The sequence below is a fragment of the Pinus tabuliformis genome, chromosome J, assembly GCF_031772625.1.
Source record: "Pinus tabuliformis cultivar Carrire ecotype Pingquan chromosome J, CPIR1, whole genome shotgun sequence".
Lineage (NCBI taxonomy): Eukaryota > Viridiplantae > Streptophyta > Pinopsida > Pinales > Pinaceae > Pinus > Pinus tabuliformis.
This window is the reverse complement of record NC_142295.1, coordinates 979,996,158-980,140,336: the sequence shown is the minus strand read 5'-3', so window position 1 is coordinate 980,140,336 and position 144,179 is coordinate 979,996,158. Positions and strand designations below refer to the sequence as shown.

The window sequence follows — 144,179 nt, the reverse complement described above, 5'->3', positions numbered from 1 at the left end:
TGATCGAAATTTGCAACCGAATTCTTGTTTCCTATCATGTGGTTACTCCAACCACTATCTAATAGCCACACACTAGCAGAAGGTTCATGCATGATATGTCAAGCTACGAACATGGAGTTAGTACTCTCTATAGTGACATTAGCTCTCTAGTTCCCTTGATCAGATATCTTCTTCCTGCAATCATGAGCGTAGTGACAAAATTTATTACAATAATAACATCTCACCTTTGATTTGTCAAATCTTTGATTATTGCTGAAGTTTCTGTAGTTGCTTCCACTTTCATGTTCATGCTCTTCTCGGCCATCTCTCTGACCACCATATCTTCCGCCTCGTCCTCTGCCTCTCGATCTACTTCTGCCTCGACCTCTGTCTCTTGAAATAGAAACTTGAATTTTGAAGGTGGTCTCTAAAGTGGAATCCTTATTTTTGTCTATCCTTGCCTCATGTGATAGAAGTGATCCCATCAACTCATCAACTATCAATGATGCCAAATCCTTGGCTTCATCTATGGCTGCTACCATAACATCAAATTTGGTAGATAAAGATCTGAGGACCTTCTAAACCATTGTTTGATCTTTAATTTGTTCATCATAAATCTTTAACTGATTTACGACAATTATGACCTGATTCATGAAAAAATCGATGTCCTTTGTCTTCTTCATCTGCAAACTTTCAAAATCTCTCCTAGTATTCTACAACTTAACAATATTGACTTCGGCCATACATTTATAGTTTTTCGCCAAAATATCCCATGCTTCCTTTGTTGAAGACATGATCATAATATTTTGGAACACTGCTTGGTCCACTCCCTGCTAGATAAGCTGCAACGTTTGTGCATTATTCTTCTTGTCTTTCTTCCATTGTTCCCTCTCTGCATTATTGAGAACTCGTTCTTCTACTTCATTCTTAGGTTCTGAGAACCGAAACTAGAAATAATCCCAAAGATCATGACCCTACAAAGTGGTTGCCATCTTAATGGCCCACACATCATAATCTTTCCCTGTAAACAGTGGAAACTGGGGCTGGAAATTTGAGAAAGCCATCTTTCTTCAAAAAAAATCTCTTCAAATAATAATATCCCCTTTTTAAACTTTTCTAAACCTTTTTTTAATATCTTTTATTTAGAAACTTTATAAAAACCTCTTTTATAAAAAGATCTCTCCATTAAAAAAAAAACTTCTTTAAATAAAACCCTTTATTATTTTTCAATATAAAAAATATTTATATATTAAAAATCTTTATAAAAAACACTCTTTATAACCACTCTTTGAAAAAATCATATGATAATACTTATCTTTCGAAAAAGACCACATGAGATTAATGTGCCACTTTAAACAATCGTTTAACCTCATAAGAGAATTTTTTGGTCGATGTGTTTCGAACCAACAAGTGTGGTTCATCATCAGGACCAGATGAAGAGGTAGACCATGGAAAAGGCTTAAATAGAGAGCAATGTAGAGACATAATTAGAAATCACATAAGAGAATGTTTTGGCCGACGCGTTTCGAACCAACAAGTGTGGTTCATCATCAGGACCATATGAAGAGGTAGATCATGGCAAAGGCTTAAATAGAGAGCAATGTAGAGACATAATTTCGAAATTATGTCTCTACATTGCTCTCTATTTAAGCCTTTTCCATGGTCTACCTCTTCATCTGGTCTTGATGATGAACCACACTTGTTGGTTCGAAACGCGTCGGCCAAAAAATTCTCTTATGTGATTTCTACCGAAAGACTTTGCATAATTCATTATGGATCACAAAAGCTTGAATACAAAAATCGTTTAACCTTTTAAAACTTTATGAAAATCACACACGTGACTTTCAAATATAAATAATAACTTGCGTTGAACGATGTTTTGAGTCACCGCTTGGCTCGAGATCAACTATCATTAATGCACACGGTCACACCACATAAAATTCACCTGCGCACTCCCGGTACATAAAAAAATTGCGCAATTAAGCCGAATTTTCACAGATTCATAGTTAAACGAAATTTGCGTGGTTTTTTGTGTTGGCATTATGATGCATGTGTGTACTTGATGGCAACCCCCCTCATAGAAGACCATCTCACTTATATACATTCAGAAGAGATATCAGATGTAACATAATACATAGATGCAGGACAGCTCAAAGGAATCAAATGGCAAGTTATTAGTAAGCTTTGCCATCAAGTCCAAAGGGGGAGATTGTTGGCATTATGGCTAAAGTGTTGTCCTTGATGGCAACCCATTCAGGTGATAGTTCACTATTCTTCAAGTCAGCAGCAGAAGTTGATGATCAGCTCTCTTTTTATTGAAGGACGCAGGAAGCCAGTTCCGAAAGTGTGTCCCCGGAGGTATACCATGCAGAACCCGCGTCCAAGGACGCAGGCCAGACGTTCAGGGGGTGCGTCCACCCAGTGCACACATTTCAAGGCAGAGAAAAGCACGTGGGGGTTTCTTGTGTGGTATCTAGCCGACGGTTTTATGTTTCTATGGTGTCGGCTCGTGGTATTGTTCCATGTTTTAAGGAGGAACTTGCCTATATAAAGCAAAGGAGATCATTTGGATTTGGCAAGTCTTGGGTTGAATATCTTATGAGGGCTAGATCTGGTCTAGATCTAAATAAGGCGAATCTACTGATGGACCGAGATCTCTTCGGCGCATGTTCAGATCTGTGGATCTGATTGTCTGGGTTACTTCTGAAGTCTTGAAATCATCTATGCCCGGAGGGACGCAGGTGCAATAAGGGTTCAGGTGCGTCCGGGACGCAGGAGCGAAGAGTTTCAAGTGCGCCGGACGCAGGCGCAGAAGGGTTCAGGTGCGCCGGGACGCAGGCAGTTCAGTAGACTCAGTGCGACGGACTCAGGCTAGCAGTTGAGCAGAGTGCGTCCGGGACGCAGGCCAGCAGTTGAGCAGGGTGCGTCCAGGGACTCAAGCCAGCAGTTGAGCAGGTATGAAAATTGGATGAAATGTGGCCTTTCAGTTTATGGGTTGTGCTTCAGTGTATCCAGTATGAAAATTGATGAAACGTGGTACTTGAAGGAGAGAAGATTGTAGGCCGACGCCTAGTATCTAAGCTAGTACAAGAGCTAAAGGAAATCTTTGGAGCATTGTAGCAGGTAGTAGCCTGCGTACTAGTAAATGGATCGGCTAGTACAAGAGCAAAGGGGGTTGTAGCTCCCGTACTGGTATAAGGCTGCACCAGTACAAATATTGTAAAAGAATTTTCTTATTAAGAAGAAGATTGAGTTGACTTGCAGCAGGTGGTTTTTCTCCCGCATTGGGTTTCCACCTTACATCATTGTGTTCATGTGTGTGCCTTATGTGTGATGATATACTTTATGTTACTACATCTGTTAACTGATAATATGGTTGATAATGTTCTAATGCACTCATTGAAGATCGATTAACTTAATCATAAGAAGTTGTGGAAGTAGCATATATGAATCTGATTATGGAAATGAAAAAGTTTTATTAATATGATAATACTGATTCACCCCCCCCCTCCTCTCAGTATTATTTCCAACAATTGGTATCGGAGCAGGTCCTTTGATAGAAGCTTGATCGCTTAAAGGAGATCCGTGGAATAATGGGAAAGAAGCTTAAGAAGAAAGCTAATAAGAAAAAGAAGTCATCTCAGAAGAACTATGACAGTGGAAGAATCGATTGGGGATTAGGCATAAGAAGCTCTTCAGATTCAGAATCAGATTCAGAGTCATTATCAGGTATGAATGTGTTATCCTCTGATGTTCCAGCTATATTTCCTTGTGAAAGAGATGAAAGTGATAGCGAAACTACTGAATTTGCTCTTATGGGTGAACAAGAAAGATATCAAATAGAGGCAGAATTTAAAAGGCTGACAGACAAAATTAGAGATCAACAAGATCTATTAAACAAAAAGGAATGTGATTTTAAAAAAGAAGCTACCAAACTAAGGGCACAACTAGAAGAAGGAAACAAGGTAAGAAAGCTACTCAAGGACAAGGAAGACCAATGTCAAAAATTGCAGCATGAAGTGACATCATTAAGAAAAGAAGTCAACGAAAGAAGCACAACCATCAAGAAACTCAAAGATAGATCCAGCTACTATGAAAATCTTGAAGCTACAATCCTCTCACTAAAAGGAGATCTTGAAGAATCAAAGAAGCAGAATACAGATCTACTCCAAGCTATTGCAAAACAAGAAAACGAAGTCACCAGCTTAAAATCTCAACTGGAATGTGCCTTCCGAGTTCGTCAAATGCAGCAGGATCTGTATGAAGAACAAGAAAAAGAAATTCTCAAACTAAGGGAACAAATGGAAGAAGGAAGGAAAGCTGAAGAAGTTTTGAAAAAGAAATCTCTTGAAAAGGAAGAACAGCTTCAGGTTGAGGTAAATATCTTGAAAGGTAAACTAGAAGAAAAGGATAAGCTTTTACGATTTCAAGATAGCTCTAAAGTATTGGATGATATTCTTAGTAGTCAAAGGTCCCCTGCTATAAAGACTGGTCTTGGTTTCCATGAATCTGTTGAAGGTGAATCTAGTTCACAAGGTGAGGCAAGAAACTCTAAAAGGAAATCTAAAGTGATCAACGAAGAAGTGAAAGATCAATCTCATCATCAACCAAGGAAAGAGATTCCTCAAAGAAAATCCTTTACTCCTCCTATGAATAATGTTGAATGTTATGTATGTCATAATCTTGGACATGTTGCAGCTAGATGTAGAAGAAGAAGAGTTCAAGACCATTATGCAGAAAGGTCATCTCAATCAAGGTACTTTTATGGATATTGCTTTGCTTGCAATATGTTTGGTCACAAAGCTACTGATTGTTACAGGAGGAATATGAAACATGTAAGATGTTATGCATGTAACAAGCTTGGACATATAGCCAAGGAATGCAGGAACAAAGTTTGGGCACCATATCAAAAGGAGAAAATATCATCATCACGCTTGAAGATATGGAAGAAAAAGGAAGTACAGTCAGAAAAGGATGGCATAGTACAATGTACAGACATACCAGAATCAGAAGAAGCTGAAAGTACAGGACGCAGTGCAGTAACAGGAGACCTGCATGCGGACGCAGGCCAGACACAGTCCAGGTGCGTCCAGGACGCAGTTCAGTAACTGATGTTCTGCGTGGGGACGCAGAGCGACTGAGGATCAGGTGCGTCCCTGAAGCAAAAAGACGCAGCACGATAGTAATTTTGGGTGCGTCTCTGAGTAAAAGTACGCGGCGCGATAGTGTTTTTGGGTGCGTCCCTGCAGCAACAGGACGGAGCGCAGCAGAAGATGAAGTGCGTACCTGTCTCAAAGCATTTATTGGCTGATTCTTCTTGATATGCATGATCAGATTTAACAGATGGCACTGGTTCAGGGGGAGCATATGTCCTAAATGCATTGTTGGCATTATGGTCCTTGGTGACAAGCTTATGATTCATCTTGCTATTATGAGTTGGTCACATGATCAGATGTATGGTTGATTCTCTAATGATGCTTGCATGAAGTCTTTATTATTCTTGGCACATATATGGATGAGGTTGGCTGATTTCGTGGATGATTACTCAAAGTCGCATTGTTGGGGACATGATGATGATGAATTACTCATACGCATTTCATGATGATGTTGACTTGAGCATGATGCATGAATTCTTTCTTGGTACAAATGGATGAGGATTGTTGGCTGGATATGATTATTCATACATATGTTGATTGATGCTGATGCTTTCATTTGATGGCTCTTGATTCATGTAGATCTGGATGGTTATGAGTTGATGTTGACAGATACTATGGAGCAGATTATACAGTGCTGTTGTTTGTCATGATCTTTGGAAGGTCGTAGCAAGACTCATGTTGTAATGGTCTATCTATTATAGTCATCTCTTCAGGCCATGTAACGGCCTATGTCCCCCCACTATGCATGGGATGAAGATGTAACGTATTTGGTTCTCATATTTCTGATGTATTCCCACTTGGTTGGATGGAAGATCCTTATTGTGATGGGTGATGGATGTATGTATTGAGTCTTTTGGTGATAGGAAGGTCATTTATGATATATATAGAGTCATGTTCTTCTTGTAGAACATCTTTTTGCAGACCTTGCTTATAGTCAGGGGGAGCTTGACCATGAACAAACACCATACAGCAGAGCAGACATCTCAGCTGGTTCTCAGAAAGACCATTATCAGATTGGAGCACCATGACATATACAAAGGGGAAGCTCATTCAGAGACTTCAGCAGATCTGGTTCATAGTCAAAGGGAGCATGTTCTTAGGGGGAGCATACCCCTTTGCCCTTGATGTCAAAGGCGGAGAATGATCTGGTGTTGTTGCCATCAAGTCCAAAGGGGGAGATTGTTGGCATTATGATGCATGTGTTGTACTTGATGGCAACCCCCCTCATAGAAGACCATCTCACTTATATACATTCAGAAGAGATATCAGATGTAACATAATACATAGATGCAGGACAGCTCAAAGGAATCAAATGGCAAGTTCTTAGTAAGCTTTGCCATCAAGTCCAAAGGGGGAGATTGTTGGCATTATGGCTAAAGTGTTGTCCTTGATGGCAACCCATTCAGGTGATAGTTCACTATTCTTCAAGTCAGCAGCAGAAGTTGATGATCAGCTCTCTTTTTATTGAAGGACGCAGGAAGCCAGTTCAGAAAGTGCGTCCCCGCAGGTATACCATGCAGAACCCGCGTCCAAGGACGCAGGCCAGACGTTCAGGGGGTGCGTCCACCCAGTGCACACATTTCAAGGCAGAGAAAAGCACGTGGGGGTTTCTTGTGTGGTATCTAGCCGACGGTTTTATGTTTCTATGGTGTCGGCTCGTGGTATTGTTCCATGTTTTAAGGAGGAACTTGCCTATATAAAGCAAAGGAGATCATTTGGATTTGGCAAGTCTTGGGTTGAATATCTTATGAGGGCTAGATCTGGTCTAGATCTAAATAAGGCGAATCTACTGATGGACCGAGATCTCTTCGGCGCATGTTCAGATCTGTGGATCTGATTGTCTGGGTTACTTCTGAAGTCTTGAAATCATCTATGCCCGGAGGGACGCAGGTGCAGTAAGGGTTCAGGTGCGTCCGGGACGCAGGAGCGAAGAGTTTCAAGTGCGCCGGACGCAGGCGCAGAAGGGTTCAGGTGCGCCGGGACGCAGGCAGTTCAGTAGACTCAGTGCGACGGACTCAGGCTAGCAGTTGAGCAGAGTGCGTCTGGGTCGCAGGCCAGCAGTTGAGCAGGGTGCGTCCAGGGACTCAGGCCAGCAGTTGAGCAGGTATGAAAATTGGATGAAATGTGGTCTTTCAGTTTATGGGTTGTGCTTCAGTGTATCCAGTATGAAAATTGATGAAACGTGGTACTTGAAGGAGAGAAGATTGTAGGCCGACGCCTACGTACTAGTATCTAAGCTAGTACAAGAGCTAAAGGAAATCTTTGGAGCATTGTAGCAGGTAGTAGCCTGCGTACTAGTAAATGGATCGGCTAGTACAAGAGCAAAGGGGGTTGTAGCTCCCGTACTGGTATAAGGCTGCACCAGTACAAATATTGTAAAAGAATTTTCTTATTAAGAAGAAGATTGAGTTGACTTGCAGCAGGTGGTTTTTCTCCCGCATTGGGTTTCCACCTTACATCATTGTGTTCATGTGTGTGCCTTATGTGTGATGATATACTTTATGTTACTGCATCTGTTAACTGATAATATGGTTGATAATGTTCTAATGCACTCATTGAAGATCGATTAACTTAATCATAAGAAGTTGTGGAAGTAGCATATATGAATCTGATTATGGAAATGAAAAAGTTTTATTAATATGATAATACTGATTCACCCCCCCCCCTCTCAGTATTATTTCCAACATTTTGTACAATAAAGTGTGAAATTTGCGACCTTTTTAACTGTTTGACAAATTTGCAATGCAATTTTAAAAAAAATGTTGACTTTCTTTTATTGACCCTATTTTCACTGGCTCTACAGGCACCATAGATCTTTTGATCCTTCCATAGCTACGATACCAATTTGTTGTAAAGGCAGAGAAGCTAAAATACAAATTCACCCAAAACACACAAGTTACGACTCTTCTATTGATCACACAAAACTTGATAATTACAATGAACCCGGTGAAGGGTATTTAACCTTTTCCAACTAGCGACTCGCCTAAAATATCTTGACATTCATCCACACACTATAAGTTCGACTATGAATTAACTCGACTTGAATCAATGCTCAGTTAATTGACTCTCTAACTTTAGCCAACTCCTCATGCAGGAGTAATTAGCTTATTTTAACAGTTGGGACTATGGCGTCCTATGTTGTAGTAGTTGGTGGACTTGCATGGGTTGTGTATGTTGTTGTTGCTGTGCTTGATTCCCATGTTATGGAAGCGCACACACTGGGGTAACTTGTGCTCCATTGGCTCTAGTTTTTCCAGCGATCCTTCATTCACTGGATTATTTATTTTTCGACGTAATTCAAATTTTATGTCCTAACTGCCAATTGGCTGGGGTGGTCTACTTCACTTGTAAAGGACTAATGGGGGGTGGGAGAGTTGATAGAGTGGGTGGACTCTGGGCTATTCCATTTATTTCCTAATTAGGGATGTGGAACGACGGCGGAGTTGGTGCAGATTTTTTCTCCGTGGATACCTGGTGGTGTTTTGATTTTTTCCATTTTGAGGCAGTCTAGTTTCCGATAAATAACGTATAGAATATATTTTGGATTGGTTTCCCGGGTGGCCTTTGACATCCTCATTTATCTACGAATAGGTATACGCGGTGACAGAGGGGTGGTTGGCTACATATGGATCTGTGGGGATTACTTGTGGGGTACATATTATGATTTTGGCCCATTACTTTTGATTATTCTTGTGACTATATCTGGACTTTCCTGATCTCTAGACCATCTCCCATTGGGATTGGGGGCAGGACACTTAATGTGACATTACTATATATATAACTTTCCTTCCTGGACTGGTTTTCCTGCACCCTGTCACATGCGACATTCCTTCCCCCCCGTTTCTTTTCCATATATATCTCTCTCCTCATCACTAACTGTACCACTTGGCTTTGTTTCATCACCCACCACTGCCACGATTGACTGCCCCATTCTCTTTTGGGCCCATGGATGTACCTGACCCCTTTTTGTTTGACACCTCGACACATGAGGCTTTTATTAATGCCACCTTCGTTGCGTAGGCCACTTGCGCTGCTGGCAAGTTGGGTGGTCTGACTCAGACGCCACTCTGTACATAAGGGATGGCAGGTATTCAAATGGAAACACACTCGGTGGAATATGCTGCATTTGGCACATACTTCCATCCGAGGACAGATGGTGCACATACTCCACTATATTGGAAAAACAAACAAGGGAGAAGGGTGGTTCGCACCACCACATAGACACAATTACTTAGTTTTGGCTATGATGTTCTTCTGGACAGAGTTCTCAGCCTACAGAAGCAGGCCTTAGTCAGACACTGGTATTTTGCAAATCTACCAGAACTGGGTGGAAGATAAATGGAAGATTTTATTAGGATATGTTCCCATTGTGTGTCGTCTTATGAACTCTTGGTATAGCTTTCACTTATTACATCATGAGGACCTGGAAAAAATATTTGGCATGTTGTGGGTTCAGGGACGGGGTTTCCTGTCATTGCATCCATGGTATGTTGGATTCAACCCTCTCTGGGATACCCCCCAGCATAGATATATCTGGCTTAAGCTTCCAGGATTACCTATCGAGTTCTGGACTAAACAAGTTTTCATGGACATCGGGAACACAATTGGAAGGTTCATTTATGTGGATCCAAAATGTATCGGTGCCAAGGACAAGAGGGTCACTTGGGTATTGATAGAAAGGGGGCTCTCTGGTGGTTTACCTGCTCATATCGACCTGGCATGGGACCAAATCTAGATACATCAACTCTTGGACTACTTGAGCATCCCTTTTTGTTGCTTAATCTGTCATCACATGGGGCATTTGCGGGCACAACGTTTGGGCATACATACACACAAGATGTAATGGGATATCGTGGACTGGGCTGGGAGTGCTGAGACATTGGAGGCACCATCTCTTCAGAAGTAGGTACATGTGCAGCTACGACAATACATAGGTACACGCAACTTGTCTTATCCTATTCCTTACGTGCGGCATACACTGGTTGACACTTCGACCTCCTCACATATTGAGCACCCATCCTCACCCCATACTACCAACACTATTTCCTCAACTTCTGAATTATGACATCCATATATAGATTCCCTCCAGGGCCATCCACCACCCCCATGGATCTATTGATTGTTGTGAACTCGACACGCTCTTCCCGACATCCCCCCATACTGCGTGGTGATCGTCCATCAGGGCCTACGTGCTCTACCCCTCCACAAAAGCTGATATATTTATTGGATCCTCCCCCTGTTCCTCTCGTGGAAACTGCACACTCGAGACACTCCCCAACACATATTATGCTACCTGTGGGCATTCCATCTAGAAAAACCCCTATTACTATGGGATCACCCTTACTATCTCCTAGAAATTTTGTTGACAACGACATCAAATATCTTCTCTCCAAACCTATGCTAGACCTTCGTACCCTCATTATGTAGCATCCTCAGACCCAAACATCCCCAAAAATTAGCCCAAACTCTGCACTCAATATCATTGTCTGGAGAAGAAATAATAGGGGAAGTAGGTATTTTCAAGGGCGACCCAAAAAACTTCCTTTTTCAGTTTTTGATACTCTCATAGACATCCCTATCGGCTCCACCACTGACCCACAGTCCCTTATAGCACAAGTGCCCGTAGCCTTTTTAACATGAATCTTTGCCTATCACTCAATATGTGAGGTCTGGGGGACTCGCAAAAATTTCTTGCCCTCAGAGAACTTTTCTTTTCTATGCACCCTTCCATCATTCTCTTACAGTAATCCATGACTCTTTCCCATAATGCACTTGATTACTTCAGGAATATGTTTCCTACTTGGCATATGGTGGCTATGGATTCTATGGGCCACTCTGGGGGTCTAGTTGCTTTAAGGTATGCAAGGTGGGTCAGATTCAAGGCATAAAGATGTTTTGCAGGAATTTTATTATCTGGAAAACTAAGAAGACTGGTGGACTCTTCAGGATCCTTAACATATATGCTCCTTACAAGGATTGTTGCGGATTTTGGGACAGACTCATGGAGACTGAGATTTTGAAATTGGACTCACTTATTGTGGCGGGGGATTTAAATGCCACCACTGCACTGGAGGAATGTTGGGGGAAGAACACTAGAATGGACACACTGGCGGATAAACTTAAAACTATCTTCTGGGAATGCAATTTGATAGATATCTGGCCACAGAGGATGGTTCCAACCTGGCATAATGGGAGATCTAGTTCACATCATATTGCTAAGAGACTGGACCGTTTTCTTATTCAGGATGAACTACTGGAGAGGATGGGTATTGTGCAGACCTCCATCTTGAAGTCTTACATCTCGGATCACCTGCCCATCACACTTATTTGGAGGAAGGCACAATCTAGGATGGGTATTCCATTTAAATTTAACCATATCTGGCTCGAGGATCCCAAATTTGACAAGTTGGTGCAAGATACATGGTCACAATTTAGGATTACAGAATCATCACCTATGCAGGATATGGTACATAAATTACATGAGCTCAAAAGGAAGGTCAAAATTTGGGAAAGATGTAAAAACCCAAAGTTGTGCATGGATTTGGATGAGATACATGTTGAGATGGAGGTGATGGGATGGAATCTGGATTTGGGAAACCCATCCATCAAACTTATCAACAATATCAAAGCTTTGGAGGAGAAAAGCCAACATATCCTCCACATAAAGGAAGTGACTTGGAGATTGAAGAGCAGGGCTATATGGCTAAAGGAGGGGGATAGAAATACGAAGTTTTTCCACAAGTATGTAAACTATAGAAAGCAGATAAATTCCATTTGGAACATTAAGGACTTCAATGACTGTGAGGTTCACACCCTTCCTGTTTTCTAGGAAAATTCTCTCTGTGGACAAAGACGATCCCTCTAGCCCAATGAGTGGGACTAGCAACCTACATGACAATCTACAAGGACACTTTCCTAAATTACAATTGAAATGAGAGAAGAGGAAGATGGCCTACCTCGTTCTGATGCTATAACGTACTCCTTTATTGAAGACCTCAAATCACTTGTGCTTCAAGCTCAACTCTATTGCTCACAACGTTCGGATACCTGCACAAGGGATCAAAAACACAACAAAGCATACAAGTACAAATAGCATAATCGAAAGTAATCCACTTAACAGATCAAGGAGCATTAAGATAAATGATGCATTAACACAAAAATTTATGGAAAGTGAACCAACAGTTGTATATATTAATAAAATAAAGGAGGAAGCATACAACCAAGCCTTGATGTCAATAAGCTCTCCTTGAGTGAATGTCCAAGTCCAAGCTCAAGCTCTCCAAGAACTCCTTCTCCAAGCCAAATGAATAGCATGTAGGCACTATCTTAGCATAAGGGTGCAAATAGCCAAAGACCAACCATTTGGGAATGGGAGAGGATAAATATTAATATAGGCAGGGAAAGGGAGTTAGGATCTCTACAAAGATAGCAGAAGGCCCTCATATCAAGGAGGTAGCTCATAAGGATAAGATCAAAGGGAAATATTGGGAGAATTTGACACATCCACACTGAACAACCTCCAGGTCGTTGTTCTGGAAGCCTCTAAATCACGAAGCTTCTTGTCCTCTTTGGGAAAACTTTCCTTTTAGGCATTAGCGCGGGTATCCAAGCAAAAAGTGCACTAGTAGCGCAAGGCTAGTATAGTGCAACTAGCAATCAACACTAGTTTCTAGTGTCAGGGTTGCGCTAAACCAGAAATTAGGGTTTTAGAGCTTGCTTATTCAGGGAAGGCTCAAGCCATGTTTCCATCAGTGTTTCAGGGAGACATGATTACCAAGTTTTGGGCACTTCGGGGTATGACATAGGGAAGTGCGGGAGGCGTGACAAAATACTATATAACACTTCCGGAGATACAACATGCAACGGTTGCCTACTTTGAGCAGACATATCAAAGTAGGGACAATGTGGATATTGAGGACCATCTTTGGGCATCCGAACATTACCCCAACATGTTTGATGAATATAGGAACAAAGAAGTGTACAAAGAGGTCGAATTGAAGGAGGTCCACTTTGTATTGAAATCTTTCTCCAAAGACAAATGCCTTGGATGAGACGAATGGACTGAAGAACTTTTCTTACACTTCTTTGATCTTATGGGACAGGACCTAGTTCAAATGGTGGAACAGTCTAGATTGGATGGGTACATCACTAACGAGATCAACTCCACATATATTTCTCTTATCCCTAAGAAGAGTGACTTGCGGTATTTCCAGGACTATAGGCCCATCTCACTTTGTAATCTGATATATAAATTGATCTCCAAAATCATTTCTCTCCGTATTAAAAACACTCTCTCTAAATTCATCACTTTGGAACAATACGACTTTCTACAAGATAGACTGATTCACGATGCGGTTTCAACGACACAGGAATGCATGCACACCATACATACTAAGAAATTGGAAGTTGCAATCATGAAGGTGGATTTGCAGCGGGCATATGACAACATTCATTGGGGCTTATTGCACATTGTGCTGCACAAAATTGGACTACACACACCATCCATTGAATGGATTATGGCCTTTGTCACAACTATTAGATTTGTTATCCTCATTAATGGATACCCGACTAGCTTCTTTGGGACTGGATGCGAGCTGAGACAGGGGTGCTCGCTCTCCCCTCTGTTGTTTATATTGATCATGGATGAACTCAGCCACAGAATTAAACATGCTTGCCATAGGGGTGAATATCTGCCTTTGCCTATGGGGCGGGATATAAGGGTTTCACACAGCTTTTTTGTTGATGATATACTTACATTTGGGATCATATCCAGATATATGTGGACTTCTCTTCATAACATATTTCACAAGTTTGGCAGCGCATCTAGGTTGTACATGAATAAGGACAAGTCGGAAATCTTATATGGGGAAGGTAAGCAGGAGGATATTGCATATATTTCAAACCTTTTTGGGGTGAGAGCTATTCCGATTGGGGATGGTTTGAAGTATTTGGGATACAAAATCAAGCCCAATAAATATCGTAACCAAGATTGGCTATGGATCGTGGATAGATTCCATAAGAAGATATCAGGATGGGCACACAGGTGTCTTACACTTGGAGGCAGAGTCATTCTTGTACAATTGGTACTACAACAACTGGTTGTATATTAGGCACACCTTTTCTGCATACCTACATCCATCATTAAACATATTAACTATGTTATTGCTAGATACATTTGGGTTGGATCTGAAACAAAGCATAAATACCATCTGGTTAAATTAGACAAGATCACTAGACCCAAGGCTATGGAGGGTTGGGGCATACTGAACATAAAGCTTTTTGGGTGGGAACTCCTCACAAAATCTCTATGGCGGGGACTACTTGGCACAGGTATTTGGAGTGAGATCATCAAGACAAAATATCTTAAGGAGATTAAGATTTGTCACTGGTTGAGAGAGGGACTAGTGGGCAAGGCATATGGATCTGCTATATGGAACAACCTCAACAGAGTTTGGCACTGCCTCATTGAAAGGATTTATAGGAACATGGGATCCGGTAAGGACATCATCATTGGGAGGGACAAGATACTTGGGGCTGAATTGCATAGGCATTACACTGTGGAAATCGCCCACTATCTTTACACAAGGGGCATTATATTTTTTATCAGGGCATACGCAATTGAGTCAGGGAATAGGCCAATTTGGAAAGAGACATAAGAATTGGGTCTACAGGGGGACTTGGCTGACACCTGGAGGAACATTGTTGCTGAGATCCGGAATGTTGGGATATACAAATCTAATATGGGAGATCAGATTGGGTGGGATGGTATCATTAAAAAGGGTTCCATCTCGGTTGCAAATACTTACAATTACATCTGTTGTAGCACACATGACTACCATGACCATTGTTGGTTCACTAAGTTCTGGAATGTACAAATCCCACACAAGATTATTTTGTACACCTGGCTAGTTTGGCAGAACAAGACACTCACTTGGGAGAACTTGAAGAAGAGGGGTCTACTGGGACCTGGTATTTGTGTATTTTGCTCGCAGGAGGAGGAGGACAATGTCCACATTCTCTTAAGATGTCCTATTGCAGTTCAGATTTGGCACGGTTTGTCTGTCATTCTCTCCTTTGCATACATTGACCATTGTTCCATTGATACATGCTTACTTTGGTGGAGTACCCAAAATAGGCATCGATGAGCCATCCCGATGCTCACTTTTTGGGAGATCTGGAAAGCTAGAAACAACATTATATTTGATCACAAATATCTCAGTGTTGACAGGATCATAGATAACATACACACTTCGATGGATCCACTGCAACAACCACTGTCTCATCCACCTATGGTGTCTCAGGGCACTGATGATCCTTTTTTTCCATATGTTGCTGGTTTTTTTGACAGTGTAGAACCAGGTGGAAGATGCAAATGTGGGATTTGGATCTGCATGGACACAATATAGGATCCACTGGGGGGGTGAAGGGGGGACTAACATGAAGGTAGAGGCTATGGCACTTTGGGGGCTACTTTGGTTTGCGGAGTTTCTAGACATCCACAACATCAACATATATGGAGACTCCCAAGCCATCATCAATCATATCTTGGGATCCTCACACATTTCACATCCCCATCTACAAGGTTGGCTGAGGCACATCAAAAACTTGTAGGACACTCTACTGTGTTGAAAATAGCAACAAGAAATGATAAAAATAAAATCCAGATATTCCAATTTTAATTTTTCCTTGAATTAAAATTGTGAATTAAATTCGAATTTAGTCTCACCAGCTGGTTGGAATTAATAAATTAATTCATTATGGATTAATTAGTTGGAGAAATTTAAGTTAGAAGTCTTTCTGCAGTCATGCAACAGTTATCCCTTAAATTAAGGATATTATCCCTTAATTAAGGAGATAAGATTGAGTTATATTTGAGTTGTAATTAGTTAGCTCAGTTTACTAAGTTAAGTCCAGTTAAATTAGTTCCAAACTGTTTGAGGAACTAATTGTGAGTTATCAGTCAGTTGATGCATGCATGCACTCAACTAGTGTACTCTAGATAACTGAAGATTCTCTCATTAGAAACTCATGCATGTCTATTCTAAGAAAGACCCAGTTGAGCTAAATGTCAAGGATAGGTTACTATCAGTTGCATGTGTTTTCCTATAAAGGAAACTCATCCATGCAGTCAAGGAAAGGTTCCTTGAGGATTGCGCAATTCTGACAGTGTGTTAGAGCAGTGTGTGAGAGCAGTGTTACTCTGGGTGAAGGAGATCATCCCAGAGGTAACTGCACAAGGAAACAGGAGCTTGGAGGGCAAAGGAAAAGGCTTGTGAAAAGCTTTGTTTGCCTGTGAGCATCCAAGAGGATTGTACTGAGAGCTGGCTTGCTATGAGAGCTAAGGCTTTGTATAATTCTGATGTATTTCCACCTTGTATGATAATACAAATAGTGGGGTTTTTAGTTGAGGCTTTCCCTTGAGTATTTTCTATGTTTCATGTGCATTAATTCTTCTTCTTCTGGTTATATGTGCTCAGCTCGATCTTGCTCAATATTTAAGATTCCGAAAGTTTGATAGTAAAAGTAGTTTATAGTATTTTGCTTTGGTATATTGCATTATCGGGTTAACCTATAGTCAGATTTTCTATATGGTCTCAAAGCGAGATTTGTAGAGAATTTGCAGAATTTCTACATGGCATCAGAGCCAAGTTTATCAGAGCTGTGAACAGTATACGGAAAAGATAATTTGAAGTTTGAAGTTCGGGGTTGCAGGTGCAAATCGAATTCATATCATACTTAAAAAAAAAAAGAGGAGATGGTACATTATGCGACTAATTGCCCATTGAAGAAGTCCAAGAAGGGATCCTCAGAAGGATCGGAAGGCGAGGCATTAGCCTCTCAGTTCGAAATGGACTTTACTCTCATCACATGCATGGTGTCATCGATGATGGGTTGTGTTTGGTATCTTGACAGTGGAGCCTCATTCCACATGACCGGCGATAAAAGTTTATTCAGTGCCTTGGAGGAGAAAGACCTCAAGAAGTGCATAGAGATGGGTGACAACAAAAAGTTTAGTGTTTCAGGAGTGGGCACGGTTGCTTTTCAGAGGGAGCATGGAGCTCCTATCACCTTGACAGGTGTGAAGTATGTGCCTGGATTGAAGAAGAACTTGGTATCGGTCGTGATGTTGGAGGACAAAGGCTACGATGTTGTCTTTAGTAAGGGAAAGGTTTTCCTTAGACACTTCACTATTAGATAGGTGAAACAAATCGGTTCACGAATCAAGAACTTGTATGCTCTTGAGGTTCAAAATGCATGCAAAGCCTTGAGGAGCAAGTCAAATGTTAGAGACTTGGTCGTTGAAAGGGAGAGTTAATTACCTCTCAACATGTAATCCCATAAGAAGTCTCAGACAATTGTGGAGGAGCCACAATTGGAATGGGTAGAGGGATCACATATAGCCATACCTCCAGGTGTGAGGTGGGGATATGTGAAGTGATAGTCCCAACAAGGCTGAAATTGGGCAGGGTCCATTGAGAGGTTTTATCTCATGGATCGTACCTTGCTACGGAAGCCCAAAGTACATAGTAGCGGGAGGAATCAGTGGGATTGATGCAGTGAGAGATCAAAGTGATAGAGGCTAGAGCAGTCAGGTACTGAAGAGCACAGAGAAGGACCGAAAACAGTGCAGAAAGGCACAGTCAGCAGAAGCGCAAAATTTTCAGTTGATAGAGGCAATAGCGGACAGAGACTTTGATGACAGATGCATCATACTGATTCAGGTCGAATGTTTTTTTTGTTTCTGGAGTTGGTGGAGCGACAACAGTAGAGAAGTGTTGCATGCAGAACATTCCAAAGGTTCAGGATTGGGATCGTGTTGAATTCCTTTCTTGTTGAGAGGGAGTGTTGAAAATAGCAACAAGAAATGATAAAAATAGAATCCAGAAATTCCAATTTTAATTTGTCCTTGAATTAAAATTGTGAATTAAATTCGAATTTAGTCTCACTAGCTGCTTGGAATTAATTAATTAATTCATTATGGATTAATTAGTTGGAGAAATTCAAGTTAAAAGTCTTTCTGCAATCATGCAACAATTATCCCTTAAATTAAGGAGATAAGATTGAGTTATATTTGAGTTGTAATTAGTTAGCTCAGTTCACTGAATTAAGTCCAGTTAAATTAGTTCCAAACTATTTGAAAAACTAATTGTGAGTTAAGTCAGTTGATGCATGAATGCACTCAACCAGTGTACTCCAGATAACTGAAGATTCTCTCATCAGAAACTCATGTATGTCCATTTTGAGAAAGACCTGGTTGAGCTAAATGTCAAGGACAGGTTACTATCAGTTGCATGTGTTTTCCTAAAAAAGAAACTCATCCATGCAGTCAAGGAAAGGTTCCTTAAGGATTGCGCAATTCTAACAGTGTGTTAGAGAAGTGTGTGAGAGCAGTGTTAAACTGGGTGAAGGAGATCATCCTAGAGGTAACTGCGCAAGGAAATAAGAGCTTGAAGGGTAGAGGAGAAGGCTTGTGAAAAGCTTTGTTTGCCTATAAGCATCCACAAGGATTGCATTAAGAGCTGGCTAGCTGTGAGAGCTAAGACTTTGTATAATTCTGATGTATTTCCACCTTGTATGAGAATACAAATAGTGGGGTTTTTAGTTGAGGCTTTCCCCTAAGTATTTTTTGTGTTTCATGTGCATTGATTCTTCTTCTTCTGGTTATATGTATTTAGCTCGTTCTTGCTCAATCTTTAAGCTTCCACAAGTTTGATAGTAAAAGTAGATTATAGTATTTTGCTTTGGTATATTGCATTATCGGGTTAATTTACAATCAGATTTTCTATATGGTCTCAGAGCGAGATTTGTAGAGAATTTGCAGAATTTCTACATACTAGGCTTCTCTATACAACACTTACATAGAGAACACAACACTGTTGCAGATTCTTTACCTAAGCAAGGTCTCCTTGACTCACTAGAGGGGTTTCATATCACTCTGGAGGTGGATGGATGCTAGATAGATGCAGGTTTTACACCATTTCCCTGACCTTTGTCTCCATTGTTTTTGTTTCTTGTGTTGTGTCCACTATAGGTTGCACAATGGGCACATGTTTTCCTCATACATTTGGACTATATCTTGGATGTTTTTGATATATGTACTCCCTTCTTTTTTGTTTTGGCTATGGCTTTTATTATGGAGACATGGAATATGTACTGTCTTTGGACAACAACTATTTTGACATTTCTCTTGGGCTACTGATATGTTGAGTGGCAATATAAAGTTCATATAACGCATCTAGATGAACCTCAATGTATTGATTTTACTGTATATATAATAAAATCAATGTTTTTTCTTATCTGGAAAAAAAAAGAAAGAAAGAAAGAAAAAAAAAGAGCTTCAATCAAGAATGTAAAAATTTGTTATGCCAGGTGGCTATGGGACTTTGGAAGAATCACTGGAAATGATAACATAGGCTCAGCGTGGGATACACGACAAGCCAGTGATTCTTTGATGCACGTCAATATTACAATTTAGAAACATCGAAATGAACACTTTTAAGGCCCGTCAGAGTAGTTTTGATTTGCTTACATCTTTAAAATGTAATAATTAGTTGTTGGCCAAAAAAATAAAGTCGCTTTTAGGTTGGCGTTCTGAATATAGACGGTTACTACAATTCACTGTTACCATTCATTGACAAAGCCGTGGAAGAAGGATTCATTAATCCCACGGCTCGCCATATAATTGTGTCAGCGCCAACGGCTAGAGATTTAGTGAAGAAATTAGAGGTAGGGATTGAATGTCACAATAATTTCTGCCTCAGTTTGTTCCATGTTTATGAGCATAACGTGTTAAGTCAAATTCACGTGAACATTAATTAAGATCACTCTTCCACTATTTGCAAACTTAACTTTACAAACGTCCTCTATGGATATTCATATATCATCTGCCAAACAAAATAAAACAACACAAAAATTAATATAAAACTTATTGTAAATAAAATTTTAATATGTTTTTAATTTAAAAAATTTAATATATTTATTAATTAAATTTTTAATAATTTAAAATGTTTAAATTAATATATTCTTAATTTATATTTTGATTTTAACTTAAATTTACATAAAATATAAGAAAAGATGACTACGCACAGAACAATTTCAAAATATATATATATATATATATATAAAAGAATGATAACATTTCTAAAATGTACATGATAATTACTTTATAAGTTTTTGAAAAATTATTTACTTTTGATCATTAAATTCATTTAAAAAATATATAAATAAAAATTTATTAAAAAATACTAATGGTATAAAAAATATTTATTAAATGATAATAATCACTGTAATGAGATTAATATTGATTGATTATATTTTAAGAAGGTAACTAATTATGAAATATATTTATTTATTTTCTGTATTATAAATTTTTAAAAGATTGTCTCGACATGAAAGATTGGACCATAGCCAACCATGGTCTATTGCCACATTGCCACATATATTGTCTCAATATGAAAATCAACCTTGGTCAACCATGGTTCAATGTCGCATTGTGAAAAAGATTGTGTCAATATAAAAATCTATCATGGTCAACCATGGTCGATCATGTTCAACAATGGTCAATAACCATGGCAACATTTTGACAAAGATTATTCCATGATCCAATTTCTCATTGTGACAACCATGGTCGACCATGATCCAACATCGCATTGTGACAAAAAATTTCTCAATATGAAAATCAACCATGGTCCAATGTTGCATTCTCACAAAGATTATCTGGATTTGAAAATCAATCATTGTCAACCATGGTCCAATGTGGTATTATGACAAAGATTGTCTCAATGTGAAAATCAACCATGGTCAAACATGTTCCAACGTCGCATTATGACAAAGATTGTCTCGATATAAAAATCAATCATGGTCAACCATGTCTCAAACATGGTCAACCATGGACAACCATGTCTCAACTGTGTTCAACCATGGTTGAGACATGGTTGACCATGGTTGACCATGGTCAACCATCGTAAACCATGGTTGATCTTGGTCAACCAAGGTCAACCATGTCTCAACCATAGTCAATATGAAAATCAACCATGGTCAACCATGTTCCAATGTCACATTGTGACAAAGATTGTCTCAATATGAAAATCAACCATGGTCACATTGTGACAAATATTGTCTCTTGGTCCAACATCATATTGTGACAAGCATGGTCATCCATGGTCAACCATGTTCTAATGTCACATTGTGACAAACATTGTCTCAATATGGAAATCAACCATGGTCCATAGTCAATAACCGGCAACCATGGTCAATAACCATGGTCACATTGTGACAAAGATTGTCGCTTGGTCCAACATCACATTGGGACAATGATGGTCATCCATGGTCCAAGGTCACGTTGTGACAACGATGGTCATCCATGGTCCAACGTCACATTGTGACAAAGATTGTCTCAATATGAAATCAACCTTTGTCCAATGTCGCATTTTGAGAAAGGTTGTCTCAATATGAAAATCAGTGATGGTTAACCATAGTCCAACGTCGCATTGTGCAAAGATTTTGTCAATAAGAAAATCAATCGTGGTCAACCATGTTTATTTTAGGGTTTATAATATTTATATTAGGGTTTATATAACTTGGGTTTATAATATTTATCCCTTGGGTTTAATATTATTCCCTTAGGTTTATAATCCCTTGGGCTTTTAGTATTAATCCCTTGGGTTTTTAATATTAATCCTTTGGGTTTAATATTATTCCCTTGGGTTTATAATACCTTGGGGTTTTAGAATTAATCCCTTGGGTTTATAATATCACGGCCTTGGGTATATCAATCTAAGAGTTCATATTCCTAGGGTATAATATTATTCACAAGGTTTACAATATTAATCCTAGGGTTTAATACGAAAATCAACCATGGTCAACCATGTTCCAATGTCACATTATGTCATAGATTGTCTCAATATGTAAATCAACCATGCTCAACCATGGTCAATCATGGCCAACCATGGTCACATTGTGACAAAGATTATCTCTTGGTCCAATGTCACATTATGACAACCATGGTCAGGTCCAACATCACATTATGACAACCATGGTCCAACGTCGCATTGTGACAAAGGTTGTCTCAATATGAAAATCAATCATGGTCAACCATGGCCAACCATTATCCAGCGTTGCATTGTGCTAAAGGTTGTCTCAATATGAAAATCAATCATGGTGAACCATAGTCCAACGTCAAATTGTGACAAAGATTGTGTCAATATGAAAATCAACTATGGTCAACAATGGTCAACCATGTTTATTTTAGGGTTTATATACCTTGGGTTTATAATATTTATCCCTTGGGCTTTTAGTATTAATCCCTTGGGTTTATAATATTATCTTAGGGTTTATATACCTAGGGTTTATAATATTAATCCCTTGGTTTTATCAAAGGTCAACCATGTCTCAACCATCGTCAACCATGTCGCAACCATGGTAAACCATGTTCCAACGTCACATTGTGACAAAGATTGTCTCAATATGAAAATCAACCATGGTCATATTGAGACAAAGATTATCTTAAGATGGAAATCAACCATGGTCACATTGTGACAAAGATTGTCTCTTGGTCCAACGTCACATTGTGACAACCATGGTCATCCATGGTCCAACATCACATTGTGACAAATATTGTCTCAATATGAAAATCAACCATGGTCATCCATTGTCCAACATGCATTTTGAGAAGGTTGTCTCAATATGAAAATCAATCATGGTCAACCATAGTCCAATGTCACATTGTGCCAAAGATTTTGTTAATATGAAAATCAACCATGTTTATTTTAGGGTTATAATATTTATCTTAAGGTTTATATACCTTGGATTTATAATATTTATCCCTTGGGTTTATAATATTTATCTTAGAGTTTATATACTTTGGGTTTATAACATTAATCCTTTGGGTTTAATATTATTCTCTTGGGTTTATAGTATTGGGGTTTTAGAATTAATCTCTTGGGTTAATCAATCTAAGGGTTCATATTCCTAGGGTATAAATTAATAATGAATGATTTATTTAATCAATTAACAATATTTATATTAATAATAATAATTAACAATCGTAATAATATTAATTAATAATCATAATTATACGCCTTCGACATATATCAACCACATTTACTAATCTTCTTGTGCTAGTTTACATTAAAATATTTTACATCACAAGTACGTCGAGACATTTTATCACACAAATTAAAACATATTTTTTATTATTAACATATTTTTAAGTATATGTTAATATTAATTTCTATTAAAATATTTTATTGATAACCAACATTAAATATTTTTTATATATAACATTAAAATGTTTTATTTTAACAATTTTTTTCTATATATACATATATATGAAGTTGATGTGAACATAAATTAGTTAACATAAATCTTCAAATAGTTTACTTAAATCTCTTTTGGAATATTTTTGAAAATTATAAGATTTAAACATCTTATTCATACTTTTTTTTATTACAGCCAGGGTTATATTTCTATTTAGAACATTATTTTTTATTTTTTATTTTATTTTAAAGGAGAACGCATGAACATACAAACTTACACATCCCCTCATGCTAGGTTGTAGAATGAGCCTCTTGGCTCAACCAGACTCCATTATGTGATAGATACTTTCAACCCAGCTTCATATATTGGACTCGTGCTTTGTGAGTCCTATATCCTGCTCATTCTGTGCCACTAAGTTCATGAACATGGTACTCAATTTTTACTAGAATTTCAGTTATGGTAATCCATGGACATGTATTTATGGAAGTGTTGACAGTGCTGGACCCGCCAACATGTCAAGGGGATCTCCTCCATAATAAGTCCCAATTAGACCTCAAAACGTTTGGTGTAGGAGTCCCACCAGTGGGTCGTATAGTAATGCCTTGACCGCGAGTTCGCAAAGAGGCAAGTATGATAACTTTGTTGGTAGCAAGGGTGTGACAACTGCAGTGAGCCAAGAAAGGTGCATGAGAGGTTCTAACACATGGGGGTTGAGATGAGTGTGCCCCTTGGAAACTTGTAATAGTACTCGGTTTGGAAGGGAGCACATGAGCAAAGATGCATCACTAGTTGGAAAGCGAGTTAGCAAGCAATCCAAAGTGATGGTTAAACCAACAACACATTTCAGAAAGATTCATGCATATTTATACAGAATAGTCCATACATGCATGCGTAAGCAAACCAATACATATATCATTTAGAGTAAACCAGATAACATAGAATACAATACAACAAATGCATGAAACGTGTTAGCTCTTATTATATAAAGAAGTGTAAGTTCCAATCATACAATACATCCATGTCCAACCACTAGCTCTAATAGTGGAACGTTATAGCCACATTCCGCTGCTCCTCCAAAGAGATGTACTAGCTCTGCGCAGTGGAGAAGCCAAGGCTCATTACAATAATGTCCAAGCTCTCTCCAAGATAGTCTTATCGGAAGCTTGGCTGACCAAAAGCCCTTACAATGAGTTATGAGGGACTATTTATAGCAAAGGGTGGGGTGACCCTTGACATTCCCCTTTGTGACAATTCAACTACCCTCATGACTCTTCACCTACTCTATGATTGTTACATCCAACTATCACAACTTGACTTACACTTGACATGAATTTACATTACAATGCACATGTACCCATGTGAAACAAAATGGCTTGAGAAAGCCATGCTAGACATCACTCTGACTTAGACAACCATGGAAGTCCAACTCCTCAACATCTTCATGCTAATTGACAGTAACATACTGATGCCAAGATTGGTAGTCCTTGATGGTGTCTTTGTGCTCCACGATGACATTTATCTGAAACCTGACTCTTGCCTCCATAGCATCCAGGTACACTGCTCGAGCTCCTCTATCCAACTCGTCTGAAAGCATGTGCATCATTGTCTTCAATGCAGCCAGACAAACAACATACTTGTGCATGATGTCTGCACTGTCTGGGCTGGTGGTAATAAGCATCAACTCGTCGAAGTAAGAGTTAAGCTCTAGTCAGACCTGTTTGTTTTTCTTCACGTGGGTGAGAGTCCCAATAGATGGGATTGTGTGTGCGCGCACCACAACATCCATACTCCTGAATACTCATGCATGGGAAGCATGTATTCTAGTGATGAGCTGCGGGAGCTCGTCATAATTCTGAATCTAACTCTAGATATGTGCCTTCAGCTCGACCACATTGGCCCTCATCATCTTAGGTAAGTGAAGTGGGGCTCCCTTGTATTTCATCGTCCATGTTTTCATGTCATCAGCAACAGCATGCAACTTCGTTAAGATACCTGCTCTTCTAGCACTTTGTTGTTGCCATCCGTTGAGATGGACAACTGCGTTATGCACGATACCAAACTTGGAGTACAATGCTCACATAACTATGTCAAGGGACAACACTTCATCTAGTATTGTCTTCCTCAGTTCAGCTCGGGCGACCATTGTCACCAAGTCTCCTCCTTGCTTGGCCATCTGTAGTTCCTTTGCTATTCGCTCATTCTCAGCTATCAGAAAGAGAACACTTGAGCTTGTGGCTTCGGCCAAGGATGCTGGATGTTTGCGCACATCAGTCACGATCAATCATTCCTCAACTTGCGCGGAAGATGTATGATCCTCCAGAGTTGATACTTTGGGAGACTGCACAACTCTATGATGAGATTCTTCGAATGAGATGTTGTGCATCTCTCCTTCTGGTTGATCACCAAGGATCTCAGTGCCTCCTTGGTCATTCGAGACTTGCTCATCATCTAGATGCAATGAAATGGGTGAGTCAACTTCTTTGTGGTTAGGCATGAGGTCGGTGTCCTGTTCCAAATCTCGTTGCTCCATGTCTACATCAAACTGTTAAAGTGCTTATTCTATCTCATGAGCAAAGTCTTGCTCCTACGATGGTTCACCCTATTTGCGTGATGCCAATTGTTCTGATGAATCAACTACTTGTACAAGCATTGTTTCGTCTGTTTTCACATGTTGTGCCCCCTGTTTTATCTGCTGCTACTGCACTTCCCTCTCCTCTTTGCGCAACTCTTTTTCTTTTTGGAGATGCTCCCTCAGCTCATGAAACTACTTCTCTGCTTCTTCCATTCTTCACTTATCCCTCTGCCTTTGTGCGATTCGCATGTCATGTTGGTGCCTGTTTACCTCTATAGCCATAACTGCTTTCTCTACCAATGGATCTACTCGGAACTTGTAGATTTTCTCCTCCTCCATGTGATCGACAATCTTCCTCTTACCTTTGTCACGCATTGGTATGCTTGCCTCTGTTGCCACTGTTTCTACTGCTACTGCTAGTGCTCTACGAGATGATGCTTCATGTTGCTTCACTAACCACTCCACAACGAAGCTGACCGGTTCATTGGGTCTGGAGAAACTGTAGAAATATCTCCATGGGTCCTCCTCGGCCCAATGACATGCCCTGTGGATCCAGTTGAACTAAAATCTCATGTAGTGATCCTTCACAATACAATGTGGGTCATACGGATTGTAGCTTCGGAGGTTGAACAGGTACTTCTTCATCATTTCTGCTTCGACATCCACTTGCTTGATACTCTGAATCTCATATAACCTGCGGGCCAAGGTGCCTTCTTCTTCTGGTCCAGTCTAGCTGTCAATCCTGCCAAGATTTGATATGCTACTTCCTGCATGACAAGTATATCCAAGGAAAACTTTGGTAGAACATGCAGAGGCTTCTCCATGCTGAACATTCGGATGAAGGTGTCAGACGGTGAGGCATACCAATCAGCAATGCTATCACTGCCTCCATTGATTCCTTCGACATGCAGGGTGGATCTTGTTTGAATATCATCTTGTACACTAGGGTGAAAAAATGACCAGACAACCATATGATTACTCCTTTGAAGCTGCATTCGGACAAAAACTTGAAATACGTGTTCACAGTAGTCTCCGCCAGTGACCATGCCCACTCCAAGGCCAGGAAATCCTACTGGGCACAGATTGCATCTAAGATGTATGCGTACATGTAAATCTATGCATGCATACCTCCGGTGATTGTCGAGCCTTCGTTACTTGTTCCTTCAGCTGATAAGCCAGCATGCCAAACCAGTTACATGGTTTTCCCTCTCTAGCCAGTTGGACTAGCGCGATCACCCAACTTTGTGGGAAGGTTGCTGTGCTTACTTGGCCATACAATGGACAAGAAAATATGACCAAGTATTGATACGCCTTCCTCAGTATCTTCGTCTTATAGATCTGGTTGAGTTTCAAATTGAATAAAGCCGGCTCCTTTACCCAGTTCTTCAAAATGTCTCTGGAGTTAGCACTATTATTGGGTAAGCTGAATGGAGTCTTCATGACATTCACAGGCTCTGACATCTGATACATCTCATCATAATCTTGTGCCAATAAGGTTGCAATCTTCGTCCCACTGACACTGCTCAAGGTCATTGTCTTGGGATCAGTGTGAGAGATGATCCAGTGTATCATGTCCATGCATGGGAATGCGGGGTATCTGCATGCAATCTGGTACAAGCCAGACTTGTGAATGTTCACATACACCTAACGGTCTTCAAGGTCTTCCTCAAAAGTGCCTGCAAATGCTTCATTGACCTCTTGCCACTTCAGCTTGATGTCCTTGTCTAGAAACAACTTTGTATCTTCATAGATCGGTAAACTAGAGGACACTTTCTCAACTGTTGCTCCAGCTGCCTTCCCGTCAGTGTCCTGTGATCCTTCTCTCTTAGAAGCCATTGATACTATACTACTAAGAGGTGGATGAACACCTGAAATATATGGAGACAAGCAACATGCATGGCAAGAAATCTATCAGCGAAAACCAAAGCAAATTCGGGGAATGACACAGCACATACCTGGGGAACTGATAGGCAAGATTGCGCAATTTCTTCTGGGAGGCTGGGTGACTAGCTACCAAAACTACACAAAAGGTAGTCTTGGTTATCTGGGAGGGAAGACTGGTTGCTATATTTGCGCAATGCGTAATCCAGACTGGTTGTTGGCTACTGGGATTGCGTAATGCACAATTCCATCTAGGAGTGACTGCAGGCTCAGGGACTGCATTGCGCAATTTTCTGGGCTAGCAGTCACTGTCCCTCATAAATGTGAAAAATAGTCCTAGAGGATAGTGCTGGGCAGAAATGCGCATTTCTGGAGAGGAAGACAGAGCCTTCCTTCCCCAGATTGCGCAATGTTGTCTCGGTGAAGGCAGAGTCTAAGCCAAGGTTGGCCAGACTCACCGATGGGCAACTGAAAGAAAATAAGATAGTGAATGCATGGTGACACTAAGTGAAAGTAGAAGTGATTGACAGTGCATGCAAACATGAACGAAAGATTCAATAAACAGATCAACATGCATGTGGATGAAGCGAGTTTCCAAATTGGCGATCGTTCGTGTAAAACAGTTTCATGCATGCGACAGCAGTGAGATAGCAACGAAAACTAAAACAATGATAGGAAAAGCTAGTATACATGTAAACAACAGCAAGCACTCAAAGAAATCAAACAAACAACACTCACACAAGCAAAAACACAAAAAGCAATAGAAATGTTGAAAAAGACAAGTTAAGGCCACTTACTCGTGAATAGATGAGCCAGATGTGTCGAAGAGTCCTAGGTGTGTTGTGGGATGTCAGAGCTCGAAGATCGATGTGAAAGACTGAGCTCTGATGCGTAAAATAAATAATTTTTGAGCTTATGACGCGCATGCCACAAATCTAGGAAAAAATGACACTTGGAGGAAAGTTTCTAAAACAACTTTGCATGTAACCTCCAGCTGCTAAAAATAACTCCCTTAATCATGGGATTCCTTTTGCTTGCTTCCTTTTACTATTCCGGGAAAAAGTAAGCCATGCTTGCAATCCAAGTTTCCTTGGTCCCGGGTGGAACTGGTCAACCTAACTGCTCATGCATGAAGTTGCTTAACTGCTGGGAGGAGATGTGCATTTATGGTTGGGAGCTAGGTTGGTTTCCCAAGAGATTTGTGCAATTTCTGGGCAGAGTAGCTGACTGCTGCCCAGATTTGTGCAAATTCTGGGCTGAGTAGCCCTGCTAGGGAAAATTGTGCAATTTTCACTATGAGTGTTGACTCGCAAAATTGCGCAATTTTGGAGCATAGCAGGCTACCAGATAGTGTTGTGCAATTTCTGGTGGGAAGGCTGGTTTCCCTCCATAAATGCGCAATTTCTTGGGGGAGTTTCTTAGCTTGCATCTGGACCAAGTTTGGATGAATAGCTTGTGAGGGGAATGCATCAAGTTGTGATCAACAGGCTGCCTTTGAGCAAGAAGTACACTGAAGCTTGTGTACTTGACGAAGCAAGACAATTTGCTATGAAAAGCTGGTAGGGAGGCTCCAAAACTAAGCTAGGGAAAAATTTTGGCGGGTGGTTGTAGCCGCTACAACACTTGGCCACACACTGGTAGAACTCCAGCTCTCTCAATGGACCTTGTTTGTGGAAAGCATGTCGAACACCTCCAAAAGTATTGTTCAGCTCTCAGCTCATCTTGGTTTCACACTAGCTTGATTGTAAGATGTAGCATCTGCCAAGCTCTTGGTCGATTGACACACATTCCAAGCCAAGGCAGCACAGTTGTTTCGATTGGGGTTGAGGGGTATATTGGTGCATAAGAAGTATAGTCGTCAAAATCTTAGTTTCATCTCTAGTGTTGCTCGCTTCTAGCAAGCCTGGACAGTACCCTGACAGAGTCACATAGGAACACAAGCATGGCTCTGCTGCCAGTGAACCTGGTCAGTACCCCGACGAAGTTACTTTCATGACCTCTCTGCGCAGGAAGCCTTTCTCTTCTTTCGCCTTATTCATTTCATTTTGAATTTTTTGTTCACTTTTCATTTTTTTCATTTTTCATATTTTGAACTGTGCATAGAACTTATTCATTTCATAGGTGGAAGAGGGATCCCAACTTATTGAGAGCAGAAGATGTTTCTCCAGCAGAGAAGTAGTTTATTATATCTCTGACGTGCCTATTAAGGTTTTCCCCCTCACCTTACTCTACTTGACTAAGCTGACAAGGATTAACCCAAAAACAACTGACTAGAGTAGGTGACACTAGTTAGCATGCAAGAATTGTGTTTTCACCAAGGTTCACTTTGAATAGTACGTATTTTCCTTCGGCATAACATGGAATAAAAGTAACAAATTCTTCATACACAGGCAAGATGACAGATAACCAAGTAGTGATAGTTGTACAAGCCCTCTTTTACTTTACCCACCTCGTTTCAAGAGTCATACATGGTTTCATATGAGACTAACCTACGAATGAAACAAGCGAACTAAAAAACAACAAAACAAAGCAAGAGCATAAGAGAAAGAGAAAGAAAACCTAGTAAGAAAACAAGCAAGCAAACAAACAAATAAGCAAACAAGCATGCAAGAAAACTCACTGAAAGCAAACACTAATCCAACTCCTAAACTAACGGTGCATGGGCCTGATCACGTGAAGTGATATTTCCAATGTAGCCACCGGCGCATTGGTTGACCCATGTTGGTGAAGGCTTGGTCCGCGAGCAACCCAATTGTGTGAACCAGCAAGAAAGAAAGATATAACAATGAAGACAACCACACTTCGTGTTTCAAAGTGCCCACAGGACATAAGTGAGTACAAGTGCATGGCGAGCAGTCTGTGGATTTATCATGAAGTTGTGCGACACTGCGTGCAACTTTGAAGCATAAGCACACTCTTGACTGTGACATGCAAGCAAACAAAAGAAACAAAGATAACTTGCATCATGCATGTGTGCTTGCAATGTAAGATTCCTCCAATGCATAAGCGATAGGATCGTGTAGTTCGAGTGGAGGAAGTATGATCTGTGTGTGAGATGGATATTCAATGCATATAGATGAGTGATGAGGAGCCTTAGGTGATTGAACAATTTCCTGATCGGAAGTGAGACTAACCCCAAGAGAGCGAGGGCCTGACATAACCATCAGCTTGAGCTGAAGTGCCTCGACAGTCTTGGGTGTTTCAACTTCATCATCAAGTAGATGATCATAAACCGGTGGCTTCGAAAGATCAACTGCGATAGAGTCATGATCGTGATCAAATATGGGAGTAAATGGATCACAACCGCCACGACCAGAAAAATCAATTAATTCATCGACATCCTCATGATCAGATGAATCAAATAGAGGGGTAGATGAAAAGCAAACAAACTCATCCATTGTCTTTCGGGAAAGATAGGTGAAAGATCAAGTGGATTTCCAATGAACAACTTATCCTCTCCATTTTCAAATGATGGACCAACATCTGGTGAGTCCTGCAAGTGATCAACAATGGGTGCATCTGTGGATGGAGACACACATGTGAAATCATGGATGGAAGGTTCACCAAAGATGTCAAGAAAGAACAGAGGAGGCTCAGACGGAATGGGGTCATCCTTCGCCGAGTGCTAATGTTCAAGCTCCCACTCATACTCTTCATGAACGACAACTCATGTCAGTTGTGAAACACCAACTTTGTCAGTGGCGTGTTCCTCGTTCACAACAAGTGAAGAGTCCAGAACGGAAGAAAACAAGACAGTATCATCCGGAGGAACACCCGAGTGCAAAGATGGAGGTTGTGGAACAGTACACATATGGAAACTCGATGGACTCACAACCAAATCTACGCGAAAATTAAGTGAAGTGATGTTGGTATGGTGTGAAATATGAACAGGTGTGTGAGCATGATCCTCAACATCACTCGACAGTGGTGGAGCTGTTTGATGAGGGGATGGCGGACAGTCAGTCGCAACAGTGACCGCACCTGCATGAGATTGTGTAGCTCCATCAGTGAAGAATGTTAAGTGAGGCTTGATTTCAAACTTCTTCTTGGGACAAGCAGACTTCTTAAGGAAATACTCGAATCAGTCCCAAAGATAGGAAAATTTCATCTGGCTCCTCAAAGCTTGAAACTACAAGTCACAGAAGTGCTCCCAAAAATCCATAATCGATTCATGTGGAGCCTTCCGTTGTTGTAACATTTTTCGGTCAAGATGGTCTGGATCAAAATGATAGAAAGTGTCTTCAATGAGATTGTTATCACCCCATGAAACTCTCCTAGGTTGTGTCTCAGAGATGCTCGGGAACATTTAATCTTCAATATTGTTCTCTGAACTATTGGAAATAAAGATGGTTTGGATCAAGCCAGATAACCATTTCAACTCTGTTTTTACTCAAGACATGCATGAACACCCCTAGACTACAAGGCTTTAGACCACCAATCACTCACAGTTTAAGGAATAGGTGAATATGGAGAATACTGACCACATCAGCAGATGCACAAGACCATGTGATGGCCGGCTGCAACCAGTAAAAAGGTCTGCAAATCTATTTCCTAATACACAGACAGGATGATAGCTCTCTGGCACTAAGATAATAGAAACCTGCATAACACATTCAATGATACATACTAGATTCTAACACAGAGGTGGGATGACAGCCCCTCGAATGCTAAATATCAAGAGCACATAAAAATGCATAACAGGCACAACCTAGAATAGAGAAGAAATGGAAAGTGAGCAATTAACAGCAAAAGAAGCTTGTATTACTAAAAATGAAGATGAGAAGCTTGAGTAGAAAAGTCTCAATAGTCTCCAGAAGTTGAACCCTTATTACATCATACTAACAGCTATTTATAGCATGTTTACAATGCTCCTGAGCTCTCTAGAAGGCTCGGAGTCTTAATCTTCCTGATCCGTTCCCTAACTGTTTGATTCCCTCTATCGGCAAGCATGGCTCGGTGGTTTCTTCTTCTGACAGAAGACTAACCATATTCAGATATTTTAAGCTGTGTTGGCAGGGAGCACTCTCGTGCCAGATATGCTCCATAATTGATTCTGTTGGTTTGCTAAGGATTCAATGCGTAGAGTACCAGATCATGGCTTCCTTCCTCCTTCGCGTGCACAGGACAGGCCAAAAACATGGAAACCGCATGGAAAATGAACAAAGGGCTGAGAATGGATGCTAGCCGTTGGATGAAACGGATGGACGGCTGAGATTTCATGGCGGGAGGCGATGGGAAGACGGGGCGGAGTGAATATGCACCGTCGAATCTCACAAATAGACGGTGGGGATCATTTGATGGGGAGTATCGGGAGATGGACGATTGGGGTAAATGAGGGCCGTTGGATCACCACCGGGCAGATCCGATGGTGATCGAGGGCAGAAGATGCGTGGTAGATAGTGCGTGGGGATCGTACAGGACAGCGGTAAGCAGTTTCCCCACACCGCTTATCGGAGGCGAGCGGTATCCATATGCGGGGGCGCGATCCAATCTTTGCGTGACACATGGCTGATATGACAAGAGGGAAACCACTTTCCCCGCCGATTAACAAATGTGCAGATTATGTGGTCATGAGGTGATAATGCCGTCAGATCTTGCGGCGGACGATCGGACGGCCGGGCTTTAACGCATAAGTTTTTTTTAAATGAAATGACGTGAAAAAGGCTTGCGTAAGGGTTTGGATGGGTTATCAAGGTTTGGACGGGTTAGCGGGGTTTATAATGTTTAAACAAAAAAAACACCCAAGAGCTATGGAAACACGGATTTTATGCCAAAAGTGGGTGTAAAACAGGGATAGTGGGGTTTTATAGAGTTATAAGGAAAGACGAAGGAAAATAGGGAAAAACTGCTGCGAGCCCTTTGTAACCAAAATCAGCACTGCCCAACCTATTTTTATCCATTAAATGTTGAAGAACATAGCAGAGCTACCACTGGCTCCTTCTGGGGATGAGATCCTCCCTGTGAAGTCTCAAGAACTGCAGACCAATGTCTTCATATAAAACCAGCTTTTAAAACATTGCCTAGTATTCCATCGGGCATGGAGTCAAATTAAGCCTACACTAAAACCTGTAAAAGAACACGATTAAAATTATTAAGGCTCGAGAGCCTTAAACAACCTAAAATTTCAAAAATTGGCCGTCTGTTGGGCCATCAAAATTGTTTCTCCTGCTTTCAGCCCCTTCATCATAGAGCTACAAGACTGGATTTATTTGATCATCTACCTCAAACAGTTTGGGGCGTTTGACCTTGTCAGGGGTAGATGATTCAAATTTCATCCCCTTTCTGTATGCTCTCTTCTTTGGATGTTCGTCATGGGAGCCTCTGTACACCTGCTGAATAATCATTGCTGCTGTGTACTTATCTTTGTCATTTGTGGCCTACACAACCAATATGAATGATGAACCATTGTATTCTTGTGCAAGGGTCACAAAGACATAATCTGCTCCTGCATCTTGCTTTGAACAATCTTCATTCAAGGAGGAGTCCCAAAACTGCGCACCCTCTTCCTCTGTCATCTGATAAGTTGCCCCTTCATTCTGTGTCGAGGCCATCTGAGCAAGTTTCAGAAAATCAAAACTGAGGTGATCAATCTCAGCATCAAGAATAGAGCTATTTCCTGCCTCAGTGTTCAAGGGGCAACTTTGAGGGATTGTCATTTGAGCAGACAAAGAAGCAAAAGATGATAGGGAGCTTTCCTCTCCCTTATTAATCATTGTGTTGGGGACAAAAGCAGGATGGAAAATTTGCAGGTCTTCATAGCCATGCGAAGATGAGCTGGCTTCGGGCTCAGATTCTTGGAGGATGGTGGGACCTGCAACTGGCTACTTCTGCTGATAAGCTTGTTGTTCTGCAGCTACAACAAACTCATAAGCAGTGCCATTGGATAATACTTCTTCATAGGCAGCTCTGGTTAGGAAAGGAGCACCTTCCAAACCATGGACCTCCTCCTCATCAGGATGCTCTTCTTCCATGACTATATTTTGAAAAAGGGTCTTCACCCTTTGATCTTCGTTTGCAACTCTGTTTCTTTGCAAAATCTGCAACTGCTCCTGTATTCCTCTATATGGATTTGGAGTTGGAAGAGAAAAGGAACAATGAGCTTCTGCCTCCTCAGAATACTGCTCAACCTTTAGTTTGGAAACTTCAGATGCCAAAAACTCTATCATCTTGGCTAATTCATCGATCTCAGGCTCTAAGGATGATGAGGATTCACCTCCCTGTCTTCTCCTTTCAGTATCACCTTCGAGTCTGTCTGCAGCAATGATGTTTTCTTCTACCTCAAAGGCTGCATTTGGCATATCAGCCAAAGAAGTACATCTTCTTTCTCTTAACAGCAGGTAGAATTGAGAATCAAAAGCATTAGCATAAGTGAGCATGACAGAAGCAGGGGTAGATCTTACTTCAGCTGGCATTCTGCTGTACATATGATTGAATCTGATGTTAAATTCAGACAGCAGCTCACCATCTTCTCTCTGCAAGTTCCCCAATTCAGTATGATAATAGAGCAGATCTTTATTATTCCCCCCAGTGCTTTAAAAACACATCATCTAAGGCCTCAATATCTGCTATGGACCTAGGGGCTAGTTCATTGAACCATTTTCTAGCTTCTCCCTCTAGGCTTTGGACAAAAACCCTCATCCATACATCCTCTCCATAGATGTCCAAGTTATCAGCATAACAATAAAAAGATTCAAGGTGCTCTTCAGCTGATACTCCTTCTGTACTAATAAAATTAGGCATATATTTTTGATAATCTCCTGCAGGCATGGCATTCAAAGGGACAAGCAAGACCAGGGGTCCATACCTAGCAGCAACTATTCTTTCTATCTTTGTAAGGGCTTGTTGACCTGCCATGACTGGGGTATATAAAGGATACTGGTAGGCTGAGTGGAATGAATCAATGAAAAGGATAGCAGAGATAGAGGAATACAATGGACAACATGGGATGCTTTCTTTAGACTGAGATCCGAAAGGGAAATGAATAAACAAGGAGCTTTATGAATCTCTGAAGGTGATATTTCACTAGCAGAGATACATAAGATTTTTACGGCTTACCTGACCCTGATGCTCATTTCTACGATGTTTTCTTCTGCTTAACAATCTTCTCAGGGCCAGGCACTGGTTCAGCTAGTGATTTCTGAGGATTTCTTCGAGTATGGCCCACAAACTGAGCCAGAACTACAATGTGAAGTCGCCAAAGGTTGGTCTTCCTCCAGCGGAGTCGCAAGATAGATGATTACAACCAGATTATGTGCCCAAACCTTGTCTATCATCAAAATCTGGAACTGTGTCATTCTCCCAGGGAAGCTGAGCTTCAATCCTCCTCTCCCCGGTAACGGCGCCAATTAATGTTATCACCCCAAGAAACTCTCCTAGGTTGTGTCTCGGAGATGCTCGGAAACATTTAATCTTCAATATTGTTCTCTGAACTATTGGAAATAAAGATGGTTTGGATCAAGCCAGATAACCATTTCAACTCTGTTTTTACTCAAGACATGCATGAACAACCCTAGACTACAAGGCTTTAGACCACCAATCACTCACAATTTAAGGAATAGGTGAATATGGAGAATACTGACCACATCAGCAGATGCACAAGACCGTGTGATGGCTGGCTGCAACCACTAAAAAGGTTTGCAAATCTATTTCCTAATACACAGACAGGATGACAGCTCTCTGGCACTAAGATAACAGAAACCTACATAACACATTCAATGATACATATTAGATTCTAACATAGAGGTGGGATGACATCCCCTCGAATGCTAAATATCAAAAGCACATAAAAAATGCATAACAGGCACAACCTAGAACAGAGAAGAAATGGAAAGTGAGCAATTAATAGCAAAAGAAGCTTGAGTAGCAAAGTCTCAATAGTCTCCAGAAGTTGAACCCTTATTACATCATACTAACAGCTATTTATAGCCTGTTTACAATGCTTCTAAGCTCTCTAGAAGGCTCAGAGTCTTAATCTTCATGATCCGTTCCCTAACTGTTTGATTCCTTCTATTGGCAAGCATGGCTCGGTGGTTTCTTCTTCTGACAGAAGACTAACCATATTCAGATATTTTAAGCTGTGTTGGCAGGGAGCACTCTCGTGCCAGATATGCTCCATCATTGATTCTGTTGGTTTGCTAAGGATTCAATGCGTAGAGTACCGGATCATGGCTTCCTTCCTCCTTCGCGTGCACAGGACAGGCCAAAAACACGGAAACCGCATGGAAAATGAACGAAGGGCTGAGAATAGATGCTAGCCGTTGGATGAAACAGATGGATGGCTGAGATTTCATGGTGGGAGGCAATGGGAAGACGGGACAGAGTGAATATGCACCGTCGGATCTCACAAATAGACGGCGGGGATCATTTGATAGGGACTATCGAGAGATGGACGATCGAGGTAAATTAGGGCCATCGGATCAGCGTCGAGTAGATCCGACGGTGATCGGGGGCGGAAGATGCGCGGCAGATAGTGCGCGGGGATCGTACAGGATAGCGGTAAGTTGTTTCCCCGCGCCGCTTATCGGAGGCGGGCGGTATCCGTATGCGGGGGTGCGATCCAAACTTTGCGCGACACGTAGCTGATATGACAGGAGGGAAACCACTTTCCCCGCCGATTAACAAACGTGCAGATTATGTGGTCATGAGGTGCGAACGCTGTCAGATCTTGCAGCAGATGATCGGACGGTCGAGCTTTAACGCACAAGGTTTTTTTAAATGAAATGACGTGAAAAAGGCTTGCGCAATGGTTTGGATGGGTTATCGGGGTTTGGACGGGTTAGCAAGGTTTATAATGTTTAAACAAAAAAAACACCCGGGAGCTATGGAAACACGACTTTTATGCCAAAAGTGGGTGTAAAATAGGGATAGTGGGGTTTTATAGAGTTATAGGGAAAGACGAAGGAAAATAGGGAAAAACTGCTGCGAGCCCTTTGTAACCAAAACCAACACTGCCCAACCTGTTTTTATCCATTAAATGTTGAAGAACATAGCAAAGCTAACAGAGATCACATAAGTGCTCAAGTTAGTGCACATTGTTAACCGGTAAGTTGCACAGCCATCGAAGTGGAGATTTACGAAGTGTGTATGCAAGCAATAAACTAGTTTGTTCGTCAAAACACCCATCTTCCTCCTGAAGCATGGAAAGAAAGCCATGTAAGTACTCAAGCCAGGCCACTTCGCCTTCACCATCATACGTATAAGTGTACAAGTGATCGAAAAACTCCCTCATGATGGTGACATCTTCATGATTTGAAAAACATTGTAGAGGGAGAAGAGTACAAGAATCCATAAAAGATATGCAAAGGTTCAAAACTGGATGAGAGGACACAACTTATCATCTAGCCTTCCTTCTAGCGCCAAAAATGTTGACGGTGCTGAACTCGCCAACATGTCAAGGGGGTCTCCCCGGTAAGAAGTCCCAATTAGACCTCAGACCGTTTGTTGTAGGTGTCCCAACACTGGGTCGTATGGTAATGCCTTGACCACAATTTCGAACAAAGGCAAGTATGATAACTCTATTGGTAGTGAGGGTGTGACAACTGTAGTGAGTCAAGGAAGGTGTATGAGAGGTACTAACACATGGGGGTTGAGATGGGTGAACCCCTTGGAAACTTGTAATAGTACTCGACTTAGAAGGGAACACGCGATCAAAGATGCATCACCAGCTGGAAAGCAAGTTAGCAAGAAATCCAAATTTATGGTTAAACCAACAACACATTTCAGAAAGGTTCATACATACTTATACATAATAGTCCATACATGCATGCGTAAGAAAACCAATACATATATCATTTAGAGTAAACCAAATAGCATAGAATACAATACAACATATGCATGAAACATGTTGGCTCTTATTATATAAAGAAGTGTAAGTTCCAGTCATACAATACATCCATGTCCAACCACTAGTTCCAATAGTGGAACGTTACAGCCACATCCGCCTACTCCTCCAAAGAGATGTACTAGCTTTGCACAGTGGAGAAGCCAAGGCTCGTTACAATACTGTCCAAGCTCTCTCCAAGATAGTCTTATTGGAAGCTTGGCTGACTAAAATACTTTACAATGAGTTATGAGGGACTATTTATAGCAAAGGGTGGGGTGACCCTTGACATTCCCCTTTGTGACAGTTCAACTACCCTCATGACTCTTCACCTACTCTATGACTGTTACATCCAACTATCACAACTTGACTTACACTTGACATGACTTTACATTACAATGCACATGTACCCATGTGAAACAAAATGGCTTGAGCAAGCCATGCTAGACATCACTCTAACTTAGATAACCATGGAAGTCCAACTCCTCAACATCTTCATTTTGATCGACAGTAACATACTGGTGCCAAGATTATTAGTCCTTGATGGTGTCTGTGTGCTCTGCGCTGCCATCTGTCTAAAACCTGACTCTTGCCTCCATAGCATCTGGTTACACTACTCAGGCTCCTCTGTCCAACTCGTCTGAAAGCATGTGCATCATTGTCTTCAATGCGGACGGACAAACAACATACTTTTGCATGATGTCTGAACTGATGGGAAAGTCTAGGTTGGTGGAAATGTGCATCAACTCGTCGAAGTACGAGTCAAGCTCTAGTCAGACCTATTTCTTTATCTTCACCTAGGTGAGAGTCCCAATAGATGGGATCGCGTGTGTGCACATCATAACATCCATACTCCTGAATACTCGTGCATGGGAAGCCTATATGCTAGTGATGAGCTGCGGGAGCTCTTCATAGTTCTGAATCTAACTCTGGATACATGCCTTCAGCTCGAATGCATTTTCCCTCATCATCTTAGGCAACTTAAGTGGGGCTCCCTTGTATTTCATTGTCCATGTTTTCATGTCATCAACAGTAGCAAGCAAGTTCGTTAAGATACATGCACTTTTGGCACATCATTGCTGCCATCCGTTGAGATGGACGACTACCTTATGCATGGTACCAAACTTGGAGTACAATGCTCGCATAACTATGTCAAGGGACAACATTTCATCTAGTATTGCCTTCTTCAATTCAACTCGGGCAGACATTGTCACCAAGTCTCCTCCTTGCTTGGCCATCTGTAGTTCCTTTTCCACTCGTTCATTCTCAGCTATCAGAAAGTGAACACTTGAGCTAGTGGCTTCGACATACTGTTATCGGGATAAGTGTCTATTCAGAATGACCCTATCCCACTGAGGTGTGACAGTGACCTTAGAAACAAATAGGGAAAACTACTTTCGTATTCTTCTTTATGAACTATAAACGAAGAGGAATAGGATGAACCAACCTGTGTCTTGCGCTGGTCCTTTGATCCAATCTCTCTCCTCTTTGACAGCTTCCAGCTCCCTGCTCCCTTACTTGCCCAGCGTCACCAAGTTCCTGCAAGATCAAAGAAGAAGGAAACTACACAAAGACATGGATTTATATTCATAAATAGCTTAGGATCAGATTTAAGCTAAACATACAAATGTAACAAACATCAATGATACACAAGCATGTAGGAGAAACTCAAATAGTTTTATTGATAAAACAAGAAGATCCAGGAGGAGTTACAACCGACGATTCCTGATCCAGCATCAACCTCCCAGCATAGAATCCCCTCTTCACCTCCAACAAAGCATAAATCACCCAATACTCTGATATCTATCTCAAAACCAACAGCAATTCTCTGCAATGTACAAAATTCCAGCCTCCCTGGATCTCTTGGTGAGGGATCCATATATAGATGTATGCAAAGAGGATGAGTCAGCTCATGAATTGATTAGTGGCTTCTCTCTGTCAGTTCTTGCTTCCACTTGGAGACTGAGAGCCTCTTACTCATCACTGGTCGAATTCAGTGAGGCAAGTGTCATTGGGAAAGATTCTAGAAGCTTCCATTGTCTCTCCACCTCGTGGAATGACTCTGCCACTTGTCATTTCCCGCTCAACGCACCTTGGTAGTGCATTTAGGTGCATTGCAACGCACCTAGCTAGTGTATTTGGATGATTTGCAACGCAGCTAGCTAGTGGAGCAGCTGAAATGATCATGATTTGACTAGTTCTGAGCAGTTTCTGGTGGAGAACTTCTGGGAGAAGCTGTAATTTGTTGACCTTGTTTCTTTAGGAGCTGGAACAACACTTTTAGGGACTTAGGATCCCTTGGTTTATGGAAATTTCATGCTTAGAGCTGTCAGGCACAAAAATGTCTATAACAGTTGCCCCCTAAAGTATGAGGCCGTTTATCGGGTGAAATGCTTTATTAGGAGGATCCGAAGTTCTTTCAATGCTGGGAGGAGACCTGTAATAAGATACAATACAATACATTATCTTCATACTGTTTTCATGATCTAGCTGAGGCGGGCATTCCCATGCTCAGCTTTATAAATTCACTTTCATGTACATAGGACAGACAATCGTTTGATGGTAGACTGATGATTCTGATAGAGCCATCATCCTTTTGGTAGGATGATTATCTGTGCTGCAATGTTGTACATTTCAATGTCTTTATTTTTCCTGAATATATATCGCAGCCCGGATGGATGAAACTAGATCCGGGGTCTTCAATCTCGTCCAATTTTCACTCGAAGTACAAGTCGATCCATGTGAGAAATGTTTTGAAGTCGAACATGGAAAGACATCGCTTGATTACCAGTCAATGATGTAAACTGTTAACAAGTGCGAGAGGAATCACCGATAATGATAATGACCCTCAAGGTACTGCAGTACAATTCACGTGGTGTGAATAAAGGACTTGGCATCGAACACCACGCAAAATCTTTCGGTCGAAGGTCATTGACGTATACCTATCGCCGGAAGTGAGAAACTTGCCATTGAGGCATGCAAGCTTCAAAGTACTGAATGGGGTGTTCCTAGATCAACTTCTTGGATAATGAGCTGATGTCGACAAGAAGTGATCCGTCAAAGGAGGGCCTTAATGAATCCCACATCAATGACACGGAACGGAGCAAATGATTTTGATGGAGGTGAAAACGATCTGATGATATATGGTTCAGGGTGGCGGTCATGAAAGAATGAAGTATAATGTATGGTAGTGGATGGGACACAGGTGACTTCTCTGGATGACTTCTCTTGAACATGTCGGCGACACTTATGCGATGGATTGGTAGCATTTACCCCAAATGTGGATGGTGTGGCGTGACCATGGTGATGTGACCGGTGAATGAAACAACCCAACCCGACTCAGGCGTGGAGTGGAAGTGTCATGTTCAAGAGCGACTTGCTACCAACAAAGTTTCTTTGAGTTTTCTTCCCAATTTTTCCCCAGTCATTGCTAACCGGTACCTCTTTATTTTTGTCAAGCTTGAGGAGGATAACATATGCTTGTTCTATAATTTTCCCTTCGGGAAAACCCATCGCTATGTTTTAACGAGCCTAGCGATAGTGAAACTCGTTCTCGCCTAAAGACAAGTTTGTCGCTATTAATCTTTTTAACGAGTCTAACGACAAAGATAACTCGGTCCTTTTCATTTTTAGAGAGTCTGAAAAGGTACGTAAAGGTAACTCCAAAGTTCCTTTTTCGTCATCTAATCCCTTAAGTCCGAAAAAGTATAAAACAATACAGAAGGGATGAGTTTTCGATAGTTTTAACGAGCCGAACAAAACAAGCGCTCGATCTTTTTGTGCAATAATCCCTCAGGTCCAAAAAGATTAAAATCTAGAGGAGGGATAGCACTTCCTGTCACTTTAACGAGCTGGAAGGCCAAAACTCGGCAATCTTTTCATATTTTACAAGTCAGTTGAAAAGAGCTTAAAGAAGACTCGTCTTTTGAGGAACGAGTGATAAAAAAGGTAGCAGCTGATTCCAGGTAAGGTTTGGAATTTTCCAATCACGGCAGTGTCACAAGGATGGCTAGTGAAATCACTCTTCGCAGCTGTTCCTCAAAATGGGTAAACAATCAAATGGAGGTGAATGATCGGCCAATGGAAAAGTGGAGGTGACGGTGCAAACACGACCAAGGCTTTAATGGCTGAAAATGCTTCATTCACGGTGGTTATTTACCGGGGAATAGTTCATTTTTTAACGAGCTTAAATGCGGGTGGAAACATTTGCTCGGTCTTATGTTTATTTTTTAACGAGCTTGAACTATGCGCTAAAACTGCTCGATGCGGGTTTATTTTTTAACGAGCTTGAACCTTGCGGTAACACTGCTCGAGATAAGTTTGCATGCCCCCAGCATAATAACGCAAATCGAGGTGCATGCCCCCCAAGCTTCATTGCATCAAACTTGGTGGTTGGAATGAAGGTTTACCTTTGAGATTTGGAAAGGGGATTTGTTTCATTTTTTAACGAGGTTGACACAGTGAAAGAACTTTCCTCATGACTCCTTGTTTCATTTTTTAACGAGGTCGACACGAGATAAGAACCATCCTCGAAATCCAAATCCATTAGATATAGAAGATTTCATATTCCACTGTGGCCACTTCCGCCAGATTACTCGGAGGCGGTAGGGCAAAAGTACCCATTAAGGCAGGGTCTTTTAGGAGACCTACTCCGATATTTTGGAGCGAATGATTGCTTCCATGGATCATTGGAATGCTTCCCGTAACTTGTGAACTGTTGGGGAGAAATGTTTGTTGGTCGACGATTGTAATTCCTCCTCAGAAGGGAAATGCAATCTTCCTGAAGTAGGTCGACACAACTGCGGCCATAGCATATATCCAGGGCCTTCCCAGTAGGATGTTGTAATCAAGGTTTCCATCGATTACTTCAACATCAATTTCTATTGTTTTCCCTCCTAGTTCAACTTTCAAGTTACTTAGGATACCATATGGGGTATATGTCCTTCCGTCGAATGCTTTTAATGTCGTCGAAGATCACGACAAGGTTGGAGATCCTAAAGTTTTCCAGCAACTCATCGACATAATGCATGTAGATGCCCCCTCATCAATAATTGTTCGATGAACAGTTTTGTTGAGGGCTTTCACTTGAATAAGGAAAGCTAGTTGAGCTGGTAACTGAGGGTCATATCCCTTATGATCAAAGGCCACAAGATTGGAATCCATTGGGTCAATCCCACCTATTGCTGATACTAAAGCTTGCTCTTGGGAGAGGCAATTTTGCGGTACCTCGAGTGTCAACATAGCGGACGGCGATTGGGCCAGGTCCTCTATTATATTATAATTCTGTGCTATTTTTGCACGAGGGTTAAATGTCGATTTGTGTACTACTCCCTTTGGCGACTTTATCATTTTTTCAGGAATGATGGGTGGCACAACTTTGGTCAAAGTTGTTGTCGAACTACTAGGTTGTTCATTAGCCTTGTTATTCGACACCTGTGGATTCCCGTAATCTTTATTCCTTGCCAAAGCATCATTTTGCTGCTTTGATATAGACAACATAAGCACTTGGGATCGGGAAGAATTTTGATTAGCAACCAGTTTGGTTCCCGGGTTTGGAAACGGATCAGTCAATATTGCTGAGGTTTTTGAACTCTTAAAGAGTTTCTTAACTTCAGCTTTATGTGGACAATCTCTCGTCCAATGATCCTCATCACATATATGACACCCCGTAGGGGGTTTCCTTTGCCCAGAAGGGTTTGTAGAAGGTTTTTCAGGAGATGACTCATCCTGCTTCCTTTTTCTCCCTTTCTTTTTCTTCTTGCCCCCTGGTTGCTTTAGTTGTTTTCCCTTGTCGGTCGACACGGCATTTACTTCCGAGGCAAGAAGTTCCTCATTTGCATTTTGACTAGAAATCTTACGGGCCTTTTTAGATGTAGCCTTTGCCGATTTCGTGTCTGTTGCGCCAATCACGCCATCGCCGGCATGAGAGTCATTGTTTGATTTAGGAGGATGAGGAACTGAGAATTCTGGTCTAGGGGCGTCAGGTATTTTATCGTAGAGCGTGCCGGACTGAGTGTAAATCAAGTCCAAATATTGCGCACGAGCGATAACTTGCTCTTCTGTTACGACTCCCCCCTTTGCCACATCTTCCGTGATGGAAGGTAGTAATGACTTGATAAACCATTCAGCTAAGAGCTGATCGAGAACATACATTTTTACCATTCTACGACGACGTCGCCACTCATGTATATGATCAGATATGTGAGTGGCCGTCGTCTGTTTGAAGTTGGTAAGGAGTTCCGTTCCCGTTTCGTACCTTATCGGTAATTGAAAATGGGTTAAAAAGGTTGTGGCTAGGGTACTGAAGTTGTCGAATGAAGCTCTAGGCAATTCGATATACCATTTTGCCGTCAGACCAGTTAACGTCCTCTGAAAAAGGCGAAGCCTGTGTTTGATGAACACCACAGATGAAATGTCATCACATGATTCGACGGATCTTCACCCGGATTTCCATTAAATTTAGGAATATCTGACGGAAGTTTATGCGGAATCGCTGGCCACCAAGGGGCATAAGCAATTGCATCATTCGTCAGCCGGTTTAGATCTGGTAATTCTAGAGTTGCTACAAAGGGCAACTGTTGATTCAGGTTAGGCGAAGCATACCCAGGATAAGATGGAATCGCCTGAGCAGTGGGTCTTTGCATACCAGCATAATGTATTTGATGCTGGAAACTTTGACAAGGTTGATGGGCATAACCATTATAGGATGGTTGTTGATAACCGCTTTGGAAATGCGGTTGCCCATTACTTACAAAGACTTGTTGCTCACGTCCTTGATATGATTGCTGGAATGGCGGTTGTTGAGATTGAACCAGCCCTGGTTGTTGGACCATTTGCTGTTGTCCAATACTAGATGATTGACCAAGATGAGGAGTCATAGTACTTGTTTGAGCCTGAGTCGCTCCAGATAAGGAGGCACTAACCTGAGGTTGTGATTGAGTCGTTGAGACAAGAGGCTGTTGTATTGCAACCTGAGAAACTTGGGGTTGACATACAACAGGTAACGCTCGTACTTGCGATGCAGTCACCATAGCAGGTATAGTGGGAATATTCGACACAGGGTGGACTGGTTGTATTGAATATACAACCCTTGGTTGCTGAGGTAGTATTGGTACCCAACCGCTGGATGTAATTCCAGTTTGACCTGAACTTTGTTGTAAACTCCCATATGGTTGTTCTCCGGGAGGGAACAATGAAAAGGCATACTGCCCTCCATATGGTGGAAATCCAGTACTTAAAGGGTAGATTGGCCTTTGAAGACACATTGGATCAACTTGTTGAGTTTCAACATAAGAAATACCAGATGATAATCTGGATGAAGAAATAGGAACTGACCATGTCGTCGAAACAGTCCTCGATTGGACTCCGGCTTGTTGTTGATAACTTGCCGGGACAGTTGGTATACCATCGAACATCGTTGGAGTAGCAGCAGGAGGTTCTGCTGTTGCTGTGTCAGAAGACACAGTCCTAGATGTTGACGGTTGTTCAGACATTTGTAGTCTATCCAAAAGATTACCTAGCGATTCTACAGGAACTTCCGCTGGTGGTAGACTAACTTCTGATGTCGAAGGAAATAGAGTGATCCCAACTCCAAAGTGTGTTGGAGTACTTGCTTGAGGATCTTCTACAATTTCTTCTATCGCAATCAGACCAGGTGGAAGGGGAAGACCGTCAAGTCCGTAAAATATTTATGGTGCCGAAGAGGCAGCGACAGATGTTTGAAGAGTAAGACTCTCTGAATCGGTTATAGATGGAACTGGTTCAGTAACACTAGTGTTTATTCTCAAACTAGGATCAGTACCACTGTCCCTCTGTGTCTGTTGAACTTCTTCTGTTGAGGCAGGGATTCCAGAAATGTTTGGAGTAACCGGAGTCTCTGATGTCGTTGGAACACTTGTTCTAACTTTGATAGGAGACTTGGATCCGGTTAAACGAGTTCGCTTTGTCCGTACTGGTTTCGCTTCCGGAGACAAAGACGGTTGAATCGTAAGCCTCCGCGAACAACAGGGTTTCAATTGACTTTCTTCCACGATTGTGGATTACTCGATCAACTAAAATAAAAGGGAAAGTATGTTTCCGTATTAAATGAATTTTAGACGCTTTTGACACAACTTGTTTTTTCAGTTTTTAAGAGTCGAGAAAAAACAACAGATGACTCTAGTCTCCTTCGATTTTTAATGAGCTTGAAGTGACAAGTGCTCAGATGGACCTTTTCCGTTAAGGAGTCTGAAAAGGAATGAAAGGGACTGCTCTGGAGGTCTAGGTAGAGGGAGTACCAAACCAATCGCAAAACTGCAGAATACGTTTTACGATACGGCAGTCAATCTTCCCGAATGTTGTGTTCGGTGCATTGCGATCAGTAGGGCGGCCGACACGGCTTCCTATGGATAAAGGTTTTATGCCTATAGGAGTCTCCCAATATATACTCGATGGTACGTGGGAGCACAAGTTCGTACTGGCACTTATCGTCTCAAAGTGGAGGAATCACCCAAACATCAGTGAGAACAACAGTTACCAGGCTTTACGACGCCGGAATACGTCTCTAGCCTAGACCTCTAAATGTTGTGCGTTAAGTTACAAAGCGTTGTTAAGTTCATTGAATTTATTTTAGGTTGATCTTTCTTATGAAGTTTGCCTTTTGGGTTCACTACGAGATGTAGATGTAATTCCTAAAATGCAATCTAAAGATGATAAGCAAGCTTTTATCTCTTTTCAGCAATGAAAATCCTAGCTACAAGGGGAAAAGAAAGACACAATCTTTTCTCAAAGAGCAATGAGCACACTGTAAATGCACTTTTCCTAAATCAAGCCAAATAGACTATCAATATGCAAATGCACATGTGCATGTATTTGTTTTTCACTTTCTTAATATTGATGCCTAAAAAGAAAGTTGTTGTACAAATTTGAATTCATTTTCAAGTGAAAAACACAAACAAGCTTCTTTTCGAAATCAAAAGGTAGAGACGATTACGACACTTTATGATTTTGAAATAAACACTTGTTTTGACACTAGAAATTCACAAATTCAAGCCAAAGGCAAAAGTAAAAGCATAATCAACTGTCAACAGCAAATAAACTTTCTCCTAAGATCAAAATCGACACTTACGACAGATCTAAATCAAAGGACGACAGTATGACTATTCTACTTTTGCAATGGGAAACTGTAAATGACGCAACAAACACACAAAAACACATACAGTTTCTTTTATACAACTGAGGCGGAATTAAGGCAAAGAAAAGGGGCTTTTAAACAGACACACACACTGATCACAGGCTGCAAAAATCAAAGACAAAACTGAAAAAAATTGAGCAAAGAACCTCAGCTGCACAAGGCTAGGCTGATCAACGCACCTGCTACACAGAGAAACTGGATTGCAACGCAGGTAGCCCTCTCGGGAACTGCGTTGAAATGCAGAATCTCTTCACAGAGCCTGCGCTGGGGCAGAAACGAGAATTCTATCCGGGTTCTGGGTCACGGTTTGCAGTTTAATCTATGGTTTTTGGCCGAGTAAAAGCAATCAGTAATGCACAATCAGAGGGTTGATTTAAAAGAGGTTTAAGAGCTATCACAAAGGGTAATCAGATCATTTGTGAATCAGCTGTTCAAATCATAAACAGATCCAGTGAATGGATTGAAGTAGCAGATGTCTACTTTGCATTTCTTAATGGCAAATGCAGTTCGATTCGCTACTTCTAAGTTTATGAAACAAACAACAAGAGAAACACAAACAAACTAACTAGACACGATCCCCAGCGGAGTCGCCATTTTGTTATCGGGATAAGTGTCTATTCAGAACGACCCTATCCCACTGAGGTGTGACAGTGACCTCAGAAACAAACAGGGAAAACTACTTTCGTATTCTTCTTTATGAACTATAAACGAAGAGGAATAGGATGAACCAACCTGTGTCTTGCGCTGGTCCTTTGATCCAATCTCTCTCCTCTTTGACAGCTTCCAGCTACCTACTCCCTTACTTGCCCAGTGTCACCAAGTTCCTGCAAGATCACAGAAGAAGGAAACTACACAAAGACATGGATTTAGAATATAAATAGCTTAGGATCAGATTTAAGCTAAACATACAAATGTAACAAACATCAATGATACACAAGCATGTAGGAGAAACTCAAATAGTTTTATTGATAAAACAAGAAGATACAGGAGGAGTTACAACCGATGATTCCTGATCCAGCATCAACCTCCCAACATAGAATCCCCTCTTCACCTCCAACAAAGCATAAATCACCCAATACTCTGATATCTATCTCAAAACCAACAGCAATTCTCTGCAATGTACAAAATCCCAGCCTCCCTGGATCTCTTGGTGAGGGATCCATATATAGATGTATGCAAAGAGGATGAGTCAGCTCATGAATTGATTAGTGGCTTCTCTCTGTCAGTTCTTGCTTCCACTTGGAGACTGAGAGCCTCTTACTCATCACTGGTCGAATTCAGTGAGGCAAGTGTCATTGGGAAAGATTCTGGAAGCTTCCATTGTCTCTCCACCTCGTGGAATGACTCTGCCACTTGTCATTTCCTGCTCAACGCACCTTGGTAGTGCATTTAGGTGCATTGCAATGCACCTAGCTAGTGTATTTGGATGCTTTGCAACGCAGCTAGCTAGTGGAGCAGCTGAAATGATCCTGATTTGACTAGTTCTGAGCAGTTTCTAGTGGAGAACTTCTGGGAGAAGCTGTAATTTGTTGACCTTGTTTCTTTAGGAGCTGGAACAACACTTTTAGGGACTTAGGATCCCTTGGTTTATGGACATTTCATGCTTAGAGCTGTAAGGGACAAAAATGTCTATAACACATACACTCTAGTTTCATCAGCCAAGGCTACTAGATGTTTGCACACATCAGTCACGATCACTCCTTCCTCTACTTGCGCGGGAGATGTATGATCCTCCAGAGTTGATACTCTGTGAGACTGCACAACTCTATGTTGAGATTTGTCGAATGAGATGTTGTGCATCTCTCCTTCTGGCTGATCACGAAGGATCTCAGTGCCTCCTTGGTCATTCGAAACTTGCTCATCATCTAGATGCATTGAAGCAGGTGAGTCGACCTCTTTATGGCGAGGCATGAGGTCGGTGTCCTGTTCCAACTCTCGTTGCTCCATGTCTGCATCCAACTTTTGAAGTGTTTGTTCTATCTCATGAGTGAAGTCTTGCTCCTGCAATGGTTCACCTTGTTCACCTAATGCCAGTTATTCTGATGAATCAACTACTTGTACGGGCACTACTTTGTTTGTTTGCACATGTTGTGCCCCTTGTTGTATTTGTTGTTGATGTGCTTCCCTCTCTTGTTTGCGCAACTCTTGTTCTTTTTGGAGTTGCTCCCTTAGCTCATGCAACTCCTTCTCTGATTCTTCCATTCTTCTCTTATCCCTATGCCTTTATGCGATTCGCATGTCGCGCTAGTGCCTCTTTTCCTCTATAGCCATAACTGCTTTCTCTACCAATGGATCTGCTCGAAACTTGCAGCTTTTCTCCTCCTCCTTGTGATTGACAATCTTCCTCTTACCTTTGTCACGCAATGGTATGCTTGCCTCTATTGCCACTACTGCTATTGGTGCTCTCCGTGATGCTGCTTCATGTTTCATTGCTAACCACTCCACAGCAAAGCCGACCGATTCATTGGGTTTGGAGAAACTGTAGCAATATCTCCATGGGTCCTCTTGACCCAATGACATGCCCCATGGATCTAGTTGAACTGAACCCTCATGCAGTGATCCTTCACAATACAATGTGGTTCATATGGATTGTAGCTTCGGAGTTCGAATGGGCACTTCTTCATCAGTTTTGCTTTGACATCTTCTTTCTTGATACTCTGAATCTCATATAACCCAATCCGTAATGAAAGAGCAGGCCAAGGTACCTTCTTCTTCTAGTGCAATCTAGCCATCAATCCTGTCGAGATGTGATATGCTACTTCTTGCATGACAAGTACGTCCAAGGCAAACTTTGGTAGAACATGTGAAGGCTTCTCCATGCTGAACATTTGGATGAAGGTGCCAGATGGTGAGGCATACCAATCAGCAATGCCTATCAGTGCCTCCATTGCTTCCTTCGGCATGCAGGGTGGATCCTATTCGAATATCATCTTGTACACAACAAAATGATCGAACAACCATGTGATTACTCCTTTGAAGTTGCATTCGGACAACAACTTGAAATATGTGTTCACAACAGTCTCTGCCAGTGACCATGCCCACTCCAAGCCCAAAAAATCCTGTCGGGCATAGATTGCATCTAATATGAAGGCGGACATGTAAATCTCTACATTCATACCTCTGGGTGACTATCAAGCCTTCGTTACTTGTTCCTTCAGCTGATGAGCCAGCATGTCAGACCAGTTACATGGTTTTCCCTCTCTAGCCAGTTGTTCCAGCGCAATCACCCAACTTTGTGGGAAGGTTTCCGTGATTGCTTGGCCATACAGTCGACAAGAAAATATGACCAAGTATTGATACACCTTCCTCAGTATCTTCGTCTTGTAGATCTAGTTGAGTGTCAACCTGAATCGAGCCGGTTCCTTTACATAGTTCTTCAGAATGTCTCTAGCATTAGCACTTCTGTTGGGTATGCTGAATGGAGTCTTCATGACAGTCACGAGCTCTAACATATGATATGTCTCATCATAATCTCATGCCTAGAAGGTTTCAAGCTTCGTCCCACTAACACTGCTCAAGGTCATCGTCTCGGGATTAGTGTGAGAGATGATCCAGTGTATCATGTTCGCGTATAGGAATGCGAGGTATCTGCATGAAATCCGATACAAGCCGAACCTATGAATATTCACATACCCCTTATGGTCTTTGAGGTCTTCCTTAAAAGTGCCTACAGATGCTTCATTGACCTCTTTCCACTTCATCTTAATGTCCTTGTCTAGAAACAACTTTGTATCTTCATAGACCGGTAGACCAGAGGACACTTGCTCAACTACTGCTCCAGTTGCCTTCCCGTTAGTGTCCTAAGATCCTGCTCTCTTGGAATCCATTGATCCTATATTGCTAAGAGGCGGATGAACACCTGAAAGAACTAGAGACAAGCAACATGCATGGCAAGAAATCTGTCAGTGAAAACCAAAGCAAATTCGGGGAATGGAACAGCACAAACCTGGGGAACTGATAAGAAATATTGTGCAATTTCTTTTGGGAGGCTGGGTGACTGGCTGCCAAAACTACGCAAAAGGAATTCTAGGTTGTCTGGGAGGCAAGACTAGCTGCTAGCTATTGGGATTATGCAATGCACAATTCCAACTAGGAGTGACTGCATGCTCAGGGACTGCATTGCGCAATTTTCTGGGCCAGCAGTCATAGTCCCTCAGAAATGTGAAAAACATTCTTGGAGGACAATGCTAGGCAGAAATGCGCATTTCTAGAGAGGAAGACAGAGCCTTCCTTCCCAGATTGCGCAATGATGTCTCGGTGAAGGCAGAGTTTGGGCCAAGGTTGGCCAGACTCACCGACAGGCAACTAAAAGCAAATAAGACAGTGAATGCATGGCAACACTAAGTGAAAGCAGAAGTGATTGACAGTGCATGCAAACATGAATGGAAGATTTAGTAAAAAGATCAACATGCATGTGGATGAAGCGAGTCGCCAAATGGGCGACCATTCGTGTAAAACAGTTTCATGCATGCGACAACAGTGAGATAGCAATGAAAACTGAAACAATGATAGGACAAGCTATTATACATGTAAACGACAGCAAGCACTCAAAGAAATCAAGCAAACAAAACCCACACAAGCGAAAACACAAAAAGTGGCAGAAATGCTGAAAAAGACAAATTGAGGCCACTTACCCGTGAATAGATAAGCCGGATGTGTCGAAGAGTCTTGGATGTGCCATGGGATGTCAGAGCTCCAATATCGATGTGAAAGAATGAGCTCTAATGCGTCGAATAATTAAGTTTTGAGCTCATGATGCGCATGCCACAAATCTAGGAAAAAGTGACACTTGGAGGAATGTTTCTAAAACAACTTTGCATGTAACCTCTAGCTGCTAAAAATAGCTCCCTTAATCATGGGATGCCTTTTTCATGTTTCCTTTTGCTATTCCGAGAAAAAGCAAGCCATGCATGCAAACCCGGGTGGAACTGGTCAACCCAACTACTCATGCATGAAGCTCCTCAACGACTGGGAGGAAATGCACATTTATGGCTGGGAGCTAGTCTAGAATCCCAGGATATTTGTGCAAATTCTAGGAAGAGCAGCTGACTGCTACCTAGATTTGCGCAAATTCTGGGCTGAGCAGCCCTCCTGGGGAAAATTGCGCAATTTTCACTATGAGTGTTGACTGGAAGAATTACGTAATTCTGGGGCCCAACAGGCTGCCAAATAGGGTTGCGCAATTTCTGGAGGGAAGGATGATTTCCCTCCAGAAATGTGCAATTTCTTGGGGGGCTACTCAGCCTAGAGCTGGAGCAAGTCTGGATGAACAACCTGTGAGGGGAATGCATCAAGTTGGGATCGGCAGGCTGCCTTTGAGCAAGAAAAATACTGAAGCTTGTGTACTTGACGAAGCAAGACAATGTGCTGTGTAAAGTTGGTAGGGAGGCTCCAAAAGTAAGCTAGGGAAAAATTTTGGAGGGTGGTTATATCCACTACAACAGGAAGACAATTGAACAATTTCAACAATAAATTATATTTTAATGTGCAATTTTTTTTAAACAATTTAACAGTCGCATGAAAAATACCTATATGAAGATTTTTCAAAAATTAGGAGTTTAAGATATTTTGTTATGGATTTTGTTTTTATAGATTTATAATGCTATGTCATGGAAGTGTTTTCTTAATAATTTTGCTGAATTTTCATGATAAAGTGAACATGAAGGAGCCACCATCATTACAACACATTGGGTACCTAATCCAAAACTAACCTAACAATGTCATCAACATGACTTTGAAATGAGTTCAACTTAATTGATATTGTTAAATCAAGAATTTTCTTCACTATATAGACTTTATAATATTGAACTAATATGTGATCTGATTTAGAATATTAGTTTGCAGTGCTAAGATATTCCTCATATTATAAACAAAATTCTTTCATTATGCTTAAGGATTCATCAATTTTTGCAAGTAAAATGAAGAGTTTTTATGTTAATTTTATGAGCAATTTAACATAAACCAAAAATTGAACAACAACATAAACATGTACAGAACATCATCAAAAACACATTACAACAAGCACATGATAAAGGAGTTCACCCCTTCTGGGCTACGTCCCCTTGGTCTAGCTTCCAATGGCTTGGGCCTCTCTATTATGCTCAAAAGTGTAAAAATCTGTGTTTGCAATGCTCCAAATGCTTTTGAAACCCGCTTCAATCAAGCCAGAATGCCCAAAAATGGCCATATAGCCTCTTTTTGCATCCAATTTGGTAGAAAACTGAAGAAGTTATGACTTCCCATTGTTTTCCCATTATTCGCTCCATAAATTACTCCACATCTAACTGGAACCCACAATTTCCCTCCAAAAATCTGCAAACTAAGCAATAATTTTGTCACACGATGGGAAATAATCTATCGGTGCCAACTTCCCATCGCAAATCGCAATCAGAGGAGTCTTGCGATCTTATGGACTGTGAACCAGGTGGGCAATATGCGATTTTGATTCGGCGGACCCGACAGGACATTAAACTGCAGCCTAACCTTATCGCATCCGGGATATCGCAATTGGCGGAAAACCAATGGTCCTATACATATGCGAGACTTGTCCTATTGTGATATGCGATTGCGATATCACATGGCAACCCGAACCTACCGGGGCTGATTTTGTAACACCTCCCTTCGCCAATGTGCGATTGCAATCCATCGCATCACGCCTCCGGATGATTCTTAAATGCCTTCTCGCCTGCCTATTTGCATTACAACCCTTCCCTACTCGGGGGCCAATTTTTAAAGCCGACCTACCTGCGATTATGATTTTCAACATGCATGGGCCAATGGCGTCTTGCCACTTGGTGCATCCTCATTCGCTGAAGGACCTTGCCACATCATCCAATCCTGCCATGTGAGCAAGTTAAACCTGAACTTTGAATTTCTCTACCTTATGCATACGAGCTCAGATTTGAGTGTCATTCGCACCGTTGGAATCAAAATGATGAGCTCTTTGATTTGAAGTTAATTTTTTGACACTTTGATTTTGGAGCCTAATTTTGAGCACCTAATCACTCCTCCCCACTAGAAGCCTTTTGGACCCCAAAAGGATCACTTTCAATTGTTCAGTAGGTGAGGGTACAGTTCCCTCACCTTTCCAACTTCTATCCATTTGGCTTTTGAAGGAATTGTACCCTTGAGCCCCACTCGAAGATAATCGATACTTCCCCTTTTTGATGTCCTTGTTCTTCTATCAAGTATAGTGTCTTGCTGAAGCACATCAAGGAATTATGGAGAAAAATCTTCAATAGATGGAATTTAAATATTCTCTCCTTGATATTCAATCAAAGGAGGCTCATACAACCTTAAATTCTCAACATTAACAACAATAGAAATTTTCATATATGAAGCCAAATCCAACCTGAAGGCATTATTACCAATCTTTTCCAAAATTCGAAATTACCATATCTAATTGGTTTTATCTTTTTACCTTCTCCTTGGAGCCTCTCCTTATTAATGTGAAGCCAAACTTCATCACCAACTTGGAACTTGTGATCTTGATGATGCTTGTCATGCCTTACTTTGTACCTACCTTCGATTTTCTCAAGTTGTTCTTGAACCTTTTGATGTACTAATTGGATTTGTTCAATGAACTTTCTTGCTTTATCTATGTCGCTATGATCTTCAATAGAAACATATTTTCCAAAAATAAAATTCAAAGGAGATTTAGGCAAGTATCACAAACATGCCTCAAATGGTGAAGTTTGAGTTGAAGAGTGCTTGGCTCGGTTGTAAGCATGCTGAATATAGTGCAAATGTTCATCCCACAACTTAGGATGCTTGCTGCAATATCCACGAAGAAGATGTATCATTGTTCTGTTCACTACTTCTATTTGACCATCTGTTTGTGGATGAAAGGTTGTACTCTTTTTCAATTTGGTATCCATGAATCCCCATAAGTTTGAACAAAATTTCCCCACAAAGCGAGAATCTCGATCACTAACAATGGATGTGGGCAATCCAAAATGAACCCAAACATTCTAATTAAAGAATAACTGAGCAGTTTGTTCAACTGTAACTTGCTTTTTACATGGCATCAAAATACACATTTTGCTAAACCTATCCACAACTACATACAAATAATCATGACCTATTTTTTGTTGAAAATGCAACAAGATGATGGAGCTTAGTGGAAAGGAGTCGCCTTCACTAAGTGGGCCCGCAGGCTATTTTTGGCGCAAAGTCTATTTTTAGACTATGTCTATTTTTAGACATATGGATCATGGTCTATGAGTTGCAGGATGCTAATTGTGGATGATTGGTCATGTTGGTAAAAATAGATGGACTTCTATTTTTAGACATATGGGCGGAGTCTATTTATAGACTGCCAGTATAAATATAAAACAGTCGAATATTATTAGCTCTTAATAATATTTGGACTATAAACATTATCTTATTCTCTTGGAGCACTTCAGTTTGAGCTACAGATGTGGCACATGCAGCTGTCAGAAGGAAATACGCTTTTCTTATGAGTCAGTTGAGCTATTGCATGGTGGACTTCGGTTAGAACTCAAGTGGTTGAGTTCTGGTGGAGTTGATTGAAGAGTTGATGGAGTTGTGTTCAGTTTGACTTGGTTGAACTAGTTGTATTTAGTCTAACTAAAGAATACACTAGTGATGAGTTGTGTGAATTAATTATTAATTAATTCACTAATTATTAACTCATAAAGCAACTGAAGAATACATCAGTTAACTCAGTGCATGGACAGTTCAGTGGAGACAGGTGTTAGAGGTGAGTGAAAGGGAAAGACAGCTGTCAGTTGTGACTATAGTTGTGCATGAGATTTGCACATGCATGGATTGAGATTGCCAATGAGGATTGTGCAGTCACACACAAGGGAAATACGAGTTTGGTTCAGCCATTCATCATTGTTCTCTTGCAGGATTGCGCAGTGGAGGCAGGCAAACAGTGGAGGAGATTTGAGGCATCAGATCTGAGCTAGTTTGTGTGTAACAGGTGGAGATAGTACTGAGTACTTGCAATGAGTATTGTACTATGTATTGTTACATGTTCTCAATCAATATAATATACAGATAATTGGGGGTTTTCATCTGTATGCTTTCCCAGGGTTACATACTGTGTTAATGTGCGCATGCAATTGATGTTTCATTGTTTTTAATTCCACAAAATTGATGATCAACATAGAGGAGATTATGTATTATGCATGCATTCCGCAATAGTGTATAATCAGGATAATCTCTGTGAATAAGTGTCATATTATTCAAAATTTCTACATGGTATTGGAGCAGAGTTGATCATCAGATCTATTATTCAGAAAGTGTTTACATTTTATTTCTTCAAGCAGAGTCTGTAATCGGGCCAGGTAGCCTCTGGATTCATCCTTCTTTTGGAAGGTGAGATATCCGGTGAATGCCCGTACAGTCAATCTCTGTACAAGAAATACTTTGTTCTCACGAATTTTAGATCAGAAGCGGTTGAGTTTTGAGCTGGTGGAATTTGAATTTGCAGCAGTGTTTTCTTGGTGTCGAAGTTGAAATGTCTTTCAACAGATTGCGATTGGAGTATGCCCTTGAGGGCAGCTCGAACTATATTGCATGGAAAGATAGGATGGAGGTGGTGTTAGATGACAATGGGCTGAAGGAGTTCATAGAGGCTGAGGTCCCAAAGCCTACTGATGCTGCTCACGTTGATGCTTGGCAAAAGAAGACAGCAAAGTGTCGAAGGATTCTGTTGGAGGGCGTGAAGGATCACATTGTGTCCAGCCTGCATGGAAAGGCTTCTCCATACTTGATGTGGAAATCGTTGATAGAATTATTCCAAACCAAGAGTGACCAGAGGAAGTTGGCGCTCAAGGATAAACTCAGAAACATTAAGTGCGAGAAAGGCAACATTATACCCAAGTATCTCACGAAGTTCACCCAATGCCAGGATGAGTTGGGAAGTGTGGGGGTGACTGTCGATGATGAGGACTTGGTGAGCTTGGCTCTCCTTGGTCTTCCGAAGAGTTGGCATTCCTATCAAGACTCTGTCAATGGTCGGGAGAAATTGCCAGGATGGGAGAGACTTTGGTCAGATCTTGTGTAGGAGGAGATCAGGTGGAATACTAGGGACGGATCTTCATCAACAGCAACTGATGAAGAAAATTGCACTTTGGCTGCCAAAGCAAAGAAGGGGAAGAAATAGAAAGCTTCTCATTCCGGTGCGAAAGGCAAGAAGCAAGACATGTCCAAGGTGAAGTGCTTTCACTGTCACCAGCACGGACATTATGCCACAAATTGTCCGCAGAAGAAGAAAAATAAGCAAGCTGCTGGATCTACAACGGTGTTGAAGCCCCGAAAATCGGGTCTACAACAAGGGGGATACCCGCCCAGTCCGGACCTTGGTTGGCAGCTCCTTATCCGTTTGGTATAGCGGGTCCGACTAGGGATATGGGACTAGTTTCCCAATCTATGAGTGTGTGTGTGTAGAATTTGATGTTCCTGGTCTAACAGTTCCTAATTTAAGATATTCTAATTGTAATTGTAATCTAATAAGCAGCAACATCTAAGTCTATACTAACCCAGGATGTAATTCTTCTGTTATGCGATCTAAAAAGATTTCAAATAACAACTGGTAATAAAGATCATTCAGCTATTATAAGAAAGGAAATCAATAAGGATGAACCACTTCGCATAAAAAGTTAGACGAAACAGTTGTGAAAAACATATCGCATAATGAGCTATTCATACATTAAGCATAAATAAATAGCTATCACCATACAAAAGTGCCAAATGATAACTCAGGCATTCATGCAATAATACATAAACAAATAAAAACTGTATATCACTTTAACATATAAGCATAAATGGTCAAGAGATAAAAGTACCATTTATGACTAGTCCTACTCATAAGCTTCAAGCGACAATGTTTTATCTCTCCTTGCTCTAACATCCACTAAGAGTACAGAAGTGCAACATCAGTAGCAGATATCAAATGAAAACATCAACAAATCTTGATCCATTCATTCACCAAAACCTCCTCTAAGGGTGAAAAAGTGCATGTTCTGAGGACAAGTTTTTGATAAATTTATGGACCCTTCTCTAAATGCATGAGAAGGGTTTAAATACTACTAACTTACTAACTTAATTACACAGATTCAGGATACGGTTTAAATGACCGCCCTTTTTCTAAGCAAAACTATTTCTAAAAATTAAATCTAATATCTAACTATTTCTGCATTTGCTCCTTAATGTTGCAAGCATTCAGTATTGGCCTGGGTAGAGTCGGCTGACTGTCTTCCGCTTTTGGTTGAGCTAAGCAAACAGAATTGGTAAGAGCTGGCACCATCTTCTCAGCAAAGTCGATAATATACTCGAGAGTCATCCTCTGACTATGTGGATTTACTGCGTATGCCCAGTAATAATCTCAGTTCACTTGTTTAACCCTTTGGATCGCTTCTGCCTTTTCTTTAGCTTACAAGTGACTGAGAAGTTAGAGGCTTTCCTTCTCGAACAATTTTCTTAGCGATGCGCGATTAGCACTAGGCGCTAATCGCGCATCAGAAACTGCCTCCGTTCTTTGATCCGGGCTTCTCTGATGCGTCTTTCTCCTTTTGCACCTCTTCATCTTTATCAGGTATAAAGCTTCAAAATTTGTAAAAATAATGTCCTTGTGAGCTCTTGACCCTGAGCATTAAACTGCCTGTTGATATCAGCATCCTTCAGTACTCATTCAACCATGGCTGTATATGAAAGATCTGTAATGGATGGCTCAGCAGCATTCTGTGAATCTGCGGCTCTGTTGCATGTGGTATCTGTTTATGAGGGCGTCTTTTCTCTGCCTTTGAACATTGGAGCTTTACCCTTCTTCCTCATAGCTTCCTGCACATTGCTTTGTGTAACTTTTGTTTTTCGTTCCTACAGTTCATAGGTGAGGAGGGAGTAATGATAATAAATAACGACAGGCAAGTTTTAAATGCTACGGATATGCAAAAGCATGCCACCTGATGTGAATTGGCTCTTCGAACAACACAAAACCATATTTTATTAACAACTGGCATAAAACATATCAATTATCATTAAAGCGCGTAACCAGTTCTTAATTTATGGAAAACTTTTTCTTGAATATTGAGCTAGGAAAATCTGCGATGGAATGTTTCTGCGATCTGCATTGCAGCTTCGCATTTCGCTATATCGCATTACCGCAACTCCATCGTGCTGTGCTATCGCAAGGTTGCATGATCGTGCCATTGCAAGATCGCAGCATCGTATGATTGCAGATCGCTTTATCGTTAAATCCTTATGTGTCTTTCATGCAATTTTGCGAGATGCGATATGTGATATCGCATATCGGCGTTTTCGCATATCGGCAGTTTTTAAGGTTTTCTAACATGAGCTTTTCTTAATGCATGTGATGCGATGGAGTTCGCATCGTGATCTCGCATTTTACCATTTTGACTCATAAGAAAATACCCTATCATTCTTTGCGCGATGCGATATTTCTTAAGGAGTAACATATATGAGTTCTAATTGATTTTTTGAATTTTTTTGACTAAGGGTCCCCACTTACATAGTCTTATTGCTAATACTAAATAAGGAGGGGGGTTGTTGGTGGCCACAACAATTGGCGATTCACTTGGAAGAACCAGTTATCTCTATAATTCTATTGAATTTTCTAAACTTCCAAAACAGAAAATTTTTCAGAAAATTAAACTTTATTATGGAAAGATAAAGTACATTATGCTCTAACCTATTAATGATATTTTGTTTCAACTATTTTCCACTTTGATTATTTGCTTCCTCAGGCTAGTCCTTGTATTTACATCAGTCATTACTTGGTCTTGTAAAGATAAAACAAAGTGTTCTCTGTAAACCAGTTTTGAAATATGCTCATTTGTCGTAGGTAGAGCCTCTGCTGCCAGCAGGCGTTTATAGCCTCGACAGGGTTACCTGTTACCCAACAATGATCCTGTATCCTACTTAAGGCAACCTACAACTTTTCAAAGAAAACTCCATATCCACACTTATTGCTTTGATTTTCTTTTTTACTCTTAAAGAACAATGTCTTGGTTTGGTAGCCAAATTATGACACAGTCATTCACTTGATTTATAACTTTGCTGAACAAGTTGGCTCGTGATGAGACCCCTTATCTTTTGATTGCAACAATCTTGAGTCATTGCCCTGTTGTGGTGTATAGTATCGGCAAAGTCAACAAGTTATAATATCTATGATTATGATAAGTCGGCTCGTGATGAGACCTCTTATAAAGTGTATCTTTGGGTTGTTCCTCTTAAAGTTGCGATTTCCTTAGCAGGGAGGAAGTCATTGTTTCCTTAAGATAGCTCTGGATGACAATAATAGAGTTTTTGAAACAGTTGTTCTATAGAGAATCTTTATTTCATTATTGATACCTTTCATTGTACTGAGATAAAACAATTTCTTCACTAAAGGTTGTTTTCATCAAACTTTTTGAAGTTGAAACTAGTATCATATCTGAGCTAGAGTCTTTAACTGTATCTATCAATAATAGAGATCAATTTTCCAAAAGATTTGCTATTTATACAAGCGAAAAGTTCAAAATCTGAAAGAGAATTGGTGTCTTTTTCGTAAATGCCTAATGTAACTACTCACAACTGGTTTTATTATGAAAAGAAAAATAACTACTCTACAAAAAATAGAAGAATAATCTTCTATGGAAAATATTTCTTGAGAATTTGTCCGTTAACAGGCAAGGAGTCTCTCTTACCTGCTAGATCCTGTAACATAAACATTGATGGACCTATGACTTCTACAATTTGAAAAGGACCAAGCCACATTCTTTGAAATTTTATATGTTTGCCTTTCTCTTCGTGAGCCTTGTCCCACTTTAAAACTAAGTCTCCCATCTGAAAATCTTTTCTGGTCATTATGTTTGAATCAAAAGAGGATTTTACTAGTGCTTGATGATGAGCATGCATTTTCCTAGCCTGTTCTCGTTGTTCTTCTAATTTGATTATTTCCATTTGTCTCAGCTGTAAGGAGGAAGTGGGTACTTCATCAATGTATTGAACTAGAGACAAAGAGGGAATTGATAAATGAGTCGGAAGAACCACTTCTTTCCCATAAATTAAATTAAAGGGAGAAGTGTCGATAGAAGCTTTTTGCGTTATTCGGTCTGCCCATAAATAATATATCAAAGCCTTATGCCAATTTTTATGATTTTGGTCAACTGTTCTTTTGATAATCCTGATTAGGTTTTTATTTGTGGACTCAGCTAACCCATTGCCTTGTGGGTAATAATTGGCTGAATATTTAAGTTTGAATCCTCTTTTAAGTGCGGATTCATTGCATTTCCAGAAAATTATGTTGCATTATCAAACATTAAAGCGGAAGGCAATCCAAACCTGGTGATTATAAATTGATCTATGAACTCAATGATATTTTCAGCATTAGCCGTCTTGAGTGGAACTGCTTCTACCCATTTAGTAAAATAATCTGTTGCTGTGAGGATGTATCTATGCTGCTTAGAAGAGTGAGGAACGATCTCACCTATTATGTCCAATCCCCACTAACTGAAAGGTTGGTCAATGTTAACCGGCTGTAGTGGCCAGGATGGCTTCTTTTGTCTTCCAGCAGTAGTTTGTCAGACTTGACATCTCCTCACGTAACTGTGCGAGTCTTTAAATAACGTGGGCCAGTAATATCCTGCGTGCAAGATTTTATGTGCAGTAGTATCTCCAGCATAGTGTCCGCCTGCTGGCCCATCGTGGAGTTCCTGCAAAACTTTTTCAGCTTCAAATATCTTAAGACACCTAAGAAGAACAGAATCATAATTTATTCTAAAAAGAATATCATTTATGAGTTGATATTGTTTGGCTTTCAATCTTAGAGCTCTTTTCTTAGTATGATCGAGGTGTGAAGGAGCATACCCGTTCTTAAGATAATAAATGATGTCAGCGTATAATGACTCTGCATCGTTTAGGCTTACCTCGCACATTTGTACCTCTTCAGATGGAATTTCAGAAATTTGCGATGATCCAGCCAGCATTTTGCAGAAGCCTTGACCTCTTACAATGTTTGCTGGTTTAATCTCAATGTCATATCCCTGTAAGGCAGTAACCCAATTGGCCCTTTTCTCACCCACATCCTTCTGTACTGGAAGGTTTCTTACTGCTGGAAACGGTACTATAATCTTAATATGGGTTTTGAGTAAGAAAGCTCTGAAGTATTTGATCGCTTTGAAAACAGCATAAGCCTGTTTCTCCACGTCTGGATAATTTAATTCAACACCCTGTAAATTTGAACTAAAAAACGCAATTGGGGCTTCTTCTTTTTCTTGATTTTCTTGAGTGAGAATCGCAGCATATGACCTATCTGAGGCAAATGTGTATAAAATAAAAGGCTCTGAAAAATTCGGAGTTGCTAACGATGGAGCATTAATAATAGCTTGTTTGATCAGGTTGAATGCTTCGTGTTCATCTTGGCCCCATTTAAAATTTGAGTTCTTTTTAATCATGGCTTGCAAAGGAGAGACGATTCGTGAAAAATCTGGAACGAATCTCTTTACAAAGTTGATCTGACCAAGGAAAGATTGCATGGCTTTTTTGTTATGAGGTAAGGATATTTCAGAAATTTCTTTGATTCTGTCGGAATCGATGTGAATACCGGATTTTGACACTATGAATCCTAGAAGTTTCCCTTCACTTAATGCGAAAAAAGATTTCTTTGGATTAAGTGAAATTCCATACCTTAAACACCGTTGGAAGATTTGTTTCAAGTCTTTAAGATGGTCACTTCGTTTCTTTGAATACACTGTTATATCATCCAAATAAATTACTACAGATTTATTGACTAAACCTTTGAATGCAATGTCCATGGCTCTCTGAAATGTGGCACCAGCATTAATCAAACCAAATGGAATCTTTCAATATGCATATGTGCCCCATTTAGTTCTAAATGTGGTTTTCAATTGATCATCAGGATGTACCAACACTTGATTATATCCTGAAAATCCATCCAAAAAAGACATTAATTCTGAGCCTGCCACTGCCTGCAATATTTGTTCCATAGGTGGTAAAGGAAAATTATCTTTTTGACAGGACTTGTTAAGGTTTCGAAAGTCAATGCAGATCCTAATATCTCCGTTTTTCTTTCTAACAGGTACCATATTGGAGACCCATTTGGAATTTCTGACGAGAAAGATTATTCTGGCTTTCAATAACTTATTGAGCTCAGTTTTTATCTGATTTTCTAAATTGGGATGGATCTTTCTCAACTTTTGTTGGACAGGTTTTTCATTATCGATCATGGGAATAGTATGTTGGATGATGGAAGTGTCGTATGTTTTCAGTTCATCATAATTCCAGGCGAAAACATTTTTATATTGTCTCAAAAGACGAATATACACTAGTTTTTTTCAGGGGCTAGGCCAAGACCTAGATTAATGTTTTGTGGTTTGACATCGGTTCCTAGGTTTACTAATTCATAGTTCAAGGTTGAATTTTGGAGTTTTGAATTGGTAGACCTTTTAAACCGATCCTTCAAATCATACAAGTCTTCTAACTTAACTACCGACTTAGGTATAGCATTGTTAGTGCTATCCTATTGCAATTGTCGATCGTGTTGGTCTTCGTCAATTATTTGATTGGAGTAGGATCCTTCAGATGTGAGAAAATTTACAATATCAGGATCATCATTGAATACTCTCCAATTTGTGATGTTATCAGGAATGGATGGTCTAAAGATTAATTCTATTGAGAATCTATCTGGACTAAAATCTTCTGAAGGAATAAGCTTAGAAGCTACGTTAGCCAAAAGGTCTGCACTTGCGTTTTGGAGTCTGGGGATTGAAGAGATATTAAACGCTATGAAATGCTCAGTCAAATCTTGAACTAAGGATTGATAATGTTTTAAATGACCTGATAAGCAATGTATAGTGTTACATACTTGTTTAACCACAATCTCAGAGTCTCCGAAAACTTGAAGATACTTGACGTCTAACCCGATTGCTTTGTACAACCCTGGACCAAAACCTCATATTCTGCTGTATTGTTGGTGCAATCGAATTCGAGTCTGCATGTGAGCATGATTTTATCTCCTTCTGGACTAATCAGAACGCATCCTGCTCCTGCTCCTTCGTTAGATCTAGAACCATCAAAAAATAATTTCCAAAACAAAGATTTATTTACAGGTTTATCTAAAAAATTTATACATTTCGAACTATCAGTTCGAGAAAAATTTTCGACTTGGGACAAAACAGAGTGTTCCAAATAGGGTGACGCATAAGCATTGAAATTGCCGAGGAAAGAATCTACCGAGTAATTGCCAATAATGCTATTGTTGTATGCTACTGGTTCATTTTCCCCCTCTAACTCCGTTACTATGTATTTTTGGTGTAGTTTTCATTCAACTTTTATTTGATTCGGTTTACCGTTGTAGGGCAGCCACATGTGCGACCAGTCAGTTACGAAGTATCCGTGAAGTTTTTCTAACCAATCCCTGCTAAGATTAAGCCATAGAATTCCAGAATATCAGCAACTAGAATGTCAATAACTTGACATACCTTTGGGTTGGATGACAACCTTATGGTTACTTGATTTAGTTCGCCAATCACTTCGACTTGAGATCGATCTAGCTGAACTATGCGCACAGCGGATTTCTGTGGCTGAACGTTTAACTTGGCACATATGGACTTTGGTAAAATATTGGATGAAGCACCAGAATCTACCAAACAATTGTGCACATTTTTATTGAAAATTTCATAAGGAGAAACGGGGGAGTATGAGATCTCGATCTTCCTCCAATTAGAGCGATGTCATTTGGATCAATCTTATTGATCGCATTAGTTGGAGGTCTTCCCATGTTATGAGAAGCTTGAGAAAGTACAGCGGCAGGCAAAGGTGCAACTGGCACGGCATGTAATTCTTTCATCATTATCTTCTGTTGATGCTTTAACTTGCTCAGTTCGTAAAGGGTGATGTTGGCCCTAGTCTTTTTCATGTCTTCTATAATATTGTACTCCATTTCATCCGACACGATCAATGTTTTAGATGGTGTTGATTCATCTGTTTGGACTAGGCTGGTTTGAGTCACTTTAGATGTCATTTTCTTTGTTGCGACTTTATCCTTTATTGCAGAGCTTGCGCTCTTTGGCTTAGAGATAGTTTGGGGAGGATCAAGCAGATTTTTGCTTCGTGTGCTAACTGGAAATACTTCTTGATCTTCTTCTTGTGGGAGGATGAAATCCCACATTCCTTGTAATTCCACAACTTCTTCCTCATCATTTTGCCCTTCAGTGGCAATTTCCTCTTCCTCTTCTTCGGATTCAGCATTTGAAATAGCATTGGGTGGCTTTGAATCCGTTGAAGGGCCTCTTTTAAAAGCTCTGTAGGGCTTTTTTGAAGAATTTTCTGCTCCTTGCTTTTTTATGTCTACCATTTCATTAGACATGGTCTTTAGAACTTTCTGCAATCCTTCCAAATCGAATGGATCTTTTGCTTGTTTCTTCTTGGAGTCTTCCTTGAAGGTGACTTTCTTGGATTTACATTCCTCTAATGCGGATTTCTTTTCCAGGGCTATTATACGTTTCTCTACTGCTATTGCTTCTTTCATGTTTTCGTCTAAGGTTGTTTTATTAGCCATGTCCACAAAAATTGCTATGTTTGATGGTAGAGCGGTGATATACCATTCACTTCGTACTTCTTCGCTGGGCTTGGAAGCAGTAGGAATTTTGTTTAGGATTTTGTTGAAACGTAAATTGAAATCTTTGATAGGCTCTCTAGATTCGGCCCTAAGGTTGGATAGGTCATTGATTAACGTTGTCGTAGACCTGTCATCACCAAACTTGGTCAGGAATTGCTCCTAGAAGATATCCCAACTAGTGATAGATCCGGAGGGTAATGAAAAATACCATGATCCGGCTATTCCTTTCAGAGTATAAGGAAAGAGTTGAACAACAACATCTTCATTAGTAACCCCATTGATATTAATGGATAGCATAAAGTTGTTTATGTGCTCTTCTGCTAGCATGCCTGCCTCGAGATTAAATTTAGGCAGCCATTTCTTAGGACGGGCCGGTATTTGACTCAAGGGTGCAGGCATTAAGACTGCCCCAGGGTTATTCCATGGAGACTGGGCCATTGTTGAACTGCTTACAGTGGAAAGTGCAGAAGATGATCCCTGTGGCTGGGAAGATGAGGATACTACGATTGTAGATGACTGAGGAAGAGTTGTGGGGGTTCCAGTGGATGGATGGACGATGATCTGAAGAGGTGGAGTGGATGGTTGGATGATGTTGACGAAAGAGTCTCGCTTTCAGACTCTTTAGGTGATTTCCTCGCTCTTTTCCTGGTGGGAAGAGGTAATTCGATTGGCTGAACACCAAACTTTTCACTCTTTAGCCTGGTCAGGGGATGAGCAGGGTTATACTGCGAAGTCACGCTGCCTTGAGATTTATCAGACCTTTGAGGAGAAATGGAAAATCGCTGAAGTTTGTGAATCAGAGATTCAACTTCAGGAAGTTCAATGGTAGATTGTTCTGAAATGTCAGGGTTTGTAGCAGCGGTTGATACTCGAGCGACTTCTAACTCTGGATTTAAGTGTAATGGAGAAGTCGGGGGAGATGGTGAGGGCGATTTACTCTTGGAATGGTATTCAGATTTGGATTTACTTGCCATTCATAGTTCAAGCCCTCCTTCTAGCGCCAAATATGTTGAAGCCCCGAAAATCGGGTCTACAACAAGGGGGATACCCGCCTGGTCCAGACCTTGGTTGGCAGCTCCTTATCCGTTTGGTATAGCGGGTCCGACTGGGGATATGGGACTAGTTTCCCAATCTATGAGTGTGTGTGTGTGTATAATTTGATGTTCCTGGTCTAACAGTTCCTAATTTAAGATATTCTAATTCTAATTGTAATCTAATAAGCAGCAACATATAAGTCTATACTAACCCGGGATGTAATTCTTATGTTATGCGATCTAAAAAGATTTCAAATAACAACTGGTAATAAAGATCATTCAGCTATTATAAGAAAGGAAATCAATAAGGATGAACCACTTCGCATAAAAAGTTAGACGAAACAGTTGTGAAAAACATATCGCATAATGAGCTATTCATACATTAAGCATAAATAAATAGCTATCACCATACAAAAGTGCCAAATGATAACTCAGGCATTCATGTAATAATACATAAACAACTAAAAACTGTATATCACTTTAACATATAAGCAGAAATGATCAAGAGATAAAAGTACCATTTATGACTAGCCTTACTCATAAGCTTCAAGCGACAATGATTTATCTCTCCTTGCTCTAACATCCACTAAGAGTACAGAAGTGCAACATCAGTAGCAGATATCAAATGCAAACATCAACAAATCTTGATCCATTCATTCACAAAAACCTCCTCTGAGGGTGCAAAAGTGCATGTTCTGAGGACAAGTTTTTGATAAATTTCTGGACCCTTCTCTAAATGCATGATAAGGGTTTAAATACTACTAACTTACTAACTTAATTACACATATTCAGGATACGGTTTCAATGACCGCCCTTTTTCTAAGCAAAACTATTTCTAAAAATTAAATCTAATATCTAACTATTTCTGCATTTGCTCCTTAATGTTGCAAGCATTCAGTATTGGCCTGGGTAGAGTCGGCTAACTGTCTTCCGCTTTTGGTTGAGCTAAGCAAACAGAATTGGTAAGAGCTGGCACCATCTTCTCAGCAAAGTCGATGATATACTCGAGAGTCATCCTTTGACTATGTGGATTTACTGCGTATGCCCAGTAATAATCTCAGTTCACTTGTTTAACCCTTTGGATTGCTTCTGCCTTTTCTTTAGCTTATAGGTGACTGAGCAGTTAGAGGCTTTCCTTCTCGAACAATTTTCTCAGCGATGTGCGATTAGTGCTAGGCGCTAATCGTGCATCAGAAACTACCTCCGTTCTTTTATCCGGGCTTCTCTTATGCATCTTTATCCTTTTGCGCCTCTTCATCTTTATCGGGTATAAAGCTTCAAAATTTGTAAAAATAATGTCCTTGTGAGCTCTTGACCCTGAGCATTAAACTGCCTGTTGATATCAGCATCCTTCAGTACTCATTCAACCATGGCTGTATATGAAAGATCTGTAATGGATGGCTTAGCAGCATTCTGTGAATCTGTGGCTCTGTTGCATGCGGTATCTGTTTATGAGGGCGTCTTTTCTCTGTCTTTGAACATTGGAGCTTTACCCTTTTTCCTCATAGCTTCCTGCACATTGCTTTGTGTAACTTTTGTTTTTCGTTCCTGCAGTTCACAAGTGAGGAGAGAGTAATGATAATAAATAACGACAGGCAAGTTTTAAATGCTACGGATATGCAAAAGCATGCCACCTAATGTGAACTGGCTCTTTGAACAACACAAAACCATATTGTATTAACAACTGGCATATAACATATTAATTATCATTAAAGTGCGTAACCAGTTCTTAATTTATGGAAAACTTTTTCTTGAATATTGAGCCAGGAAAATCTGTGATGGAATGTTTCTGCGATCTACATCGCAGCATCGCATTTCACTATATCGCATTACCGCAACTTCATCGTGCTATGCTATCGCAAGGTTGCTTGATCGTGCCATCGCAAGATCGCAGATAGCTTTATCGTTAAATCGTTATGTGTCTTTCATGCAATTTTGCGAGATGTGATATGCGATATCGTATATCGGCGGTTTTTAAGGTTTTCTAAAGTGAGCTTTTCTTAATGCATGCGATGCGATGGAGTTCGCATCGCGATCTCGCATTTTACTATTTTGACTCATAAGAAAATACCCTATCATTCTTTACACGATGCGATATTTCTTAAGGAGTAACATATATGATTTCTAATTGATTTTTTGAATTTTTTTGACTAAGGGTCCCCACTTACATAGTTTTATTGCTAATACTAAATAAGGAGGGGGGTTTTTGGTGGCCACAACAAGCGGGAGAGGCCTTAGCCTCGCAGTTTGAGTTGGATTTTTCATTGATCGCATGCTTGGTATCAAGTGCGATGGGATCGATATGGTTCTTGGACAGTGGTGCGTCTTTTTACATGACAGGAGATCGAGATTTGTTTTCTGATCTGGAGGAAAAATATCTTGGAGTGCACATCGAGATGGGCGATGATGGTAGATGCAGTGCGACCGGTATCGGTACCATTTCCTTTAAGAGGGAGTCTGGTAAACCCTTCGTATTGAAGGAAGTGATGCATGTTCCAGGATTGAAGAAGAATCTTATCTCTGTGGCGATGTTAGAAGACAAGGGATATGATGTTGTTTTCAGCGAGGGAAAGGCTTTCCTGCGCAGTAAGACAACTGAAGAAACCCGAAAGATAGGGGTTCGAGTCAGGAACCTTTATCAGTTGCATGTAGATGGTTGCGCGGCAATGGCATGCAAGGCAGAAAGATTGGTGAGCCAGGATGATGGATGGTATGGCACAGGAGATTGGGCCACCTTCACCATGGAGCCTTGAAGATACTGTAGCAGATTACTACTGGGCTTCCTAAAGGCACTCTTGTGCAGTCAAATCAGTGCAAGGGGTGTACTTTGGGAAAATTTGCGAAAGCCACCTTTCACGAGAAGGATAGTCGCGCCACGATGATCCTTGAGAGAATTCACACAAACGTGTGTGGACCTTTCTCAGTAGCTTTGACAGCAAAGCACAAGTACTATGTGATCTTTGTTGATGATTTCTCTCGAAAGTGCTGGATCTTCTTCATGCAGAAGAAGAGCGAGACATACTCAAAGTTTTGTGAGTTCAAAGCACTGGTTGAGAAGGAATCGGGGAAGAAGGTGAAGGCTCTTAGGAGCGACAATGGTGGTGAATTCATCTCTGGCGAGTTCAAGGATTTCTGTAGCGCAGAAGGGATTCGAAGAGAGCTCATAGCTCCCCATAACCCACAGCAGAACGGGGTTACTGAGCAGAAGAACAGATCGTGGGTGCTGCACGGGCGATGTTGCATGATGAGAGCCTACCCCTTCACTTGTGGGTGGAAGCATGCAATACTGCAGTATATGTGCATAACCGTTGTCCTCACAGGATACTTGGCATGAGTACACCCGAGGAGGCTTATTCTGGTAAGAGGCCTGATATTTCTCATTTGAGGATTTTTGGTTCTAACGTTTACATGCATGTGACGAAGGATGCCAGGAAGAAGCTGGAACCGACTGCCGAGGTTGGGATATTTGTGGGGAACACTAATATGCCCCACAACTATCGTGGGTATTTTCCAGACAGTCGCAAGACTGTTGCGTGACGGGATATAAAATTTCAGGAGGAGAAAGCCATGAAGTTTTCGCTTGAGAGGGAGCCACACTTGCATGTAGATGAGGAGCTATTAGTTCCTAAGGATGAACTTCAAGACGTGGATCAGCCACAGGACGAAGTTCAGGGAGTGGAAGAGACCACTCATGCAGCGCCAACCATCAGAGGGCGAAAGTGCATTACAGAAGCTAAGCGACTGGCTCAAGATGCAGAGAAGGTTGTAGGACCACCTACAGCTCAACGCAGACAGAGACAGTCACCTGATCGGTACACTAGATACATGGCTCTTGTGAGAAAATGTGTCGTGACTAAGCCATCCTCTTTCAAGGAAGCTGTGGAGGACCCCGCATGGGTAGATGCCATGGTGGAAGAGTATGATTCGATTGTCAGAAACAGTGCATGGGAGATTGTCCCAAGACCGGAGTGGAAATCAGTGGTGGGTTCAAGATGGATCTACAAAGTGAAGCAGGCAGCTGACGGGAGTGTGGAAAAGTACAAAGCAAGATTTGTTGCCCGAGGCTTTTCACAGATAGAGGGGATCGATTATGAGGAGACCTTTGCACCTCTCGCAAGGTATTCTTCCATACGGATGATTCTTGCTCTCTCAGCGCAGATGGGGTGGCACTTTCATCAGATGGATGTGAAGACTGCGTTCCTCAACGAAGTCATTGAGGAGGAGGTGTACATAGAGCAACTCGAAGGTTTCGAGACCTTCAGCAGTGAGTCGCATGTGTGCAGGCTCAAGAGAGCGTTGTATGGGTTGAAACAAGCACCACGTGCTTGGTACACATGGATAGACAGTTATTTCACCGTACTTGGATTCTCCAAGAGTGAGGCGGATCCTAACCTATACCAGATTGTGGTGGAGGATAAGTTGCTTATCATTGTACTTTATGTATGATTTGATTTTGACGGGTGATGAGCTATTGATACTTTCATGCAAGGATGATCTTGCTAAGGAGTTTGAGATGAAGGACTTGGGCCTCCTTCATTATTTCCTGGGATTGGAAATTTGGCAGCGCAGTGGTGGACTATTTGTTTCTCAGGGTAAGTATGCTCGGGAGATACTGGAGAAGTTCAACATGCATGGCTGCAAGCCTGTTGATACTCCTCTTCTTGGAGGTTGGAGGAAGGAGGATGCTACTTCAGCGGAGGTAGTGGATGCCACTGTTTATCGACAGTTGGTGGGGTTGCTTATTTATCTAGTCAATACACGACCCGATATATGCTATGCTGTTAACCAGCTTTCACAAGCTATGGTTAAGCCAACCAAGCTCTTCTGGAAGGCATTCAAGCATGTATTGCATTATCTCAGAGGCACATTGGGATATGGATTGTGGTACAGACAGGAGGATGAGGTGAAGCTATGTGGCTTCACGGATGCAGATTGGGCAGGGAGCCCAATGGACAGAAAAAGCACATCTGGAGGGGTCTTCAGTATCGGGTCGACAACAGTTTCTCAGTATAGCAGGAAGCAGAGATCCGTGGCACTCAGTTCAGCAGAGGCCGAGTATATGGCAGCAAGTTTGGCTGCATGCGAAGCTATATGGATGAGGAAGATTCTAGTCGGGTTGTTCGGTTCATGCTTGGAACCTACTATGATTTATTGTGATAACCAAAGTTGCATTAAACTCTCAACTAATCCAATATTTCATGATAGATCTAAGCACATTAACATCAGGTACCATCATATCAGAGATTGTGTGCAGCGGAGAATCATGGTACTTTCATACATTCCAACGGAGGATCACGATGGCTGATATCTTGACGAAGGCACTCACCAAGAGCAACTTCGAATACCACCGAGGTAGGATAGGGGTTGCAGATAATCCATATCTTATTGAGAGGGAGTGTTGAAAATGCAACAAGATGATGGAGCTTAGTGGAAAGGAGTCGCCTTCACTAAGTGGGCCCGCAGGCTATTTTTGGCGCAAAGTCTATTTTTAGACTATGCCTATTTTTAGACATATGGATCATGGTCTATGAGTTGCAGGATGCTAATTGTGGATGATTGGTCATGTTGGTAAAAATAGATGGACTTCTATTTTTAGACATATGGACGGAGTCTTTTTATAGACTACCAGTCTAAATATAGAACAGTGGAATATTATTAGCTCTTAATAATATTTGGACTATAAACATTATCTTATTCTCTTGGAGCACTTCAGTTTGAGCTACAGATGTGGCACATGCAGCTGTCAGAAGGAAATACACTTTACTTATGAGTTAGTTGAGCTATTGCATGGTGGACTTCAGTTAGAACTCAAGTGGTTGAGTTCTGGTGGAGTTGATTGAGGAGTTGATGGAGTTGTGTTCAGTTTGACTTGGTTGAACTAGTTGTATTTAGTCTAACTAAAGAATACACTAGTGATGAGTTGTGTGAATTAATTATTAATTAATTCACTAATTATTAACTCATAAAGCAACTGAAGAATACATCAGTTAACCCAGTGCATGGACAGTTCAGTGGAGACAGGTGTTAGAGGTGAGTGAAAGGGCAAGATAGCTGTTAGTTGTGACTATAGTTGTGCATGAGATTTGCACATGCATGGATTGAGATTGCTAATGAGGATTGCGCAGTCACACACAAGGGAAATACAAGTTTGGTTCAGCCATTCATCATTGTTCTCTTGCAGGATTGTGCAGTGGAGGCAGGAAAACAGTGGAGGAGATTTGAGGCATCAGATATGAGCTAGTTTGTGTGTAACATGTGGAGATAGTACTGAGTACTTGCGAGGAGTATTGTACTATGTATTGTTACATGTTCTCAATCAATATAATATACAAATAGTTGGGGTTTTTCAGCTGTTTGCTTTCCCCGGGTTACATACTGTGTTAATGTGCGCGTGCGATTGATGTTTCATTGTTTTTAATTCCGCAAAATTGATGACCAATGTAGAGGAGATTATGTATTATGCATGCATTACGCAATAGTGTATAATCGGGATAATCTCTGTGAATAAGTGTCATATTATTCAAAATTTCTACATTTTTGACAATGGAAGACCTCCTACAAAACCCCTAGAAACACTCTCCCACGATCATGAAGGAATCAGAAGTGGTGTGTACAATCCTAACTTCCTATTTCTAGGCTTACTGATTCACATAATGAACATCCTTTAATAAAACGAGACACACTTTCAAGCATACATGGCCAATAAAAATACCTTTGTAGATGTGTCACCGTCTTATTTACACCAAAACGACCAGCAATAAGAGAAGTATGTGCATCTCTTATGATGTTAACTCTTTCTCCCTGCGAAATAAAAAGCTTGCGAAGACGGTACAACAAGTTATCATGCAAATGATAATCCAATTCCTCTACTTGGTTACCTTAACTCAAGCTTGCATAAACATCTTGAAAGTCATTATCTAATGCATATTGCTCACTATATCTTTCATGTAAAACAGAATTATGCTTAAGTAAAGTCGTTGCACTAACAATCTGCCTAGAAAGCATATTAGCAACTTTATTGTAGATACCTTTCTTATACCTGATTACCAAGTGGAATTGTTGAAGGAAACCCATCCATTGGAAGTGCCTTGATTGTTGCAACTTTGGTTGAGATTGCAAGTAATGCAATGGTTGATGATTAGTGTGAATGATTGTTTCCTTATCCATCAAGCAGTGTTTCCATTTTTTCATACTTTGCACCAATGCATACGATTCCTTGTCATATGTAGGATAATTAATCACTACACCATTAAAAGTTTCCGCATGAAAACAGATAGGATTACATGTTGCATGAGGACTACACCCATATTGTAATCACTAGCATCAGTCTGAATCTCAAACGACTGTCTCAAGTCTGGAAGTGTGAGTACGAGAACTGTACTGATCTTTTGCTTCAGCGCATCAAAGGCCTTTTGCTGTTTTCCACACCACTGAAAAACCTTTTTCATGTTTGTAAATGCATGCAAAGGAGCGGCTATAAGAGAAAAATTAATAATGAATTTCCTCCAACATTAGGCTGCTCTCAAAAAACTTCTTACCTCTGTAACTGTCTTGGGCCTTAGCCAATTTATAATGACATCAACCTTGGAGGGATCTATTTTCAACTCACCTTCTCCAACAATATGACCCAAGTAAACTAAAGACACCTTTCCAAACTTGCGCTTTGACATCTTAAGATACAACTATTCTTTTTTCATGACATCAAGTACTTTTCTTGCATGCATGACATGTTCATCATAGGATTTACTGAAAATTAAGATTTCATCTAAGTATACTATGACAAATTCATCAAGAAATGGCCTCAACACATCATTCATCACACACATGAATGTAGCAGGAGCATTACATAAACCAAACGACATAACTAGCCATTCAAACAAACCCTGTTTTGTTTTGAATGTTGTCTTCCAAATGTCTCCTTCAACTATTCTAATTTGATGGTAGCCACTTCTTAAGTCCAGCTTAGTAAAATACTTTGCATCTTTCAATTGATCCAGTAAATCATCTATTCGAGGCAGTGGGTAACAATTTTTTACCGTAATTTTGTTTAATGCACGAAAGTCCACACACATGCACCATGTTCCATCCTTCTTTGGCACCAAGACAATAGGTGAACCACAAGGCGAGGAAGATGGTCTGATGATCCCTTAATTCAACAAATCTTGGATTTGCATCTTAATTTCTGCACTTTCCATCACTAACATCCTGTACATGTCAATGTTAGGAAAAGGACAATCTTGCTACAACTGTATCTCATGTTGGATTCCTCTCTTGGGAGGTAATCCCTTTGGTTCCTGAAACATTTCGTCATATTGGTTAACTACGTCAACCAATTCAAATTCCAAATTTGAATCACAACTTTTAAAAGCTTCATTATCAACATCATTTTTGGGTTTGATCATCAGAACCACAAAATTCTTGCTCAAATTCACCAATCTTTTCATCTGCCCTACATTAACAAGCGAAAGATTTGTTTTATTGATGTGAGCTCTCACAATTTATTCTACTCCATTTTTGAATAAATGATATATATTTTCATGTCAATGGAAGATATCTTTTTTGTCATACAGGTATGGGCTGCCCAAAATAATGGCACATATATCTAACTGCACAACGTCAAGCTCCACTTCATCTATGAACTTTGCAGTGATAACAAATTTCAGTTTACACTTTCTCATAACCTGCAATTGCACATTGTCACATACCCATCCAAGTGGATATGGTTTATGATGTGGAACAATTTCCAGATTTAAACTCTTGACAATGTTTTAAGAGATAAGATTGGCTTGAGAGTCACTATCGAATAGTGTATCAATCTTGTTATGCTTTGAGATCACCCTTATGTGATACAGTTCTATTCTCCTCTTTTCATTTGGAGTTTCATTTTTTGAGTATGAAGAACTAGTGATGGCAAAGGATTATTTTCCTTTTAACCCCATGGCTGTGATTTTAGTTTCATCACCCGAATCGGATCCTAAATCTTATTGAGTGGTTGCAGTTGTCTTTTGTTTTCCCTTGTTGTTGTTTATTTTTGGTCTCATTTTGGGATAAAGCTTCCAACAGTGAGCTTCATCGTGACCCTTTCTGGAACAAATTTTGCATGTGATTTTCTCTCCTTCTTTTTTGATAGATGCATTTTTCTTTGCCTTCCCTTTGAAAGCATTTTCTTTTCCCTTACTCTTAAATGGATTTTTACTACCTTCTTCTAGGGTGTTTTTCCCTCTTGCGTCAAGATGAGTGGCTTTCACGCACACATCATCTATATTACTAGGATTAAACATTAAGATAGTATGCCTAAAGTAGTTGTGTAAACCCCCTATGGACTTCAGCAATGTATCCTTTGATTCCAAATCTACACCTAACATCAAAGACCTTTTTTTGAATTCTTGGGTGCAATCTTGCACATTTTGACCTTTTAGTTGTCTAAAGTTGTGCCAATTCATGATGGATTTCTACATATAAGCTAGAGGGTGGAATTTTCTTTTAATTGCAACAACGAAACAATTCCAAGAAATTGAGATCTTACCGTGTTTTTTAATCTCCTCTTGGGTCTTTGATTCCCACCATACTAGTGCTGCACCCTCCATTCTCAAGGAAGCTAACTGAATCTTTATGTCATCCTCTTGAAGGTTTTGAATCCTGCAATAGACCTCCAACTAACAAATCCAATTATCAAGCTTCTCTACATTCACTTCACCATTATACATGGGAAACTCAAATTTAACATCAAGTTTTAAAAAAGGTGATTTACCAGTTCCTTTTGAAGAATGATGATGAGTATGTTATGAAACCATCTCACAAAAATATAGAAAAGATAGATAAACACCTTCAAAATAAGCCCCTTCGAGGGGGAAACCTCCTTTACATTACATAAATGAACAATTCTTGGATGATACAAATGACAAGACCTCCTTTATATATATAGGAGTCTAAGGGGTCATAATATAATCAGAGCCGACATAACAATAATAATGTAAGGGCACAATAATAAAAATAGTGGGCTTTTATGGGGCACAATAATAACAATATGGGAATTGCATGGGAACAACAATATAATAAGGGGGTTGTAGTAATAACAATAAGGGGTTATACTAGTAGTATAGGGACCTAACATGCCCCTCTCCTTCAAAAAGTGTTGTCCTCAACGCTTGAGTAGTTCTTGATGCTTCTGTATAAAATTCTTGTCCTCCCATGTGGAATCTTCAGTGGGTAAGTTCTTCCACTTGATGAGATACTCTGAAATTGATTGATTTCGTAGCTTTCAGGTTCTTTTTTTTGTGACTACTCTTGATTTCGTAGCTTTCGGATTCATTTCTTCTTTCCCTGGGGTTGGTTCCTAGTGTATATCCTCTTCTTTTGATGTTTCTTGATCCTTTTCTTCCTCCTCTTCATAATCTATGTAAAATAATTTCTTCTCAGCACACTTATGACCTTTAGTATATCTGCTATCACAATTGTAACAAAGCCCCTTTTCTCTTTTTTCTTCCAATTGTTGTGGTATAAACCTTGTAGGTTGTGGAAGGCTAAGAGAAAAAACACTTCCATAATTATAGTCGTGAGTGGTGGGATTCCTTGTTTACATAATTTCGCTTTCAATTTTTCTTGCCAACCTGAATGCCTTCTCTAATGAATCAAGTTCCCAAAGATGAACCTCATGTTGAATGTTATCCTTTAAAGTCCATATGAAGACATCATTCCTTTGCTTCTATGGAATATCATTTACCATTATATTTAATTTTTTAAAGTCCTCAATGTGCTCTGCCATTGAACCCTTTTGTTTGAGATTTATCAATTGGCTAAAGAAGGTGTTTCTCTTTGTATCCTCATAATGTGCTATCATTTCCTCCATGAAAATTGACCATGTGACAAGTGGTTTACAAGAACAAATCCATTCATACCATAAAAAATGATTCGGTTCTAAATATAAAGATACCTTTTGTAATAGTTTCACCTCATGTAAATCAAAATATTGCTCCATCTGTAGCGTCCAATTTAACAGATCCTTGCCATCAAACTTCCACATATCGCCTTTTCTTGATTTTAGGAGCTCTATCTTGAAATGATTGTAACTCTGTAATTTCAGATCTCCAAGTTTTGAAATTGTGTCTTGCAGTAGCCCTCTGAGTCCTCTTTCTAACCCCGCAAATCTGATCAAGATTGGATTCTACAAGGAAGAGTTACGTCAAATCTCCCACAATGACTTGATTATAGACTAGTTCAGTAGAGCGAACTTGTACAAAGTTCCACGTGTCACTATTTCAACCTTAGGACCTAAAACAAATACATATAAAACTAGATTCCGTCCTCTTTCTATAGATTCTTACGAAATTTCAACTCGATGCTCAAAGAGAAAGTTATGATGATTTTCCCAAGGTCCCCTATTTGGAATGTAATTTGGGGGTCTGCAGAAACCCTAAATGTCTTGGAGCGTATCTTTGAAAATATAGTTAAGAAAAATCTGAAATTCAGGCCCATGCCTCACCAATATTGCACCTCAAATGGGTTTTAATTTTAGAATCCAAAACTTTGTAGAAAAAAAATGATAGCGAAAATATCACAATGACCTGTTTGAGATGGAATTCTGGAGCTTGCAAAAACCCTAACTTGCTCAGATCATATCTCTGAAAATATAGCAAGACAAGATCTGAAATTTGGACCTATCATTCAATGCGATCGCAGCTCAAATGGGTTTTTTTTTAATCTTTTTAAATTTCGCATAAAAAAAGTTATAGCGAAAATTCCACGCTAACCTGTTTGGAGCAGCGAAACCCTAGAATCCAAAGCTCTGATACCAAATGTTATGAAATCAGCTCACAAAAAGATAGAAAAGATAGATAAACGCTTTCAAAATAAACCTTTTCGAGGGGGCAACCTCCTTTACATTACACAAATGAACAATTCTTGGATGATACAAATGACAAGACCTCCTTTCTATATATAGGAGTCTAAGGGGTCATAATATAATCAGAGCCGACATAACAATAATAATGTAAGGGCACAATAATAACAACAATGGGCTTCTATGGGACACAATAATAACAATATGGGAACTACATGGGCACAACAATATAATAAGGGGGTTGTGCTAATAACAATAATGGGTTACACTAGTAGTATAGGGACTTAACATAGTATGAGTAAGGGTTGTATTAGTGGAAGAGTGTGAAGATGCTTGTGAAAAAGAAGATGAAGAAGATGGTGGAGAGGGTGGAGGTTTGTCTCCATTCCCATTACCTCCCCCTGAAGAGCCTTCTCCTTTGGGAGGTTTGGAACTTTCTCCTTGCTACTTGTTATTCCTCTCTTCATAGAGGACCTTCGCCATCTCTATAATATCAAAGAAATCCTTTCTAAAGGTATTCTCATCTTCTGTCATGTTTGTAGGTTCTCCTTCATAAGACATGATCTCTAGAGTCTCAACTACAAGTTGAAGCTGAAATGGTGTTGGAGATTGTGGCAACCTTGCTCTTCTTCCCCTTGACCCAACTGCAAGGCTTCCAACTAGCTTTCCTTCACCTCTTTTGAGTTTTAACCTTGTAAGCATGACATAAACTTGCAAACAATTAAATCCTTCTTTCACAAAGAAAACCTAGTGCTATGATACCAAATTGATCTAATTTAAAATATTAGTTTGCAGTGCTAATATCTTCCTCAGATTATAAACAAAATGCTTTCATTGTGGTTAAGGATTCATTAATTTTTGCAAGTAAAATGAAGAGTTTTTATGTTAATTTTATGAGAAATTTAACATAAACCAGAAACTGAACAACATCATAAACATGTACATAACATCATCAAAAACACATTACAACAAGCACATGATAAAGGAGTTCACCCCTCGTAGGCTATGTCTCCTTGGTCCAGCTTCCAATGGCTTGGACCTCTCTATTATGAGCAAAAGTGTAAAAAATTGTGTTTACAATGCTCAAAATGCTTCTGAAACATGCTCCAATCAGTTCATAATGTCCACAAATGGCCATCTAGCCTCTTTTTGCATCCAATTTGGTGGAAAAATGAAGAATTTATGGCTTCCCCTTGTTTTCCCTTTATTCGCTTCACAAATTGCTCCACATCCGACAGGAACCCACAATTTCGCTCCAAAAATCCGCTAACCGAGCAAGAATTTTTCCTTGCGGCGGGACATAATCCATCGGCACTGACTTCCCATCGCAAATAGCAATCAGCGGAGTCCTGTGGTCTTATGGATTGTGAACTAGGTGGGCGAACCTGACGGGACATTAAACTGCAGCCTAACCTTATCGCATTCGGGATATCGCAATCAACGGAAAACCAGTGGTCCTATATATATGTGAGACCTGTCTTATTGTGATATGTGATTATGATATCACATCACAACCCAAACTTGCCAGAGCCGATTCTGTAACACCTCCATTCGCTAATGTGAAATTGCGATCCATCGCATCGTGCCTCCGGCTGATTCTTGAATGCATTCCACGTGCCTTATTGCATCGCAACCCTTCCCTGCTCAGGGGGTGATTTTTAAAGCCGACCTCCCTACGATTGAAATTTACGACATGCAGGGGCTAATGGTGGCTTGCCATTTGGCGCCTCCTCATTCGCTGAAGGACCTTGCCACATCATCCAATCATGCCATGTGAGCAAGTCAAACCTGAACTTTGACTTTCTCTAACTTCTGCATACGACCTCGGATTATAGTGTCATTTGCACCATTGGAATCAGAATGACGATCTCTTCAATCTGAAGTTAAGTTTAACAAGATTCTAAAACTTTGATTTTTGAGCCTAATTTTGAGCACCTAATCAAGATGTTACCACATTCACACCTCCATATGGTACCTCCAACATCAATAAATTGAGATTTTTTTGTGATGAAGACTGCAACAAGGGACTTTGTCCAAATTTATTATTATTATTATTTTATAGTAAAACATATATAGAACATTTTAATGAAAAATAGATCATAAATTAAATATAGTGAAAAGAAACATATTGTTAAAATTGTGGATTGGATTAAATTAAAACTTATAACTACATTAGTTAGAAGTTTAGAGCCATAGAAATAGACTGCAGAAAACAAAAGGACAAGATAAACAATTTATAAGTAATCATGTTGGGAGGTTGGTCATGATCATTGAAAGTAGAGCTCCACCAACCAATAATTGTGGGATAGACATCAAGTGGTTACATAGTTTCTCACTCTTCATTGGAAGGATACTTAAATCTCAGGCCCTTCAAAAATGGCCACGTCATGTTTAGGAATTTTTTGTCATTATGCAAAGGTAGGGGCCCAATGCCACTTATGCTCTTTCGACTCTCTCACACTTGTCAATTGACTTGGTGGTGAGGCCTAATATTGTCATTCTAGGACACATCTACTCAAGGTATAAGGTGTCTTACCCCAAAAGTCTAGATGTTGTTGGAGATGGTTCAACTCCATTCTTAATTTCCAAACTCACAACATGATTTGAAAATACTAATTGATACAAGTTAGTGCACTATTGTACCGGGAAAATATTTGGATTGGAAATATTGAATTTAAAGTAACACCATTTTGTTTCTTCCATATCTCAAAAATGAATTCGAATTTAACAAGCATCTGTAGAAATAACTCAAAATTTGCAATTTCTAATGAAATCAAATTGAGATCAATAAACATAAATTTATTCTACTCTCTATGGAAAGGAAAACATACAATGCAATCATTCAATCACAATGAACACAATATTTTTACTGGGGAACCCAACTGGGAAAAACCCCTCCTCTGTTTGTATTATATTAGATGAGACAATGATTAATTACAATGACTACTTCAATCCTTGAAGCTCAATCTACACTGTAATATTGATCTCCTCTTGATTATGCTTTGGCCAATACGTAGCCAAAATAGGCCTCTTTCTTCCTCTTATTTCCTTGTGCAATTCCTACTCCTAAAGAATAGGAAGAGCTCCTATTTTCTTGTGCAATCCCAAGAGAATTCCTCACCTGCTACATGCAAACTTTGTACACTCAATAGTATACAACAATAAATACAATTATGCCTTTTCCCTCCACTCGACTAGGAAATTTGAATTGCATGCATGACTAAGGCTACTTTTAGTAAATTTACTAGTTAACTAAGAGATTGATGAGTTAACAACAGTTGCAACTACTCAATTGAACTCATATTGACTCTATTCATGACTAGAGCTCAGATAACTGAGTTTCACTAACTATAACTCCACTAGATTGCTCGATATTATCAATCAACTTATTCACAACTCTACTTCTTTCCCAAAAACTTGAATTGACTAAGTTAAATAAGTGACTTGGCCATGTAACTCATGCTAACTACAACTCAAGTCATCCTACTGATGTGAAAAGTTGAACACTTCCTCTTATTTCTACAATTTAACACTCCCTTTTAGCAAGAAAAGGGTTTTGAACAACCCTAATCCTGCCCCTGTGGAACTCAAACTTGCCTCTTGACAAAACCTTTGTCAAAATGTCTACATTCTGCTCCTCTGTAGAAATGTACTATAACATAACAATCCTCCTTTGCACATAATTTCTCAAATGATGGTACTTGATGTATATATGCTTGGACCTATCATGAAACACTAGATTTTCATAGAGTTTTATACAATTTTGATTGTCACAGTGGATCAATATAGGCACCATCCCCTCACTAAAGAGACCAACCATGATCTTCCTCATCCAAATAGCCTCGCATGTTTCTTAACTAGTAGAAATACACTCAACCTCTGCTGAGCTGAATGCTACATATATTTGTTTCCTATTGCACTAGGAAATTTTTGTTGACCCAACACTAAAGATAGCTCTTGATGTGATTTTCCTATCCGAGGGACATCCCGCCTAATCTGCATCTATGAGACCTTGGAGATTCACACCATTTTTTTGCATGTACTATAAACCAAAATCTATTTTTCCTCTGAGGTATCTGAGAACATGTTTTGCTACTTTCCAGTGAAGCTTGGTAGGCTCCACTATAAACTGAGTAAGTTGGTTCACTACAAAACAAATATCGAGCCTTTTCTTCACCAAGTATGTCAAGGACCCCACCAATTTTTTGTGGATAGTGCCATCTACTACCTCTCCTATAGAAGCAACATCTTTCCTCCAGTTAGTACCTAGAGGAGTGTCCATGGGCTTGCAATCCTGCATATGGAATCTCTGAAGGATTTCAGAGGTGTACTTCCCCTAACAAAAAAATAGCTCTCCATATCCTTACCACACCTCCAAGCCAAGGAAGTAGTGCATCAAACCTATATCCTTCATCTCAAAATATCTTACAAGGTCCTCCTTGCAATATTGGAACAACTTCTCATCTCCTATCAGTATCAAATCATCTACATATAGGACTAAGATGACCAGAATGTCATCCACCAAAATGTAGTAGATATTGGCATATGCTTCACTCTTACTTAACCCTAATCCACTAAGATAGGAATCTATGCAAGTATACCAAGCATGAGGTGCATGCTTGAGACAATAGAGGAATCTCCTAAATCTACACACATGTGTCTCCCTATCAAATGTCTCAAATACCTCAGGCTACTCAATGTAGATCTCTTTCTCAACCACTGCATTGAGGAAGGTAGTCTTAATATCCATTTGGTGGATCCTCCACCCAAATTGTGTTGCCAATGCATGTATGGTCCCGATAGATGAATATCTTGCTACAAGGGAAAATGTCTCCTCATAATCAACTCCCTCCACCTGTGAAAAGCCTTTGGCCACAAATATGGCCCTGTACTTCTCAACGCTACCATCAGCTGCATGTTTCACCTTATACACCCACTTAGAACCAATAATAGATTTTCCCTTAGGTCTAGGCACAACCTCCCAAAGATCATTCTTCATGATGGATTCATACTCCTCCACCATGGAATCTGCCCACACTTGCTGGTAAATTGCATCTTCAAATGAAGAAACCTCATAATCAATCAATTATGTCATGAGTTCCATTATCTGGTATATTTGTCTAGTGATATCCTCTATTTGCATAAGGATCTAGGAGCTCCAGCCTGCTCCTGAGCTTCATGCACCAACTTGTCTGCCTCGATGGTCCCCTTCCTCCCTTCTCTGGAAGGCTCTCTTTGAGTGGGTGCATCCACTCGGCGTACTCTCTACTCCACATGTGGCTACTCCACAACATTTTTTGGACATGACTGAGGCTCCTCCTTTGGCGCTAGAAGCTCCTCCTATGGTGGAATGCTAATCTCTTTCCCTAGAGAGCTTCTCATGGCCTTCTCCTCATCATAGTCATCTTGAGTGAGGGAATATACACCTAGTAAATATTAGGTGTCTTTGTGTATCCTACAAAGATCCCCCTCTCTATGGTGGGCTCCAAATTTTTCTTGCTATCTTTGGAGACATGAAAATAGACAATGGATCCAAAAATGTGAAAGTGGGAGACATTTGGCTTCCTCCAATAGAAATCCCCTTCAGGTGTGATCATTCCAATAATTTTGTGAGGGCTCTTGTTCTGCAAAGAAAAATTTGTATTGCATGTTTCTGCCCACATGCATAGTGGCAGTCCTTGATCATGCACCATTTCTCTTGCATCCCCTACCATGGTTCTATTTTTCCTCTCTTCCACCCCATTTTGTTGTGCGTTTTGAGGTGTAGTCAAGGTGTAGTCAAGGTGTAGTCAAGTCCCTACTAATACCCTCCTTGGCACATAATTCTTTGAAGGCATTAGACACATGCTCTCCTCCATTGTCACTTCTTAGGGATTTAATTTTTTGTCTAGTCTCATTTTCAACTAAGGCTTTAAATTCAAAAAACTTTGAATAAACCTCATGTTTCTTCTTCATAAAATAGATCCAACATTTGTGGGAAAAATGATATACAAAGATCAAATACCTGTGCTTTGCAACTGAAACTATAGAAAAAATTCCCCAAACATCCGAGTGAACTTGCTCCAAGATGGCTCCAGCTTTGCTATCTCAACCCTAGAATGAGGATCTAACATATTTTCAAAGATTGCATCCCTTGTAAACATCATGTTGATCAAGGGTTCATTTTGGAAGTCCAGTTGTGATCTGTTGCATAATTTTCAAAGCTCCATGGTGTAGGTGTCCCATGCACCTATGCCAGATCTCTCCAACATCTCGACCTTGAACATGTTATGCCTTGCTGCTGAATGCAGCGCATGCATCCACCTCTATCTTGTAGAGGTTTTTAACCTGAACACCAATTTGTTTTACTTGTCCAGTAGAAACATGCTTCAAATAATCTTTCCCTTTACTGAACACCACATCATATCCTCTTTCCTCAAGTACAACTACAGAAACTAAATTTTTATTCAAACCAGGCACATACATTACATTCTTTAGGTGAAGATGGGCCCTTGAATTCCTCTTAAAGGTGACAGTTTCAATCCCTTTGGTACTATACCTCCCATCATCTCCAAGTTCTATGTGTAATTGTAGGTCCTTCTCCTCCAAGTTACTAAAGAAATCCTTATTTCTTGTCATATGAAATGAAGCACCAAAGTCTAAGTACCATATACTTCCTCATACAATACTTTCCATGTAAGCAATGAGGGTGAAATTTATTGGGTGTGTGTTATATTCTTTCCACGACTAGCTCCACGTGTTGTACATTGCGTCGAGCACAGCGGGGGGTCACAAGGGGGAATCATCCCCCTCCTATCAGGGGATTTGTAGGAGGAGATGACCCCCCTTGCATAGGGTCTGAGGCAGCACCACCATAATTTTTTTATGTGGACCCAATAATAGTTGGACGGACCCAATGATGTGGGACAAACCCACATATGGTGGGCAGACCTACCCATGGTTTTGTGCATGGGTTTTGCACATGGTTTTTGGCATGATAGTTTTCCTTCCGTGGTATTTTGTAGATCCGGTCAAGGGAACTATGATTATGTTCTAATCTAGGGTTATGGATTTGGTTTTATGAATGCTTCAACATGTATATGTGTGTGTGTGTGTGTGTGTGTGTGTTGTAACATTAAAAGGAATATAATGAAAAATCAATCTGGTAGTCTCGGTTTTGGGATCCAGGGGAAAATATCTATGTATATTTATTTTATGTTCTCACCATTGTTTATTTTTTCTATTTTAAGAATTCGTTTGCAGGTAATTTATGTTTAGGGTTAAAACCTGCAAAATCCAACTTCTATGACAAATTTCTCATCTTAAAAGCTCCTTCAAGTTAATTTTTCTGATTCATGCCAATTATTTTCATATCTTCACTATGAGTAAAAATAATATCAGAGTGTTGATTTTCTAGCTTCCCTTCACCAAGGATAATATGTTTCGAAAGTTTGATGTGATATATTTCATGGTCCAGCTGATCCACAACCTTAACAAAGGCTAGGTAATAAAATCTTGGGGACTTATCTTTCTCTTTATATTTTACTTCATCAATGTAAGAAATCAGTGGAGATGGGTATGTCAACATAAGGCCCAAGATGTTCTTCACCTGATCATTAGAAAATCTCTTGTGTGCCATACAATTGACATGATACAACATATGTGAATTTAAGGTCTTCCACTATTTCCAATTGTGCCCATACTTATCTCTAATTATTTTTGTGCTTATCCTGAATAGACCTTTGTACCTTATAGCCTTCAAAAATTTCTTCATCCTTTACCATATCCAAAAATGACTGGAGTTTACACCTTCGTGGTAGCACATCAGACCTTTGACTATCTTGCTCAGAACCTGCCCTTTATTAAATGCCTAGTGCCAAGGCTTTTGCACTTTATCTTTTTGTTCTAAGAAATCACCTTCTATCTCACAACTTTCTCATCCTAGGAACTCCTTCCGTTCACCTGTGTGGATTCCTGAAAACGAAAAGAATGGAGACACCATCTCCATTTTCCAGTAGAAGTTTCTTCAATGAGAAAAGAACATTCCCCTTGTAGTATGACACCAAAACACCTTTTAAGTTGGACAACCCAGGAATGGGTTCCTTAATCCTTATTGTTTTTCCTCCAAGGGTGGTATAATGTAATTGAATCCCATCCATAACAAAGTAAACTTTGATAATTATAATACTTTCCTTCCTCCTGTCATCCAATTGACTTTGGAATGGTGCTAGGAGAACTTGAGAAGGGAGTGCAACAACTTTTCCCCAGCTAACCTTTAGTCCATATTTATGAATAATGGCCCCTTTTATTTCATTTTTTGTTGCTTCATCTTCAATTATGTAAATAAAAGGGACAAAACTATTTTTTTGTTGCCTCCTTTTTCCTTCTTCTGTGCTTGGCCACATTGTTCTAGCACTAGCAATAGGACCAAGTCGAAAGTAGCTTATTGTTGAGATTAATCATTCATCCAACATAAATGGAAGGGGAGTGGTTTTAAAACCTGGTATATCATTATGCTGCAATATTGGCCCTTCTTCATCTGCAATTTTGTATGTCTTCGAATATAACCACATTGCACAAGGAATATGGTCTGCAATCTATTACCCATTTTACCAAAATCTATTTCTAATATTGATGTGGAGACAATGTCAAAGCAATTTTCATCTTGGTCCATCTCATATACCAAAATATGGAAGGGTATAAATTGGGGTAGCCCATGTTATATTGTATCATGGTCATCTACCAAGGAATCATTCTGATTATTAACAGTAAACACTAAAATTTGTCCGTTATGGAATCACACCTCACTGGTGCATTCGAGCGACACAGTTTTAAACGAGGATTTTTGTGGATAAAATAGCTGATGGATAATAGTTTTACATCTTAGATGGTGATTTTTTACACAGTGTTCTATTTCCTTCCTTGAATTACTTTCAAATTGATATAGTGCTTTAGTAGCACAATTCAAATTAGTAAATGGAATAAGCTCAACGTTGAGTCTTAACAAAAACTGGTGGATTCAATTATGGATAATCCTTTTCATCATACCTTTTTAAAACAGGGTTAATAATGTCAAAATTAACATGACATTTGGATCCCAAGGGAACATCCATCTCCAAACCCTTAGTTGCTTTACGTATTGGTTTTGAAAACAATTTTCCTCTTGATTTTGTACTCAGAGAAAAGGCAAGAAATATACGAGACCGATCCCTTTCTTTAGAATTAGAGTTAATCATGAGAAACCCTCCATTAGTTTCATTCACACCATCTTTGGTTTCACCAAAGGATGATTTTTAAAGTTCCCATATAATACCAACATCCCTATTTTTGCCTCGATCAAACACAATAGTTGTCCAACTTCTTTTCTCCCTCCCTTTTGTTGTATTCGATAGAAGTTGTTAATTTGTAGATAAAAAACATTGATCCATGATAATTTGAGTTCTATCACCTCCCACAAAATCAAACATTAAAATTGTTTTTTTCTTTCTGCATTCTTCACTGCATGACTTTGGGGTACGTTCTATTACTCTAGAAATAGTATTGGTTTCCTTGTCTGTCATACTTAAAATGTTGTTGGATGAAAGTACCTTGATAGCAATCACTTCTCCAGATGGCGAGTTATTAACTTTTGGTAGATCAGCTTGCTTGTTTTGCAAAATAACCATTTCATTAGGATAAAACCCATTCCTTGTTGCCTTAGGAAAACTTTGATCATTCAATTGGAAGGCCCTTTGGGTGTATCTTCATCCAAAATCACTATCCATTGTGTCCTTTCTCCCTTTAGATGTGCCTTTTAGTGCTTCAACTACATCTGAATTCCCTACTAGTATGGGATCAACTTCCTTCAAGTCTGTCTCTTCAACTGAATGCATTAAATATTCAGTTCTGCTAGGATTCTCAATTGTCTTTTCCTCTTTAATGTCTCTAGTTTTTGGCTTGCAATTTCTCTCTTCTTTCCTTGCTAATAGCCATGTTTCCATGAGTTCTGCCACTTCTAGGGTAGCTCTAGCATACTGCTCCATCAATTCATATGTTGTCCTTTGTTGCCTTCTAGCTGCTATTAGACCCTCCATATTTTCCATGATACCTTTGATTTCTCCCTTTGGTTCACTTGTCATTAGGCCCACAGCTAGCCAAGACCATGCATTGATACCACTGTAATGTTCCCTTTCTGGAATACCTTGGAAATTCCAAAAAAATTCCGAGTTTATAAATTTTGGTCCATGGTGGTGTTTTTACAAATAGTTGGTGTGCAAGGTATAGTAGGTGACCTTTGAAGATTCATTTTCAAATTAACATGAATAGTGCTCAAAGTTTGCCCAAATATGGAGCTTTGAATGACATGAAGTGAACTATAAAGAACTCAGGAACATATATATATATATGACCACAAAAAGATGATATAATTCATATAATGACAAACATGATCATAAGTTTCCTTTCTATAAATTGAATTAAATATTACATGGTGAATTTTTAAAGAGGATGGAACCTGGAACTCAATTCTTCTTTGTAGCCATAATACATCATACGTATAGAGGAAATAATATCAACATGTCAACGTTTTGGACTAGCTACAACAGTGGCTTTTGGATTGATATATAAACCCAGAAATAATTCAGCAGCTCGTACCCATCACTGTAGTAGAGAATCACACCCTTTCAGCCCACAAGATAACATGAAACACTGTGGAGAGGACTCAACAAATGAAATGGGATGATGGAAACCTCAAAAGGGTGATGTACAACCCACAATAACTCTAGAAATCTTCCTTCTTTTATTTCCTTCCCTCTTAGCTCACAGAGGAAGATATACACAGCCCCAAAATGAAGCAACTCGACCCCTAACTCAATAAATAAACTCAAGAAAATATAAAGTTTGATCCATGTCCATTCCAACAACAAATATCAATCCTTTTCTTAACTAACTGGACCCATTTCTCATTTCTTATGATGCCAACAGTCTCATGCACAAATTTCACCAAATCTCCAAAATTGAGTCAAACAACCAAACCAATTTGAGCTCTAATGGAAGATCTGAGATAATCTTCCCAAATTAGCTAACTAGGGTGGCACTCGAAGTCCACCGAAATTAGCTTGAGTTTCGCTTGAAACTCTTGAACTCGCTTGAGCTCCCTTCACTTGTCAATGAAATAGATAGAGTATAATGAATTGCAATTGAGTCCCTCCTCTATTTATAATTATCAATTGAGCCTCCTAGCTTCTAGATTCTCCTTTTTCACTATTATTTTATTCATGAGGCCCATTCTCCACTTTTGCCTCCATTTGAATAAAATAGCAATTTTCCACCATTCTGATCAAATAATAATTATCCTCCCTTGTCCAATAAAATATTTATTTTCCGCCATTCTATTAAAATAAGGATTTTTCCTCCTCAATAAAATATTATTTTTCCACCATCCCATTAAAATAATATTTTCTCCTTCTCTCACAAAATAATATTTCCCCTTTTTAATATTTACAAAATTGGAAAAACTCCTTAGCGAATTTTCACTCACAAAAATTGGGAAAATGACACCCAACAACAATTTCGCTCCCCAGCAATTCAAACTTGCAACTTCAGCCTCTTTCTGGTAGCAGAAACCCTAACTTCTTCTCACATGTGAGAGAGATAGAGCCCATAAACAACAAATTTTGTCTTCCCAGCTTCCACTAGACATTCACTCTCCTTTGCGCAGCTTCCCAACTACAGATCAAAATCTTTCCTTGATACATCAAACTTGTGAGTGATTGTATCCAAATGAGGTCAAACTACTCCCTTTTATAGCCTTCTCAAGGGATCGAAATCACTCCTTTAGGCCAACCTGTACTCTTGGAGATTCTAGGACTTTCTAGACTCAAAAATAATTCTTTGACCCATGACAATAAATCATAATACCTAACAAACCCTAGAAGCATGAAGAACATGCTTTTACCTAGAATACTATCATAATGAGCATGAAACCCATGCTTTGATAATAAAAAAAAAATTCTTTCCTTTTTCTTGTTTGTTACATAGGATACATATTTAAATGAGTACAAGAATTATGAAGACCGAAACTAGTTACATTTCTCAACACTCCCTCTTAACTAGGCAGGTATTCATAATTGTACAACCAGCACAACATCATATCTCAAATTGGAGAATTCTCAAGAAGAGTTAGATTGATAATCCATACAGTAAGCATCATCATTATGGCCAACAATGTCCTTGAGGCCTAACTACACAAGCTCTTCTTTAATTCAAGAGAATTATGTTGGGAGGCTTTATGTGTGATACCACACTACCTATCTAAGGTACATACCCCATTCGGATGTCCACAAGGTATGTCCTTTTAGGACTATTCTTATCTTGGATCTCCATACCTGAGTCCTCAAAGAATATTGGTCCTCTTTGACCACTTCTGATCTTGGATTCTTGTCCCATCCTCGAAGAGTGTCGGTCCTCAGGACTACTACCTCTCTTGGATTCAAATCCTCAAGGATTATTGATCCCCTTTCCTTTCTTGGATGTTCTATCCTTAAGGAAACCACATATGCTTATCCAATCCTCTATCATTATTTATTCATCACCTGAAGAGAAGAATGCACATGTGATATCAAATGTCACTCCCTCTAAAACTGAGAGGGCATCCCTATTCTCCCTTAATCTTGATAATAGAACTTTTCTCCTTATTCAAGGAGACTCCTTTTGCTCCCTCTCAAAACCAGAGGTGATTTGAGACTTCCTTCCAACAATGGAAGCCAAAACCATAAGCCTTATAACTTGTCTTCATCATAGTATCAACTACCAATTTTCCAGAGCTATATGGCTCCCTCTTGTCTTCGCATATCTTGCATTGAGCTTGCTTCATTTCGAGGTATCATGAAACCATATCCACTCTTCATTCTTGTGGTTGGATCCAGGTCATATTTCTTGCTCATCACTTTCCATATTTGACATGAAGGCATTATATTGAGCCTTCCCAAACTTCTATCTAATCGTGCCTTCCTTATTAAAGTGATCTTCCTTGACTATCAAGTTATCTCCTCGCACTGCTACCTTCCAAGATGAACACATATTGACTTCATAGTTTCCAGGTGTCAAATATTGATCTTCCCTCAATACTTTTCATCCATATAGTTGACCTTGCATCAATTGTTATCATGTATGCCTACAACATTCTACCAGATAGCAAGATAATATGTTAACCAGATAAACAAATCAAAATGAAATAGTCTTACCTCGCCATAGTGACCTTCTCATTCCATCAACATCCTCATCTACCATCTCCAATTGATATTTCCATATTGTATCAAAGTGCCCAAGGATCAAACTTGATTACCAAGTTACAAATTTTCTTCTAAAGATTATACTAGATGTTAATCAATATCAAATACATATTCTAGAGAAAGTCCTAATATTTTATACACTTTTAAATAAGTCTCATCAACATCATAAATACATAAGCATATCTTTCTAACCAACTTTATTCCACAATATTCTCATACATGAATCTTATCAATTCATTCCCATGTTTTCATCCAATCATCTACCTATCCATACAAAAAGTTTTCATTATGACCCATTGCAATCCTTCATCCTTTAGTACCAACATGTTTCCACATTACATAGCCTAGATACTATTATTGTCATGATTATCCCCAAGTATTTTCCAATATGATGGTCCTTCTCAGATCATAATGATCCATTTTAGTAAGATGACAACCTATTGCATAATGCTAGATAATATTTGGGTGAATACTTATACAAAATGGTCTAACATTCTATCCCAGATGATCTCTATAAAGCAACTTAATCATGTAAATTCCAAAACATGCTACTACCATATGATGCTTATGCAAAACATATGAACCTAACTGTTAGTGAACCTTATTTAGTAGTAAAGATCCTTCACTTCTTCTGTATTTTCCTTTTTCTCAGGTTCTCCCATGACTTTGGCTACATAAGCTTCACTTCTATCATTTCTCTTATTGTTCTGTTGATTTGGAGAGTCCCTCTTATAGTGTCCAAATTCTTGACACTTGAATCATTGCACCTTGGACATATCTTTCTTCTTGGACTTTCCAAACTTTCCCTTCTGAATCTTCTTGACTCAGGCTAGAAAGGCTTGAGTTTTCTCATCAGATCCAATGTCATCCTTGACCTTGATTCGTGATTCTTCTAGTAAGCATTGTGCCCACAACTCATCAAAGGGAATTGAATCGTTATCATTATAGATGCTTGTTGCAATGAATTGAGAACACATATGGTCACTTCTGAATCAGTGATTAGCTCCCCAATTCCTTGCAAATGGTGCATTAAATGAGAGACTCTGATGAGGAAGGATGCCATAACTTCATCCTTCAATTTCTTCATTTCATATAGCTTGTTCCATAAAGACATCTTTTGACCTGTTGTACTTACAAAGTAAAAATTCACTAGCTTGTCGTACATGGCCTTGGAATCCTTCAAATTTGATACAAAAGGAACAAGAGAATCCTTGATTGCTTCTACTATAATCCTTTGAGCTCTTATTTCCCCTTTCTTATACCTTGTTATTTCTTGTGTTTTTCCTTCACTGGGTTTAGTAATTTCTCCAGTAACATATCCCATTACATCATGATATGTGAGTATCAAGTCAATCCTCTTCTTCCATGCTAGATAGTTTACTGTCCCAATGAGCTTGTTGCTCTTCTTGCAGAAAGAACTTACATAACTTGAAGATTCAATCATTATGAGATAGTACAATACTTACTTGAATATTATTCCCAATCTTCTTGATGTATTCAAGACCTTTCAAAGAGTTCTTGATGATGCCCTTGAAATATGTTCCCTAGGATTCCTCCATGGACAACTTCCAAGATTGATGCCTTCCAAGTAGACTTCCATTTGTGAGATCAACACCCTTCTTGAGATTGATGTAGTTCTTGATTTTCTTCAATGTAGAAACCTTAGATAGAAGGGTCTTCTACCAATGAGCCTTTAACCAGATCCATTCAAGAGAAAATATTCTTCTTTTAAACCTTGAGATCTTCCTATTCCTTGATCAACAATTATTTCTAGTGTCCTTTCACTTGCCTTCCTCGCCCACCTTAGCTCTGATACCATGTTAGAAAATATAAAGTGGCAGAAATTATAACTTAGTTTCTTCAACCTTGATACTTTCTTGTGAAACCTAGTTATCTTCTTTATGTTCTTTCGTTAGTTCTTTTCATCAAGAAAATATCAAGAAACAAAAGCACTAAAATAGGACACAGATATAGGCTTTCAGCCAGGGCAAAACCCCTCTAAGGTAAAAACCTAGAAACTCTTCTCTTCTTAGATTTTGTTGCAAATGAGATACAGTGACCTAATCCCTAGACCAAGTCCTTTTCCTAGCACCAAGTCAACCCTTTCCTCCTGACCTTCCCTTAAAATTCTTCTTCGTTGCAACTTCGACCTGCCAGCGACTGTCTAGCTACTTGACCTAGCAACTTCCTCCTCCGACAAATTTGTCCCACAACTGTTGTATAATCCCTAATCCATCTTCCTTTGGATACCTTCCTAGAGAAAACCAACTCTCCCCAAGTTCAACAAGGTCAAGAGAATGATTTCTCTCTATCCAACAACTTGTTCCTACAATTCTTCTCCCCAACAACAACTTCACTCCCCAGTAATTTAGAACTGCAACTTCGACATCTTTCGGGTTGAAAAAACCCTAGGTTATTTTCATGTGTGAGAGAGATAGAGCGCAAGAACAACAAATTTCATCTTCCCAACTTCCCCTAGACTTTTTCTCTCCTTTTCCCAGCTTCCTAGTTACAGATCGAACTCTTTCCTTGATAGATCAAACTTGTGAGTGAATGTGTCCAAATGAGGTAAAACTTCTTCCTTTTATAGCCTTCTCAAGAGGTAAAATTCCCTCCTTTAGTTTGACTTGAGGATCTCATGGCCAACTTGTACTCTTGGAGATTCCAGGACTTTCTACACTAAAAAATAATTCTTTTTACAATTACAAATTTCCCAGAAGGGTGTAATAAACATGATGTTGACTCCTTTGACTCATGACAATAAATCCTAAGACCTAACAAACCTTAGAAGCATGAAGAACACGATTTTACATAGAAGACCATCAATAATTAACATGAAACCCATGCTTTGATAATAATATTTTTTCTTTCCTTTTTCTTATTTGTTAGATAGGATACATATTGAAATGAGTACAACAATTATGAAGACTAAAAATAGTTACATTTCTCAACACTTCCTTTTAAAGAGTCTTTCAAATTCATCCCAAATCAAATTTTCTTCCTTGATGCTCCTAACATACTTGGCATCTTCCCACCAGATACCTTATTTTCCTTTGAGACTGAAAGCAGCTATCTTTGCCTTCATATTCTTAGAGTAATCATGAAGTCTAAAGAATCTTCTCATTCCAAGCAACGATGTTTCTACATCTTCTAAGTTGGTCATATCACTGTCAAAAGTAGGAGGCTTGGGTTATCATGAATTCCTTTGGAAAACACCCCTTCTCACTCCTCCTATAATGATGTCGGTGGTGATGGCGATGATGTCTCCTAGAAGTAAAGCTAGATTAGAATACATGCGTACTATCCCTCCTCTCAGGTGTATCCAAGAGTCTTCCACTCTTTACTATATCATCCATGTCCATCCTGTACCTTTTCTGAGACCTACTTCCATTTGCACAATTAGTATTTTCTTCCTGCCTATCTCCATGACTAATCCCCAACTGTCCCTACTTTGGTAAATCTGAAAGGACTTGAAGAATAACTGCATTGACCCCAACTTGCTTTTCTTGAGCTTTCACATGATTTTACGGGGTCTTAATCAACTGCTCATTATCTGCTTTGCACCTTATAATCTCTGCCTCCAAACTTCTCAATGTATTTTCTAGATCAGGAGAGTCCCCCTCTCCCTATTGTTCAACTGACTTCTCCCATCCCACTAATTTCTCTTCTGGTTTGTACGGGGAGTCATATGAACTGTAATCCACCATTATGCTCTTCATCTCTTGGCCTTCTATTTCCTACAACATATCACTATTAGATAAAATAAAAGGCATAATCAAAAGAATTACCTCAACTTACTATTGGTGAGGCTATTGCATTTGAACAGATCAATCCAAATTAGCATGATACAAGCATATCATGTCCATGGATATAATAGCAATAAAAATAAATAGATAACACGCATTCATGGTAAACATATAGGCAACTGACATGTATTCATAATAATTTGAATTTACCCCATGGTCCAATGTTGTGAACCTACTCTAATACCACTTTGTAACACCCCAAACCACATTTACCCACTTTTATAAGCTTACCGAGGTAAACATGAACTGAGAGTTACTATCCATGACCCAAAATCCAAGGTCAAGTTATGGAAGTGGGGTCTACTACCAACTTATTGCAACCATCCAGGGACATATGATCACCCAGATATCAAAGAATTCACACTGATAACCTTTTCCCTGAACTTGAACCACTTTTATCCTAATTTCATAGCCTGGACACACACATGAAGACCATTCCATGCAGCCACAGGCACAACCCATATTCAATGCAGTTGCAATCGAACTTTCCCAGTTCTATGCCTACAACAGGGACTTTGTTCCAGATTATTAAGTCTTCCCTATAGGCCAATTGCCTATAACTACCCATAACATTCCCAACAAAGTTCTTGAGTCTTCTCATCCTATTCCTAAGCTTTGATCTTATTTAAGCTTGCCAAGCACATGTTAATCCTTTAAACAAACACATTGTAAACATAGTACTTGTAAGTCATGGATGCATAATTATCATTGTTTCATTAGTTTCATCAGAGTATCATCAAGAAGGCTTACTGCCCTCTCTTACTAGTTGCATCAAATACATATTAACCCATGCATTCATATAAAATTACCAGGAGCTTGTCGAACCATGGAATAGAACCATAACAAGAGCACATCACATAATGAGAAATACACCATGCTTATAACCAACATTTAACCATAATGTAACCATGACAAATAGTCATAAAATCACACAATAAACCAAAACATGTGTTCATAAACCATCATGAAAGAATAACAAATAATAACATATGCATAGTACCAACCAAGTCATGGACTTCCACGTACCACCCGAACATAGATTGGGGTTGAACCAATTCTTTCTTCCAACCTAATCACCCTCGTGCCATATTCCAAGCATGAATGTGGAATCACATGGGATAAACCAAAAATAACCAACAGGGAATCCAGAGGTTAAACCACCTCCGGCCTCAAGCCATAATGATTTCACCTAAACCGGTCCAGAAATCTCCAAAACCAATACAAGATTGGATGCCTCATTATTTCTTCACCATACCTAGAGGAATTTTCTTGTCTCCACACACCTGTGAAAATCTTCCCAGAGAAAACCATCTCCACCCTCAACTCTTGGGATTTTCCTGATACCACCTCAACCGGATCCAAATCCACCAGCAATCCAAAGCTCAACGAAAATGGAAACTCACTATACCATGGCTATCTAGGACCAAGTCGTGGACTTCCACGTACCACCCAAACATAGATTGGGGTTGAACCAATTCTTTCTTCCAACCTAATCACCCCCGTGCCATATTGCAAGCATGAATGTGGAATCACATGGGATAAACCAAAAATAACCAACAGGGAATCCAGAGGTTAAACCACCTCCGGACTCAAGCCATAATGATTTCACCTAAACCGGTCCAGAAATCTCCAAAACCAATACAAGATTGGATGCCTCATTATTTCTTCACCATACCTAGAGGAATTTTCTTGTCTCCACACACCTGTGAAAATCTTCCCAGAGAAAACCATCTCCACCCTCAACCCTTGGGATTTTCCTGATACCACCTCAACCGGATCCAAATCCACCAGCAATCCAAAGCTCAACGAAAATGGAAACTCACTATACCATGGCTATCTAGAATAATCTCAAATCTACCTATGCAGGTATAGAACTCAATTCTTTAAGTGAATACGTATGATTTCCAGCATGGAGATCTATGATACCTTCATGAACATTACAGTGATGAAAAAGTTGCCCTAGATCCATTGCAACAATTGTCTATATCTATTGCTTATTGCCACCTTGACACAAACGTTTCCAAGGTTTTACCATTATCTAAGTATAGAAATGTTCCAAGAATAGCCATTCCTTAAGATTTGAGCTTTTATGTAGATCTTATCCTTTATATTAGGAATTGTCTAGGTTTGGTTGGTAAATATATTCTTCTTGATGTTATCGAAACCAAGTGGTCTAAACTGGTTCACCCCTTGAATGTTTAAACCACTAAGCATTGTTTCTTATCACATAGAAACCTAAGAGTAATTATGAAAGACAACCATATTCTAGTCCTGTAGGGAAAATTTGGGAGATTCATATTGGATGCAAGAAAAATGGATGAATAATGCTACTAATGGCATTCCCTTTTTAGAAGCAAATGATCCAAGAAATATGGCTCCTTCAATTGATGATGAATTTATGACAACAAGACATGATATAAGTGCCATAATTGATTTTTTTCTTTCATTTCTAATATCTCTAAATTTAATGATGAGTATGATAAGTTATTCATAGCCCTAATAGTCAAAGTACGTTGTATCTAGTTAATAATCTACAACTTTCTATATTGATTGATGTCGTTATGAATCATGGAATGTTGAAGCCCCAAGGGATAGCTCAATTGGTCGAGTTCCTCTTGCTAAGTACCTTGCCTATTGGAAGGTCACGGGGTCAAATCTCATTGATTCCCTTGGGGTTAGGCCTTGCTAGTTTCACCGGCAGGTAGATCCCTTCGGGTTGATCTACGTAGATTTTCCTATGGATGTAGAAGCCACTCAGTGTCCGTGAACAACCCTAAAAAAAAAGAATCATGGAATGTTGCTAGTCTAAAATGAAACCCAAATAAACTTGTATTTCATGAATCAAAATTTTGTCTTATAGATTACATATTGTGAATTAGTTTGAAATATATCAGAACTAGGAAGAAACTCAAAGTCAAATATAAATAGGAAGTCATGTTTACTGAATGTTAAATGATATCATATACATGGTATGGTGTACATTGTATACATATTCAATGCATACAATTTGTTGCATTAGATGCAAAAAAATAGTAGCTCAAATGATGTTGAAGTTCTTGATTATACAATAATTGTTGTTTATAGAGGAAAATTTCCTATGAGACAAATCCAACCAATTTTTATAAGAATTCTAATATGGAAGCTTTAATGCAATAACCTAGTTTCAAGACCAAGTTGGAGATGTCTTTTGTATATTACTAATCCTATAATAATGATGTTGTGATGTCATCAAAGATGAGAGACCAAGATCAAATGTACCTTGATTCTCCTTCCTCTAAGATATCTTTTCAATAGCTAGTGAATTTCACATTTAGAAAATATTTTGTTGTCACAAGATACCTTTGATAAAAGGTAGCTATTTTTGGGAGAATATTGGAAATAAGTTGGGATGAAATTTCAAGCAAGGAAATAATGGGGATATTAGACCATAAATATACATTGAGTATGATCTTTACAATCTTCGATGACCCAAAGTTCCACATTCCTAGCTCAAAAGATTATTATAGTAGACTATTTGAAATGTGAAAATGATGGTGTTGTCTACAAATAGAGAAATGGACATTATCTAGAAGTTGATATGATTCAATGCAATTATTCTAGTGAGCATAGTTTATCACTACACCATGTCTTTATTGCATTGTGTCAAAATTATGGATGACATAATTGATTGTCATAATTAAGCATTGTTACCTTCAATTTCTTTCTTATCTGTCTGATATGCCCCAGAAGTTGTTTTTCTATCCTTTTTCTTGGGGATTTGGCTTTCATTGGGGTATGTTGCACTCCAATTGTCACTGAATCTAAAGGGTCCTCATACACTTCTTCCTAACTAGTTTTTGTTCTCTTCGATGAATATTCTTTGACAATAACTTCTTCTTGATTTTCCTCTACTTCTTTCTTACTCTAAGTATCTTCTTCTTTTTACATCGTATAATGTTCGATATGAGCTCCTTCCCACCATTTGGGCCTTCAGTTACTTTTCCAAACTTTATTATTCTGCAACCATTTTGGGCAATTTTTTATTACATGCCTTATTTCATAGCATGCTCAACATTGAAATGAAACATTTTCATAGTTAAGCTTGTGTACCCACATATAGTATGTAGTTGTCAGATTAATTTCAGCAAGAAAACCCTTGTTGAAATCCATCTCAACACATATATGAGCATAAGTGATTTTATAAAAAAAAACACAATAGGTCAAAAATATCCCTTGAAATTTGAAAACAAATAAAAAAAATAATGTTCCAAATAGATTAATAAGTAAGACCACCCACAAAGTTTGAACCAAAAAACCTGCAACTAACTAACTTTGCCACTCCTAAACACATTGAGTTATGTGAGTTACATATAATAGCTACATGCCCACTCTCGACTTTCGATAATGAGTCACATATATAGTAACTACATATCCACGTACAATAATAAGTTACCTATAATAGCTACATATCCACTTTCTGTAATGAGTTACAGATAGTAGCCACATAACCACTTTCATTGGATTTTTTTATTTTATTTTTGACACTTGCCCAACATAGTCCCATATCTGCTGTAAATTATGGATATATTAGTCTTTTTAATAATTACATCGTGCTCACATCTCGACTTATGCGCCCCTCCCATATTGTTTTTATTTTATTTTATTTTTGACACTTGCCCAACATAGTCCCATATCTGCTGTAAATTATGGATATATTAGCCCTTTTAATAATTACATCGTGCTCACATTTCTTGACTTGTGCACCCCTCCCATATTTTAAGGGTGAGAGACTGCTCATGGATAGTTATCAGCCCTCATTTCCATTAATAATATGTAATCGACCTCCTTTGGGGAGTAGAACCGACGTTTCCTTTCCACATTCCTCACATCTCAACTCAATTTTCCTCTACGGAATTTTGAACTTGATGTGTAGATACTCATTTACATTCAACCATCCATACCTCTCTTTGGTTCGCTGATTACTTTGATTGGTGGTAATTTGTTGCGTGACAAACACTCATACAAATCGTAGATTCTTCTTGAGCCAAGCGCTTGAATGATGCGTAACCAAGGGAATAACCCATACAAGGGGCTCAAAATGTAACACTTGCTAAAGCTCGTACAGCCAGTATAAGCCGTGGCACTATTCCAAACCTTCAACAAAACGCCAAACGCCACTCATGGGCCCGCCCCTGCTGAACAATCCACATTACTCGTTGACAGTACAGACTCAATGTTCAACCCATGATCCAAAACTAACAACGCCCCTGCTAATTAATCCGCATCGCCAATCTATTTCATGCCTCCTTACCCGACAGGTGGAGATGGTCACCTTCATCCTACCTCACTCCATCACGTGACAGAAAATGATTTAACCGCGCTTAACATACTTTCAACCCGGCTTCATATATTAGACTCGTCCTGTGTCAGCCCTATATATATCTACTCATTCTGTACCGCAAAGTTAATGAACATGGTACTCAACTCTTACCAGAAATTTGGTTATGGTACATCTCTTAGGCGTTAATACCATGATGTTACTCTGCAGTTCTACTCATGGACTGAATTCGCGCATATCTGTTCAGCTGACCAGATTGCATGTTACCGGCAATGGCAATGGTCAGTTGTTTCATCACGATGTACACCCCAGATTCGAAAGGACGCTGTCTGAAGCTCATTTACATAACCCCTTATCGAATGGCAGTTTAAGGAGGCTGGGGTTAAGGTCGGGGTCTGGTACTTGGGAACTTTGTAGAAAGCTTTCTAGAGAAAATTTTGTGAGCAATGTTGTATTGGATGAGGCTCTGAAAGAGGAATTTGAGGATTCTGATACTCAAATATCTATTGGGCTTCAAAGCACCGGAGACCCACAGGAGGAATGTCGAGGGAAAAACATAGCAGCATTTGGAACCCATGGAGGTGAGGGGTCTTTTGTCTCCGGAAGGAGGAATGATGATTTGATGAGTGGCATGATATTTGAAGGCACTGGAGTGGATTTGGTGTGCGATGGGTGCGATGGGGTTGTTGATGGATCGAAAACTGCCACAGGTTCTGTTAATGGAGGATTTAGAGGTGAAGATGGAGGTGGGTACTTAGGCAGAGGAGATGGGTCTGGATCAGATTCCAATAGCATAGATGCTTACTATAAGAAAATGCTGCAGGCAGATCCTGGCAACCCACTTCTGTTAACCAATTATGCTAGGTTCCTGCAGGAGGTTAGTATCGAGGAATCTGAACTGCGTTTATGCTGTTATATATTACTAATCATCTTAGTGTTGCTGACTGCATAGCATCAATCTCTTATTTATAAAATGTATATTCTTACATCAAAATCATTAAAATACTGTTCGCTGTGTGTATTTAGGTCCAGCATGATCTGGAAAGAGCTGAGGAATATTATGGGAGGGCCATGCTAGCCAGTCCTGGTGATGGAGATGCCCTCTCTCTTTATGCCAATCTGATATGGGATGTTCATAAAGATGCACCTCGCGCACAATATTACTATGAGCAAGCTGTAGAGGCTGCTCCGGATGACTGGTAAGTATCTTTCCTGTTTCTTCAGTGGTTTTATCCAATTATGTATACATTTATGTGTAAGGGTTTATGCTCTCTTTCCCTTCTTACCTCCATCGCTTTCTTTACATTTGATCTTATTTAGATATTGATGTTGAGATGATACCTGCTATTTCCAGTCGTTCTAGTCCAAGTCTAGGGATGATGGCTAGATAGGATCTGGTCTCGTTTGTCATTATGATGATTCTAGAACTTACAAATTTAATCATCTCAAGTCGGGTAAAAAAGGAGGGAAACTTTACATCTCAAGTGGCTATAAAAGTGGATAGATTCGGGGATTTTAATATATGCAACCATTTAACTGATGTTATCTCACTGTTGGCTCGATTCTGCAGCAATGTTCTTGCATCCTATGCTCATTTCCTATGGGATGCAGAAGATGATGAAGAGGATCCGGCATCCCCTATCCATTGTGGAACTGCGACTACTGTAGCTACCTGATCGCATCAGAGGGTTAGTGGCAGTTTGATTTCTATGAACAGAGTCATCAAACTTGCCAGACCACTGTGATCTTGGCATTATCAGTACTGCAGCTCAGATTTTGGTAGTTACAAGCGTAGATGATATTTAGCATGGTGCATTTGAAGAAAATATTGTAAGTTGGAGATTCATGTATATGGTATCGTTCTGCCGTGCAAAGCTTTAAGACATATCCTTTCTCGTAATCTCTTATGAACACATGGACTGCCCTGGTTAGACCTCAAGGTGGGGCAAACGAATGGAAGCCAAGGTGACGGGGCCTGAATAAAATCTAGTGGCCTGCTGAAGAAGAATGGGCTCATCTGTTGTTACAAATGCTGTCGTCACATCCATTGAAATGGATCCTGGATGCCAATTCAGTGGCATGGAGATGATCTTACGCCAGTTGATGCCAGAACCTGTTGCAGCTGGTGCAGACCTTTCCAGCCATGTTTGTATAATAAGCATGCCAGAGTTGTATGGACTTTGTAGCACCAATAAAAGTTTGAGGTTATAGTAACAACTTTATGAGCTAAATGGGGAATTGTGTTTTACACGATGAGGGAAGAGACCTTCCGATAGATGTTCGGCAGCCTTCAAAAAGAACAGTAAGCGACAAACTTTGAGTCGAAGGTCAATCAACAAGATATCATCATAAATTAAAGGGTTATGGTAATAGTTGTTTTAAAAAATAATTTATAAATATATATTTATAATATAATACTATAATATTAATATTAATATAATTGTAATTAGATATTTGTAAGAGAGTAAGAAAAGAAATTTACTGAATATAAATTTAAATAAATTTTAAATTTTATACGAATAAAAATTATAGATGTAAATTTTATAATTAAAATTGACTTTGATCTTTACATTTATGTATCTATAATTTAAATACACTTTTATAAATTGTAAAAGTTAATTATTATTACATAATCCTTATACATTATAACTATTACATATATTTCTACCCATATCAAAAACATTATTGCAAAAATTGCCATAACTTCACACATAAACATTGAAACCCTTTTTCAATAAGAAGAACACTGTTTTAGTACATACCCGGAATAGATTTCTATACAGTTAGTTTAGTTGAAGTGAAAGGATTGCATACTAACCTAAGTGTAGGTTTACATGAGTCTTAGTTTTCAACAGGTTGACATTGCTGAAATCAAGAAATCGTTTTCATTCTTGTGTAGTTTTTTTGACTCTGATTTTCATTGCTGAAATCAAGAAATCGTTTTCATTCTTGTGTAGCTTTTTTGACTCTGATTTTCTGATTTTCTTGGGATGGGTCAAATCCGTTGGTGTTATAGTTGGGCAGTTCTCACTGTCCCGAAACAATGTCTTGTTGATCTTTATATTATCTTAATATAAATCTATGATGATTTTTCTGTCTGAAAAAAAAGAATAAGAAATGCATATGAATGAAAGTTGGAATGTTCGTGGTATTGAAATTGTCTGATCATGCCAAATTTTCACTCAAATTGAGACCGATTTAGATTTTGATGGCTCTTTATAAATATAGATTTTTTTTGTAAATTGTAAATATTTTTATAAATATAAAGAAATAGCATAAATAAAAGTGTGAATAAAGGTTATTTTGGGTGGTTGGGCTGAATTATCTATATTTTGATGTGTAAAAATAATAAAAAATAATAAATTACAAAATATTTATAGTTATAGTATTTCAGAATATATATTTAATAAACTTATAGAATATTAATAAATTTAAATAATAAACATATAATTAAAAATAAAAATATTTCTAAATATAGAAAATAAATTAAATTAAAAGCTATTTACCATATAATTTAAAATAATGATTTAAATAGATAACTACAATATTTTAGAACTTTATATTTAAATTTAATAACAAATATATTAAAATTAAATAGTTACAATAATTTTTGTTTTTAATTTTTATATATCTCTATTTATATATATTATCACCATTATGCTTATCTAATAAAAACGTTAGATTAAAATTTTTATAAAAAGTCAAAAATTACGTTAAACTTTTTATAAAATTAATCAAATCTTTGCAAATGCAAAAGAAAGTTTTATACTCAAAATTAAATTTACATTTTGAAAAATTTAATCCATCTTAAAACTAAATAGATCCCTCTTATAAATAGATCTATACTGGTAGATTCAGACATATTGAAAACTCATTGCCTGACCAAACAAAGCCTAACCACAAAGGCATCAAGAGGATTTGACCCCTTAACCTCTCAATTGGCAAGATACTTAAAAATGATAAAAAAATAATAAATTACAAAATATTTATAACCATGATATTTGAGAATATATAATCAATAAACATATAAAATAAAAATAAATTTAAGTAATAAACACATAATTAAAAATAAAAATATTTCTAAATATAGAAAATGAAATAAATTAAAATCCATTTACCATATAATTTAAAATAATGATCTAAATAGATAACCGCAATATTTTAGAACTTTATATTTAAGTTTAATAATAAACATATTAAAATTAAATAGTTACAATAATTTTTGTTTTTAATTTATATATCTCTTTATTTATCATCATTATCACTATTATGCCTATCTATTAAGCAAATTCTTTCGGTAGAAATCACATAAGAGAAATTTTTGGATTTCTCATATGTGATTTCTACGGAAAGAATTTGCTTAATTCATTATGGATCACAGAAGCTTGAATACAGAAAATATGCCTATTATCTAATCAAAAAGTTAGATTAAAATTTTTATAAAAAGTCAAAAAATTACATTAAAATTTTTATAAAAATAAATCAAATCTTTGCAAATGCAAAAGAAAGTTTTACACTCAAAACTAAATTTATATTCTGAAAAATTTAATCCCTCTTAAATATAGATTTATACTGGTAGATTCAAACATATTGAAAACTCATTGGCTGACCAAACAAGCAAGGCCTAACCCCAAGGGCATCAAGAGAATTTGACCCCTTAACCTCTCAATTGGCAAGGTACTTAACAACGAGAACTCAACTAACTAAACTCACCAGATTTGACCCCGTAACCTCCCCAATGACAAGGTACTTAACAACGAGAACTCAACGGACTGAACTCACCCTTGGGACTCGCAGAGACCATGCTAATCTTCTCTATATCTTTCTATTTTTATGATATATATATATATATATATATATATATATATATATATATCCTAGATTGCAATGTGTATTTAGTCCCTCTATTTCAAGGGGTTTGAATGCTAACTTCAACAAATTTGGTTCCACTCTCGTTCAAATTGAAAGATTTCTTCAAATCATTCTGTTTTCTTGCACCACTTGGAGATTCCATGTTCGTGCTATAGCTTCTAGTATGATCTATTATGATCATCGCAGGGAAATTTAAAATTAGAAGCCAGAACATACATTAAATCCTAACAATTTTACTTCAAGTTCGCTGGAAATTAGACTATATGCCAGTTATTTGTAAACTTGACTAAATGAACATATGTTTCTTAAATGTCCCAACACGGTTCAGGTATGGAATAAGTTGGCTAGTTCTATTGACTTTCCTTGTATTCGTTTTGACAACATCACGATTTATATGCAATGGTGGAGTACATAGAAATCCTCATGTAGGATTATCCCCCTAATCCTTTTTTGGACGATATGGAAACAGCGAAACAGGAATATTTTTGAAAACTGTAATCACAGCTTTATGCTGGGTTTTGAGTGCACTATCTCTTGTTACACTATTGTTTTTTCCCTCAATACTGGGCCTAAAAAAGAACTTTGCATGCTTCCAGGCACTCGAATGCAGTATCCCACAGGATTCTTCGATGGGACGACCCAGAGAAACAAATGTGGATGCGGTTTTTGGATATCTATTACAGAAGAACAGGAATTTTGGTACACTAGAATGTGGTCAGTGACACGAATACAAGGGCTGAAGCGATGGCCCTCTGGGGCCTTTTATGGTTTACACACTTCCTCAACATCCCTGACATCCACATATTTGGGGACTCAAAGATTATTATTGAACATGTCAAAGGATGCGCAAAAATCAAACAACAAATGCTCCTCGGATGGCTCTGGAAAATCGACAATCTTTGGTTCCTTTTTCAGAAATTTCTCGATCATGCACATCGGAAGGGAATACAATCAACAAGCAGATCGACTATCGAAGCGGGGGCTACAGGAACACTTGGATGGTATGCACATTGAAATCAAACTAGGAGACACTATACTGGATGTTGGGGTGTTTCCATTTCCTAGGTAACTATAGTTGCATTTTTTTGTATACTCTGTGTTTTTCTTTTTGAAAATCTGTCTGGTTTATTTTCCCATGTTGTGAATAGGTGATAAAATTATATGGGGATCTATGGATTATATGAATATAACCAGATGTTGATCTTCTTCTTTTTTTTGTACAATTTGACTATATATAACCCTTGTATTATATGGCTAACAACTGGATAACGGGCCATAATATGACAATAAGATGTATATATTAGTAGTCTAGACGACTAGATGGGAAGCGGTATACTTGCCAAGAAATGATATAAAATGTATATGATATAGATATCAGAGAAGACAAAATATGTAATTTGATCTCATATGATAATATATTTCGCTTTTTCCTTACTGGAAAAAAAAAAGAGGTTTGACACTTCTTTCCAAGGATCAAACCATGAAATCAAGCCCTATTTGTCAAACCAATCTAAAGTGATGACACGCCACGGATTCGATATTAGGATCACTGAGGGAAGTAATGGCATCAAAACCCCCCATTTTCCGATTTATTTAAGAGAAATTGGTCCTTCTTAGCGTTTGTGAATTTTCCAATTCGAAGCTTCAATGTTTAGGCCAATGCATATATGAAGTTAGTTCCTCATACTTAGTTACTGGTATATCTATTTTTTGTTGTGTCCTTTACGGGAAAAATCATGAGGAAGCAAAGGCATGTCAAATTTCATGGTAGAAAATCGAAGTCAAGAAGAAAAGAACGGGAAAACAAAGCTCTTGAACCTATTTGCTGCAATATTGGAATACATCTTATTTGTTTTATGTAGAGATGCATAATTATAATATCTCTTTGTTAAATTGCAACTAATTATAATTATGTTAATGGAGTTGTATGGCTTATATTGGTATTTAAATATTGTTCTGGCAACAAACCAAATTGGTTCATTAAAAATGATGTATGTGTAAAGAAAAATTATAATTAAAAAACCTAAGGCACGGAATGGAAATGTGAGATCGATACACACTATAATATCATTAGTGGGGACACTATAATATATAATATCACTAGCAGGTCTGAGAGAAATTAACCATGTCTGTCATAGCCAAGAAAAACTCACCCAACGATTTATGCCAAAAATAAAATTTAAAATTATTATGCCAAGGTAAATTTTATTACTTTGGGATTCCATCAACCCATAATTTCGAGTGGTGGGTCACTAAAGAAACCACCTGCGACATTTATAGAAGTTGATTCGTGGTTGTGGAGTACTCATCTAGAAATTCAAGGCTTGATCTTCAAATAATGTGAGAAAATGGGAAAAACATGTGGATGAGACACCCATGAGTTCATTGAGACCATTACCCAGAGAGATCACACACACATCGATGCCTTGAGTGGTGATTTTGGTGAGCAAAGAGCTACCATTTTCAAGTGGAAAGTTAGTTGAATTATTCTAAGTGTTTATACAAGGTTCTAGGTCCCGAAATACGTCCAAAAAAGTTCCAATCACATATTGGAAGATGCCTGGTGTTCTGGGCTTTCTAAAAATGAATTTTGCATATTCATTACTCACTAGAGAGCTCTCAAACTTAGCTAAATAGTTGGGGTTCCAAATTGATGCATGTTGGGCTAATATGGTAAGCAATGGGTAAGGAAATTTTGGAGAGATTGTGGTGTTGTTGTGAAGGAATTTCTATATTTCCATGCTAACTTGCTAAGACGCATCCATGATGTGTTGAAATCCAAAGAGTAGTTCTAATTGATGTTTTTATTCTAATGGAGAGATGCCTTCACCCATTGTAATTTTCTATGGGTTGATAGATTCCCCTTGTGGTATCATAGTTTGGCTATGGGGTAGCTTACTATAGAGAGCATTGGTGTAGGTGAGCTTACTCTTGAGTGGAAAAGGCTCCTTCCAAATTCAATTGCTCACTTGAAATTTTAGGTAAATGTTGCCTTTGATTCCTATGATTAGTATTCACTACTTTAATTTTGTTGGTAAAATTAAAGATGAAAAATGTATATTTTCTCTTGCATGAAATTTAGAATGTGGCACATGTTTTAAAATTTTCATACAAATTTGATATGGTATTCAAGTATATCCTATGATGCCTTCCCTATTTCCATAGTTATAGGAATAATATGTGGGTCTTGTATAATTTTGAATCATTGAGTTTGTATTATGAGTAAGCCTCACTTGTTATAAATCTAAACAAAACCTATAGAAATGTAAGTGCATAGCTAGAGTAAACATATACTAATGCATGACTCAAATATCTACTATATACCGAAAGATAGTATAAGTAATGGAAGCCTCGTAAATTTCGTAAAAGTAAAAGTTGTTAGTAATGTTTAATTTTTAGAGTGAAAATTTGTTCATATTACAAGAGCTTGTTTGGAGTAAATAGATGTATTAAGGAAAGAAATAAATTTCATAATTCTCCTACCTAAATTTATGCACGGAATTGCATAAATTTTGATGGGAAGTAGCATCCAGTAATTTTGCATTTTTATTTCATTATTCTTACCTATCTTTATGCTAGAAAATGCATAAATTTTCTTATTTCTGGGATTTGAAATTAAAGCTTCAACTATAGAAGTTCTTATGTGTATGAAAAATGTTTGTATAAATTTTAAAATTAGTAAATACTATGAGAAAATGCTACAAGCAGATCATGGCAACCCACTTCTGTTAACGAATTATGCTAGGTTCCTGCAGGAGGTTAGTAATGGAAGAATCTGAACTTCGTTTTCATTCAATAGCCTTGAGCTGGTGTTATATAACTAATAATCACAGCCTTGTTGACTGCATTATCTTATATACCAAAGGCACGTTATTTATAAAATTTATGTTCAATCCGGTAACTTTTCGTTTTAAAGGCAATGTGTCAAATCTGATTTCGAATCAGATTTCAAATAACGATGACAATAAATCCCAATAGTTTTATTCAAATCAATTACCGACAAGCATTTTCGGAAGGTAATCGTTCAATTTCAACCCTAAAAAGACACATTTTAATTCACAAAATATTTGAACAATTTAACAGTAACTTGGTGATTTAGGTCGAAGGAACATGTGAATATGAATCTGTGGTTTTATTTTTTTAAGTTAGTATAAAGAGTTAATCTTACATGTGGGATTGAAAACCAATCGGTTTAGTATCATTATTATTGAAATTCGGCAAAACTCTATAAACATGCTCTATTTATTTAATAATATAAAAATATATTCAAAAAAATTTAAGATAATCATAAATTATGTTTAAAATATTCTGATGTTTGGTGTTAAAGTTTCGAACCCTTTTAGCCGAGCAAGAATAGCAAGAAAATTACAGTGGTAAGATGCTCATAATATAATTAATAAAAAGAGAGGAAAACAATATAATTAATAAAATGAGATAATAAAAATATTATTGGTTAAAAAGTTTAAAAATTAATATCATAATTCATATTAGATGAATAAAAACTCATGAAACTTCAAAAATATGAAGGGAAAAAAAAACAAAAAACTTCAAAAATTAAAAAAAAACATATATATAGAAATAGAAATATAAATAAAATCTAATAAGAAAATATTTTTTTTAAAACTACTAATTGATATCTAAATAAATAATTATTATGAATATTAAAATATAATAAATAAATAAATTATTATTATAAATATTAAAATATAATGAATATAAAATTAGAATAAAAAAATTATAATTGTAACATTAAAAAACATATAATTAACAAAATTACATTTTTTAAAATGTTGACCCACAGATATAATCAAGGAATCAACATGATTCATATAAAATGAATAGAAGCTCAAAAAATAACATAAAAATTTATAAAAATGAAAAAAAAAAAAGTTTTATTATATATATATATATATAAAAGATAACCACAAAATATAATAAGGAAATATTTTATCAACATATATATAGATAGATATATCAAAATGTATTAATTAATTAAAAAATTATAACTAAATTGTATTAAATAAAAATTTAATCTAACAAAATAATTAAAAAAATTATTATAATGAAAAAAAAAATCAAAGAAGAATAATTATATAGGACTAAAAACAGGAACCCAATTGTTGTTCATCTTCCACCTCTCTCATTCTTATTTGGATTGAATAAATCTAATAATTAAAAACATATATTTTTCTTAAAAAAATTATTAATTCGTATTTAATTTGAATACTAAATTTATAACTTGATTATTTTAAATTTGAAATTCATTTAGTAATATTATCAATTGGTGGCTCCCACCACAATAGAATACAATAATCTTCGAAATGAATATATAATATAAATAAATAAATAAATAATAATAATAATAATTTTTTTTTTGTAAGCTAACATGGTACCATTCATATTAAATCAAGTTAAAGCCTATACAGACATACAGTGGTCTCAACCGCCCCAAAGGGAAACCGGGTCTATTGGCCGTCTTAAGTTTTTAATTGCCATCTAGAAACAAAATTTACTAAGTCTCCTTGTCCATGCTAAATACACTACACATTCAAAAAGACTATCATTGTTTCCTATCTGCATTATGAAATATAACAAAAGGGAGAGCATGCTCTCAGCTTCCTAACTAAGGAGACGATTAACATATCTTTGAAAAATCAGTCTGCCATGGCGCCCTGCTGGTCATCTTCCTCCTTTGCTTCAGGATTAAGCTTCTTTAACTGTTGTTGTATCTCATCAAGATTGCTATCCTGCATCAGAAGGGTTATCTGGAGATTTTTCATTTCTTTCTTCAGGTTTGGGATGCCTTGGGCCAGTTCTGCCATCTCCATAGCCACCTGTTCCATAGCTTTTGCTAGCAGCCTCTTCATTACCCGATACACATGGATAGCCTGCTTGTACAGGGACATGCGTCCTCTAGTATTTCCTGGGTCAGGCAGCAGATACTCCCAGTCTTCCATTTTAGTTTCCGACTATTCCTGGGTCGCCTCCTCCTCTAACTGTTGAATTATCCTCCTAATATCCGCATGCGTTTCTTTACTGTACGCCCTCTCCGCATACTGCACCTGTCCCTTCATCGTCTTCCTGCCTCGTCTTTTTCCTGCCGGTGGAGGGAAGCTCCGCTCCTAGTTTCCCGCTTGACATCTTCTCCCTCTTCCTCTATGACCCCTTCCACGTCCTGCGCCACCTTTGTTGCCCTCCTTTGCCATACTTCCCTGACCAATTGCGCTTGAGGGGGATCCCATACAGTCTTCCTCTTCTCTCCCTCTGGCTTTCTTTTCTCTGATGTCTACCTCTTCTGTTTGCATGTCCTCCAAAGGTCTCCCTTTCCCCCTTCCGTTCCTCTTTTTCTGCATCTGACTATCCTGTTCTGGGTTGTGCGCCTCCTCCATGCCCACCTGGTTCTGTTCCTTTTCTTCCCAGGAGTCTACCGTATTGCCTTCGGTCCCCGAAGGTCTTCCTCCCCTGCTCTCAACCGTCGCAGCCTTCCTCATTCTTCTCTCTGTTATCTTGCACTTAGTTTTTCTAGGGACGGGAGGTCGACCCCTCTGCTGTTCTCTCTCTGCTTTACCTCTTGCTCTGGTTTCCACCTTCTTACCCTTGTCTCCGCTCACACCGAGGGCGTTAACTGCATACCTGCCCTTATGCCTCCACCCGTGTCCGCTTCCTTTCGCTTGCCGCCCTTCCTTATGCTGCTGCACCGCCTTCCTCTGTCGCCTGCATTTGCCATAATTGCCCACTCCTCCTCGGCTTGCCTTCGTGCGAGCTGACCCTTGTCCCATCACTGAAGCGTCGTCACTACCACCACCTCTAGCCTTCATAGTTTTTTCTCCCCTGTGATTTGTAATTATGCCCAGTCTACCAACCATCCTGTCCACCTGCGATGCTCTCCTTGTACAAGGTGGCTTATCATAGCCCCCCCTTGTCCTTTCAATAATCTCCCGTTTCGCCGCCTTAGTCACCCCAATCGGGGATCCTTGGTACTTATTTTTATCAATCTATGGATTCATTACTATCATGAATGATTATTAGGTTGAGAGTCTCCCATCCAGGTTTGTTCATAACTATTGGCCAGATGCTATCCACCTTTCCTTCCTGTTCTTTGCATCCCCAATTTGCCAAGAAGTCTGCTGCTTTATTTCCATCTCGCTTAACATGACTAATAATTTTGTATTCAATACATTCTCGAATGTTTGCCAAGTCTTGCATTATCCCTGCCGTCCTCCAGCTCTTAGCATCCTGTTCCCAGTTTCTTCCATTGTTGAGATTCCTAAGCATTTCAATTACTATCTGCGAGTCACCTTCGATCTCCAGGTTCGTGTATCCATTTCTTATTACTATTTTAATACCTTGGTATACATCCATCATCTCTGCTTCGTTGTTGGTCATTATGCCTCCTCTGTTTGCGTACACCCATCCGGTGCGACCCTTATTGTCTCTAAAGATACCACCAAAACCAGCAGGTCTTGGGTTTCCTTTAGAAGCCCCGTCAAAATTCAATTTAATGAAGTTTTCCCCTGGATATCTGAACTGTGCATGGCTCTGTATCTGTGGTCTTTGGTGTCTTTCCTTCTGGGGGTACATCATGTTGTAATCTATATTAAGGTTGGCTAAGATTCGTCCCTCCTCAGGATTTGTCTTCCAATCCTCCTCCTCCCAGGTCTCAGCCAGAACAGTTTCTCTTATTAATTTTTGTGTTTTTTCCCAAATCTTTCCTGGTGGATTGTTTTTTTCCTAGAATATCCTTTGATTTCGCTCTTTCCATAGAAGCCAGATGATGAAACCTACAGCTAAACTCCATGTTCTCCTTACTACAGAGCATGAAAATTGACCCTTTCCCCATTGAAATATGGTCTGCTTTATATCCATAGGGTCCCTACTAGATTTTCCAAAGAGGTTCCTGACCTCATCCCATTGATACTGGGCGTAGGGGCAGGAGTTCAGGAGGTGTTCCTGAGTCTCATTCTCCTTTTTACATAGGCTGCATCTGGGGGGACCCTGGAAGCCTCTTTTCTATAGCTTGTCCCACGTCAGGATTCTTCCTTTCCCTACTAGCCATGCAAACACTGTTACTTTCGGCCACCACTTATTCCTCCATATTTGTTTCCAATCTAAGGCTTCCTCTTCTCCTTCTTGTCGAGTGGCTAAATAGTAAGCTTCTTTGACTGTAAAGGTTCCTCTTGTAGATTTTCCCCATCTAAGAATATCTGGTCCTGTTCTATTTTTAATTCTTCTTGAATCCATCTCTTTTATCAGTATCTCTTTCTGGTTTCGATCGATATTATAGTCCCACTCTTCATGTTTCCTCCAGATTCGCCAAGTCTCATCTAGCTCTTCTTCTTTCCAGTAATCTTTAACAACCTTTAATCCCTCCATTACTGCCTTCTGGTAAGTGTTTTGCAAACCTTGAATATCAGCCATTCTATTCATTTGTTGCTATGCCTCCTCCCAAAATTTAGCTATACTTCCGTTCCTGATTTCCCAGAAGGCATATTTGCTTATAATATCTCTGTTTTGGCTCGCTAGGTCCCAGATTGAAGATCCTTTTGGGACCTCTTCCACTCTGAGGATATATTTTGTTGTTGAGGGCATGTTATACTTTTGAGTCCATATTTGTTTCCATATGTCATTTCCTCCCCTCATCCACCTCCACCATAGCTTTGCCCCTAGGACTTGGTTTAAAATGCTCGGGTCCCCGAGACCGAGTCCTCCTTTATCTTTTTGTTTGGATATACCTTTCCACGACACTAGGGCCCATTTTTTTTCCTGTTTGGGACCTCCCCATATGAATTTTCCAAATATTTCCTTCATTTTTGCGCAAACTCCTTTGGGGCTGCCATCACCGATAGAGGATATATTGGAATGGCCTGGAGAATTGATTTCAGGAGCACAAGTCTTCCTGCTATATTTAGCGATCAGAAGGACCAATTCTCAAGTCTGTTCTTGAGTTTGTCTATTGTTTGATGCCAATTTTCTATTCTTATAGGGTTTAGAGCTAGTTGATTTCCCAGATACTTTGTTGGTAGCTCTCCAGATCTAAAGCCCAACGTTCTGGTCAAGTGGGCTTTGATCGGCTCTGGGGTGTTGAAGATAAATGTGCATGATTTGTCTTTATTGATTTCCATCCCCGAGGCTTCCATGAACAGATCCAAAATCCTTTTCACTCTCTTCACTTCCTTTAGGGAGACCTCACAGAAGAGCATGATATCGTCTACGAACTGCTGGTGGGTGATAGGCAAGTTGTTTCCCCATAATCTTAGTCCCTTGATCTTTCTTTCCCTCATCTCTTTTTTGAAGTATCTTCCCAGACCATCTGCCACCATAATGAACAAGAAGGGAGATAAGGGATCCCCCTGTCTTAATCCTCTAGTGGCGTTGAAAGTCGTAGTTGGCGTCCCATTCAGCAGAATAGAGAAGTTAGGCGTTGATATCATGTTGTAAATCCAGTCTATCCATCTGTTACTAAAACCAAATGCCCTGAGAGTTGCCTTGAGGAAGTTCCAGTTTAGGCGGTCGTAGGCTTTTGACAGATCCAGCTTTATCATCATTCCTCTCTCCTTTTTTTGTTTTAGGGAATGGATCACTTCCTGGGCTACTACCAGCCCATCTAGGATTTGTCTCCCCTCCACAAAACCAGTTTGTTCCAGGGAGATTATGTTAGAAAGAATTGGCTTCAGTCTTTTAGCCATCAAGGTAGAAATAATTTTATAAATTACATTACAAAGGGCTATTGGGCGAAAACCTTGGGCGTTCTCAGATTTAGCCGATTTAGGAATAAGAGTAAACAGGGTAGAGTTGAGACTCGGCCATACCTTTTGCTGTCTACGAGACTTCTCAACCACCTCCAGAATATCTTATCCAAGGAAATGCCAACCTGCTTGATAAAATTCCGCCGTAAATCCATCCGGTCCTGGGGCTTTATTTTTCTTCATTCCTTTTACTATTTTCTCCACTTCTTCCAACGTTGCTGCCCTCATCAAAGCTTTATTTTGGTCTTCAGTTATTATCTTGGGAATTTCATTGCAGATCCTTCCTATTTCCTCCTCTCTATTGGCTCATGGTTCTGTCAGCAGATCTCTATGATACTCAACTAAAACCTGTTCAATTCCTTCATGTTCTGTTATTCTTTGCCCTTCTTTTTTTAAAATAGAGAATATTCTGTTCCTTTGCCTGTGTTGAACCATGGCTTGGTGGAAGAAATTTGTGTTCCTTTCTCCATCGCGGAGCCAGTTTATCCTGGACTTTTGTCTCCATAGAATTTCTTCCTGTTTTCTCCGTTCCTCTACTTGACTAATGTCCTTCTTCTATAATTTTTTGTTGTAGCTCTTCCATTTTCCGCTCTAATCTTTGCTTCTCCATTAAAATGTTCCCAAACTCTTCCTTGTTCCATTTTTTATTTTCCCTTTGAGTTCCTTGAGCTTTAGCTGAAAGGTATGCATCTTACATCTCCCTCTTTGTTGACTCTAGGTCCACCATTCCTCTACCTTCGGCATGAACTGATTATTCCTGAGCCAGAAAGCCTCAAACCTGAATGGGCGTTTGTAGGGATTCTTCTTAATATCTATCTCCAATCTAATAGGCCAATGGTCAGAGCCCATGGCAGGTAGAATCATTGCCTCTACAAAACATCCCTGTTTAAGATCTGTTCTGATACTAAGAATCTATCTAATCTGGATGTATTTGATTCTTGCCTCCCCTTCTATTGTTCCAAGTATGGACCCCATTAATCGTCGAGATATCTACCAATCTTTTCTCTGTTATTATTTCACTGAAAGCCTCCATGTCTTGGTCCGGTCTACTTATTCCTCCTCTCTTTTCTCCTAGAGTTTTAATCATATTAAAGTCTCCTCCTCCAATCCACGAAATCCCAGGGAAGATCCTGCGGATCGTTTGCATGTTTTTAAGGAAATTTTTGTGTTCCTTGGGATGTGTGACCCATAGACTCCGGTGATGAGTATCCATTGAGATGACCCTATCATTCTGAATGAGCCTGAGAGGATTCGGGGGAGGTTGACCCAATTTTTGAATTGCACCTCCTCTGGGTTCCACAGGATTGCCAATCCTCCCGCTGTGCCTGTCGCATCTTGACCCATGACTTCATAGTGTAACTTGTATTTCCTCATTATCTCTTCTAATTTTTGAGAGCTGATCTTCGTCTCTTGGATTATCATTATACTAGGTTTGTCTTTCTTCACCCTATCCTTCAGATACCTTTGTTTTCCTTTACTGTTGAGACCTCTGATGTTCCAGCTTGTGACAATCATTTATAACTTTTTGGATGGTTGTTGAAATACCTTTGAGAGAGGTATGACTCTACCTGAGTTTACCAGAGTTTCCCCTACCACTTGAATAGTTTCGCTCATTGGCCATCTTCCTCTTTTCCTACCTCCTTTGCCAGAACTACCCGTTCCCATACTCTGTGTTCCCTGCGTTCCTGTTTGTTCCAGTTGACTTGTCAGAAGGGTTCCCTTCTTCTCCTTGTATTTCTGGAACATCTCTTTGTATAACTGTTTTTGCTCTTCCGAGATGAACCTCTCATCCAAGTTCTTCCAGTCCTGTAACAACCTTTTCATTACTCGCTCCTCATCATTTCCATTCTCCTTTTGAGGATCAATCTCCATTTGCGATTGTTCTATTGATATATCTATGTTCCCCTCTATCCCTTCTTTTTCCATGTTTCCTTGGTTTGATTCTATCTCCTTTGCATCTTTGGTAGAATCCATGGGTTCTTCTGTGCTTTCTTCTTTTTCCATCTCTCCTTCTTCTTCCTGGAGTACATTGAACTTGTTTTGACATTCTATTGGCGTTGTTTTGGTAGTTTGTGGCCTTCTTACCGTTTCTTTCCCAGACCTTCTTTTTATTGGGATTTCCTGGAAACCCTCCTCCACTCCTTCTGTGTCTTCTGTCCTTCTCCTTTCTGTTTCTGCTTTCCTTGATGTTTCCTCTGCAATGTTCAGTGGGCATTATTTAAAGAGATGTCCATATTCATGGCACCTTCTACACCTGAAAGGTATATGTTCGTAATCCATCGGTCGCTGCCATACTTCATCATGGTATTCTAACTCTATGTACTCCGGCAGGGTTTCTAATATGTTCATGTATACACATATCCTAGCATAGGATGTGTATCTCCCTCTCTTTGTGGTCTCTTCTACTTTGACAAATGACCCTATTGTATTGCCTATTCCTTCCAGGATCTCGGGGTCCCAAAAATCTATTGGTAAACCAAACAATCTAACCCAGATGGGTGCTGCCAACATCTTTTATTGGTCTGGGTTGTAACAGTCTTCCCAGTGCCTCATGAATAAACCTGTGTTATTCATGAAATACAGACCCCCTTCAAAGGTTCTTTCCTTGTCCTCTAGATTAGCAAATATCACTATAAAAAAGCCCTTTTCCCCCAGCTTCAGATCTATATGTCCTTTCGGTTTCCATCTTTGTTGTATCCACTTCGCCAGGTCTTTTTCAGCTGGCCAGAACCCTACAAACTTACATATTAGGGCGTGGTCCCTCATGTAGCATCTATACTCTTCAAGTTTGTTGTTCGGGATCACAAACCTCGGCTTTTTCAGGGCTCTGGGAAGGCATCTGCCTCCTAATCTTGTTTGCCATTGGTTTCCCATCACTGGCGCATCCCTACTGTCTTCCTTTGATTCTCTTCGTAGTCCGCTTCCACTTGCTTCTCCCGCCGTTACGTTCTTGTAGGAGGGGATCTCTCCCCTCCCTGGATCCCCTGCCATGGCTCCTTTCAGTTCCTCCTTGATTTATGAACCTACCCTTCTCTCTTTTGTGCTATTGTTGGCTTGGTTGCACGCAGGATGCTCGTCCCCTGCCCTTATCTCAATTGTTGCTTCTCTTTCTGCCTCTCCATTGTTAACCCTAATGCTTCAGAAACCCTCACCAGTTCCTAAACTCGGCTCCCTTCGCTCCATCCTCCCCCCATTTCATAATAATAATAATTAATCATAAAATGGTATTTCTAATTACTTTGTAATATAGATTTTTCTGGGTTTATTTTGTTTTAAATAATTGAAATTAAGCGATTGTCATCCAGAATTGAAGTTATGCTTAAAATTGAATATTTAATGAATGCAATCAATTATTTACATGGGTATGAATTGAGTCCTGGCTCCCAAATTGGATTTGGATTAATGAATTTGTTATTATGTATGTTGAGTATTGAAATGGTGAAAAATAAATATATCTAAAATTTATAAAATAGAATTTTAAAGGTTTTTTGATATTTTTAATTTAATTATCATATTAAAATGAGTTACTTTTTTAGCATTAATTCTAAAATCTTTTTCATGTTGAAGTAAGAAGAAAGTTTTTAAAAGATTTATATTTTTAGAATATATATATATATATATATTTGTTAGTTTAAGTTGTATTTTCTCAAAAGATTAAGTAAATTATAGATATATATCAAGTATTATTATCTTATTTATTATTGGGTAGGTGGTCTCAAAATATGTTTAGTAGGAAACCATATATTTTTTACCTCCTATTTATAGAATAATTAGTCCAAAACTCAAGGAGTATCAGTATTTCTAGTATAAATAGACTATCTATGAAAGTACTGTAAAAACAAAAACCGGAGAGAAACATGTGGACTCAAGTACCTGAAGAGGTGACTAGAGTTGGATCTCTAGCACTTATTCCAAGAGGAACACATGAAGTCAGTCCATAATGGAAATGTAGCTCAATGTGCAAGCCTCTCTGCAATCCTCTCTAAGCGAAACTTTTGATTGCGTTGTGCCCTTTTGACATCCTCCAAACTAGAAAAAATATTATGCCTTTCTACCTACTTGTCCATCAAAATCCTGCCAAGCAAGGTCTTCATCTTCCAATACAAGGTCAAGGCTCCATAATAATGCTTCCTTCATCCTCGGGTATGCCCTGGGTCAGGAATCCAAGTGGTAACATCTTCAAAAATCTGAGACTTAGAAAACATTTGTTTGTCATGGACAACATAGGACTCCAAACTATGAATTTTCTCCTAAGTGTCAAGGGGGACTACTAATTGGAAAGTATCAGCAACTTCTTGGGCTTATTATTCAGTTCTATTGTGAGCCTAGGGTGGCGACCTCCTCCTCCATACCTACTATGCATGTGTTGGCATTGCATCTTCATCCAATAACAAACAACCTTGTGGTTTGGACTCTCAAGATGTTGTACCAAGATAGATGTAATGTGGACTCATGGCCTGGACTACTTGGAGACCCAAACTAATAGTTGACCAACCAAGAACCAACTCGAGCTAGAAGGAGGGTACGTTCGAACTAGGGATAGACTATCTCCCCCTATAATAATTCTCCACACAATGACAACTCATAGAAATAGTATTGGAGGGTCGATATTATTAAGATACCGCAGATACAAACTATTTTCTAACAACCATCCTAGAACAAGTAGAAGAATGTGAGGATAGGAAGAGTAATGAGACAAAATCAAATGCCCACTACCAGTAAAATACTAATAACAATGGCAGGACATACCATTTATCCCAAAAAACATCACTAGAATAGTGTTGAAAAATGTAACTAGTCTCGCTCGATCTTCATAATTGTATTTGAGTCATGATGTAATGTATTTGTCGAAAGAAAGAAAAAGAAATCTTATTATAAAATAATTTGAATTATTAAAGCATGGGTTTCATGCTTAGGTCAATGATTTTTAGGTCAAAGCCTCCATTGTAAGCTTTTAGGGTCTGTGTCAAGGGTCTGTGTCCTTGTCATTATGTAAAAGACCCTTCTTGGGCTTTATCTATCAAAGGAGACATTTATTTTGATGTAAATTGGGTCTTTTAGGCCTCCTCGACCAATTCGGCCTCAACCTGGAGAAATCAACCTAATTACAAAGTAGAATCCACTATAAGGGAAACAACTCAACCTCATTTGGAGCACATCTCAAGAAAGTTCGATCTACAGTAGTTGGAGGAAGAAAAGAGAGTGAAATCCCTAAGAAGGAGGAGAAAAACCTAGTGAAGTAGAAGGAAGTATTTGTTAAGCAAAAGAAGTCTAATTTTCTCTCTCTACTACCACACATGCGAAGTTTCTGGGTTGTTGGGGAAGCCGAAATTTCAGATCAGCAATAAGGCCGAAATTTTGGAAGCTGGGGGCTGAAAATTTTGTGTTGTTGCTAGGTTGAAGCTGGAAGGCAAGAAGAGACTATTGAAGTTTGCAGAATCATCTTGGAAGGTTGACTTGGTGGAGGAGGAAGGTATTTTAGTCTAAGGTCTTGGTATATCTCAATATGATTTACTAGTGGAAGAGTTTGGCTGAGTTCCCCCCTATATAGGGGTTTTAGACCTTACTGAGTGCCTACATCTAGTGTCGTTGATCTTCATGTTTTGATTTGATGATTGCTTTTGAAAAGAAGATAATAAAAGAACATAATAAAATTTAATAAGACTACAAGAATATCGCATGTAATTATCAATATAAGGAAATCTTAATGCCTTTTTGATTTTCTAACAGGTATCAGATCTAAGGTGAAGAAGGAAGGAAAAAGGCAGCTTGAATATCTACTAATAGGGTCAAAGGATAAGGATCATATAATAAGAGGAAGGTCTACTAAATATATCAAGAACACAAGACATGACAATGAAGACTGAAAATAAGCTAGAAGGAGCCTCCAACTACAAGGCATGGAAGAAGACAATGGATCTTATTCTTGCTAAGCATACAATTTTGGATTTTGCTCAAGGAAACGTTAAGAAAACTACAGATGATTTAGGAAAGGAAAAGTATAGGGAAACTGACATCTTGGCTATGAATCTAATAATAGATGGAGTGAAGGACAATCTAATCCCATACATATATAATCTAGAATTTTCATAAGAAATGTATGAAGCCCTTTCCACGCTATTTACCATCAAGAACATTGGTTAGATAACTAGTCTCAAAAATGAACTAAGAACAATAAAGATGATAAAAGATGATATTATATCATCATATTTTGTAAGGATCTCTTGAATAAAAGATAAACTCCAAGCTATTGATGAAATTGTACTAGAGAAAGAACTTGTGATTGTTGCACTACTAGGTCTACCAAAATCTTGGAGCTCTTTTGCATCAGGAATTAGCAGTTGGAAGGATACACCAACCTTTGAACAAATGTGGAATGCATGTAGTCAAGAAGAAGCTCACATCTCATTAGTAAGTGACGAAAAGGAGGATAAAGAAAACAACAATTCAAATGCCTACTCTGCTCATCACAAGAAGAAGGGAGCCAAGAAGTTTAAAGGACCAAAGAAGAAACTTGATCAATCAAAGATTGAATACTACAATTGTCATAAGATGGGACACTACAAAAGTCAATGTTTTGAAAATCCAAGATCAAATAAGAAGAGAGAAAGAGAACATGCAAATGTGGCTGATGAAGCTCCACCTAAGAAAAACTAGATTGAAGAATGTGAAGTCGAAGGCTTATTTTCTAAAGTCTCTTAAGGATGCTATCCCTTGCATATCCTTCTACTTTTTTTTTTTCTTTTTTTTTAGAGTTTGTAGATCTAATATACCTTGTTAGAACATTTTTGGATTGTTTATGTTTTGGTTATATCTCAAAAGAACTAGATTAAGAGGGACCCTTCACCATTTTACCAAAAGATAAGTGCATTGTTCTTTGTTTCATCTTTCATGTTTAGTTTCCTCCTCATATCGAGATTTCTTTGTATTGTATACTCACTAGCCTAGATCTATCTAGCACCGAGAGGGATCAAATCTCTCGAGGTGCAAACCTCTTTTTTGAGTGCAAAATTAAGGAAAGGTTTGCACCTTGAGATATTTGATCCCTCTTAGCGCTTGATAGATATGGTTTTAACATGGATCTAGGTTAGTTTCAATATACAAAATTTGTTGAACATCTAACTATTTTGATCATTTTAAATATGCTAAATATGTCTAAGATTAATTTGGTCAATTTAATTTTAAATTTTCTTAGTTACCTCAGTTTTTTTAGATGAGACTGTTAGTAACTTGAATGATGAAAAATGATGAAATAAAAATTTTGAGTGCAAAGTGACAATGTAACAATGTTGAATGATGGAAAATGTGAATAATAAGAGTATAGTCCATCGCAAACAATATTCATTGCTATCAATTTGAAACTATTTTCTAATATTGTTCTTATTGTCACACATATTAGTTTTGTCATTTTCTCATATTGATCATATGAAAAGAGCAGTTGAAATCACAGACCATTCAAATATTTAACTAGAGCTACTGTAGTAAACATCATACCTTGTCTTTGTTTCTCTCCAATATTAATAGAGTTTTCTCCAAAGTCATTCATTGTGACTTATGGAGTGTTAAACCCTAAATAATTTTCAATGGTAGTTATTCTCTATTACCTCATTTGAATGCAAAGTGATTAACAATGTTGGATGATGGAAAATGGGAATAATAAGAATGTAACCAATTACAAATAGTTTACAGCTTTAGGAAGCAAACATTTTGGGTAAGTGAACATTTTATTTAGGATGAAAATTCAAGTATTGTATTTATTGTTGAATTATTGTAACACATAAGTCAATGCACATCATGAATAATTTTTATGTGCTTACACTGAGAGAGTGTGTATGTTTTGGGGGTGATAAGGAGAGACAAGGTGAGACAGAGATATAGATGGAACCAGGGAGAGAGAGAAGAAGAGAGAGGCAAAGACAAGGAGGGAGGAAGAGATATAGATATGTAGAGAGAAGTGTTAAAGAGAGAGAGAGAGAGAGAGAGAGAGAGAGAGAGAGAGAGAGAGAGAGAGAGGGTGTATGTTTGGGGGGTGAGATAGAGAGATAAAGAAGAAGAGACAATGGGAGATAGAGATATAGATGGAGGGGGAAACATGTGCTTACACTGAAATCAATGCACATTATTAGTCTAATTACTTTGAAATTAATGTACATCATACATCTAGTTGCATCAAATCAAAAATCAACATCTACACTGAAATCACTACATCTAGTGCAAACAATCACATAGGATTAGAACTCAACATATACTCTAAAGTCAATGCATCTAGTGCAAGAAATCAAACATAATTAGAAATCAATATCTACATTGAAACCAATGCAAACAATCAAATAGGAGTAGAAATCAACATCTACAGTGAAATCAATGCATATGGTGTAAGGTATTAAATAGGATTAGAAATCGACATCTACACTGAAATCAATGCATCTAGTGTAAGGTATTAAATAGGATTATAAATCAACATATACACTGAAATCAATGCATCTAGTGAAAGCGATCAAATAGCATTAGAAATCAATATCTACACTGAAACCAATGCATCCAGTGCAAGCAATCAAATAAGAGTAGAAATCAACATCTACACTGAAATCAATGCATCTAGTGTATGGTATTAAATAGGATTAGAAATCGACATATGCAATGAAATCATTGCATCTAGTGCAAGTGATCAAATAGGATTAGAAATAAACAATTATTTTAGTAAAAAACCAAAATATTCATGAATTTCTAGATCTAACTTTTATGTTTCTATTTGTCTTTGTGTTTCTCTTTATTCTTCCCTCTCTCTCCACCTTCCATTTTGTGTCTATATCCCTCCCTCTCTCCTTCTCTCTCTCCCCCTCCCTCTCTCCCCTATATCTCTCTCTCTGCCTCTCCCTCCCTTTCTCTATCTTTCTCTTCTCCCCTCTCCCCCTGTCATCTATATCTATACCTCCCTCCATCTCTCCGTATTTGTCTCTCTATATCAGCCCCCTAAACATATGTCACTCTCTCTCTCTCTCTCTCTCTCTATATATATATATATATATCTCTTTCTCCCTCCCTCTCTCTGTCTTTCTCTTATTCCTTCTCGACCCCTCCATCTATATCCCTATCTCACTTTGTCTTTCCTTCTTTATCTCTCTATATCATCCCACAAACATACACACTCTCTCTCCATATCTATCTATATATCTATCTCTCCCCCTCCCTCTCTATCTCTTCCTTCTCTCTCTCTCTCTCTCTCTCTCTCTCTCTCTCTCTCTCTCTCTCTCTCTTCCCTTTCTACCCCCTCCATCTATATCTCTATCTCCCATTGTCTCTATCTCAACCCCCAAACATACATAATCTCTCTCTATATCTATTTATCTATCTCTATCTCTCTCTCTCTCCCTCTCTCTCTTCCCCTTTTCTCTTTGTCTATGTCTCTCTCTCCCACTTATCTCTCCATATCTATTTATCCATCTCTATCTCTCTCCATCTCTCTCTCTTTGTCTCTGTCTCTCTCTCCCACTTCTCTCTCCATATATATCTCTCTTCCCCCCTCTCTTTGCCTCTCTCTCCTGCCCTCTCTCCCTCCTCCATATATATCTATATCTTCCCTTGTCTCTCCTTCTCACCCCCAAAACATACACACTCTCTCTCCATATCTCTCTCTCTCTCTCTTGCTCTCCTTTCTCCCTCACAGTCTCTGCATCTCTCCCTTATCACTCCCTCTCCCTCTCCACCTTTCTCTCTCTATGTCTTTCTTCCCCTTCCAACTCCATCTCTCTCTCCTCTCTCTTTTCCTTCCTTTCTCTCCACTTCTCTCCCTTTCTCTCCCACCTCCCTCTCTCTCCCCCTATCAAAATCTCTCTCTCTTTCCACCCTCCAACTCTGTCACTATCTTCCTCCCTCTCTCCTTCTCGCTCTCCCTCTTTCTCCTCCTCCATATCTATGTCTCCATTTCTCTCTCTTCGCCTTCTTCCCCTATCTCTATCCTCTTATTTTCTCTCTCTTGCCTCGTCTCCTCTCTCCCTCATTCCATCTTCATCTCTCCCTTGTCACTTCCTCTCTCTCTCCACCTCTTTCTCTCAATGTCTTTGTTCTTCCCTCCCTCTCTTTCCCCCTCTAAATCCATCTCTCTCCCTCCCTCTCTCCTCCTCTCTCCTCCTCTCTCCTCCCTCCTCTCTATCTTCCTCTCTCTCTTTGTGTCTCTCCCAACTCTATGCCTCTCTCCCCCACTCTATTCCCCCTCCATCTCACTCACTCTCTCTTAAATATGATCCCATTGTATTCTATTTAAGAAAGTATCTACATTAAAAAAATAAACATAATTGATTGTAAAATATTAAACCTATATTTTGGATCAATCATGTCAAATAACATACAATAATAAAAAACTTAAAGAATCATGCACTATCTTTCCTCTATGATTGTTAGTCACTTTTCTTTCTCTCTTGGCTTTGATCCTTTGTTAACATGCATCTATCCTCAATCTTTATAATATTATTTAAATTATATAAATTTCACATATGTATATATAAAAGTATTCTCATTTTTAATTTATTAAAACCTCAATTTAATCTTTATGGGAATATTTTTAGTAGTCATGAGGATGGAGGGTTTAGATATACCTCAAAAGTAATTATAACCTTTTTTTTTTAGATTTAATTAAAATATGTTATAAATTAAAATAAAATAAAGTATTTATAAAATATGTTGATTTTGGAATAATTTATGGTTTTCGGGCATGTGGTATTGATAATTCATGGTATTGTCCCATGGTATTGTAACATAATAATTAAAATCCTAGGTCCATAACATAATAATCAAAAGCATAGATGACCCACGGTATTCATAAACCATGGTATTAGCCCATGGTATTATGATTTTCTTCCCTCCTCCCCCTCTCTCCCTCTTTCCCTCCCTCTCTCTAACTTTCTCTTCTAGGAATTAGCCCATGGTATTTTAAAAATCCTATTTAGAAGTTAATAATATCCATGGTAAATATTCATGATTAAAAATCTTACTATTTAACCCTAAAATAAGCTCTTCTTCTATCAAGCATTCAAGTTGTCTTGATGATGGATCTCGGTTGGGATTTGAAACGTTGGCAGAAAATGGTTCTTACTGTGGATTCTCCGGTGACTAAGTCGAAAATTAAAAATCTTGTTATATTGTAAACATTGAATTTTTATATGCTTATTAATTAAATTTAAAGATGGTTATGGAATCATTATTTTAATTTATATGGTAAAATGGATGTTAATTTATAAGTACTATTGATATGTTACATATTTTAATGTGATATGTATATTATATTTTCTTTTATCCAAAAAATTGTCCGTAATTTTATTAATAAAAAACAAAATTACAATATAAAAAAATTTGAATTTAAAAAATATCTCACATCTCAAGCCTACACATCTACCCTATACACAACTAACATCTCACATCTAACGCCCACACATCCACCCTACTATACTGGGTTGTAGAGCACCTCTAGGTGCAATAACAGTTTTATTTATATTTTCCTTGGTAGGAAAGCTTGCATAACACACAAAGGTTATAGAGGAAACTTCTAAGGAAAGATTTGAGTCATGAAATAAGCTTTGTTGCAAAGGAAGCTCTTCATAATGATACTTTACCAGGTTTGTTAAAAACAACTCAAGGTATGTCTTGAACTACAAGTTTTGTTCATACTACTCGTATGTTCTTTATTCCTTTGAAATTTACTTTACAATACTAACATCTCTATGTCTAGGGTTTTGAATCATAAATATTCTTGTTAGGGTGATTAATCATTATATTGAATCTACCCTTGTTATACTATCTCTCGTCGTTTGATCACACTTATGAAACCCTAACCTTTAGGGTTAACTATAAAACCCTAGCCTCTTGATGTTAAGGGTATGTCAATGTTGATTATGAAATCCTAGTCTTCTTAGGGATTGTTGATAAAGTCTAGAACATATGATGAAAACCTATTCTTTTGAAGTTTATGGTTTTGGTAATGTTATGGTAAAACCCTAGTTCTTTAGGGTTTATAAACAAAACCCTTGTAATAGTTATAGTAAGATCTTAGGAATAGAAATCTACGTGTATATTCTTTTGTATGATTGAAACCCTAGCCTAGTCAAAATTGTTATCTAATTTTGGAATTTGATGTTTTCATCTAGGGTTTACAAGGAAATCGTATAAATAAATTGATATATGGAAATAACAATGAAACCCTACAGATGAAATGCTAGTATGCTAACTTGATTATTGATATTCATGTTTTAGTTTTTGAAATCTAGGGTTTGTAAGAAAACCCTAGTAGAGATTGATATTCTAGGGCATGATAATGAACCCTAGAAATATATTATTTTTTATTATTGATATGATTTAGTTTTGATGATAAATTATAGGATTTGCAACAAACCCTAGTAGAATTTGACATGTATTTCTAAGAGCATATTGTTGAAACCTTAGATATATAGTACTATGATTGGATTGATATTTTGATTAACGCTTTATTTCTCGAAGACATAGTCTAGGGTTTATGAAAAAACCTTAGCAAGATATTGAAGTCTCGTATGTAAAATGTAACCCTTGCTACTTACGAACCTAACTAGGTTTACGCATTTGATGTCTAAACTTTGAATGTTTTGATGCTTCCATTGTAATGACATGATTTTACTATAGTTGACTTCATGCTTCTGTATATTTGTATTTGGTTGTATTTGTTATTAAAGTTTTACAGGTACATCATCTTCAAGATGTTGAAGATGTTCATAATTGAAGATAATAATAATGATGAGCATAATAAATCAAGCTACAAGAATGATGATGATAAAGATGACCTTGATGGCATGAGAAAGAAATAAAACCTTCAAAGATTGTAGTCTCTCCAATGTTGTAAAAGAAGGAAGTTATTGAATTGAGAGGGAGCTTGGATAGAAGAAATGATATATCTTCCTAGTTGAGAGGGATGACATATTATGACAGTTATAGTAAATACCTTGAAGAAAGAATGAAACTTAAGAATGAATGTAAGTACTACAGATGGATTTGCAAACAAAATACTTGAGAAGTATTGAGATTGTATTTGGTGCTACTAAAGAAGTGAAAGAAGAAGAAAGCTTCTACCAAGTTGTATTTGGATAACTTGATGATAATAAGTAGCATCAGAATGATTGTTTGTGTTTACTTGTATATATATTTGAAGGTTTATTACTGGTTGGGGTTGTAATTGTGCAATATCTCTCCATCAAAAGTTGAACATTTGAAGTATGCTTAGATTTGTGGATATATATATATATATATATCTGATTTAGTTGATTAGGAGAGATGAAGCATCTTGTGGCAACAAGATGCTTGGGAGGACATATGGTCAGCCTAAGTGTTTATGTCTAGATCCTGAAGTAGGGAGGGTGGTGTTGCTCTTGGATCTTTGACCTTGGATATGCACCTAGATCCCTAGGTTGGTGTTAGAGCTTAAAAGCATGATGGAACCTATAATGGCTAAAGCTTGAGTACACCTTAGTCCCACCTGATTAGAGTACCTTGGTCAAGTATCTAATTTGTAACAATACATGTGTTGTGACTCTTCATAAAGCATATCATTTTGATATCTTCCATGTACCTTTGTATATTTATATAATTATGAATACCTCCCTAGTTGAGAGGAAGTGTTGAAAAATGGAATTAGTTTCGGTCTTCATAATTGTATTTGAGTCATGATGCAATGTATTTGTCAAAAGAACGAAAAATAAATTTTATTATAAAAGAAATTGACTTATTAAAGAATGGGTTTCATGCTTAGGTCAATGATTTTTAGGTCAAAGCCACCATTGTAGGCTTCTAGGGTATGTGTCAAAACTCCTTGTCCTTATCATTATGTAAAAAAACCTTCTTGAGCTTTATATATCAAAGAAGAAATTTATTTTGATGTAAATTAGGTCTTTTAAGCCTCCTCCACCAAGTCGGCCTCAACCTGGACAAGTTGGACGAATTAAGAGGCACAATCCACTATATAAAGGTAGAAAATCAACCTCATTTGGAGCACATATCAAGAAAGTTTGACCTGCAGTAGTTGGAGGAAGAAAGGGGAGCAAAATCCCTAGGAAGGAGGAGAAAAGCCTAGCGAAGGAGAAGAAAGTATTTTTCAAGCAAAATAAGTCGTATTTTATCTCTCTACTACCACATGTGCAAATTTTCTAGGTTGTTGGGGAGGTCGAAATTTCAAATATGTAGTAAGGATGAAATTATGGAAACTCGGGGCTAAAAATTGTGTTGTTGTTAGGTTGAAGCTGGAAGGCAAGAAGAGACTATTGAAGCTTGCAAAATCATCTTGGAAGGCTGACTTGGTGGAGGAGGAAGGTCTTTTCGTCTAAGTTCTTGGTCTGTTTCAATTTCATTTACTAGTGGAAGAGTTTGACTGGGTTTTCCCCTATAGAGGGGTTTTAGCCCTGGCTGAGTGCCTACATCTGGTGTCATTGATCTTCATGTTTTGATTTTATGATTGCTTTATGTAAATAAGATAAAAAAAGAACATAAAGAAAGTTAATAAGAGTACAAAAATATCACAAGTAATTATCAATATAAGAAAATCTTTCTGCCTTTCTAATTTTCTAACAAATAGTACTACGGAGAGCCACTTGAGTCTGTGAGAAAATTAGAGTGAATCTATATGCGCTTAAAAACCTTTCTTGATATGTACTTGAAAAAATTCAGAGTGAACATGAAGATTGAGAGGTACCCAACCAAGATGTAGAGATAACAATTCATTACATACCAAGATAGACGACGTGCTCCAGCTTGACGTGGTTGCACTAGATTCCCCAAGAACAACCATGCATGGGATTCCAATACTACCCCCTCTATCTGTGTTTTCTACACTCCTACGCAACAGGTTCCACCACTCAAACCTCCATGCAATCTACAATACATAACCTTAAGTGCCTCCTACAATGATTACCATCCAAAGGGGTCCTCAGAACCATAACTAGTGCTTGTCCAACCTCCTCTGCTTGAAATTAAGCCCCTGTTTTCTCTCTTGAAACAAAGAAACAAATCAATACCACCCTATATGTCTCAACACCAAAAAACCTTCCCCTGCTAACTCCAATTCTTTGAGAGACATCCTATCGTTAAGAGCAATAAAGCCACATGAGTTATGCATTCGAGGAGGCGGCCATGCCACCCCCATAATTAACTCTCCTCTCCAATCTAGGGTGGCAAACATGACCCCCTGTTCTTCTGTTTCCCTTGAGAGTCACCCTCATTGGAGGTTATTATGTGGAATTTCAATTCTTTGGACAAAAATGAATTCCCTAGATCTAGTGGTCTCGTTGAGAACAACAGAGGAAAAAACAAATCAATGTTTTCCTTAGACATTGAAATATGGAAAAGGAAGTTACCTCGGATTTGTAGCAATTCCTTCTCTCTTCTTTGCTTGTAAGGTCCAATCCTAGTTCCACGCGTTATAAATGGAACCCACAACAAATTACTAAAACATGCAAAAAAACTACAATATCCACATAGAATAATCCAATATCTCTATTCAATGAGTCAACATGGCATTGAAATACAAGAGCATAAGCATAACACAAGTATAGGAAAACAAGATGTTTTTTGTATTAATAAATAAAGGAGAGAGTTACAACCATATATAGAAGCTGACTTTGTAGATGTGTCTCCCCACTTGACTTGTCCTTCCTTGTCACAAAGAAAACCTTCACACTCAACCCTAATGCAAATGGATGATGATTCCTTAAGCTCAAAGCAACAACATGAGGGCACTAGAAATCTCCAAAAGTCAACCATGACACTATGTTGGAGGGTAAATTTATAGGGTAAAAGAGGTGGTTTGGGTTTTACCAATCTAGGACATAGATCCACTAATCATGGAGGATAAGCTCAAATGATAAGAGATAGGTCCTCATAGGTAGGAATTTGAAGCCCCAATGAATAGTAAATGGTTAAAACCACCTTAGAAACTTCTGGAAGGTGAAGCTTCGTAACTATTTTTTATTTTTCGTAAGATTCCATAATCAACGCAGTTACTTAGAATAGAAAGTACATTGGGCACAAAATTAGGGTTTAGGGCCTCATAACTCAGTTTTTAAGTGTTGCAAGTCAAGGAGAGCCTTAGGGCTTTGCAGAGGGATAATGACAAGGTATCAAGGATGTTGATTGATCTGATTTCTAGGCCATTTGACTTGATGTAACAAAATGACCTATAATAAGAGATTTTTGGAATGTTTCTTTAAATTTTGATTAGTAATTATTGAAATGGTAGATTGAGCTATTAAACCTGTATAAATTGAATATTTAAATATTTTTTAATTTTAAATAAATTTAAATATTTTAAAATATATTTTAAATAATGGTAAAAAAAAATTATTTAAATTTAAAAAAAATACAATTATTTGTTTATTTAAATAAAGTAATAAATTTATATTTAAAGTTAAATTAATTATTATTATTTTTTTTCAAAATTAAATTTAGTAATTCCTTGATGGGGGTGCAGATAGGTGAATACAATAAGGGTCAAGGGGTCTCGTCTTGGGGCCCTACTTGTCATTAGTTATGTCGACGCTTGGTTCGCTCGCAATGATGCATTTGTCCTAGAAGAATTGTCTAGAAGGAAGGCGAAAGGTTATATGCTTGTGCATTGTTTGGATGGGCAATGTTGTTGGCGGGGTTATGGGAGTTGGGGTGGTGGGAGTATGTCGAAAATCTGTAGCACAGGGCGGTGGCTCTATCGAGCTATCCTTTGTTCTCTTTTGTGGATATATTGTGATGAATTTGAGGCATGTGTGTAGAGAGGATGATTGTGTGGTCTGAGGCTTGTTAATAGGCTTTGTGTGGGATCAAGAAACTAGGATTAATTCACAACCTCGCCATTGCTCCAGTGTGGCAGGGTTGAAGGGGAATAAGGAAGATTCAAGCCAGCAGTTGTTACAGTGGTGGGAGGCTTGTGGATGTTTCTATATGGTAATTTATTTTCATTGGTTCTTTGTTTTTGGCTTCGTAATTATATCTCCTAGACATTCCTATTCTTTATCCATAACAAGTCTGGCAACGAAAGGGATTGCTTGCGTCATTATTTTCAGCTGGTCAGACTTAAAACCCTATGGGGAGAAACGTATGGATAGGGTTGTATCGAGAGGAGAAACAAATTGAGGGAAGTAGAGGTTGTCTGAGAAGTCTATAATACTTTCATCCTTGTGCTGGTCTTCTAGGGAAAATTCAAATCTAGGGAATAGTCTCGAGAATTTTGTAGTTTGTCTTTGTGAAGTTGAGGGTCGATGGGGTTACTCGTGGGCAGACTTTAATTCAGAGAAATTTGGAGAGGGATGTTAAATTTTGGGGGGAGAATTGTGATGTAAGTCTTGTACCCTGGGGGTTGGTTTCTTCTTGGTTTAATGGTTTTGTGGTTTGGGGGTTGCATGTTGTTACAAGTGTTTGGACATCAGAAGGGGCCTGAAGCTACTTGAGTGGTGGCTCTTAAAGCCACCCGACCCCCCCCCCCTCGAACTCTCGCTATGCATCATCAAATTTATTTCCCTTGATGCGGCGTGGGTCCTCGGGCACAGGCAGAGGCACACCAATGAGAGAACAAAGACATGGGGAAAGAATTGGACCTCAATGTGACCCCATCCCCGAGCAATGTGGAGATTCCTTCCCCTTTTGACACATTAGCAGATAGACTCCAACACATTACATTACTTCTACATGAGTTGGGGAATGACTACCATGGCGATCAAAATGTTATTATCGGATTTATGAATGCCTTACAGAGGAACCAGTGGAAGATGTAGGATAGATTGGCCACCTTGCAATATGACCAGAGGAAATTGTACAAGAAAATGAATTGAATGGAGGGAAAACTAGCTCATCTGGAGAAGCGTGTCCACTGCGACTTTAGCCCTACACCATCCCTAGGCACTGGTCTAGACCACCCAACTTTGGTTCACTCGTCTGATTCAAGATGACCTTCTCATGTATTTTGGCTCTTGGAACCTTTTGGCTAGTTCAACAATCATTTCTTGTTTTTCTAGTTTGGATATGGTTGTAATATTTTGGTTTTTCTTTCATCTTTTGGCCAAAAAATCCAATAGGAGTGAGGCCAGAAGAATTTTGATATCTAGAACTCTTCAATGTAATATCATTTTGAATTAATAGAACCTCTCAACTTACAAATAATAATAATAATAAAATATGTTTTATGCTTCTTAATTAATTATATAAACCTACTTTGTCTTATAAGAATCCAAGTTATGTTGAATTTGTTGTATATATATTTTTTCGAAATATCATTTATATTAAAAATAAGTGCTACCTAGTAGCTAGTCCTTGCCGCTTAATTTAAATATTTAGTGTTAAGGTTTAGAATCTCATCAATTTAGGTTTTACTGATTGGTAAATTGAGATATTTTGTTAATTGTAATTATGCATTGTTTGCAATACGAACAACTTTGTTGCTAATTTCATTTGTTGAAATATGAATTCATCCACCATAACCCCTTCTCATGATTAAGTTAAAGGGTGATTTCATTAAAATGTTTAACCTAAAAGTCTCATGCTAAATTTATACTCTCTTTAATCTATATATTTTATTATAGTGTTCTAAAATACCTTGTAAATGATTTGTTAATGACTACACAGATGGTTGTCTTATTAGTTGTTTTATTCAAGGATAAAAATATTGAGATAATTATATAGAAGTAAAAGGTATGTATAATAAAATGTATCTTTTATCTATAAAAGATATATATGTATATTTTATTATTTATTTATTATATATGTATATAAAGTAAATGTAGATAACCATAATTTTTTACTTTATTTTTAGTATATTGATGAAATTGTCAATATATTAAATTCAAAACATCAATTTAGAAATGTTTTTATTATATATATTATTATTCTTTTCCCCTACCTTTTCATGTCTTAAATATAGAGATCATGATATGGGGTCGCTCCATAGAAAACACACATATCAAGAAAACACACATATCGTATATAGCAAAATTGTTATATATAGAAAAGTGTTTGGTTACTCATCATATGTATATATAATTTTTATGTTTAAGTTTTTTTTATATAGATGAAAGTAAAAAAAAAAAAAAAAAAAAGATGTCTTAATATTTTAGCACATAAAGAAAAATTCTCGAACCCTATGAATTTAATATCATTGCATGTAAATGACATAATTGTTGGGTTTTGTTATATTCTTTCCAAGACAAGCAGGGAGGTCACAGAGGGGGGGGCGCGCAACCCCCCTGTTAGGGGGTATGTAGTGGTCTCCCCTGCACAGGGTCAATTTTTTTTTCAGACCCTATATTACCTATGGTTTTGTGCATGAATTTTGAACATGGTTTTGGGCGCAATGGTTTTCGGCCTATGGCATTATGTAGATCCGGTCAAGGGAACTACAGTTATGTTCTAATCCGGGGTTAATGGATTAGGGTTTTGGATGCTTCGACATGTATATATATGTATTGTAACATTGAAAGGAACATAAATGAAAAATCAATCTAGTAGTCTTGGTTTTGGGATCCAAGGGAAAATCTCTGTGTATATTTGTTTTATGTGTTATGCTCTCGCCTTTGTTTATTTTCTATTATTAGAATTTGTATGAAGGTAATTTATGTATAGGGTTAAAACCTAAAATAATATTGAGAACTAAATGTGAGTCTGATCTAAGTGATAAAAAATTGAATTGAATCAAAAGCTACATAATCATGATGGTAGTTTAATTTCACTACTTTGTTGCTTTGGTGCTCGACTCGTCATCTGATGTGATGGAAGATCCACCTATAAAATGATCATAAATACTCTAAGTAGCATATTTTTCTTTATCTCTAATCAAAATATACATTTTAGTATATTATTTATTATATTTTAAATATTAATTATTCACAGACTATCGAGATCGGTGACCGCTACGTCCACAGAAATTATCCTAAGTAGATCCACCCAAAGGGATCATCCTCGTCGACTCATTTTGGAGCCTAACCTCAAGGATGTTGAGGAGAATTGACCCCATGGCCTCTCATAGCAAGGTGCTTATGCGACTGGTACTCGGCCAATTTATTAATATTATTTTTTATATAGAGAATATATAATATAATTTTGTTAAAAATAATTAAAGTTTTTTTATGACAAATATTTAGTTGTTTTAATAAGGATCTTGTAATTCCCACTCCCTTATCATATTATCTTATTTAAGCTTATTAACTAACCAGCTAAGTGGTTTAATTTTGTCACTGATTCTTGTATGTATTATTAGTATATGTCTGAGGTGTGTGTATGCTAACTACATACCCACACTTTAGACAAATACAATAGTATCCTATGATTAGTATTAAGCTTGATTAATAGTTAAGCTTCTTTATCGGTTAATTCATTGATTAACCTTTAATCCCATTTAATAATTAACTAATGATTATTATGATTAATGCAATGTTTACTTAATTATGTTTCTCACAAATCCATTTTGATTTGATTGGCCCATAAAAGTAAATATTATTATTATTTTATTACTACAATTATTTTATTATTTTCTAATTATTATTTTATTAATTTATCATTCTTTATGACTTCACAAATTTGACTACCTTGAATTAATTTTGGATACGGTAATAGGTGGAATATGGTGGGGCCATTATGGGATGTTGGTGGCATTAACTCAAGGGGGGAGATAAGTGTGGGAAAATGGGAGGGAGAGGGGGCACTATTATGGGGGAACTTTGGGGGAAACTTGGGAGGATTTTGGGGTTGATTTGGTTTTGGCACTTTGAGTTGATTTTGGGTTTTGGCACTTGGGGTGCAGAGTTTGGGATGTCATTAAGAGGTGGATTTTGGTGTCGAACATTGGAATGGTGTTGGCACAAGGATCTCAAACATGTTACGGTTGCAGTTTGGACTTAGACTAAGAGGGCTAGGGAACCTGTGGAGGTCCCCTAGGCTAGGAAGTCGAATAAATTGTTATACTTGGAAGGGTGGCATATTTAGTCAGATGGTCCTAGTAAGAGCACTATAATCAAGCCACTGTAATAAGGTATTCTTGGTGTTGTTGTTTAAGTTATGTAAATTTCCATAAATCAAATTTCTTTTGTGTGTTTTTAATTTGTTGTGACAAATATATCTTGAGATGTTAAATATGTTATTTTTTTTTTTGTGAAATTGTGGAAGTTTGTTATTAATTTGAGAACCCCAGAGTGGGTCCTTACACATGGTATCAGAGCCAAGATTCTAAAAATGGACCTTAAACGCACCTTCATACTCATGCACCCTAAAACAACCTAAAATTTAGGTATATTTTATTTATCTTCCCTATCTTACCAATGTTGGTGCACCTATACCTATGAGTCAAATAAAAAGGATTGTGATTCAATTCAAAAGGAACAAATATCATATGGATGGGTAGTCAAATATCTTGAATATGCTTATAGGCAGTTTCTTCAAGTTTTCAAAGTAAATTAATTTTAGTATTAGTAAATTTTGAAGTTAATGAAGACATGCAAATTAATTTATCTTGAATGATACCAAGTGGCATATATGGCTTCTATGGGAGAAAAAAGATTTCTTTTTGGGATGATCCGTGGATTACCCCTTCACTACTATTCCAGAATCTTGATTTTATCCCGATGATCACATATATATAACCCAATTAGTACAATATCAACACAGTAGCTAGGCCCGAGTCCCCTAGGCTAAGTGTTATGGTAGTATACAATGGTGTCTTCTACCCACTAGAACAATCATACCCATGCCCATGGTGCTCCAACCATGAGACATTAGATACCCATAGGGAGGTCCTCAACTGTGCCATGGCAACCTATTGGGTTAACCCCTCCAGGTTCCTCTAGACTAACCAATAGTATTCTCTCTGGATCTCCATTGTCTTGTTCCTCACCCCTGCCACCACACTTGTGCCATAGGAAGCCCTCAAGACTCATTAGTCTAATATTTGTACCAATGACATATTAAGTACTGTTGTTCAAACCAAACATATTTTTTCTTCTTGAGTCACTTATATAATTTAAAAACAACTAAAATTAAATAAGATAAAAGTAAGAAGGTTTTACCAATGTCACGCTAAGTGACATCTAGGGGAAGGACTAACTCAGGGTCTCCTTGGAAGGAGAGACTTGCACATGGATATACGGGGATGATTTATTGCTCCCACAAATCAAAGAAATCATCATCAAATGTCATGATTGTAACTCACCCTCCTCCTAGCCTCCCATGAGATCAATCTATCTCACCATCCAGGGTTCTCTCAGATGAGAGATGCAAAGATCAACTCTCAGTTAAAGTGTTGAAATACTCTCAAGAAAGGAGCACAAGATACTCTCATAGCTAAAATTATTTTTTAAACCCTATTTACATTCTATTAGCTAACTTTTCATACTAGTCAATATGGTAGTACACCAATGATAGACTATTGGGAAAAGGGTCTCCATTGCATAAAACATATAGGGTATATATGTTTGATGCAATGAAGTTGAGCCCACTACTCGTGCAATGGTAAAGAGGATGATCCAGGGGGGTAGACTCTCAATGTTCCATATTGGTATATCTTTGTACACAACTTCAAGGTACCAACTATCCAATATATATCAATGTAATCCTCTATGGTAATACCTTTGTCATTTCTACTCTTTAAATTCACTACCTCTTCCCTCCTAAAGAAACCCGTGATAAATTAAATGTCATCCACCTCGATGTGAAGTGGCATATTGTGAAGCATAAAGAAGTCATGCTTGGGACTCTACCTGACTGACAAAAGTTTGCAATTAATAAATTTGGTATCAAGAAGAAATTTAGTAAACCACAATTTTTTAGTACATCCATGGCCTCTCAGTCCTCATGGACATCTTTTTCCACTACATGCTCTCCCTCTCTCTCTAGGTGATGGCCATCTTAAAAGAGAATAAAAAATCATGATTTAGATTTTTAATTTGTAAAGATGGGATGCGCATACAGTACTGTTGTTTGAGACAATCATGTATATATATGACTTTGCTTCCCGCAACTTACATATAGGGCCAACCATACATATCCTAGAAGAAAGGGACTCACGCATGGGAAAGTCCAATTTTAATTTTAATAAATTCTACTCAATTTTGAATCAAATAAAAAACTTTATGGATCACAATAAAGATAATTGAGCATGGGGTGGTAGGAGGGGGAGAGATTCTTATTAATCCCAAAGGAATAATTAAAGATAGATTTGCTTGGGGTTTGTGAAAGAAGACAAATAACCAAGCAGAGGCATATGGAATGTACCTTGGTCTCACTTTAGCTCATCAAAAAGGGATCATGGATATGAATATCCTGGGGGACTCCCTTCTGATCATAAAACATATGAACCACAACACTGCTGCTCAGAACAACAAACTGAATCAAATTCTCAAGAGAGCCCAAGGATTGCTATCTCTCTTTGGGAATCTACAGTTTTTTCACATCCTACGAGATCAAAACAAGGAAGCTGATATGCAAGCTAACAAGGCCTGCCAAATGAAAGAAGAAAGCAACAAGGTAAACGAAATAGAGGGACACTTTCCTATTCCCTAATTTCTTTGATGAATATCCTAAACTTGAAAGTTAGTCTTGACTCCTATATAAAAAATCAAAATCATAAGACAAAAATCAGAGTTCTATTGGGTTCTCCTATCCCTATTTCCCCTCTTCCTTTTGGTTTCATCCTCTCCTTCATGGTCCCCTTCCCCCCCCCCCCTCTCCTCTTCTGTCACCTCACCCTCAACCCCTCCCCCCGCCCTCCCCTCTCCCTCCTCCCTCACCACATCACCCTCACCCCGAGCCCCCTCTCTCGGCCACCTCGCCCTCCATCATTGCTCACCCTACTTCACCCTTCCTCTCATCCTCCTCATCCCAGTCACATCTGTCCTCTCACTTATCTCCCCTTCTCCCTGCCTCGTGTTGATTTGGGGTAGCATCAAATGTGCTCTAGCCATGAAATTTGGTGGAGAGGTTGGGGCACATGAGATCTCCAATAGCCAGAAAGGGTTTGGGCAGATTCTAAACAGTTCGGGAGATATTAAAATAATTATTTTTTTAATGGAGTCCCTAAATCTAAACTTAGGGAAAATAAAATATTAATGTGTATTAATATGAAACTGTATTAGAATGGTCAAAAAGACATGGATCAACCCAGATCTAATCTTATCCATTGATTAGGGACTTAATCTCATCCGTTGATTTGTCAACGAGAAAAGTATAAAAGGAGGCTTGAGGGTCACTTGGAGAACACACTGAGGGAGAACAGTCAGTTCAATTTATGGAGCGGGGTTAGCTGAGAAATTGAACCAGTGGTCTGGAGGGCAGTCAGGAGGAAAAAAGTACGGAATAGAGAAACAGGAGATCAGCACAGAGGTAGAAGAGGCAGACGCAGGGGCTAGAGGAAGCCACCCATAGGCAGCAGAGACTGCGTAGAGCCAGCAAGGCATGTGTCATCCACGCAGAGGCTGCAGGAGTGACGCAGAAGGCCAAAGAGGTTGCGCAGAGCCTCAGTAGGCTGACGTAGAGGGTTTCAGGCTGACGCAAAGGTCAGTAGGGCATACGTCGGGTTCAGTAGAAGTGCTGGAGAATTTGTCTATCTGTGGGTAAGCCAAATTGGTACCCTGTTGTACTAGAAAAATGTTGAATAATAAAATCCTCCCTTACTACACCGGTTTTCCCACATTGGATTTTTCCGAGGACATTAGTCCAAAATAACTATGTCAATGTGTTGATTCTTGTGCATATGTTTGTTTCTGTATTACGATGTGATATCTGTAGCAGTATTTATTTTAACGTTTGTTGAAGTAATTTCATGAATAACTTATGGAGAGTTGCTACAGTGATAGAATTTTCACATGGTATCAGAGCGAATAATCAGAGACAAAAAGGGAAAATCAATTATGGGTTGAGACCACGATGCAGAGGCATCTACGTAAGGGGACTCACGTAAATTTTCAAAATATTGCACAAGAGAAAGAGATTTTTATTTCTCTATGTTGGCTTCCAGGTTGGAAGAAGAAGTGGTGTGCATGACTAATGTTGCATCATCAAAAGTATGGTATATAGACAGTGGAGCCTCATGGCATATGACAGGAACCAGGGAGTGTTTCTCATAATATTGAGAAGAGAAGATGAACTTTCATATCACCTTGGGGAACAAAGCAAAGTGTACTCCAATATGAAAGGTTACCATAGTTTTTCAGACAGAATCGCGAGAGCGGTTCTGTGCCACAAATGTGCTACATGTACCAGGATTGGGGATGAACTTACTTTCCATGTCACAACTACAATGCAAGGGCTATGACGTCTACTTCATCAAGGAAAAGGTATACATCAAACACCCGAGCTGGAAAAAGAAAGTGCAAATCGAGATCAAAAGTAATCGGTTGTATAGATTACAACTAGAATCTCCAATGGCACTAATAGGCAGTGATGGGGACAAGGACTTGAACGAACTATGGCACAGAAGGATGGGTCACTTGCACCATGGAGCTCTGAGAATTCTCAGGAGCACTGTAACAGGAGTTCCGGATTTGAGTACGGAACGAGATGATGTATGCAGGGGATGCGCTCTAGGAAAGTATGCCAAGGCGACATTTCCTAGGAGCAAACACAGGGCCAAGAGTGTACTAGGATTGATACACTCAAATATCTGTGGACCTATGTCCATCAAATCTCTCAACGGTGTCGAGTATTTCCTTACCTTCATTGATGACCACTCGAGGAAAACTTGGACCTATTTTCTGAAAACCAAGGATGAGGTTTTCTGTCGATTCAAGGAGTTCAAGGCTCTAGTGGAGAATCTGACCGGTAAGAAAATAAAAGTCTTGCGTTCAGATAATGGTGGAGAGTATGTCGATAAGGACTTCACTGATTATTGCGCTAAGGAGGGCTTCATAAGATAGTGGACAGCTGCCTACAATCCGGAGCAGAATGGGGTGGCAGAAAGAAAAAACAAAACCATTGTAGAAGCATCTAGGGCCATGTTGTATGATCAAGATATGCCAAAATTTTTGTGGGCAGAAGCATGCAACACAACTGTCTACGTTCAGAACAAGACTCCTCATCGAGCATTGGGCAATATTACTCTAGAGAAAGTCTTCACTGGGAATAAGCCTAAAGTCAGTCATTTCAAGATATTTGGTAGTTTAGCATATTGCTGCATACCCGAAGAAAAGAGGAAGAAGTTGGATCAGACTGTAGAAAAGGGGTATCTGGTGGGATATGGCGAGAACACTAAGGCATACAGAATCTATCTTCCAAGGAGCAGGAAGGTAGTAGTACGACGAGATGTAAAGTTCATGGAGGATAGAGATTTTAGAAGATCTCGCAAAATGCCTTCTGAGGAGTAGTCGAAAGAGGATCAGTTGCTTATGCCTCTTCAACCAACGGAAGTGAAGAATCCTTCCTCAAGTCAGGAAGATTCTCAGGATGAGGAGGAGGAGTGAACAGAAGCACCTGCTGGCAGAGGAAGAACTAGCAGAGAACTTCGTCAGATTCTACGTGATGCAGAGAACTTCATCGGTGAGCCAAGGAACAGTAAGAGGGAGCGAAAATAGCCAAACAAGTATCAAGCGTTAGTAGCTCAAGATCGGGAGCCTGCCAGTTTCAAGGAGGAAACTCAGCGTCAAGTGTGGCTCGATGAAATAGTGGAGGAGTATAACTCCATAATGGTGAACGATGTCTGGGAGGTGGTGTCAAGGCCTCAAGACAGATCTGTGGTAGGTTCAAGATGGATCAACAAGATCAAATATGCTACGGACGACAGTGTTGAGAAATACATGGCCAGGTTTGTGGCTAAGGGGTATGCTCAAAAGGAAGGGATTGACTATGAGGAAACCTTTGCCCCGGTAGGCAGGTATACATCTATTAGGACCGTGATATCTCTTGCAGCTTAGATGGGATGGGAGATCCATCAGATGGATGTCAAGACGACATTTCTAAATGGGGTAATAGAAGAAGAGGTATACATTGAACAATTAGAGGGCTTTGAAACTCATGAGAAGAAGTCTCATGTATGTAGACTGAAGAAAGCCTTGTTTTGGCTGAAGTAGGCACCGAGAGCGTTTTATGGTCGAATAGATGGCTACTTGCAGAAGATAGGGATTGTCAAGAGTGACACGGATCTGAATCTCTACTATCTAGTCGTAGAGGAAGAGCCACTTATCTTAGTATTATATGTGGATGATCTCTTTCTAATAGGATCATCCAGACTCATTGAGGACTGCAAGAAGAATCTAGCCACAGAGTTCGATATAAAGGATCTGGGACGAATGCACTACTTCCTAGGGTTGGAAGTTTGGCAGCAAAAAGGAGATATCTTCCTTGGGCAAGGGAGGTATGCTACAGAGATCCTGAAAAGGTTCGAGATGGGAGACTGTAGACCTATGGTTACACCAATGATCACCAACTGGAAGAATATTGATGCATCAGAAGAGAAGGATGTCGATCCCACCCTATACCAACAGCTCATAGGGTCCCTAATGTATCTGGTCAATACCAGGCTAGATATTTGCTAAGATGTCAACACCCTCAGTCAGTTCATGGTGGAACCAAAGAGGGCACACTGGGAATCAACCAAACACATTCTCAGGTATTTACAGGGAACAATTGATAATGGGCTCTTATACACCAAGGGGAAGGATATCAGGTTGAGTGGATTTACTGATGCAAATTGTGCAGGAAGTTCAATTGATCGGAAAAGTACCTCTAGGTACTGTTTCAACATTAGATCAGGAATAACCTCTTGGTGCAATAGGAAACAAAAGTATGTGGCTCTGAGCTCATCTGAGGTAGAATATATTGCAGCAAGCACAACTTCTTGTGAGGCCATATGGCTTAGAAAATTTTTGGTGAACCTATTCGGAAGAAATATGGAGGCGAC

At 38.7% G+C, this 144,179-nt stretch overlaps 1 protein-coding gene across 1 annotated transcript; it reads left to right on the top strand.

The window, feature by feature from the left end:
* Window positions 1–37,134: 37,134 nt before the first annotated feature.
* LOC149230128 (uncharacterized) lies at window positions 37,135–103,504 on the top strand. Its single transcript, XM_089381208.1, has 4 exons — window positions 37,135–37,341; window positions 101,941–102,570; window positions 102,720–102,892; window positions 103,264–103,504. The coding sequence occupies exons 1-4, from the start codon at window positions 37,135–37,137 to the stop codon at window positions 103,367–103,369; spliced, it is 1,116 nt and encodes a 371-aa protein (XP_089237334.1). The 3' UTR covers window positions 103,370–103,504.
* The last annotated feature ends 40,675 nt before the right edge of the window (window positions 103,505–144,179 follow it).

Coding starts and splice junctions, on each gene's coding strand:
- LOC149230128 (XM_089381208.1), top strand. CDS start 37,135: ATGGTGGGAGGCAATGGGAAGACGGGACAGAGTGAATATGCACCGTCG. Junction 102,571..102,719: donor ATGCTAGGTTCCTGCAGGAG/GTTAGTATCGAG, acceptor GTGTGTATTTAG/GTCCAGCATGATCTGGAAAG. Junction 102,893..103,263: donor GAGGCTGCTCCGGATGACTG/GTAAGTATCTTT, acceptor TCGATTCTGCAG/CAATGTTCTTGCATCCTATG.